Source organism: Myodes glareolus, chromosome 19, assembly GCF_982192425.1.
Source record: "Myodes glareolus chromosome 19, mMyoGla1.1, whole genome shotgun sequence".
In the NCBI taxonomy this organism is placed as follows: Eukaryota; Metazoa; Chordata; class Mammalia; order Rodentia; family Cricetidae; genus Myodes; species Myodes glareolus.
Window position 1 is genome coordinate 64,011,829 of NC_142044.1, and position 137,515 is coordinate 64,149,343.

At 46.8% G+C, this 137,515-nt stretch overlaps 1 protein-coding gene across 3 annotated transcripts; it reads left to right on the forward strand.

Moving 5' to 3' along the window:
- The first annotated feature begins 30,132 nt into the window (after nt 1-30,132).
- On the forward strand, nt 30,133-104,931 carry Slc4a8 (solute carrier family 4 member 8). Of its 3 annotated transcripts, XR_015735709.1 has the most exons (26): nt 30,133-30,361; nt 48,196-48,277; nt 52,597-52,746; nt 53,403-53,538; nt 54,384-54,544; nt 59,061-59,249; nt 60,157-60,248; nt 61,231-61,388; nt 62,169-62,256; nt 63,256-63,402; nt 64,367-64,467; nt 77,537-77,711; nt 78,398-78,531; nt 79,813-80,058; nt 81,425-81,530; nt 82,600-82,761; nt 85,605-85,718; nt 87,976-88,137; nt 88,922-89,173; nt 91,126-91,194; nt 92,402-92,575; nt 93,759-93,896; nt 97,212-97,303; nt 98,672-98,767; nt 99,863-99,942; nt 103,400-104,931. XR_015735709.1 is itself a non-coding variant. In XM_087899307.1 (25 exons), the coding sequence occupies exons 1-25, from the start codon at nt 30,317-30,319 to the stop codon at nt 99,873-99,875; spliced, it is 3,282 nt and encodes a 1,093-aa protein (XP_087755433.1). In that variant the 5' UTR covers nt 30,133-30,316; the 3' UTR covers nt 99,876-104,931. The 3 variants fall into 3 exon arrangements, 2 of the variants coding, with proteins under 2 accessions (XP_087755433.1, XP_087755434.1); XM_087899307.1 differs by having other exon boundaries at nt 99,863-104,931; XM_087899308.1 differs by lacking the exon at nt 93,759-93,896 and having other exon boundaries at nt 99,863-104,931.
- The last annotated feature ends 32,584 nt before the right edge of the window (nt 104,932-137,515 follow it).

Below are 137,515 nucleotides of genomic sequence, written 5' to 3' on the forward strand. Positions count from 1 at the left end.
GTGGCTCAGAGAAAAAGCCTGGTACCTCGCCCATCTAACGGCTGCAGTCGCTTATGTGTCTGTGCCTTGTAAATTAGAGGAGTTGTCCGGCTTGTTTACAGGGGTGTGGGATCTGAACCCTGGTCCTCATCACTGAGCTGCAAATGCTCTTTACTGCTGAGCCATCTCTCTAGCCCTCGTGTGTGTGTGTGTGTGTGTGTGTGTGTGTGTGTGTGTGTGTGTTTATTTGGTTGAGTTGTTGTTTTGAGACAGAGTCTCAAGTGGACTAGGCTACTCTTGAACTCCCTATATAGCATAATTGAGGATGACCTTGAATTCCTGGTCCTCTGGCTTCTACCTCCTGAGTTCTGAGATTGCGGAAGTATACCACCTTACCCAGCTTGGATACTCTCTTCTGGTAGACACTGGTGCCTGTTCCCAGGATTGGGGACGTTAATGCTGGAGGTCTGGAGTTGGAGCTTGATCTGAGCAGCCACACTCTGCCTCAAAAAAGAAAAAAAAAAAAAGAAAGAAAAAAAGAAAGGAAAGAAAAGAAAAGAAAAAAGAAAAAAAAGAATGCTGGTTCTCGTTTGGTTGGTAGTAAAATGATTTTGCATTTTTGAGTCTCTAAGACTCAGGGACAGGGGTTTGATCTAAAAGCCTGTGTTTGGGTTGAATGACTCAGAGGTGTTCTGGGAAAGCCTGTAAGCCAGTAGAACACAGGCAGATGCTCTCCCAGCTCTCTCAGGTGCAGGGCTACATTTTCACCAGAGTAAAAAGGGAGGTGTCCTGTGTACTTCGCATAATCACCTCCAGCTCCAGGACCCAACCCCACACCCTCCATTGTCCAGCCCTCTGGGGGATCAAGCCTCATTCCCTGTGGCTCCTCTGCAGAGGCTCTGCCCTCCCCCATGGCTCTTCCTGCTGGGATGAGGGGACCCTGTCCCCATTTCTCTTTCCTTGACTATTAGACTCCCTGCCTAGGTTTGACCTATCACCTTTGCCCCACTCTGCCTCTCACCTTTGACCACTTTGACCATCAGGAATATGTGACCTCAGTTAGGTCCCAACATGGCCTGAGGTGTTGGACTTGCACTTCCCCAGGGCAGGCTCAGGCTCCTGACCACTGACAGCACCTTGGAGCTTGAAAGAGGCTGTGTTTCGCTTTCCAAGAAGCTACACCAGCCTGTGTTTTGTGCCTCACCTTCTGAAGCGGTTTTCAATAAATTAACTTTTAAAATAAGAATTGATTAGCCACCTTTTAATTCCAGTACATGGGAGGCAGTGGTGGACAGATCTCTGAGTCCCAGACCAACCTGGTCTACAAAGCAAGTTCCAGGACAGCCAGGGCTACACAGAAAAACCCTGTCTTGAAAAACTAATAATAATAATTTTAAAAAGAAAATGATTAGCATTTATGTAGGGTAAAAGAGACAACTGGAGCAGGAAACCAACCAATCACTGAGCATCCTGACTCTGAACCCAGAGCCAGTGAGAGAAATATACCCTGGATTGAGACCTAAGCCAGGGAAAGAAATATCTGTATCCCTGAACCCAGAACTAAATAAACATGCCCTGACTCTGAAACCAGTGACAAAGAAACACACTTTGTCCCTAGAATCAGAACCAGTGAAAAAAAAATGCCCTGGTCCTAAGATTAGAGTCAAAAAGCTAAAAAGGACCATGAAATCAGAGCCATCTCAGCCCCTGACCAACTAAATTAACCAATCCTTCTTCTCCCTGGGAAAGCAGCCCCCCCCCAAGAAGCCCTATATAAGCCTCTCTGCCTGTTCAGTTAGAGGCTGCCATTTTTTCCTCCTTAGGACGAACCTTAGGGGACTGAGGAAGGCAGAGCAGAACAGAAGAACCTTCCTGGGATGCTCCCTATGACGGGCTGAGCAAAGCTGAGCAGAAAAAGTAACAACTTTTTGTCAGAGCCCAAGGAGATTGCTACATTTCTGCAGGGACTTCCCCTTTAGCGAGTATTACCTAAAGAAGTAACATCTTGGGCGGGAGAAGAAGCAGATAGCTCTGCTAAGACGTTCCCTTAAGGGAACAGAACAGAGGTCAACCATAGCAGGCTCTCCAGAAGAGCAGGATTGCTGTATCCTGCGGGGAAACTATCTCCCACTGCTTCAGGTAGCCCGGCTTCCTAGTAAGTCAGGACACTGTCCCTCCAGGGCTGAGCTGTCCTATTGCAGCTCCAGTCTCCAGAGCTGTCCTATAGCCCTCTACCCCTCCAGAGCTGTCCTATAGCCCTCTACCCCTCCAGAGCTGTCCTATAGCCCTCTACCCCTCCAGAGCTGTCCTATAGCCCTCTACCCCTCCAGAGCTGTCCTATAGCCCTCTACCCCTCCAGAGCTGTCCTATAGCCCTCTACCCCTCCAGAGCTGTCCTATAGCCCTCTACCCCTCCAGAGCTGTCCTATAGCCCTCTACCCCTCCAGAGCTGTCCTATAGCCCTCTACCCCTCCAGAGCTGTCCTATAGCCCTCTACCCCTCCAGAGCTGTCCTTTAGCCCTCTACCCCTCCAGAGCTGTCCTATAGCCCTCTACCCCTCCAGAGCTGTCCTATTGCAGCTCTAAGAATAGCCTGGCTTCCTGATTAAGTTAGGGTGTCTCTGCAACTCCACAGCTCTAACACTTTCCCCTACAATTTATTGTGTAAAACAATAATTTCATTATGACACTTCATATATGTATATACTATATTTTAATCATCTTAATCCCTCCCTTTTTTTTTTTTACAGTCTGTGTGTGTGTTCATGCTTGTGCGTGTGTAGGTCAGAAAGCAACTCTTAGAAGTTAGTTCTCTCCTCCCACCATGTGAATCCTGGAAATTAACTCAGGTCGTTAGGTTTGTATTTACTGTATCTTTCCAATCCTTTTCCTTCCTTAAGACAGAGTTTCTCTGTGTAGCCTGGCTGTCTTGAAATTTACCACGTAGACCACGCTGGTCTTGAACTCAGAGATCTGTCTGCCTCTACCTCCTGAGTGCTGGAATTAAAGGCATGAGCCCTGCCTCCAGTTTTGTCTTTGAAAAAGCGTCCGTCTCCTGTAGCCCAGTTGGTCTCAAATTTGGGGCAATCCTCCTGCCTCAGTCTTCCATGTGCTGGAGTTAGAGGCGTGAACCACCATGCCTGACTATGATTTTAACTGTGACTTTAAGTTCTCATAATGACCTAACTTGGAGGTACATGCCATAGACCTGTCCCTAACAACAGGGCCTGAATTGTTCCTTCCTAGCAGGGGAATGTCAGTGATCCTCCCCACAGCATCAGGGGGATGTCAGTGGTCCTCCCCACAGCATCAGGGGGATGTCAGTGGTCCTCCCCACAGCATCAGGGGATGTCAGTGGTCCTCCCCACAGCATCAGGGGAATGTCAGTGGTCCTCCCCACAGCATCAGGGGGATGTCAATAATCTTCCCCACAGCATCAGGGGATGTCAGTGGTCCTCCCCACAACACCAGGGGGATGTCAGTGGTCCTCCCCACAACACCAGGGGGATGTCAGTGCTCCTCCCCACAGCATCAGGGGGATGTCAGTGGTCCTCCCCACAGCATCAGGAAGGTTCTGAGCCACCACAGCACAGGAGCTGCCAACCTGACCTCCACTGGTGGAAGTCCACAAGATGGTGGCACACACCTCTTATCTAAGAGGATCAATCGATCAGGGGTTCAAGGCCACACTTGGCTAAATAACAAGTTTGAGAATATCATAGGCTACATGAGACCAACCCTAAGTCAAAAAACAGGTGTGTGGTGGGAGATCGACATGGCTCAGCAGGCTAGAGGGCTTGTAACCTCATTCTGACTCCTGAGTTTGGTCCCCAGAGCCTACCTGATAAGAATTGACTCCCAAAAGTTGTCCTCTAATCCCCTCTCACAATACTGATAAATAAGATAAAGACAAAGTCATTTATTTCCCTTAAATGACAAATTTATATATGCATGTGGTAAGGGGTAAAACCGGCCTCAGGACAAGATATGAACTAGGAGTTACACTTCCTCCCTTCCCGACCTGCAGTCTGGCGCCTGAAATCATCCACGCATGCTCACAGCCATCCCTTGATCCTTGGGCTATTCCGTAGGACCAGCTTGGGCTACACAGCTGCAATAACTTGAGATGGCCCTTTCCTAGGAGCCTTGTGAATAACATTGTTTCCCTCACACGCTGCTTTTTGTTGCTCAGCCGTTTAAGGTTCTAGTTTGGGGTGCTCTGCATTTCCCTTTTCATGCCCATGTTTCTCAAGGGGTTTCCCCGCTAGGGCGCTGGAAGCTCAGTGAGGAGCAGATTCCTTGAAGCCAGGAGACAAGGGCAGCTCTGTGAGCTGAAGACATCAGTTCTGCCCCTTGCCGGCCTCCCACTCAGGCCCTGGAGAGAGACAGCTACTTCCGGGTGTGGCAGACATGGGGGAGAAGGAAGCCGCCCTCCACAGAGAGAGGCTGTTCTGGCTTTTCTGGGAACACTTGTTGTGGGTGGGGGGCACCATGAGCTTGCCTGGATCACTACCCCGACCTCACCAGTAGGTGACTCCTGCAAGTGACCAGTGTGGTCAGTGATGCCCAGGCCAGCCTGGGCTACCGAGTGAGTGGAGCATGAGTGGGTGTGATCGTTCTCAGTACCACCTGCTTCGGTAGCGCTGTCGTTCCTGCGCCCAGGGGAGAAGTAACTAAAACAAGAGATGGGTTAGGAATCTTGACTGTTTCAAGTTCTGCCATCGTCACTAAGGATTTCTAGTTTGCTTGCCTCAGAGTTCCTCAGCTTTTTTATCTGTAAAATAGGATGATTATTTCAACCGTTGTGTTGATAGATCAGTAAAATGATCCCTGGAAATGGTGGCATGTGTTTGGAATACCGATGTTTGGGAGGTGGAAGTGGGACTTAGAGACTAGCCTGGGCTACTGAGACCATGTCTCAAAGAAATGACGGGAGCTGGTAAGATGCCTCAGTGGTAAAAGCACAAACCCCATGAACTGAGTTTGACCTCTGGAATTCCAGTGCCTGGGAGGAGGAGGGAAGAGAAGTAGGTCAGGATGTTATAGGTTATTCTTGGCTACTAAATGATTTCAAGGCCAGCCGGGGATACAAGGATTTGTCTTAAAACACCACAAACAAACCCTAACACCTGAAAGCCATGGTGTGTACCTGTAATCCAACCAGGGGTGGGGGAAGCAGGAGGGAGGATTAGGAGTTCGGGCTATCCTCAGCTACTTAGCAAGTTCCAGGCCAGACTGAGGTGCCCAAGGTTCTATCTCAAAAACCAAAGCAAACTAAAATAACAAAAAGAACAACAACAACCAAAAAAAAAAAAAAAACCAAAAAAGCAAAAAAACAAAGCAACAACAACAACAACAAAACCAAAGCAAAAGTAAGTTTAAAAAAACCAGCAAAGCCTTTAACCCAATCCCTGGTAAAACAATAAACTGTGTCACCCCCAAATTATACAATCTTGTCAGTGGCTTTTTCCTTCCTTCCTTCAATTAAAGATTGTTTCGTTCTTGTTATTGTTGCTCTGAAATAGGGTTTTGATATGTAGCTCAAGCTGACCTCGACCTGTTTTGGGGTTTTCACCAGAGGCAACTGCTCAGACATTGGTTTAAGCCAATAGAAAATCTTTATTAGCTGGCTGTGACTACAGTGAGTGTCCAAGATCCCAGTGGAGCCCTGAGCCTTCCTCAGGGTGAGCTTTTCAGCACAAGAACCATGTCCTGGGTTGGCAGACTGCAGTTAACAAGAACAGTGAGCAGAAGAGGATCTGCAGAAGTCAAAAGGCAGGGGTAGGACATTTAGGGACTTTCTCAGAACTATCGACTTTCATGGATTAGACCTTTAGTTTGGGCAGGTGGTGCTGTCTATGTGCTGAGTTTTCCAGCCTGGATGGTCCTTCCATCATGGAGTCAGTTGTGCGAAGGTCTGGGGCCTGTTACAGAGCCTCTCAAACAGTGGGATCATATATGAGCACCTCCATGTCTGGCCGCTAAACACTGTTGAAGTTGCTTGTGCTGGCCTCTGTGTGATGCAGAATTACAAAGAGGTACAAAAATAGCCAAGCCTTGACTGCCTTTTCTAGACCCAGTGGTCAATCTGGGGAGCCTGATGGATGTAAAAAGAGTTATGACTGGAGCAGGCTCAGGACTAGATGGTAACAAATGAGGTATTTGAAGTGCAAAATTCAAGAGGCAAAATATTCAATACAAGAAAAATATGTGTGTTAGCGACTAGGCCTTACACAGTTTAGGCTGACCTAGAATTTATTATATGGCCAAAGATGGCTTTGAACTTCTGTCTCCTGCCTTTATCTCCCAAGTTCTAGGATTACAGGCATGAACTACTATGTTTTGTGAGGAAATTATATTTTAACTCAATATGTTAAAAACAGGAAAGCTGAGATTGGTGGTGCATGCCGTAAATTCAAGCACTAGGGATGCTAAGGCAGGTGGACCTCTACCAGTTCCAGACCAGCCAGGACCACACAATGAGACCCTGTCTCAAAACAAACCAACCAACCCATCAAGATAATTAATGCAGAAAGCTGGGTGGTGGGGTCCCAGATCTTTAATCCCAGCAGTCAGGAGGCAGAGGCAGGCGAATCTTTGTGAGTTCAAGGCGAGCCTGGTCAACAGAGTGAAGTCCAGAATAGCCAGGGCTATACAGAGAAACTCTGTTTTAAAAAACCAAAAGACCCAAAACAAAATTAGGATAAAAATTTAGATTTTTATTATTTTTAATTATTTATTTTTGTTTTGTTTTTGTTTGTTGGCTGGTGAGGGTGGCCTTCAGTAGGGGTGATGGCAAGATGCCTGCCAGGATGTCCCCTGGGGTTACATCCCAGCTGTGCCACACCTCCTAGTAATATGAGATCCTCATTACTCTGGCTTTACCACCAGGTCTAAAGTCCAGGCCTGGCCCTCGTCGGCCATTTCCTCTGCCAGATGCCGACCTGTGATCAGGGCAGCTGGTGCGAGCTGCTTGTGCAAGGGCAGTCCATACATCCAGTGGAAGCCACAGCTGGAGAATCTTTGGGTTCTAATTTCTCGGGGGCACAGTGATCCTGCCTGAGGGGAGGCAAGGGACGTGAGCTCAGGGGCAATGAAGCTGGACTGTATGCACTTACTGATTAGTAATGGCTTTAACTTTCTGTAATGGGAAGACACAAATATGTGAGGAGTTATGTGAAGGGGATGGATGAGCCCTGGGGCCGCCTTCTGAGCAGGGAATTGCTGGTCTGTGACTAAGAGTCTGGGAAGTTTGACTACGTGAGAACAGGGCCAGCCTGGTCAAAAGAGCTTGCTTTTTCCTTTACCTACCTCGGCTTCTTAGTGGGCAGGGGTGGATCTCTGATCATGGCCACTGGCTTAGGGTGGAATGACCAGGTGGGGAAGCTTGAGACAGAAGTTTAGAGTGGGCATCTTTACAGTGGCCTGAGGAAGGACAAGCAAACTGGACGTAGTTGAGAAGGCAAGACAGTGAGGAATGGGAGGACCCAGTGACATCTTTTGGCCTCCTGGATCCCACTGTACCTGAAATCCATTATTCTTTGCTTCTTCCGTGTTCCACCTCATTTTCTTCTTTTTACTCTTTGATGCCTTCATTCTTTGGTTGTTAAATTTTTCTATTGGCACATATGCTCACTGAAGCTAGACGGCACAGATTTTCTAAGACGTTTTTATACAAGTCCCCACCACGGTCAGACGCTCTCCCTCCCCTCCCGCTCCTGTTACTCCCCGCCATGCTCCTAGACAAGCTCTCTTCTGCTGTCATATCATAGAGGCACATATGGCTTTATACATTTATATCGAATCTATAATTCATAGAGAAAACATCTGAATCTGACTTACTTTGTTTAATATGAAAGTCTTCGGTCACATCCACTTTTTTGCAAATGACATAATTTTGTTCTTTATGACTGAACAAATTCCAGTGTATGCATGTATGTGTATATATGTGGTATCTAATATAGCTATATGTCATATTTTCCTTACCTGTTCTTCTGTTGATGGACATCTGATGTTTGTGAATGGTGCCACAATAAATAGATGGGCAAGTATCTATGACGTGTAAGCTTGGAGACCTCTGGGTAAATATCCAGAAGTGGTGTAGGCGGGTCATATTTAAGTTAGCTTTTGAGAAATCTCCATATTAGTCCTGGACTAATATGCTGGTAAGCAATGTATAAAGGTTTTCTTTCTTGACATTCTCGCTAGCATTTCTGTTTAGTTTTTTAAAATTACATAAATTCATTTAGCGTGTGTGCACAGACAAGAACATGCATGTCACAGTGCATACAAAAGTCAGAGCCACTTTGTGGGTCCTGAGGACTAAATGCAGGTCATCAGACTTGGTGCAACACAGCTTTACTTCTGGAACCATCTTGGTAGGCTGTTGTTTGTTTGTTTTCTCGTATTTTTAAATTTTTATTTTTATGTGTTTAAATGTTTTGCCTACATATATGTCTGTGCACCACATGTATGCTTGGTACCCATGGAAGCCAGATAGGGCATCAGATCCTCTGAAATTGGAGTTACAGATGGTTCTGAACCACCGTGTGGATGCTGGGAATTGAACCGTGCTTCTCTGTAAGAGCATTCAGTGATCTTACCTGCTGAGCCATCTCTCCAGCCCTGATTTGTTTTCTTCATGATCACCATTCTAGCTGGGGTAAGATGAAATCTCAATGTAGTTTTTCATTTTCATGTCCCCGGTGCTTAGTGAAGTATATACTCTCTGAAGTATAGTTGGCAAAGATACTTTTTCTTGTTCTGTAGAATTAACTTTAAATTTCCTTAGCAGTGCAGGTGTTTTTGATTTTATGCAGTCCCACTTGCCAGTGTGTGTGTGTGTGTGTGTGTGTGTGTGTGCCCATGTGTATGGGTTGAGTGCACTTGTGTGGAGTTCAGAGGACAACCTCGGGTGCCATTTCTCGGAACTGTCCACATTGATTTTTGAGACAGGGTCTCTTACTAGTCTGGAACAAAGCAGAGGCTGGTCTGGCTGGTCTCTGCCCCCTCAGGGCTGGGATTATGAACCTGTGGTGCCAGCTCTGGCTCCACCCACTCCCCAACCTCATGGACTCTGGGGATCTAGCTCAGTTCCTTATCTGTTGCAGGAGATTTGTTTGTATTGTTGCTCCAAGACTATCAGTGTAGTTAACCCTTGATTCAGAGGATCCACATTCAGCTGACTGGAATAAACCATAAAGTTTTCTGGTGGACCCAGATGAAGAATAGAGAAGACACAGAGAGAAATAAGGAGGGGCTTGGAAAGAATAAAGAATTGTGGCCCTTTTAGGTGTGGGAAGGTGGAAAGGAGGGTCAGTTGAACTTTTTCTATGTTGCTCTGTGAAGCTAAAGGTACCCAAGGAAATGAAATTTGGCAAATGGATGTGCTTTATTTTGCAGAGTTTAGGAAATTAAAGTATGTGCACCATACCATAGATACATATTCAGGATTTCAATTGGCAACTGCTTGAGTTCTGAAAAGGCTGATTCTGTAATCACACATTTATTAGAAGTTACGACCATCGTGGGGATACCTATGCAAATTAAGACTGACCATGCTCCAGCATGTCTCTAGTAAAATGAAACAGTTTTTTGATTATTATACTATAAAGCATGCTATAGGTATATCACACAATCCTACAGGGCAGGCAGTTATAGAAAACTCTAATCTAACTCTAAAAAATGCTTAATAAACAGAAAGGGGTAATTAAGACCCCCAGAGATAGATTGCATAGTGCTCTATTAACTTTAATTTTTTTGAATGATAATGAGAAAGGAACTACAGGTGTGGAGAAACATTGGATAACAGAAAAATCTGCTGAATTAGATCAGCCTCTATATTTTAAGGATGTGTTGACCTCAGAATGGAAACCAGGACATATGTTACACTGGGGAAGAGGTTTTGCTTTTGTTTCCACTGGAGAAGAAAAACTATGGATGCCATCAAGACTGATAAAGGTTAGATTCAAATGGGAGAGACCTCTTGTTTAGGTGTTTAATTTATGGTTGCTGTTGGGTTTTTTTTGTTTGTTTGCTTGTTTTTCGAGTCAGGGTTTCTCTGTAGCTTTGAAACTTGTTCTGGAACCAGGCTCTTGTAGACCAGGCTGGCCTTGAACTCACAGAGATCCACCTGCCTCTGCCTCCCACGTGCTGGGATTTAAGGCGTGCGCCACCACCTCCCAGTGGGGACCTCTTGTTTAGGAGAGGAAATAGTTCATGAAACAGCATGGCCAATCATCTAAATTACCTTACAAGACTAACAAATGCCTTTCATTTCATCAGACTTAACCTGCCAAAAAGGGAAACTCCCCAAAGTTAGGGAGGGTTTTGTTTTTATCTTTCCAGGAGAATAAAAACATCCAACTAAGGAATATAAAGATCAGTGGACAAAGAAGACATCTGAAAAAGAAGATGATTCATCCAGAAAAAAAAATGTTCTAAGAAAAAGAGTATATTGGCTTAATGGTATAGGACATTTTCAACAGGAAAAAATTTGATAAATTTTCCCAAATGTTTGTTTCTGCTGTTCTCTAAAGACATATAAGGGAAATGATCTTTTTGTAGTCCCAGTCCAATTAAAAATTAAAGCTGACTTTGGAGTTGGAGTGTGGCTCGGTCCTTCTCTAAACCCAAGTATGCTTGTTAAAGGAAAAATCCAAAATTCTGTTTCATGTCAGAAGAGTCACCTAGTATGGGGCGAAAGAGAAATCAATTAAGGGACTATACTATTGCCACTAATCTTATAACCCTTTGATTTTATTTTGACTTTTAAATTTAAAACTTTTCTTTTCTTTTTTTCTTTAAAGATTTCTTTATTTATTTTGTTTACAATATTTTGCCTGCATGTCTGCCTTCAGGCCAGAAGAGGGCACCAGATCTTGTTACAGATGGTTGAGAGCCACCATGTAGTTGCTGGGAATTGAACTCAAGTCCTCTGGAGGAACAGCCAGTGCTCTTAACTGCTGAGCCATCTCTCCAGCCCTAAAACTTTTCTTAAGGTGTAAATACTGTCTCAAAATTTATAAAATTGCTATATCCATATTTAAACTTTCTGTCATGATATTAATGGCCATATAGAGTACTACATAATTCTAGAAGTAGACTTCATATGACTTTCTATATATAATTTTGGGCTTGAGCCTAAAACAGGTAATTAGGAATTAGGCTTGTGTATCTCAGACGTTTTTAATGAATTATGGTCTCTGTGAGATCTACAGCATATGACATTTAAAATGTTTAAATTTTCTGTTGTGACCATTGAAGTCTCCAAAGGAGTAATGGGGCCCCACAGCGATGAGTCCACCTGGATTGTGGTAATGCCACTAAGCTGACAAACACTACTCGAAGATCAGCTTTGGACTGCAAACTGCTCAGCACAGTTTCAAGGCAGTCAGCTAAGATGGTCCAGCATCAGAGTCTACTCCAGCCAGGCCTTCAGATGAGCCTCGCATTTTCCCATCACACTGAGACTAGACAACAAGTAACACAGCTAGCTTTCCCAGGACTTGATGGGTTTTTTTTTTCTTAGCATGAAGGTTTACTTATGATAAGTTATTTCAGAGACAGAAGTGACCGTCAAATCAGACTTGAGATTGGAGTGTCTTCCATCAAACTAAACAGAGTCAATCTGAACTGTGTTCATTTATGCTTGTTTACTCAGCAAGCAGTGCCACAAACATGCAGTGAGCACAAGGATGTTGGCACCCAATGTATCAGCCATCCAGGCGCAGAACACGCCCGTCGTTAGTGATGCACCCAGGATGGTACCCAATGTATCAGCCATCCAGGCGCAGAACATGCCCGTCGTTAGTGATGCACCCAGGATGGTACCCAATGTTATCAGTCATCTGGGTGCAGAACACTCCCGTCTTTAGTGATGTACCCAGGATGGTACCCAATGTTATCAGTCATCTGGGTGCAGAACACGCCCGTCGTTAGTGATGCACCCAGGATGGTACCCAATGTTATCAGTCATCTGGGTGCAGAACACGCCCGCCATTAGTGAAGCACCCAGGATGGTACCCAATGTTATCAGTCATCCAGGTGCAGAACACCCAGGATGGTTAGCTGCCTGCTACAGATGTTGACACCAATGATGCTTAAAACCCTCCACATCCCTCAGAATCAGACATATTGACTGGAAATAATAGCTTGTGAAAACACAGAGTTACTAAGGTTAGCATTGGTGAGTACTTTGAAAATCATTACTTTCTCCTCTCTGGCAAGCATGGACACATGAATTATCTTGTAATGTACACAAGTACATCAAGGTCCTTTATTTTTACTTATTTATTTTAACAATTTTATTTCCTTTCAAATCTTAAAAAAATTTATTTAAAAGTTTTTTTTATTTTATATACCAACCATAGTTCCCCCTCCCTTCCCTCCTCCCAATCTCTGCCCCGTCCCCCTCCCCCTCCCCAACCCCTCATCCACTCCTCAGAAAGAGTAAGGCATTTCTTGGGGAGTTTACAAAGTCTGGTATATCAAGTTGAGGCAGGATCAAGCTCCCCCCCGCCCCCCGGATCATAACTGAGCAAGGTCTCCCTCCATGGGAATGGGCTCTGCAAAGTTGGGTCATACACTGGGGATAAATCCTACTCCCACTGCCAGTGGCCCCACAGACTGCCCAAGCCACAGAACTGTCCCCCACATTCAGAGGATCTAGTTCGGTCCTGTGCAGGTTCCCCAGTTATCAGTCCAGAGCCAGTGAGCTTCCACTAACTCGGACCGGTTGTCTCTGGTTTCCCCATCATAACCTTGACCCTTTGCTCGTTTACCAGGACTTGATCTTTACCTCGATTTTCCAAGAGGCCCCTAAAAGATGCCATCACCCCCAGACAATGGAAAGTAATTTTAAGAACGCGACATCCAGATTCCCAAGAGGTGGGGTGGGTGGGTTTTGGTAGTTCGGTGGGTGTTTGTCTTCGTTTGGGGGGTTGGTTACAAGTTGTTATTGCTCATGCTCAGGGAGGAAGCTAAGCCAAAAAGATTAGATCAGACAAGATTAGGGATCTTGTTCTGCAAAGAAAAAGGGGAGGTATGGGAATGACAGAACAAAAGGGGAGATTATTGAATCTACTTTTAAACTAAAAAAAAAAAAGACTACTAGTCTCAAATATTTTACATTGGTATGGATTTTTGTATATTGATGCAAATTTGTTATTTTGTATACTGTATGTATGTTTGTATATTAATACAAATTTGTTATTTTCTATACTGTATGTATGTTTCTGCTCTTGTTTAGGTTATTGTACCTGTGGAGCTCATTTAAAAATGTAATATGAAGCTCAAGTTCTTGAAAGCTATTTAGGATAATAAAGAAAGGCTGGTTAGTAGGTAGTCATCTTTAACAGACAAACATACAGTCATGCTAAGTATGGTTTCAAAGTCAAAGAGATATATTTTAGATGGATAGTTGGTCTTAAGAGGCCTAAATAATATGGCATTTAAAATGTTTTAATACCAAAAGGCTTTTCATGACAATGAGACACGTCTGCTCCCGGAAGCATCAATTTACTTCAAAAAAGGATAATGGGCATTGAAGGACCTCCATGTGGAATTTGCTTTCACTGTGGCAAAGTTAGCCACTGCACAAAAAAAAAAGTTGCCCTTGCCTCAACTGCTGATGGCATGCTGTCTAAATTGGACCAGCAGGACACAAAAGAAGGCAGCTGCTGAATTTTGCCAAGATAAGAGAGAACTGTCCTTCAAAATTCCTGCTTCACAGAAAAGTCTAGGTCTGTAGACTGAATATGGAAGCTCCAATATTGTAGAGGAGCCTTGGGTGACCATGCAGATAGCCAGATGTCTCTGTCGTTGCTATAGTTTTGGAAGTTTGTTTGCTCTGCACTTTCCATTTACTCTGGTAATATTGTATCCTTCTTGGGTCTCTGATGGGGTTGAAGACTAGATATGTTTACAGTTTTCCTTAGTTATGACAGAACGTAAATTAGGTACAAAACTTTGGATTTATCAAGAGAAGATAGATAATGAAATATTTCCTCTGAATTTTCCAAATACAAATAGACTGTACATTGTGAATATAATTCTTATCTGATAATTGATCTTACTCTATATAGTTTTATTTTGTTACAGTTAAAATCTTTCCATTTTATTTAGACAAAAGGGTTGGAAATGTGGGAGATTTGTTTGTACTGTCACTTTAAAACTGCCAATAGAATTAAACCTTGATTAAGAGGGCAGAGTGCACATTCAGCTGGCCGGAATAAACCATAGAGTTTTCTGGTGGACCCAGAAGAAGATAGAGAGACACAGGGAGGAATAACGAGGGGCTTGGAAAGATTGGGCTTTTTAGATCTGGGAAGGTAGACAGTGTAGAAGGCCGCAACCACACTCTCCACCATAGATGGCGCTGCACCGCCAGGTGAGCTAGAAAGCTCACACGTGTTGGTATTTTTCCACTACTCCCAAGGTATCACCTGGGACTGGGAGCAGTTGACCAATCCAAGAATGACACGTCCAAAGCAGGGTCTGTTTCCTATATAAGGGATGGGTTCCATCTTATCTGGGTCTCCGCCATGTGGCTTATGCTCTAGCTCCCAAGAGACATAAAGCTTTTCTGCAGAAGGATCCTATGTGTACCGCGTGGTTCTTGCTGGCGAGACGGTAGCGCGGGACATCTGGTGCCATACCCGGGAAGAAGAAGAAGAAAAAGAAGAACTTTGCACCGCCGGTGACCCCTTGGACACAAGGAGGATTCAGAATTGCAGGCATGCATGCTTAGAGAGGTACGCTCTAAAGTCCAGAGAGCATATCAGAAACTGAGCAGCAGTGGGAGGTTGTGCGCGCACCCAGATAAGTTAAAAAATGACCCTCCGGTAAAGAATGGGGGAGACAGAAAAGAAAATAAGTTAAAAAGGACCCCCCAATGATTTTAAAAAAGTAAAAATGGGGGAGAAGGCTGATTTACAAGGTCAAAAGCTTTATGTTATGTTGTTTGTGTTGTCTGTTGTGTACTGGATAGGAGAAAGATATTTAAACTTAGAAACTGCTAAGGATATGATGTTTTGGAAAAGAGGTTCTGTTTTCATCTCCACAGAAAAGGAGAGCCTAAGGGTGTACTTGGGATTTATGTGGTTTGAATCACCGAGACCTCCTGAAATGTTATAGTGTATACCCCTAAAATTCAGCGGCCCAATAACAGCAGGAAGCAGCCAAAGAGACTAAACGACGCCCAAATTCCCTAAAAGATTAAATGAGGTCCTTGCAGAGCAGCAAGCCTGCTTCTCTGAGTTCCACTTTGCTCCGTACACCGGTTTGGGCTCGGAGTGGGTGCAGCTGCGGCTGGAGCGGAGCTTTGCTCTGTGGCTATGGTGGGGAGCACGTTGCGCCGGCTCAATTGGTGCGGCTCAGTTGGTGCCTGGCCTGGAGGGTGTCACCGAGAATGAGAGCGGCGCCACAAGCAGCCAGGCCAGAAGGCTTACAATGTACCTAAAACTGTGCTGGTCTCTGAGGGTAAAATGGCTTGGTTCCATTTGGCTACGCTAAACGATGCTGACTTCAGGCAGGGCTGGTCGTATTTATCATAATAAAAGCGCAATTAAGGTTTAGACGCAATAAACAGGCAGTACCGTATTACATCTACATAGTGCGACTTAAGTTTTTAAGAACTGCTTAGCATTTTAAGAACTCAAGTCCTCCTAAAAGATTGCTGTGTATACGCTTGGCTTGTCTGGTGTTTCGGGATCCGCAGGGAGGTGGATGCGAAGGGCCCTTGGATTTTGGGGTGATTGGATCGTTGGCTGGATCTGTAAGAGTTTACAGCCGCTTTTGCTGTGGCACAGGTGTTGAGAGTTGGCTAGTAGGAAAGCGGCCCTGTTCGCCGCCTCTCCCATCGGCCCCTTGAGCCGCAGCGGCTCTGGCGCGGACCTTGAGATGTTGCTGCCTGTGCCGCCTCGGTCTGAGTGTCGGCTCCCGCCACACTCCGCCACCAACACAGCCTCAGAGAACTAGGCTAGCCCCGCGGGGAAGGCAGGGGCGCCTGGGGGTGGAGCCGCCTGGCCTGCTTCCTGGCCTGGGACACGGGGATCCATGCAGCGAGCAGGCCCAGGGCCGCACAGCCCTTGGATGGCGGGCGGGCTCTGGAGCCCGAGGCCACCGTACCGGCAAAAAATACGGGAGCCAATAAATCTTAAATCTAATATCAACAAACAGAGACCTGTAGATCTCTAAGTTCAAGACCAGCCTACTTCCAGTACTGACTGTGCTAAATTTTTACACTGAGTTTTTTAATACTCTTAAATGTTATTTTGGGAGAAGAGTTTGTTTATGTTTTTTTTTTCTAGAAATGCTACTATTCATGCTGTGGATTCATCTGTCCAGAGGCCTGAGGACAAAGCCTCTGCTATAGAGCTGTCTGGCCTGATTGCTGCGGAGCTGGTGGGTTCCTGAGGGATGGTCCAGCTCCTGCCCTTGGTCTGTCAGTTATTGCTGTGCTGTTGTTGCTGTACATTGCTGTGCTGCTGGATTTTCCCCTTGATTTGTCAGTTGTTACTTGCTATCAGTTTCCCTTATCCTGTCAATTATTTCTGCTAAACACTATGGGTATCTTCAAGACAGGTTACAAAATGCCATGGTTATTTAAATTAAAAATTAGATAAATATCTATTTAAACAAAAAGGGGGAATAATAAAGGAACTGCCCCCGATGCCAAGAATGGCTATTGCCATGGCTCTGTTCATTATACATTTTTTAAATGGCAGCACAGCCTATACCATGGAAAACAGAGACCCTCAATCAGTTATCTACCACAGTGGCTACAGCCCTGGATCAACAGGCTACCATAGATACATCTATTAGAGGTAGAATAAAGAACAGGTGGATAGCGTATGACAGCTTGCCCAATTGGGCTGTAAATGGAAAACTCCAGCCTTATGTGTGACCAGTGTACCATATGAGAACTTTATAAAAGTGGCTAACTTGTCCCGAGAATTGTCTTTGTATCTTGCAGGAGAGTTTTGATGATTTGCTGTCCTCCTTGAGACGGTCCATCGTGACAATCAACTCCACGCGAGTGGACATAAGCTTGGCCGAAGAATTCCAGTCCTGGATTGTGTCCTTCATCTCCTACTTCAAAGAATGGGTGGGGGTTGGAAATGTTTTGGAACGGTCCTGCTATGGAATAGTGTTTCTCCTCTGGATGGTCTGCTGACTCAAATCCCAAAATCGTAGGGACAAAGTGGTTTTTGCACAGCGCTGGCTGCCCTGGAACAGGGAGCTTCTACTGATATGTGGTTATCTATGTTAAAGCAGTAAGGTTTATGCCAACCAGCTCCTGCACCCCTAGGACAATGGTCCATTGCACAGGGTGGAGTGCTTGGCTTAGCTAGCCCTGAAGGTTGTCGAGCTAAAGAGCATCGCACAGAGAATGGCCCTCTCTGAGAGATAAGTCGCTCTGCATAAGGGTTTCCTGCCATATATTCCCTTTCCCAGAAAATTGGCAGAGGGCAGGCCGGATAGGTTCCAGGTGTCATGAGCCTAGGGACAGATTCAGTGTAAGCCCATTTTAATGTTTTCATTTTGGGAAGTGCGACCTCTATCTTTACCTTCCTAGGGAGTTGCCTTTCTGCAAAGAAGTAAAATTAGGGGGAGATGTAGAAGGCCGCAACCACACTCTCCACCATAGATGGCGCTGCACCGCCAGGTGAGCTAGAAAGCTCACACGTGTTGGTATTTTTCCACTACTCCCAAGGTATCACCTGGGACTGGGAGCAGTTGACCAATCCAAGAATGACACGTCCAAAGCAGGGTCTGTTTCCTATATAAGGGATGGGTTCCATCTTATCTGGGTCTCCGCCATGTGGCTTATGCTCTAGCTCCCAAGAGACATAAAGCTTTTCTGCAGAAGGATCCTATGTGTACCGCGTGGTTCTTGCTGGCGAGACGGTAGCGCGGGACAGACAGGAAGGTCAGCTGAATCTTTTCTCTGTCACTCTGTGGATCTGTCATGTTTCACCCTAATATCTGACTCCTCAGCTTTATTTATTAATAGAACAATAAAAGAAGCTGCTCTATGTATCCTCTCAAGGCAAACATTTTACCAACCGAGCTATCTCCAGCCTGTCTGCGGACACTGCAGGAGGCTGTTCAGGATCTGGCTTCCCGTTAGTCCCACTCAGCAGACAGTCCCTGCTTGTGTTGACCTCTTGCGGTGTTTCTTCCTCTCTCTCTCTCTCTCTCTCTCTCTCTCTCTCTCTCTCTCTCTCCCTCTCCCTCTCCCTCCCCCAACAGTGTGAGTTCTTCCACCGAGGTCTTTGATCCATTTGGGCTATTTCTGCACAGGTGAGAAGACTCTGCTTTCAGTGTCTCTATGTGGATATGCAGTTTTGCTGGTGCCATTTGATTTGAAGTTGACTTTCTCCCAAGTGTGCTTTTCAGTATCTTGGTCAGAATTCGGGTGGCTACAGAAGCATGGTTTTATACCTGGACCCTCTGTCTGCTCCCACCGAGTCTGTTTCTGTGCCAATGCCACACTGGTTTTCTTGCTTTGGTTTTGCAGTAGAACTTGAAGGAAGATGTGGCCACACCTCCAGTGGTTTTCTTCTCTCTTGCTATTTCTTATCTCTTTATGGCCTTGGGTGCCTCCATGTACATTCTAGGATTTTTTTTCTATGTCTGAGAAGAATGGTATTGGAATTTTGATGAGATTGCTATTGAATGATTGAAATTTGCTTATGTTTCTGGCACTTTCAATTAAAAGAATATGACGAAAAATAACGGGAATGATTATACCAACATTGCTATGGGGAAGTAGGATGAATTAAATAAATAAAAAATGAAAACAAGAGAGGTGCATATGTTCACTCAAACACAGGTCCAGTGAAGAGGAAACAGACAGAGGCTTTCATTAAACACGTAGGAAATGATGCCTCTGGGCCACAGGCCCTGAGCGGTCACTCATACTGTAGGAGTGACCTGCTGTGCTTCGAGGCTATGAACCAAGCAAATCCCTAGGTAGGTGTAGCAGTGGGCGGAAGACTGGGGAAGGGGTCTTTTCTGTTGTGAGCAGAGGTGATCTTCAAATAGAGAGGCTGATCCAGGGTATTCAGAGTTGGCCTACCTACGTCTCTGTGTGGGGATCCCAGCAAACACTGTAGCCAGCTGTGCCAGCTGTGCCATGGCCGAGGTTGTCAGGAAGGAAATCCGGTTCAGCATGGCTGACCTCTCTGACTCCTGCCAGTTTATTTTTGGTATATTTAGGCACAGTACAACTTTGGAAAAAAGTTTCCTTGTGACAATTATCACACCAAAGCTTAAGACGTGGCCACATCAAAACTCCTTTGCAAAGTACCTGTGACCTCTTCTGCAAGAATAGGCTCTGGGGCAGGAGAGATGGCTCAGTGGTTAAGAGAACTGGATGCTCTTCCACAGGACCTGAGTTCAATTCCCAACACCCACATGACAGTTTACAACTGTCTGTAATTCCTGTTCCAGGGGATCCAACACCCTCACAGAGACATACATGTGGGCAAAACACCAATGCACATAAAATACAAATAAACAAATTAAGTCTATTGACTGACAATGCTCAGAGTGTGGGGGATTCAGGTGAGTCCTAGCTCTATAGACAGCAAATGATCACCAGGCTATAAGCAGCATCTACACCAGCCTTCTGAGTAGAGAAGAGGTGAGATCCCTTTGGCTGAAGAGAAAAGCCTGCCTGTATAGCATTCTTGCTTTCTGTAGTGCTTCCTGTGAGCAGGAGGTGGACGTGGAGCTCTCTGCACATCAGGGCGCTCTCTGGCTGGAATCACCGTTCCACTTCCTTAGGAGCATGGACTCTGTGTTGTGGATGTTCTGTGGAACTCCTCATTGCTGGGCTGTAGAAGGAACAGATGGCCGCTTCCTGCCACCCGCCTCCCAGCTAGTTTTACCCCTAAAATAATTACACGGAAACTATATTCTTTTAAACACTGCTTGGCCCATTATCTGTAGCCTCTTATTAGCTAACTCTTACATGTTGATCTAACCCATTTCTAATAATCTGTGTAGCACCACGAGGTGGTAGCTTACCAGGAGGATTCTAACCTGCAGCTGTCTCGGAGAGGAGAATCATGGTGACTACCTCATTGTCTTCTTCCCAGCATTCTGTTCTGTCTACTCCACCTATCTAAGCTGCTGTCCTATCAAAAGCCAAGGCAGTTTCTTTATTAACCAATGAAAGTAACACGTAGACAGTTAACCCTCCTCCATCACTGGGCCCTTGTGGGGTCTGCTCTCCTGTACATAAGTAGTCTTTCTGTAACTTGCTTTGTGTGTGCCTATGGTCATGGCTGTAGCCACCCCAGCCCTTTTTTTTCCTGTTTCTTTCTTTCCCTCCTCCCTCAACTGCTGGGCTTTACAGCTTGCCTACCTTGGTACTGTTCTTCTAACTCTATCAAAATTATCCTTAAGATAAAAAAACCAAAACCCAAACCAACCAACATCAAGAAAACAAAACGAAACCAACCCCCCATAAAAACAAAAATAAAAAAAAAGTTCTTAATGATTTTGATTCACACTCCATGCGTAAACATTATTCATTTGGAGAAAAAAGACATGAAAAGTTTCTGTCATTATCAGTTAGAGGGTTAACTGCTAGATAATGGATGTAAGAGAAGAGTTACTCAGAAAAACAGAACCAAGTCACAATATCGCAATAAATTCAATTAAGGTGGCGAATGGGGCAGGAGTGTAGTAGCTCATATGGTACTAAATGAATTGGGCTTCTTGTCTCCATGGAGACACACAGGACAGAAACAGCAGAGGTGACATAAGAGGGTTATGAGCCTGTTTCCTATCTGTCTCAAAAGTAAGAAGTAGGGTGGTGGTGTATATCAGTCTGCTTCATGTTGCTGTAATAAACACCATGACACCAAAAGAAACTCAGGAGGAAAGGGTTTATTTACCTTACAGCTTACAGTCCACCATGAAGAGAAGTCAGGGCAGGAACCTGAGACAGGACCTGAAGCAGAGGCCCCGGGGTGGCTCTGCTTGCAGTGAGTTGGACCCTTGCACACCAATCATAATCAGGAAAATGCCCGACAGACATGCCTCCAGCCAGTTCAACGATGGAGGCCTTTTCTCTATTGAGGGTCTTCACATTTAAATCTTTTTGCATCAAGTTGACAAAAAACACAGCACAAAGCCCAGCCAGGACATGGCAGGCACGACAGCGCAGGCACAGCGTGGGCAAAGCAGTGTGGACAAGGCATGCACGGAAGCGCGGGCACGACAGTGCAGTCACAGCGCGGGCAAGGCAGGCACGGCAGGCACGGCAGTGTGGGCACAGCGCAGACACCGCAGCACGGGCACGGCAGCAGGCATAGACACATTTGTTTCTGTAGAAATGGCAGGAAGAAGCGGGAATTTGCGCTCCTATCTCATAGGTTTCCTGCCTCCTGATAATAAATTTCTCTGCTGATGCAGTAGGCCAGATGAAGCCAAACCGAAAAGTATGACAGCAGGTTTATTTGAGCAAAGTAACTCCCAGGCGATTTCTCTGGTCCCAGAGACTGAGGCCCGAGGAGTTGCACCCCCAAGCTAAATCAGGGAGACTTTATAGGTTGTATGTGAGGGGCGATGATATGTTCACCAGAGGCTGGGTTGTGCCCAAGTATGGTCAAAAGCTGACAGACACCTTAGGTGGGGTTTGGGCTGCTGGGGGCAACAGGGAAGGAAGCTGCATAGTTGCCAAGAATGTGGAACTGGGCTTTATGGTGCCTTTTCTTTGTTGGAGATTCTCTGAGTGGGGTGCGGGGTTTGGAGAGACAGAGACAGACAGTGAGAGACCGGGAGGTGGGGGAAGGGTGGGGGGGAATGGGGCTTTCCAGATTGTACAGGAAGAAGCTGGAAGCTCCAATCAAACATTATCTCTGGGAATTCTGCACAATGAGAAAGTTGCCAGCTATAACTAAAATGATCCCACCAGGCACCGAGGAAATGACTGAGGGTGACAGGCCAGGTGAGTATGAGGACCAGAGAACTGGAGTTCCATGGGGAAGCTGGGCGTGTGGCTGCACCATTGGGAAGGCTGAGAACTGCTGGGCAAGTGTGAGGCCAGCTGATTCAGGGAATGGGCTGCCCCTGTCGTCATGACCTCAGGACAGGTATCCAGGAATGGCTGGATGGCTCTTTTTCTGGGTTGCTGTGGGGGAAAATGACATTAGAAAACTGGTTTGTAGGACTTTAAGTCTCTCTTCAACTCCCCTCTTCTGAGGCTAAGGGTGAAAAGTTCTGGGGAGACAGACTGATGCGTAGATACGTTGTAACTGTAAGGGGTTTACTCCAGCCCCGTTCACCTTCCCTAGACACAGCTGAGGGTTTTGGCTGTTTTAACAGGGCCACACTATGTAGCCTGGCCCACAGCTCCCCACCTCTCTGCCTTAGCCTCTCAGTGCTGGGATTCTGGCCATGATCCACCATGCCTGACTCCAAAGTGTTCCAAGACTAGAGTCTCGTGACCCACGTGCTAAAAGTCAACCCCAAACCTTGCCCGTGTTAGCAATTCTTCTACCTCTAAGCTACACCACAGCCCTAAGTTGGACTTTTTTTCCCTTTGCAGTTTCTGGTGAATCTGGCAAATACTTGCTCCTGTTTTCTATCGAGGTGCAGAAGAGACCGGAGAAAGTCTGGCCTTTTCTGTGTGGCACGAGCGATAAGAGACACGTTCTGTGTTCAGTCCCCTGGCTCCAGTGCAGATGGCTGACCCAGTCTCCTTTCTTTCTTATCATCTGCAAAATAAAAAGGCCCAGGGGCTGTGGCACGGGAAGGAGGCGTGGCCCGACTGGATGTACGTCTGTGCCAGGCGTCAGGCTTCTAGCGGCAGGTCGTCGTCACAGCTGTTGTCCTTATGTTGTGCGAGTTGTTCAGAAAACTTATGTGTACCACGGACAGACTTCAAAGGGGAAATTGTGGAACTGGGGGTGTAGCTCAAGGGTAGAAAGCTTGCCTCGCTAGTCCAAGGTCTTGGTAATAGGTTTTCTGCCCCACCCCAACAATAGATTTACTGATACAGCAAGCCAGGAGAAGCCGAATGGAAAAAGTCTAACAACAGGTTTATTTGAACAATGCCATTCCCGGGTGGGCCCTGGGGTCCCAGAGATTGGGGCCAGAGAAGTCGCTCCCCTGAAGAAAGCAGGAAGATTTTCTAGGTTGTAGACAAGAGGTAATGACATGTCAACCACGCAAACCATGGGTTTGTATCCAAGTACGGCTTAGGCCAGGACTTGGGTGACTGGCAACTTCAGAGGAGTAAGCTGCAATAGCCACCAAAAATAAGGCTTTTTGACACCTTTCCTTTGTTGGAGACTCTCTAAGTGGGCAGGGTTTGGAGAGGGAGAGAGAAAGGAATGGGGCTTTCTGGATGGGGCAGGGGGTGAGGTTCCAACCAAACACTTTGATTTGGTCCTCAGCACTGGAAAAAGAAAAGCAATGAAAAAGACATGGACTTTTCACTGTGCAGAGGAGGAACCATGCCCAGGCTTTTGCTTTGTGACCCATTCAAGAGGGGGAGATTGTCATTGTGCGGGCCAATTGAAGTTGTATTTGTAGGAAACCACACAACCCAGCGAAACACATTGGTAATTGGTGTGTGTGTGTGTGTGTGTATGTGTGTGTGTTTGTGTGTGTGTATGTGTTAATGTTGTCCTTGCCATCCTGGAACTCTCTCTGTAGACCAGGCTGGCTCCAAACTCACAGAGATCTGCCTGTCTCTGCCTCCTGAGTGCTGGGATAAAAGGTGTGTGCAGAGTCAGGTAGGGACCTGGAGGCAGGAACTGAAACAGAGATCACGGAGGAGGTTACTTAGCAGCTGGCTGGTTGGATCTCTCATAGTTTCTTCAGTCTATTTTCTTATGTAACCCAGGACCACCTGCCCAAGGGGGCACCACCCACAATAGGTTAAGTCTTCCCACCAACCAATCAGGATGGTGCCTCTCAGGCTTGCCTATGGGCCAGTCTGATGGGGAGGAACCCCTCATCTCAGATGACTCAAGTTGACAAAGAAACCACACAGAGTTGTGGCTCAGCCACTGCCTTGGGCAGCCCTGGGTTGGCCTGAGCGGTGGGAACATGGCGCTGAATTGGGTCCAGAAGGAACTGCCTGGTTCACAGAGGGACCCTCTTACTCAGCGTTCTGCAATAAGGACAGTCCTTACCAGGAAGGTGTTTTTTTTCCTGACCATCCACTCCCTTACAGGTTAGCCTTCCCAAAGGTTGCTTTCACTACCAAAACCTGTCACCCTAATATCAGCAGCAATGATAGCATCTGCCTGGACATCCTGAGGTCCCAGTGGTCCCCAGCACTGACTGTGTCCAAAGGTAGAGGCACAGACATGTACTCAGCATGTCTGTCTCCTGTACTTCCCCCTTGCTGGTAGTGTACATGGAAACTCAGGAGGGGCAGAGGGCTTACCCAGATCAGATCCCTGCCCAGTCCTGTGCCCACCGCATTCCCACACTGTAAGGAGACGGCATGTGAAGCCCACTACCTATGCCCTAGTAGTTCTCAGCAGCCAGTTGCTGGGTGATGCTCAGAACTGCCAGGTGCGTACAAAAAGGCAGCATCAACTCCTCTTGCCTTTCACCTAAAAGTCGAAAGGCAAATATTAAACTTTTCTTTTCTTTTCATCCATGGAGGGCCAACACACATGCACACGCACACGCAAAAGCTTGGCTATCACAGTGCTCTTAGCCACGGATCTATCACAAGCATCTTTAGTTTCTAAACGGTCCACTTATTAACAGGTGAAGGGAAGGCAGTCTGTAAAAGGGCTCATGTACATTGAAGACAAATGACAAAATGATGGGTTTAAAAGTTGAGTGTGTTGGGCTGGAGAGAAGACTCAGAGGTTAAAAGCAGAGGTCCTGAATTCAATTCCCAACAACCACACGATGTCTCACAGCCACCTATAATGAGATCTGGTGCCCTCTTCTGGCCTGCAGGCACACATGCAGACAGAACACTGTATTCATAATAAATAAATCTTTATTAAAAAAATAAGTGTGTGGAATTATAGATGTGAAGGTGGGATACATGTGCTGGAATCAAACCTACGGCCTGACCACCTAGGTAAATGCTCTAGCACAGAGTTGTTATACACACACACACACACACACACACACACACACACATACACATACACACACAGCCTCTGAGCTCTACAGAGGTTGGATTTGCTGCCACCTTAAGGCCAGGTCAGGCCCGAGGGCTAGAAGTGAGCCAAGAACTTCCTGCCTGAGTGTAGCAGATCTTATCCCAAGAAGATAAGATAGGGAATGAAACTACTTTAAACAAGCATTTCTGAGCAGGGTTAGGCTTGGTTAGAAACAGATAAGAAAACTGTGTTTAGCATAACATAAAAGGGCTCAGATTTAAAGAGTTTTGGCAAGAGATCCTCTGGGAACACCTGCTTCTTGCAAATTCCCGATATGCTTCCCCTCAGGTCCTGTAGTCCCACAGTGCCTTTCCTCTGGCCCCACTTTCTATGACCTGTTTTTCTGCTTGTTCTGCTTCCCCTTTCCCCTCCTCTGCTTCTGTCTAGACATCTCAATCAGGGTTACAAAGAAGGCGGGGGTGGGGCAGGTCTTTGCCTCTGTACTCACACTTCATCTCAGAGTCCTGTCTGGAGCAAGGTGTCAATGAGCAGGGCACAAGGAAGCTCTCTGGGTGATGCTGTTGGCGAGGGGGAGGGATTCTCAGTCAGGAGCTGGCTCTCGGGATGTGTGTGTGGCATTTGGTTTTCTTTCCTGTGACACGCAGTGTTTCAGGCTGGCAGCATGCTGTGAACAAAGACAGTTGCATTCTATCATCTCCTTAGCTGTGACTTGGCAAGGGCTGAAAACAAATCATGCACCTGCTTAACCTTTGCGGCATAACAAAGAAGCCCGCCCCCATCTCTTTCACAGGAAGTGCTTCTAGATTGCACTGGAACAAGCCCTAATTAAGTCTCTGTTTGGATCTATCTTTTTCTCCAACCTTGGACTTAGATGTGTAATTAAGAGGAATATCAAGAGACATTTTTCTTGACAAAGGGGCTGGGTTGTAGCTCGATTGATAGAATGCTTGCCTGGCATGTCCAGTGTGCCCTGAGTTCAGTCCTCAGTGCTGGGGTAGGGACTCCGGGAGAAACAAGAAAACAACAACAACAACAAAAAACAAAGAAACAAAACTGGTATAGGGCTCAGCTGGATAGCCTGGGGTGTTGTCTGGAGGTAGAAACACCTGCCTAATGTAGGCGAGGTCCCTGGTTGGGTGCCAAGCATAGGAGCAGAAAAGCAAGCTGACAGGAAAAATTAAGATGCTTTTGATGGAAAAAAAAATGATTGCAATTATAGAAAATTTTCTCAGATGTTTGTTTCTTGCATTTTTGTTATTTTGTCTCTTAGGAAGAAAATGCTTCCAGCCAATACAATCACACTCACATGCTCACTCCCTGACATACATGCATACACAGTCACACATACTCACACACATGCATACACAGTCACACATACACAAATGCATACACAGTTACACATACACACATGCATATATAGTCACACATACACACACATGCATGCACAGTCACACATGAACACATGCATACACAGTCACACATACACACACATACGTTCACATTCACACTCACATACTCACATGCATTCACATACACACATGCATACACAATCATACACACATATACATTCATACATCCACACGCAGCAGTTAACACTCATCTGCATTCCTATTCACATATACACACTTGCATTTCCATTCACACTCGCATACACACACATGCAGACACACTCACACATAAAGATATTTTGGTTGAGGATAGAACATGTGGACACGGTGGTCCCTTAGGACTGTGTCACGGAGTGACGTGGTAGTCCTCCTAATTTGTGTAAGCAGACTCCGTTTGTGTGAAGTGTACTTTACATGTTTGCACAGTGATAGAACCATCTTATCCCCCAGCTATGTCTGTATACACTGTGCAAATTTGTGTGCTTTGTATACTTACTCAGAAAGAGATTTAAACAATTTATCACATATCAGGACTTTTAAGACAAACCTCTTTCTCCCAAGTGTATGAACCACCAATGTTAAAGAGCAAAGAGAAGCAGAGACTACATCTGGAGGATAGGAAGAGAGGGTGGGGTCTATACGAGACAGGGAAGCCAGGGCTTCCAAGAGCTATCCCATCTGGATCAGATGCACCTGACCTCAGCTGCTGGCATCTCCACGAGCCTACTGTTCTGGCTGGGTGACCTGGGCATGGCTTCTCTAAGCCTCAGTTTCTCAACTGTGAAATGGGATGACAGAATCTACTTCACAGAGGCGTGGCAAGAATTAGATGAGGTCATACCCATCGAGTGTCCTGCTAATTTGATGTGCCTGCATGTATGACTTCTGTCTCTGTATGTGTGTTTTTGTGGTTTCCTGTCCACTTGATTCCCCTTCCAGGCCAACTGCAGGCCCCACAAGGGTCTGCTAATGCTGTTTCTTAGTTGGATGCTTTTTCTCCGGCTGCTCCAGGGCCCATTTGCCTGGTCGCCCATTCGCACTTCTTACACCAGTGCGGGGAGAGCTATGAGCTGGAAGACCTGGTAGCAAGGTCTGCCCAGAACAGCCTCAGAAGCTCTGGCTCTGGCCCACTTGCTTTCTGTAATTCTCGCACAGGCCAGAAGGTGGGGCTCTTGACCCTGAAGTCAAGGGCCAGAGCTCTGCCTCCACATCAGAACTAAAAGGAAATCAGACCCCTTGCCCTACCCCGCCCTCTCTTACCCTGCTGAGCCCTGTCTTATGGGGCAGGGAGGTAGCAGGGACATCCTCCCTTTGGCCGCCACCTTTGTTCAGGGCTAGTCTAACGCTTCAGGGTTGTCCTGTCACCCTCCCACCCTCTGGCAGCAGGTCCTAGAGGGCCAGCCAGGCTCACCTCGACTCATTGTCCTCAGACATGCGCCCCTGTCACATAACCAGGCTCCATCTGTCACACAGCCTTGCAGTTTCCTTCACAGAGGCTGCCATAACTTACAGAATGATCTTGTTGACTTACTAACCCTAACCTAACCCCTAAGTCCCACGGGGGCAAACTTTTCTCATTGCTGGTTCCCCAGCACCAGATTGAATCCCTGCTTAGTGATTGCCTGATCAAGACGTTGTTTAGTTTTCCCGTGACTCTGCTTTCTCACTAGTGAAACAAAAGATAGAGACACCATGACTATTGCAATGAATGACACCCTTTACATCATTAGGTCCTGGTACGTCGAGGGGCTCCCTAAAACCTTTAATGGTCTGATTGTTTGTTATGCACTCACTACCCAGTGCTCCCCAGTCGACAAGAGCGGTTTCTAACTGCAGCACTCACTTCTATGGCTCCTCTCCACAGCACTTTCTGTGTTGGTCTGGTTGTGGCTACTCTGCATGTGTTAGCATGCTTAAATCCTTGCCACAGACTTGAGCTGTTTGCGTGCTCTCTTTATTTTGGCTCAATAAAATGTGTGCGCACACACCAGCCATGCTGTGCATGTAGAGGCCCGAGGATAGCTTGCAAGAGCTGGTTTTCTTTTTATTTCATGTAGGTCCTGCAGATAAAACTCAGATAATAAGGCTTGGTGACAACTGCCCACACCTACTGGGCCTACATACATTTATGAGTAGATTGAAATAAGTGCACATATGTTTGCTGTCTTCTAGATGACCAGCATCCTTTGCTCTGTGCGGAGCACAGAGGCACAGAATCATTGTTTGTGAGAGGAGGAGATCAGAAATAAAGGTGCATGGTGTGTGTGTATGTGCGTGTGTTTTACACATTCCTGTGTGACTCGTGTGACAACACATGGGGAGGCCAGAGGTCTATGTCTCAGTAGCTCTTTACGTGTTTTGTAATGTGCATCAGTTGTTTCCCTGCATGTGTGTCTGAGGAGACCAGAAGAGGTGGACCGGTTCTGGGACTGCCGTTCTGGAAGGCTGTGAGACACCATGGGGAACCAGCCCAGGTCCTCTGTGAGAGCCACAGCTTCTCTCACTGCTGAGCCATCTCTCCAACCCTTTCCACCTCATTTGTTAGCACAGTCTCTTCTCTCACTCGATGGAGCTCCTCGTGGATTGGTCTAGACTGGTTGACTAGCAAGCTCCAGAACGCACTGTTTCTATCCTCCCAGGGACATCAAGGCTCAGTCTTGTTTCCAAGTTTGGTGATGATACAAAGGATGGTCTTCAGAAGTTGTTACTTGTTTATTTTGAGATAGGAGTCTAAACTGACCTTGAACTTGTTGCCGCCTCAGCCTCCCAGACTGGATGAGAGGCTGCTCCACCACAAGGGTTGAACTGGGACTTGTCATATTCCCTTCTGGAGCATTGGCAGAGGCTGAGAATGATTTGCATGATCGCTTTCCCACCAACAGTGCGGACTCATCTCCAGCCTCAAGTGATAGTGCAAATGAGACAAAGGGCCCTTTCTTTCTCTTAAGCCTCCCTCAGAGGATCAACTACTTTGCTTTCTTTTAAAACCAGATCGAATTGAATACGTTACTCATCATTTTCCAAGCTTGCCTCAGATCTGTTAGTTCTGCTGTTAGGTAGTAATTAGTCTTAAAGCTTTTTTTTTCTTGTCTCTTTTTTGTTATTTATTTATTTATTTATTTATTTATTTATTTTTAAGGACGAGTTGAAATTATCCTCCGCTCAAACTCCACTGTCTGCTGTCAGTCTAAGAGGCAGGGAGACCGAGGGGCCTGCTTGCTGCCTGTCCGCACTCTTTAACGCTCTTCAATCTGGCCCCTAGCTCAAGAGTTAACAAGCCAATTTAGAAATCCCTCTTCTCATCATTGCTTCCTCCTGCCATCTTAGTTTCTGAGGGGGATTTTCTCCTAATTTAAAAATTCATCATCCGAAGAATACAATCAGAATAGGTAAACCCAACACTTTCCCAGAGTCAGTGCAATGCAAACAGAGGCAGTGGTTTTCATTACTAGCAGGCAGTTGGAAGGACCTCTGAGCCCAGAACCCCTCCTCTCCACCCTGAGGGAGAGAAGGAGGCGGTTTCCAAGGCAACGGGCCCAGGGAGGGGTTGACTCTCTGGCGCCCTCCTCCCCTCTTCCTGGTAGCTCAGGGTACCGCCGGACAGCGTCCTCCCGTGCTCCGCGCTCTGATTGGCTGCTCGGGCCGCTCTCTGATTGGCTGTGGCGGGCGCCTCGCCGGCTGGTGGCTATGAAGGTGGCTCCGGTTGATGGTTGACCGTTGGCTTCAGGGTTGGGGTCGCCGCGTGTGCGATCCGCTCACACGGAATCAGAGGGCGAGGACTGCTGCTGCTCAACCTGGAACCCACCGGCGAGACCGGGCTCCGCCCGGCCATGCCCGCCGGGAGCAACGAGCCGGACGGCGTCCTCAGCTATCAGGTGGGCCCCGCCTCCTGCTCTTCTCCGGCTCAGCCTGGGTCGGGTGCCCACCGCCCGGCTCCGGTTCCAGCCGGGGCTCCGGGCGTGTCCTCGAGAGCCGGGGGAGGCCCGCGTGGGACGCCAGAGGGCGCTCCGGGCGGCCAGGGAGGGTGACCTTGGGCCGAACCCGGAGCTGCCGGCACCGCGGCAGCCCCTGCGTCGTCTGCTGCACGGTGTCCCGGAGCAGTGACCTCTGTCCGCGGGTCCCCTTTGGCGGCAGACTCCGGCTTCTGGCCTTGCCTTGCTCTACCGTAGGTGGACGAGAGGGTATCCGGGGACCTTTGCGGGTCTTTGTGTTTTTATTCTGGTTCCTCGGTGGCTAAAAGGAAGCCTTTCAAAGACCCCCGAGAATGTGGCCAGCTTTGTGTATCCCCGCCCTGCTGTCCAGACAGCAGATAAGTTCTGAGTAGGAATTGCACGTGGACCAGGGAAGTGGTGAAGGGTCAGGAACGACACCACCAGCCTTAAGTAGTTGGTGCTGGAACTGCAGGGGCGGCTAATATTAGGAAGCATTGGACAAGGTTTTAAGAGTGTGTGGGTTCAAATCCCAGTCTGTTTCTTATAGGCTTTCTCACCTTGTGCGAGCTACTTGCCTCTTTGAACCTCAGTTTCCCCACCTATTAAAATGGAAATAGTGATGTTTGTAAGGTTTACTTCACAGGGCTGTTTTAAGGACTCTGTGAAACACGGTTTATTGTGTGAACCCTAACAAGCGAGTAGTAGCTTTTTGAATCTCACCCCCCCCCCCCCCCCCACACACACACTTCTTGTGAAACCCGGATCAGGTGTGATTGCTGCCCTGGAAAGAGGATTCGAAGGAGGGAAGGGAACCGAGACGATGCTGTTGCAGAAGGGTGGTGGGTCTGGGAAGCAAATGCCAGGTTGACATGGTAGTGGGGTTTGGAAAGGCAGGGAAAACTTCCTGTGTGTTGCGACGTGGGTGTGACACTCCCTACTTCTCTTCTTTCCTGGCAGTAGTATTTGCTTGCCAGTCACCAAAATAAATAGATGTAAGATTTTTGGGAAATCTTTCCATATCTGATCTCATGCCATGCCATGTTATAGTCAGCTTCTGTTTGGGAGACAGAAGCAAAAGGAGGCCAAGGTCTTGCTCCTCCCAGCTGGTGGGAAAGGAGGAGAATTAGCTTTGTTTGTTTTGCCTTTGGGGATGCTGGGGATGGACTGCCTTCTAACTTAAAGGCAGACAACCTACTGCTGAGCCATATCCCCAGCCTAAAGTAAGAAGTGTGTGTGTGTCCAGAGTTTGATAACTGCTGTCTTTATCACTCTGTCTTTATTTACTGAAAACATTTTCTTGCACTGAACCTGGAGCGATTGTAGCTGGCCGGTGAGCCCCTGGGATCTGCTTGTCTCCCCCAACCCACTTGCCCCACCCCCAAACCCAGTGCTGGGCTTACAGACAAGCACATGCTGGCTGCTTCCACCAGTGCTGGGATCTGCATCCAGGTCTGTATTCTGTGAGAAAAGCACATCACCCATGGCGCTATCTTCATTTCACACAAAATACCATAGTCCTAGTACTAGGAGCCTGAGGCAGGAGGATCATGTGTTTGGGGTTCACATAGACTACATAATGAGACCCTGTCTCAAAAGGTCTGCACAAGGAAATGTGTTGTTATAAAATCAGGTGCTTGGACAGCATCTCAGACCGTCCTGTGAGTGTACATTGACGCACATCGTAGATTTTTCTAAGAAGAAAATGTGGGCAAAGATCTGAAGAATGACTACCAGCTGAAGAAAAGGGGAGGTCAGAGAACTCGGAAGCAGAGAGGTGGATGTACAAGAGTCCCAGGGCAGAGATGGGGCGCGTTCTGCAAGGATATATGGTGGAGCCACAGGGAGCAACGAGGAAATGGCGGGGTGTCTTCTGGGTTCCTAGCATAGTGAGACACTGTGGCCCCCACTGAAGAAGCTGATATTTTTACCTGAGGACCAAGAGCAGTCATTGATGAGCTTTAGTCCTGATCAGATTTCCTCTGTTGAAAGATTTCTCTGACTGTTGTGGGCGATCGGGCTGGGATGTGTGAGCAGACTCTGTGTCTAACATGTAGAATGTGTGCAGGTTATGGCCAGTACATAGTCCCCCTTAGTCACCTGGTAATGGTCTGTGGTTTGGGTTTCTGAACAGACAATAAATATGTTTTTTACATTGAGCTAAGATACTTTGTGGGTCATGGAGTGGGGAGAAAAAAGGGAGGAGCCAGCAGGTCCTGGTGAAGTCAGGCATTAGACACAGAAACTTGAGATTTTGGAAGGGGAGGAGAGTGGGGGCTGAAAGGGAAAAGGAAATGGGAATGGCCTGGAGGAGACACAATCAACCAATGGGCAGTGACCTTAGTGGCCAAGCCCCCTGCATGCTGAACTGAGAGAGCTGGACCTTACAAAGAGAGGAGATTGTGTGACTTGATGGAAGCAGAGAGGTTCCAGGCATCGCATCCCCATCCCAAGACTAGAGTTTTCTCGGGTGGACTCTGGCCCTTCCCTTTGACGGCTCTCTACAGCCAGGCTCCAGCGTGCAGCCTGCGGGATTTAGAAATGCAAGCCAGATCATGTCCTCACCTGACACCTGCCAGCAGCTTCTTGGTGAATTTTAGAAAAAAATCCAAACTCTGCAGTGGCTTACCAAGGTTCGACATGACTGAAGCTTTGCCCACCCTGCCCGCCTGCCCTTCTCTCTCACCGTGCACTCCGACTCTGGCTTGCTTTGTGTTTCCTTAGTGTGACCAGCCCCCTTACAGCGCAGGGATGTGTCCTCTTTCTAGGACACACTTCCAGCCTGGTGTCCTCATGACTCATTTGTATCTCCTGAAGAATGGCTTCCCCTGACCTCCACCCTGAGTCACACTGCTCCGTAGGATCCTCTTCGTGTTCCTCCCTAGCACACTGTGTGTGAGTGTTCTTGTTTTGATGTCCTGCTGTCTTCTTGGGGAGAAGTTTCAGGAGGGCAGGGCGCGCAGGTGACCCTGTCTCATACATCGCCCAGTGTCCCGTTAGTGCTTGGCTGCTGAGGAGGGGACGGTTCGGGAGGCTGAGGCTGAAGTCTTTCTCTTAGGAGCTCGTGGTCTACTGACAGGATTTGCACGAAGCAATAGACGGCAGTTAGTGGCTCACACATAAGCTCCCCCTTCTTTGATGCCTTTGCTCAGGTTAGCTGCAGAAACTTTCCCTCCTCTTCTTTGAGGAAATTCCATTCTGGCCTTCAAAGCTGGTTCCATGGAGCTCCACCAGGATTTGCCACTCGGTCTCCTCTGCCCACACAGCCCGCCAGGTGCTCCCATGTCTCCACTCTGCTCCTGCCATTTGCCCGATCTTCCTGTTGTTGCTGTGTGAGCAGGGAGCGCTTTCTGTGTGCCGGGCACCATGCTGGCTGCTTTCCACGTGTTCTCATGCTCACCCTCTCTTTAGTTACAGCGCTGAGGATTGCACCCGAGCCTCACACATGCCAAGCATGCACTCTATCGCTGGACCACCCAACCTCATATCCCAGTTAACTTTTTCTGTGGTCCTGAGAATTATGCACCTGTATTGTTCCCAGTGCATAAATAAAGAAATGGAGATGCAGTGAGGTGAAGGGACTTCCAGAAAGGGCAGAGTCGCTGCTCTCCAAAGGCTGTGCCCTCAACTACTGTGCGTTACCACAGCTGTTGTCTTGCCACCTGGAGCAGCGCCTGGCCCTGAGTGAGCACCAGAAGTGCTTGGGAAGGCACACAAGGAGTGCATTAGAGTACAGCTGGCTGCAGTGAGCGAGGCCAGCCTGAGGCTGCTGGCATGATGCAGGCTGTGTCAACGTGGCCTGCATCATCCATCTCGCTAAGCTCTCTGAGGAGTTAGTGACATTTTAGGAGTTGAGAAGCCCTTACAAGTGGGGAGTAATAGAGGAAGGCAACCAGACAGCTTTAGAGAAAGCCCTGCTTTGTGCTGGAACATCCGAGAGCCTCACAGTTCCGCTGAACAGCACTTTCAGAACTGACCAGAAGGAAGTGCTGGAAGGACTGGGAGGCTGGACATCGCAGCATCCAGGTAAGGTAGTGCTGGGCATCACTAGACGTCCAGGGAGCGTGGAGACAGTGGACAGAGGGCATCGGTTGGACGTCCAGGGAGCGTGGAAATAGTGGCAAGGGAAGCAAGGAAGCCTAGCTTTTATATGCGTCAGTGCTAGAACGCTTTGTAGAATACCAACTCCAAACCCCGGAGACGGGCATAGGAGCAAATGGCTGTGATCCCAGCACTTGTAGAAGCACGAGAACTAGTTCAAGGTCAAAGCCAGGGAGATGGTACAATGGATGGAGCACTTTTGGACAAGAATGACCGCTTGAGTTTGAACTGTAGGACCTGCATAAAGGTAGGAAGAGACAGACTCAACAGAGTTGTCCTCTGACCTTGATAGGTACACCATAGCAGGCACATGCCTGCATATACTACACACACACACACACACACACACACACACACACGGTGTAATATTTAAAAAAAGATGGATCAGCAGTTAAAACACTTGCTGCTCTTGCAGAGTACCGTAGTTCAATTCCCAGCACCCACACGGTGGCTCGTAACATAACTCCAGTTCCAGGGACTCTGATGCCTTCTTCTGAAACTGGGCACACAAGTAGTACACTCATACATGCAGGTAAATCACTCATACACACAAATCTAGAAAAAAAGTTCACAATTGATGTTGGCTACATAGACAGTTCAAGGCCAGCCTAGGCTGTGTGGGACTCTGGCTACACAAGCAGCCAGGAGATGGTGCCGAACCCTGGCGTGTGGGCGATGTCTGAGGAGTACAGCCACTGGAAGAGCGTCCCCGTCTCTTACGGTAGACCGGGAGCAAACTTGCAGGACAAGGTTCCCGAAGGAGCTGTGGCTTCTAGTGTTCACTGACTTTGGCACACGTAACACAGCACATGTCTGCTGAACAAGTGAGTGAGTGGCCCCAGGGAGCACAGATCGGCTCCCAAGGCCGTGGTCAGTGTGTGGTAAGCAGATGGTAAGAATTTGCTTGACACTACCGAACAAAAGTGCCAGTCCTGGATGGAAGTTTGCCCGGTCAACTCACTGCAGATTAACAAGCCAGACCCCGTCCTCTCCTCGCAGGTGGGGTGGCGTGAGAACCTGTTGGTACCCTCTGCCATGCTCTGCCAGCTCTGCTGAGAAGCTTTTAGGAGAGCTGTGGGCCAAGCAGAGCCGTGGGCAGAAAACGGGGGCAGCTCAGGCTGTACGTTTGCTCCCTAGGAGCCTTAGATAACCATCTCGGTGCTGTCTGCCCTGGCAGGGTAACCAGGGCCTGTAGTCATCAACACAAGGAAAAGCAGCAAGTCGGCTCTAAATCCGCTGCTAGGTTACAGCAGCACACCTTAGATAATGGAGCCTCGGTCATTTCCCATAAGGTAAGAACAAGTTCACACTAGCTGTGGTAGTTAGGGAGTCAAAATACATACACTGCACTAGCCTCTTACTGCTTCCGTGACATTACCAGAGGCAGAGTGTCTCAAACAACATATGTTTACATGGGAACAGTTCTGCAGTGAGAGTCTGATGCCTTTGCTTGTAAGCATAAGCCATCGCCAGGGCTGTGGCTCTGGAAGCCTCAGGACAGTCTCTTTGTTCCTTCCCTTCTTGTTAGATTGAGACTTGCCCATGTTCTTTGGCTCGTCATTTCCTCCCTCTTCTTCCTGCCTCAGGGCCAGAAATCATGTCTTAAAGGCCAAATTTTTTTCCCTCAAATCTTCTTCTCTGATTCCACTTCTCTGCCTCTTTTGTTTGTGGATGATTTTTTGGAAAATATTTACATGGCTAAGAGTTTTCCTTGCATGTATGTGGATGCTTCATGTATGTACAGTTACCACAGAGACCAGAAGAAGGCATTGAATTCTCTGGAACTGTAGTTACAGGTGGTGATGAACAATTATGTGGGTGCTGAGAACTAAACCCAAGTCCTTGGCAAAAGCAACCAGTGCTCCTACCTAACAAACCATCTCAGCAACCTCAGAAAGAAAGGATCCTTGTGTAGCCAAGTCTGGCCTAGAATTCACTGTGTATGTCAGGCTGGCCTGGAATTCACTTTGTGTAGACCAGGCTAACCTTGACCTTGTGATCTTGCTGCTTCAGTCTCCCACGTGCTGGAGTACAAACCATGTATTACCACACCTGGCTTTACAATGCTTTTGATTACAGGAAGTTACTTTGGAGTTTACATAATTTTCAGCAGACTTCTTGGAAGGTCAGTTGATCAGTGATGTGACCTGTAGTTTTAGTCTTAATTCTCTTTTGCCAGTAAAGTCACAAACTCTCAGATCACTGGGGATTAGATGAACATCTCTACAAGAGCCATTATTCGCCAAGTCTGTGTGAAATAGGAGCGACTCTGAATGGGGTTCAAGGGAAGAATCACAGAGCCACTGTGGAGTCTCATTTCCTAGCAAACTGCTAAAGGGTGAGAGGGCCAGGACAGCTCATAGCTCATGACTCCTGCCACAGGCCTTGTGGACCAGTGTTTGTAGGCAGTGAGGAAGTTAGTGAAGGCCCCCAGGCATGTCCAACCTTTCAGTGTGTGGCAGGCACATTGCTGTCATTCACGGAGTTCCTGCTTGAGAATTGCACAGCTCTTCCGTTACAAAAAGCCACCCAAAAGATCTCTTCTTTGACTTCTTTTGTTCTAAGCCAAACTTGGATATGCCACAAGAAACGTAGAGAGCTGGGTCAGGCTCAGCGACCAGGCTTCCACTGAGGGGCCAGAATCCAGACGTTCTGGAGTGAAGAGGCAGATGGACCAGGGGCTGGGAAATGGCTGGAGAGCTGCTGAGCTAAAGGACCCTTGGGTCTGTAAGGTTCCGGGCACTGATGGCTTGGGAAGATGGTGTGAATCTCAAGCTGGTCTCACTGTGGGTATGAATCCATAATTAGTTTTCTGGAACTTTCAAAAATGACCAGTTTCTTTGCTTTGGGCACTATTGATACACGATTAATAACAAAACTTGAACCTTGTGACCCCTCTTGGCTCCTGTGAGATCTTACTTTGCCTTGATTTAGGACCATGGTGAAGATTAAGTAAGGTAATATCTGTAGCAAAACTGGTAGGCGTAAGTAGGCCTTTCGCTGAAATTAGTTCCTGTTTTTGGTTGACTAGAAACCCAGGAGGTAGGGCTGAGGCTGTCCTCTGTGTGGACCTGGAGCTCACTCTGCAGCAGCACGCAGCAAAGGCTTTCTTGATGTTGTTCTGGGTGCGAATGATGGTTGGGGTGAGGGGGACCGCCGCAGCTGAAGACTGCAAACATTGGCTCCATGGGGTGGGGTGGAGATGGAAGAGGTGTTTGAGATAAAGTTGGGACGCTCTTACCAGAAGAGGGATGGAGTTCATTTGGGCACACGTCCAGAATAGACAGCAGGGGCAGTGTGTCTAGAAGGGGTTGTAAGTGGCCCGTGCCCACAATCTTCATTCTCCCTGCTGTGTCTTCTTGGCTGTGTCTAGGAGTTGGGACATTATGCAATAATTAGCCCTGGTTTTGTCTTTTTATTTGTTCATTACTGGAAGCAAGGCTTTAATTTACCAAGATCTGACTCATTTTTTTTTTCTCTTGAGACAGGGTCTCACTGTGTAGTCGTGACTGTACTGGAACTCAGTTTGTAGAGCAGGTTGATCTTGAACTTAGAGATCACCTGTCTGTGCTTCCTGAGTACTAGGATTAAAGATGTGTCACTGTGTCTAGCTTCATTCATTTTCTTTAGTAATACTTTTTATATTTTGAAATTATAGTATAGTTACGTCATAGCTCCCCTTTTCTTTCCTTTCATGCACTCTCTTGCTCTCTTTCTCAAATCATGGTCTGTTTTTCTTTAATTGTTAACACAGACACACACACAGAGTATATAAATACAGCCTGCTCGGTCTACATGTCAGCTGTATATCTGTACTCTCAGAGCTGATCTCTCGGTGTTGGATGCCTAGTTTGGGGAGCTTTCTCCTGGAAAAGACCATTTTTTTAAGGATTATAACAGTACTTTATCTCTCAAGACATGCCATGCAATGTCAATGATTTAATTTTAAAAGTTTATTATAATTTTTGTTTATGTGTACGTATGTGTTTGTCTTCAAGTGTGTGTGTGTGTGTGTGTGTGTGTGTGTGTGTGTGTGTGTGCGCTTGTGCACACATACACTTGCAAGCACACATGCCTGTGGAGGCCAGAAGAGGGTGTCAGATCCCCTGGAGCTGGAGTTCTTGGTGGTTGATTCTAAGCTGCCTGATTTGGGTGCTGGGCATCAAACTCTGGTTCTCTATATGAACAGCAAGTGCTTAGCAACTAACTGACTCTCTCCAGCATCCCAGTGTCAAAGCCTTAGTTGAATTAGCCACCTCCTCTCTTAACTAATCCCTGGGACCCTCCAATTCAGGCTTAATAGGAGGCATCATCCGTAAGCCATTTAAAGGAAATATATAAAGAGGATTACTTTAAAGGTTTTTTCCTCCCACTTCACTACTTCCTTCCTCCTGCCCCCTCCTCCTTTTCTCTTAAGTGCGTGCTTCTTGTGAATATGATCTTTCTCGAGTCACAAGCCCCACTGAGACTCTGGTAAAAGTCGTGGGCAGCCCCCACACCACCAAACGTACATGCACACATACCGCCCCCTCCTCTGAAGCATCCACAAGTATTCTAGAAATTCATGGACTCCAAGTTGGTAAATCTTGCTTTCTGTGGACAGTGAGGGTGGAAGAGGCAAATATAACCGGCCCTGTGGCCCCCACAGCGAGCATAGACCAAGAGGCCCAGTCTTTCTTTTCTTTTAAATTTAACAGTTTCAGACAGTGTTGGCATATGCTTGAAATTTGGGGAACATTTCAAATGTATATCGAAGGAGAAACATTTGCATAGTGAATCATCCTGTACCCATGACTTGGCGTCAACAATGAACACACATCTTGTTTCTTCTCTGTCTCTCTCCAGTCTCCAAATACCAGCTGAAGGGCGCTTTTTCAAATGTACTGATGTATTGATAGCACATCACAAGATGATGAACTGAAAAGTGTCTGCGGCCTGATAAGCTCTGTGCTGATGCAATAATCTAAATCAGAGCAAACCCAAGGAGAGAAAGCCCGGGTTTAGTGGATGCCAGCGCTCCCAGGTGGCATTCCAGCCCCCCAGAGAGGAGACAGGAAGGCTGTCTCTGTGGGGCAGTTTAAGTATCCTGTGGGAGTGGTCTTGAGCATCTCTGGGGAGGATCATTGCTTGGTGGCCTTGGAGCTGGAGTCTGGACTGAGACAACTCCCAGGAGAGGGGGCTGGGTTGGAACTTCCAAACAATTACCATACCTTAAAAAGTACTTGAGAGGCAGGCAGATCTCTGTGAGTTCAAAGCCAGGGTGGTCTACATAACAAGTTCCAGGACATCCAGGGTTACATAGAAAGACCCTGTCTCAACAACAAATTATAAATAAAGGAATACAATCAGATATCCATTCTGTCTAAATTTCTGTGAATTAGTTATAATTATAATTATTTTTCTTTTATTTTTTAAACATTAGTTTATGTGAGCCAGGATGCACATTTACATTCTAGTGTGGCCTTTTCAGCGTTCCAGCTGCTACTGGATGCGGACAGTGACTGCTCCTCTGTGAGTGAGCTCAGCTGTGGGTAACCAAGATAAGGAAGCTTGAAGTTTTCCAGTAGTTGACTTTACTCTCTCTCTCCATACATAACTACATACATACATACATACATACACATACACATACACATAATACACACATATAGATATGTATATATACATATAATGTTGAAGATATGTTTTTTAAATTGTTATAATTAATTTTATTCTTTGAGATTATAATATATTTGTATCAGTTAACCCTTCCCTGCCCTCCTTCCAGCCGCTCTTGATTTATAGTCTTAGATAAATCTGTAAGTTCTACCTCTCTTCCTCTCTCTCCATATTTGCCCCTCGTTCTGTGCTATGCCAGCTGTCTGCTGAGATGGTACCAACTATTATAAGTGATGCTGGATATTAAAATATCAGCTTGGAGATTAGATCTAGCTGGATAGTAGCTTGGTAGTCAACATTAATAATTACCTCTATATAAAATTATACATGGCTTCAAGAGACTATATGATAACATATCACAAAGAGTTTAGAAAGCAGGCCAGGTGGTAGTGGCACACATCTTTAATCCCAGAAGTTGGGAGACAGAGGCAGGTGGAACTCTGTTAATTCGAGGCCAGCCTGGTCTACAGAGCAAGTTCCAGGACGGGCTCCAAAGGTATACAGAGAAACCACACACACACACACACACACACACACACACACACACACGTTCAGAAACTAATGTTGCTTGTTGGAAGTTACTTGTCACGTGCTGGGCATTGTCCTGGGCAGGAAGTGACACTGGTCCTGGAGCTTATAGGGGTGCATGCTGGGTTCAGTGTAGGCCACTGTGCTGGGCTCTAGGGGACACTCAAGGATGACAATGTGTTTCCATGCGGAGTGTGGTGGTACATTCCTTTAAGCCCAGCAGAGGCAGGTGGATTTCTGAATTTCAGGCTAACCGGGGCTACATACTGAGACTCTGTTTTAAAAAACAAATCAAGAAGGCAAGAAGGGAGGGAGAGCGGGAGGGAGGGGAAACTTGGGACCTGAAAGATAAGCTAGGTAAGCAGATAGCATGGGAATAAAGCCAGTTGTTTTTCCACTAAAAAGTGGTCCCCAGCCCCTCGTGCAGCACAAAAGAGAACAGAAAATGGTTCTGCAGGGAAGATGTGGACTCTGCAGCTTATGTGCAAGTAGAGCTACTGCGCGCTGGAAATCGTGTTCATCATATGTGGCTGAGGGAGGTACGGAGGTTAAAGGGTGCATCTGAAGGTCATCTGTGCCATAGTGGGCAGGCCTTTAATCCCTGCACTGAGGAGGCAGAGGCAGGGGGATCTCTGTGAGTCTGAGGCCAGCGTGGTCTATAGAACAAGTTCCAGGACAGCTAGGGCTGTTAAGCAGAGAAACCCTGTCAAAACAAAGAAATACTATATAGGCCAATTTCAGTCTTTTCCTTCCTCCTCTTCCTGCCACCCTTCTCCAGGGTCTTTTCTGTGCAGCCTCCCAGGCCTGGTTCTCACTCTGGAGCCCAGGCTGGCTTTGAACTCATGGCGGTCTGTTTGCCTCATCTGTGATTACAAGTGTGAACATCATGCTTGGCTCTGAAACATTAGCTTCATCTGAAACTTCTTCAGTGTGTCTCTACACTCCAAGGCCTGCACAGCATCAGCCCATCGTCCAAAGGGAGGCAGTCTTCGCGTGCCACGAGTGTCCTCGTCACCATTCCCATTGGCACTTGGCCCATATGTCCCATTTTTGTTGTGATTTTAGAGACTTTGCAGCAAACAGCTTTCTTTTCACAGTACACTACAGAAGGCTCAGAACATTCTCTTCTGTCCCTGTCCCACCCCCTGCCTGCCCTCTTATTATCCACTTCCCCAGCAGAGCAACTTTTTGTGCTAAGTCCGTAGCTTGCACTAGGGTGATGCCTTAGTGCAGGGCATTCTGTAGGCTTGGACAGATGTTTGATGACATGGGGCCATGCTTAGACTATGCAGACTCATTACCTTGCCCCCAAATGCTCTGTGTGTGACCTTTTAGCTCCTCCCCCAGCTCGTCTTCTTTTTTGGTGGGGGGATGGGGGGTTTCCAGACAGGGTTTCTCCCTGTAGCCTTGGCTATCCTGGAACTCACTCTGTAGGCCAGGCTGGCCTTGAACTCACAGTTCAAATGGTTAGATCTAGAAAAAACCCTATTGAGTGAGTATCCCAGACCCAGAAACACAAATATAAAATGTACTCACTCATAAGTGGCTTTTAGACATAAAGCAAAGAAAAACCAGCCTACAATTAATTCATAACCCCAGAGAACCTAGACAACAGTGATGACCCTAAGAGAGATTTACTTACATAGATCTAATCTACATGGGAAGTAGAAAAATACAAGATCTCCTGAGTAAATTGGGAGAGTGGGGGTCATGGGCAAGGGGAGAAAGGAGGTGGAGGAGAGGAGGGGAGCAGAGAAAAATGTGTAGCTTAATAAAATCAGTAAAAAAAGCAAACAGAGATCTGCCTGCCTCGGCCCTCCTGAGTGCTGGGATTAAAGATATGCACCGCCACAACCAGTATGTTCTTCTTTTTTTTTAAAGATTTATTTATTTATTATGTATACAACATTCCTTCCATGTGTGCTTGCATGCCAGAAGAGGGCACCAGATCTCATTATAGATGGCTGTGAGCCACCATGTGATTGCTGGGAATTGAACTCAGGACCTCTGGAAGAGCAGTCAGTGCTCTTAACCTCTGAGCCATCTCTCCAGCCCCTACATTCTTCTTTTTTATTGTTTCCATAGCTTTGGTTTTCCTGAATATCACAGGGCTGGAATTATTCAGTACATGGAATTTTCTTTCTTTCCTTTCCTCCCCCCTCCCCCTGTTTTCTTAAAAACAACCACAAAACTCCCCAAACCCAACTTCCCTAGAACTAGTGATTGTCCTGACTAGGCTTCCTGAGTTCTGAGGTTACAGGAGTGTGCTACCGCACTGGGTTAAAAGTTTATGGAGAGTTAATAATTCTTTCCCAGAGTTTTCCCAAAAGTTTTCTTTTCTCCTCTCTATGCAGTGCTAGAGATGGAGCACAGGGCCTCATGCATGCCAGGCCAGCTCTCCCCCACCATCCTGTATCTGCAGGGCCTCATGGTCTTCTTGCTTTGACTTCTTTCACTTAATAAAATGTATTTATGGCATTCATCTTCTTATGACTTAATAGTTCATTTCTTTGTCGTGCCAACACTACTCCATTGTCTAGATGTAGCACAGTTTATCTGTTCACCAAGAAGGACATCTTGGTTGCTTCTAAATTTTAGCAATTATGAATAAAACTTCTGTAAACATCTATGTTCAGGTTTTTGTGTGGATTTGAAACTTTTTACGACTGGGTTTCTCTGTGTAATACGTCCTGGCTGTCCTGAAACTTGCTCTATAGACCAGGCTGGACTTGAACTCACAGAGATCTGCCTGCCTCTGTCTCCTGAGTGCTGGGATTAAAGGTGTGTGCCACCATCGCCAAAATAATAATAATAATAATAATAAAGTTTTGGGTAGTAACTATCAACACTGATTTATAAAGTAAGAATTTGCTTTTGGAAGAAACTGTCTTCTAGTGTGGCTGCAAAATTGTGTTTCTCCCCAACAGCAAAGAGGGAGGTCTGTTGTTACTAGTGTCCTGGATTCTTGGCCATCCCAATAGCTGTGCAGACCTTGCTTTTGAACAGGGTCTGACTGTGTACGCCATCGCCCAGGCTGGTGTGGAACCCATTGATCCTTGCCTCAGCTTCCCAAGTGCTAGGATTAAAGGTGTGTGCCACCACCGCCTGGCTTCTAGATATATTTTAAAATTATGTTTTTTTATCTACTTGTTTTGTATGCTTGTGCACACACACACATGCCATGGTGCCCATGTAGAGGTCAGAAGACAACTTGGGGGAGTCAGTTTTCTTTCCATCGTGCGGGTCCGTCTCACGGATTGAGCTCAGGCTGTCAGGCTTGGTGACAGGGCCTTTACCTGCTGAGCCTTTGCCTGCTGAGCCTTTACCTGCTGAGCCTTTGCCTTACTGGCCCTGCATAAGTTTTTAAAAAGAAACAGCTAATGGTTTGAATAAAAGTCTAATAGGCTCATTGTTTCTTTTAACCTGCTTGAGTTTTCTGTAGCAGAAAATGGTGTGAGAGCCGTGATCCCAGTGCTAATGGCGCTGTGCTGACTGGCACACGGCTGAGTGGACGGGGTCCAGTGTTACTGACTGTATTCCGTGGTGTTGTTTCCTGTGAAGCCCTGTGAAAACCCTGTATTCTCAGTAAATTGGTATTTGGGTTTAGATGCTTTATCAGATTCAGGGACAATTTATACCGCAGTCCCCAGTAGTTCACTGGTTCTCGTTGCCACGCTGGCAGCCACTGAAGGCCTGTGCAGTCCACCAGGGGTTTTAAAGTGGTGTTTGGGAATTTTTTAAAAAATATTTTTCAGCCGGAGAGAGGGCTAAGGGGGCAGAGCGCCTGACTGCTCCACCCAAGGACCCGAGTTCGATTCCCGGCCCAGCACCACATGTAGTTCCGTGACCGTCAGCGCCTCCAGGCGGCCTGCAGAACGACCCACACTGTAACACAAGGGCTGGCTTGTTGGGGTTTCTGTCCTGCCCAGCACCCCACAGCCGGCAAGTCCCAAGTAAAATCACTCACAAGACTTCATATGATTATAAACTGATTGGCCCATTAGGTCAGGCTTCTTGTGAACTCTTATAACATATATTACCCCATTATCCTTATCTATGTTAGCCACATGGGCTCAGTAACTTTCTCAGTGTGACAGCTTACATGTTGCCTCTTCGGTGGTCTGTGCAGGAATTGCAGAGAAACCTCCCTGCTTCCCAGAATTCTCCTGTTCTCATTGCATCATCTCTACTTCCTGTCTGGTTTTCCCGCCTATACTGCCTGCCTGGCCAATCAGCGTTTTATTAAAATATGTTTGACAGAATACAGACAATTCTCCGGCATCACCACACACAGTCTCCCACCGTCCACAGTAGATCCGCATAGAGTAGTAGGCAAAAAACAAAAACCAATATATATATATATATATATATATATATACACATACACATATATATATACACATACATACATATATATGTATATATATACATACATATATAATAATATATATATTATTTATTCTGTAATGAAAAGCCTTTCTCGTTGCTCTGGTACACGTGGAAGAGAGCCTAGACAAACTGTCACCTTTCCAAGTGAAGAGTTGCCTTGTTAGCACTGTCCTTCAAGGATGGCTGGTTAGTTAAAGTAAGTGTGTGCGCGAACGTGTGCATGTGTGTGTGTGTGTCTGTGTGTGCAAACGTGTGCATGTATGTGTGTGTGTGTGCTTGTATGTGTGTGTGTGAAACCCAGGGCCCTGCACAAGCCAGGCAATGCTTCTTGTTAGATGTTACAGTGCACAGACTCACGGATCTTAGCTTATTTGTTCTGCGTAGTCTACTGAAGGTCCTATTCACACTGAAGCGCAGGTTACTGTGTGGTTCGGCAAGGACCCTCCACGGCGGCTGCTGGTGCCTGTGGCCGTGTATCTGCTGTTCTTCTTGCTTTCTTACTGTTAAAACGGGAGGGTTCAAACATGTTCCAGACCTGTAGCCGGCCAATTTTTGTTTTGTTTTGTTTTTCGAGGGTCTGACTGTGTGGGCCTGGCTGGCCTGTAACAGTCACAGATAGTCCTGTGCTGCTTCTGAAGTGCTGGGGTTGAAGGTGGACGCCACTGTGCCCTTCTATCGGCTGTTTTTTTTTTTTTTTTAATCAAGAAACTCTGATTCCTTTAAGTAGAGAATGATATTTTCAGAGGTCATAATCTTGGTGCCGATGATACTTCGAGCTACGGTTGATATGTGTTACAGGCCTTTGAAAGGACAGAGTTTGAAAATATCTACTAATTTAAAGCTATTTATGGACAACGGATGTGTCGTATGTTTTCGCTGCCGCGTTCCACGTGAGAAAGACGTAGCCTTTTTATTTACCTTCTGTCTCTGCTGTCATGTCTCATTTCCAACCCTTTGAGAGTCTTCCCTCTCAGCTGCACTGGGGATGGCAGCAGTTCGCATAGTCAGTCACCGCGCAGCACACAGCGCCCTAGATGCCGATACCCAGTGTGAGTGCTGCAACCAGCGGTGCGTGGTGACTGCAGACCGCTCAGGCGGCTCCGCGCAGTGGCTTACACTAATCCTGCTCTCAGGGTGGCTGAAGCAAGACAGACCCTGGGAGGCCAGCCAGGGCTACAGAGAAAGACTTGTTTTCAAAAACCAAAAAAGAAGCTGTTTATGATCTTTGCTGCTGTTGTTTGTCTGTCTGTTGTGAGTGTGTACTGCTCGGGGATTGGCTACTTTGTCCTGGTTTCTCTGTCTTCCATTTTGCCAGGAACTGATCTGGAGTTGGAGGGCCAGCCTGGGCCGGGTTCCCAGCGCTGTGCGCTCTAATGTAGAATCATTTTGTGAAACAACCACACCACCAATTTCACATCTGCTTGTTTGGTTTTTTATTTTGAGAATTCCCTTTGGAAAAGATGTATTTTTATTCGTGTGTGTCGGTGTCTGTGTGTGCAGGTCATGTGGCAGCTGTTGGAGCTCTCTCTCCAGCCCTGTGCTCTAAAGTCTAGCCAGGCATTTATGTTCCAGCTCCCTTTTCTTTGTTAAAATGTAGCAAATCACAGTTTTTTCCACTTTGCTTTTAAAACTTAATATCTTAAATATTTTTCATAGTAGTAATAATAGGTAATTTTAAATATCTACAAAAGTAAATTATCAAATTAATCTCAGATTGACATTTGACATTCTCTTTCTCTAAGAATATTTATGTTAATCTCATTAACATATCTTCTCACTGGGGAATTTGGTTGCCTGTCTTCAGCATTGTGTTGGGAGGTGGGCATCGATGGGCTTGGTGAAGTGGGGGCTTCAGAGTGAGTTGGAGATCTGAGCAATACCTGGGGGGCGAACCTGGCGAGCTATGGAGCTGGGGGAAGCACCAAGCCTGGCAGTGTGCACAGGCCACGCGGAAGTGGGAATGTGCCTGTGTCCCTGCGGTAAGTAGCCTGGTGGGCGCCTCGGGCCCGGGAAAGGGAAAGTGAGTCCAGAGTAGCACTTAGTGTGTTTGCTTTTGTGGCCAAATGCCTCGTGAAGGAGGAGGGGACTGGTTCACAGCGGGTTTTTTAAAGAAAGACTTCCTGGAAGCTTGGAGAGATCGCTCCATGGTTAAGAGCACTGGCTGTTCTTCCAGAGGACTTGGGTACAATTTCTAGCACCCACATGGCAGCTCACAATATTCTGTAACTCCAAGATCTGACAATTCACACAGACATACATGCAGGCAAAACATCAGTGCACATAAATTAAAGTTAAATTAAATCTTTAAAAAAAAAAGGTCTTACTGAGTAGTTACTATGTGAATGTTTCTGTGCTGTGTGTGGGGCTATAATCTTTTAAAGAATATCTCTCTCTTCCTTTCCTTTCTTTTCTGAGACAGTTTCACTATGCAACACTGGCTGACCTGGAATTTGCTCTATAGACAAGGTTGACCTCTGCCTCCCAGCTGCATCATGCCTGGCTTGTTTTGTTTTGAATTGTGTATATTGTGTGAGTATGTGTGCTTGAGTGCAGCTGCCCCAGGAGGCCAGAAGAGGGCGTCGGATCTCCTGGAGCTGGAGTTATAGGCTGGAAACAGCAGGAGTATGCACACTCTTAACCACTGGTCCATCTCTCTAGCCCCCACGTATATGTTTCATTGCTAAGCAGAATTGCAGTATGCCTTTAGAACATAAAACTTGGGAGCTGTTAGGTTAGTTTGGAAGTGAGGGGCAGTTGCCATTCAAGGCGAGTGCCTGCTGGAGTTGACTTTGCAGATGTAACTGGGTCACTGGAGAGGATGGGAGCTGCTCAGTGATCTTGGGGCACAGTTATTTAATGCTACAGCCTGGGAAAGACAATGACTACCATATTTGCATCTCAAGGGTATTGTGAGGTTCCAACTTCAATATATATATAAACCATGGTTTTCCCCCTCCAGGTATCTCGGAGGAGTCTTGGTATATACTGTGGTTTGGAGTATTTGAATGAATGAATGAATATGCGTGTATTTCTGTGGTCGTTTGCATTGAATGAATGAATATACATGTATTCCTGTGACCATTTGCACATCTGTTTTTAAACAGAGACCAGATGAGGAAGCTGTGGTGGATCAGGGCGGGACCAGCACAGCCCTCAACGTTCACTATGAGAAGGAAGAGTTGGAAGGTAAGAGGCTGCCTCACATGGCCAGGGAAAGCGAAAGCCCTCGGGAGACCTGAACCATCTGACACGTTCTTCCTGGCTGAGGGACTCTGTGGGGAAAACAGTTACCTTCCTTTGCCTCTTAGTCCTTGTCTTAAATAAGAGCAGAGAGGACCCCTGTCTGATAGGCTGGGCACGGGGCCCAGTAGGCAGCGTGAGACACAGGCATGGAGTACTGGGCTGCTCAGCACGGATATCAACAATAGCAAATAACCCTTTCTGTGAGGCTGTGAAGTGCTCACTTAGCTCACTGACTCTTTGTAACGGCCCGGGAATGTGAGTATCTGCACACATTTAAAAGAAAAGAGAACATCAGGAGTTTAAGAGTTTGTCTGTAAAACCTTTAAAACCACATTTCCACTATTATCATTTCTTTTCCTAACGGTGCCCATTTCTACCAGATTGGTTTTTTTTTTAAATCTAAATAAGAAAAGGGAATATAACAATATAACAGCAAAAGACAGCATCCACAGCACAAACTTATATAAAACCCCAGGTGAAGTGGAGGCAGGAGGAGCCGTTCCTGTCCCCGACTGTCCTCTGTCCTCTAGCTCCAGCAGACTCCCTGTGACACTCACTTTATAAAGAATGAGCGTGGTTCCACACCGTGCTGGAGGAGATCTAAGCAGGGACTGGGAGTTCACAGGTTCACAGTTGGGAGTAAGCAGCTGCTCATCTGTAATGCAAGGCAGAAAAAACGGCCTGAGAAAAGCTTTAGCTGGGGCTCTGGGTGGCTTGGAGGAATCTCTCTCACCGGGGAGATTAGAAACAATGCCAAGGAGGCAGATGACTTTGCCGAGAATTTGGTGAGTACATGTGCAGACAGTGCCAGCACACTTGAAGAAGAGCAGCCCGGCTCAGGTAGAGAGAGTATGAACCGCTGTGGATACAGCAGCTGTGGAAGGCGGAGGGCGCTGAGACCAACCATTGGGTGCTGGCGAAGATACAAAGGTGTGCACGTGTATTGTTCTCCAGAATCTTCGTTCTGTGCCAGCAGGTAGGGCTACCCTTTTTGCTCTCTTGAGCTGATGACCTGGTTTTTTAGGGGTCGTTTATTTCCTTGTTAAATATGTAAACTTGACCCAAAGGAAGGAAAATCCAAAGAAGACGCTGAGAACTGAGCACAGGGACGCTGGACACACAGGATGAACTATACGACTGTAACCAGGAGAACCACTCTGTAACGTTCAGTTAGTGTGGGGTGCAGGGAAGAGACCCTGCTTCGTGTGAGCAGAAGCAGCCAAGGGATTGGCATTCCTGATCTATAGGACCTACCTGTTGTGGGAATTCATTCAGCCAATAGCCTTTTGGGTGTCGACCAATTAGGGCGTGGTCTGAGGCGCTTGCTCTCTTTTGGCTAGTGGTCAGAGTTTGGTTCACAGCTTCCAGCACCCATAGAGCGTGGCTCTCTACCCTTATCGTGAGATTTTTCCCCAAATAAATAAATACTTGTTATCCTTTATTCTGGGCTCTTGTGGATCTCTTTCATTATGTCTACAAGGACCCTCTATGAAGGGGACGGCGGGGTGGAGCTGGGAATCTAAGGTAACGCTGAGGAAAATTACTCATTTTTGTTCCGTGTATGGGTGTTTGTTTGTATGTTCATCAATGCATCGTGTGTTTGCCATACCATGGAGGCCACACAGGTCGTGAGCTCTTCTAGAACTGGAATTACAGCTGTGAGCCACAGTGGAGCTGCTGGGAACCCAGGTCCTCTGCAAGAGCAACAAGAGTGACTCAGGGCTGAGCCACCTCCCAGCCACCATGGAATCCACACAGTGGTGGCGCTGTGGACATAAACGTGGAGCCTCATTTCAGTTTGAGTTTTTTTTCTTTTTTTTCTTTTTTTGAGACAGGGTCTCCCTCTTGTCTAAGCTAGAGTCTCACTCACTATGTTTCCTCGGTTGACTTCCGAGGTTTAGCCACCCGTTCTCACCCTTTTGTGTGCTAGGATTCTAGGTGTGAGATACCACATCCGCAATGAGCTTGACTCTCAAAGGTAGAGAATTTTAAATTTGTTTTGGGGCATGTTAATCACTGTAGATCAGTGGTTCTCAACCTATGGATCATGACCCCTTTTGGGGTCAAACAAGTTTTTCATAAGGGTCATGAAAGGCCATCAGAAAACACATATTTACATTATGATTTGTAACAGTAGCAAAATTACAGTTAGGAAGTAGCGATTTTATGGTTTGGGTCACCACAGCGTAAGGAACTATACTAAAGGGTCTCAGCATTAGGAAGTTTTCACTACTGTAGAAAAAGATCTGAAGCTGTATGGTAGCACACGTCTGTGCTTCCAGACTGAGGCAACCTGGTATAAAACCAGCCTGGTAGGCCAAGCTGGAATACATAGAAAGACTCAAAACCAGGGGCTCGGAGAGTCACGTGAAGAAGTGAACTTGAAATCCAAAGAATGGGTACTACTGAAAAAGAGGAGCGAGCAAGGGTCAAGAGTCACCCTTATTTGGGTTATGAGACATCTGAAGGTGTCCGGCAGCAGCGGCAGTAGAGTGTGAGGAACCCAGAACACCAAAGAAGATGGGCGTCTGGAGTCCCCGGATGCACGCCGGGCTCGCCATGGAGTCTGTGGAGCTGGGAGATGTGCTGTGACAGAGCTCTGGTGACTCAGGGCCTCTGATGTCCTTACTGCATGCAGCTTAGTAGAGGGCAGGGGCCTCTGATGTCCTTACTGCATGCAGCTTAGTAGAGGGCAGGGGCCTCTGATGTCCTTACTGCATGCAGCTTAGTAGAGGGTAGGGGCCTCTGATGTCCTTACTGCATGCAGCTTAGTAGAGGGCAGGGGCCTCTGATGTCCTTACTGCATGCAGCTTAGTAGAGGGCAGGGGCCTCTGATGTCCTTACTGCATGCAGCTTAGTAGAGGGCAGGGGCCTCTGATGTCCTTACTGCATGCAGCTTAGTAGAGGGCAGGGGCCTCTGATGTCCTTACTGCATGCAGCTTAGTAGAGGGCAGGGACAGAAGCCACAGTCAGATTCCATGGACCAAGAACTTGGCGGGGGGAGTGAGGCCATTCATGATTCTTGGTGGGAAAGGAAGGAGAGGGGGAAACATGGGGAGCAGCCAGCAGGAGTCTTAAATGTCAGCCATGGAAGGACTGGATAGAGGAGAGAGTGGACAGGGGAGTGGGAGGCATGGGGTGGAGAGCTCCTGAGCCTGGCAGAAGAGCCAGACTGATGGACTAAGTTGCCATGAAATGCCCTGTGTCTTCTCAGTAAGGTAAGAAGCAAGGAGTCAAAGGGAAGGGATGGGTAATAGGTAGGATTCAAAGACACCAGCTAAAGATGCCAACAGCCATGGGAACCGTGTGGGCACAGCAGTGCTGCAAGTATAAGGCTTTGGAACAGCCCTGAAGCTTCTGATTCTGGGCTCCAGGCTTGGCAAGAAGTCAGGTGGAGGATGAAAACCAAAGGGGTGTACGGGAGGAGTGGGGAGCAGGAAGAGGGGCAAGAAAGGACTGCTGTCAGATCACTCACTCCCGTGTCCTTCACTCTGTGCCCATCTTTAGTCTCTAAACCCAGCCTCGCTCTCTCTGATTTAGAAGGTCCGTCTGCAGCAGTCTAGGTGGTATGGCCTGCGGTGCTGGTCATGCCCTTGAGCAGTTTCTGTGCCTAATCTTCTTTGCTGCTCTTGGTAACCCCAGGAGTTAAAAAGAATGAGTGCCAGCGTTCCTTTTAGAAGATGAGTCAAGAGAGGCTTGTTCGCACTCAGACATCTAGTACTGAAAGGAGCTTTAAGCCCAGCTGGGCTGACTGGGGCCTTGACCATGCTTAACCACTTCCTGCCAAAACCGGCCACAGTTCCCATACAGGAATTGTCCCTTTAAAATCATTCCCATTGTTCTTGTAATAGCAAAAAGTAACCTATATCCAGGGTTTGTAAGTCATATCCCCCCCTTCCCTTCCTATTCTCCGTCCCTCTTCCATCCCTCCCTCCTCCCCCCACTCCCTCCCAGAGCCCTGCACACACCAAGGCGTCCAGCTGCTGAGCTGCATTCCCATGCTCTAGTATGTGACCTGCTGTGCCCTTCACATGTCCTTCAGTCTCACATGTTCTTCATTTGATTGTCACACATCCTTGTGCCATGTGCAGGACAGAGTAAGACACTGCCAACTCTGAAATTGCTGTCTTTAGTCCTGGAGTCTGTGATGTTTAATCATTCCAGAAGGGCCTGGTACAAAAACCCGTGATGTTTTTCTCCTAATTATGCTAGACTCCTTTTGTGAAAGGCATTTTTACCATAGGTCTTCTGCTTTCATCCAGGTCATAGAACTCTGTATGTGGGGGTTCGGATGCCACTGGGCAGGCAGGGCCATCGGCACCATCGCACTCATGGCCAGAAGCACCGGAGACGAGGAGCGCGGGGCAAAGGAGCCAGCCAGGGTGAAGAGGTCCTGGAAGCTTTGGCCCATGGTAATACCTTGGGGAGAGGGGGTAGCACCCTGGGAAGAGGAGATAACACCCTGGGGAAAGAGAGGACCAGTGTCCATGGTAGGGTGGTGTGGTGATTCATGGGAATGCAGGAGGCCTAGGCAGGTTGTCTTGATAGTCTAGCCCTTGGCTAGGGTTCCCAGGAAGAAGGAATGCTTCTAAGAACTAAAAATGTCTTCCTGAAATTGACATTTCAACACCTCAGTCAACACTATAAGTAATCCTTTGCTGTTTAAAATTTGTCAGCTCTCTAGAAAACTGAAAAAAAATCTATTTTTATGTGTTTGGGTGTTTTGCCTGCATGTGTGTTTATGTGCCACATGCCTGGTGCCTTTGGTGGCCAGAAGAGGGCGTCAGATCCCTGGGACTGGAGTTAGACAGTTGTGAACTGGTGTGTGGGGTGCTGGGAAGTGAACTGACTTCTAGGTTCTCATGGGACTTCTGCAAGTGGTCTTGTTTATAGTTCTGCTCTCTGGTTTAAATAACAGAATAGCCTTTTCTCTAAGAACAAAAGAACTTTTAAATCTGTATTCAGGACATCTTCTATATATTCCCAAAGCTGTGAGGCAGAATGCTATTTTCGTTCTGACTTGGGAGGCTAGATACACATCCAGACTTTTCTCTGGTTGGTTTTCTAGATACCCCATCTCAGCGTGTTCAGTTCATTCTGGGCACTGAGGAAGACGAGGAGCATGTGCCTCATGAGCTGTTCACAGAGCTGGATGAGATCTGTCTGAGAGAGGGAGAGGATGCCGAGTGGAAGGAGACCGCCAGGTGAGGCCCTGCAGGAGCCGGGTCAGGAGCTCGGGAACAGGCAGATGCACACCTCTCAGCAGTTGGTAGACCTGCTTGCCCTGACTCTTCATGGCTGAAGTGATAGCTAGGAGGCCTGGCTCCTGCTCACACTGATGTAGCTAGCGTTGATGCATGCCCTGCTGTGAACATTTTCCAGGGGCTGAGAGAGCTAAGCAGGCCAGCTGACCTGATCCCAAGTGACAAGTCTTTTGTGTTTCTGTCTTTGTGGATTCTAAAGTCATACAGAGCACTGATAAGAAAGTTATTTTTTATTAATGTGGTTTGTCAATATGTCCAAACGATATAGATTAAATTTGTAAAAGCCACGCTTACTATACACAATTAAAATAGATGAAGATAAGCAAAAGGAAGAAAATGACAGCTACCTTCAATCCTACTGTCCCAAGGATAAAACAAGGCATATATTTAGGATCTTATACATATATGTGTTTATAATTTTAGATTTGTCTTTAAATAAAAATGGGATTAAGGTTGGGCAATGGTGATGCTCACCTTTAGTCCCAGCACTCAGGAGACAGAGGCAAAGGAGTTCGAGGCCAACCTGGTCTACAACATGAGTTCCAGGACAGCCTCATCTACAGTGTGAGTTCCAGGACAGCAAGGACTGTTACACAGAGAAACCCAGTCTCAAAAAACAAAACAAAATAAAAAAAAAGGATTTGCACTGTACCACAACTTGGTTTTCCAGTTTTTCTGTGTCTGGACCAGGTGTTCCAGTGTTCTCTATGACCATTTGGATATTTTGCCCTCTTGAAAAAAATCATCTTCTGTCTGTGGTGTCTCATTATTGGCCATGTTTGCAGGTGGCTGAAGTTTGAAGAGGATGTTGAAGATGGGGGAGAGCGCTGGAGCAAGCCTTATGTGGCCACCCTCTCTCTGCACAGTCTGTTTGAGCTGAGGAGCTGCCTCATCAATGGCTCTGTCCTTCTGGACATGCGTGCAAGTAGCATAGAAGAAATTTCAGGTAAGGCTAACAAAGGGCCCAGACATTTTGTATAAACTCGAAAGTATAAGAGGCAGGTGTTCTGGTGCACACAGGTAATCCTGGAAGTTCAGAGGGCTGAAGCAGGGGAATGACGGTTCGAGGCCCGCACTATACAGTGATAAAAGTATAAAGATCTTAAGCAAAACAGACAGAACAGTGAAGTCAGAAAGAAAGAAAATTAAAGGGCTGGTCAGATGGCTCAGTTAGTAAAAATATTTGCTGGGTAACTTGAGTCCCACCCCAGGAACTCATGATGGAAGAACTGACTTAGGAAAGTTGTTCTCTGTCCTCCATGAAGACACCATGGCACATGCCTTCATTTCACACACATGCACACTAATAGTTGTGACAATCATAATAACTACAAGGAGAAAATTTAAGACTTAAAAGTATAAAATATGTCATCTAGAACAGATATGCAGGAACGTGAGCCATAGCATTCCCATGCTTCAGTGCAGCATGCAGGGTAGACCTCTCTGGTGGGGTTTTCTAATGTGAACAGACTTTAAGATACTGTGTTTGGGGTGCAGCTTTGGAGACTCCCAGATTGGCTCCATTCTACTGGACAGGTTAAAGATTTCTCTATTCCAAGTGTCTAAATAATCATGCCTCTCTAAGGACTTTTGGGGACCCTGGAAGATGGAGGTCAGTACTGATGGAGCCCTGTGGGAATTCTTTTGGAAGACGGTGCCCCAGTTGTACCACCAACTGTGGGGGAAGTAGAATTTTTTTTAAAAAAAGTGAGTTCGGAGTTTGAGTCACGTTCACTGCTCTAGAGATAGTGGAACCTGGGAGAATGGACCCCAAAAGTACAGTTTGCACCCTGAAGATAGTGCCGCAGGCAAGCCTCAGATGGTGGGCAAGCTGCCCTTGCAATTGGCAAACATGGTTTTGTGGAGGCTTATAAAAACAGTAGCCAGTCATAAAGAGTGGACTCACCCCTGTCCAATCAGTGCACTTTATACAAACAGTAGCCAGTTCGTAAAGAATAAATTTACTCCTATCCAATCAATACACCTGGAAGGGGCACAAAAGCACATCCCAGAACAGTTGGGTGTTTCTGAAGAAACGAGGTCACATCATTCATGGTTTCTGGGAGTTTTCCCACAGCACTTTTATCTTCCTTCACACGACTCCGCTCCTAGACTGTATTCCAAGTGGGTCACATCTGTGTTTCACTGACTTCTGACTATGGGTCTAAATGCCCGTGAAGTCCCCCAGAAAATTTGTGCCCTGTTTTTCAGTGGAGGATCCCCGGGGAGTTAGTGATGATATAGTCATCAAGAATGAGGAGACCCTGCTGAAGCCTTGGCAGGGTAGTACTCCATCAGATTAGCTGTAAGAAAGACAGAGAGTGAGCTAAAGGGAGCATGGACCAGGTCGTTGGACTGGACCAGATGAGATGGTGCTCCATCACTGCAGATGAAGGAGACCTTCCCTCCCCCAGCCCCGGCACAGACCTGCTCCTTCCTGGACCCCAGATTAGGTACAAACCACATCCAAACACCTGTTTCTAAGGCGATCTTTTGTAAGTGGGGAAGAAAAGTTAAAGTGGCTGCTGTCTGACTCAGGCAGAAAAAGAAGCATCAGATGACCTTGCAGGTGGAGCTTTAGGAGAAGGGAAGGGGTCTGTGTTACAGTGGGCTAGGATGCGGTGGGGACGGAGTAGGGCTGAGGGAGATGGGGAAGCAGACTAGGGAAAGGGGGAAGGAATCTTTGTCCCAGAGGGACAAAGGGCTGCCTCCGGAAAGGGAGGAGACAGATGTGGCACATAGGCAAATAACGGTAAAATGGGAGAACTCGGTGTTAGGGTGAGGTGTTTAATGTTAATTGGGCATGTTAATTAGGTGAGCCAAAGGGGGCTTCTCATAGCTGGACTCTGGGGAAGGAGGTGGACAAATAGGGGAAGAAACCTTGTTGGCCAGTTTTAGGAATGCAACCCAAAGGTTTTTAAGCAAGGCAGAGGAGCTGGGGAGAACGGTAAGGCCTGGCAGAGCCACCTGCTCCAGTGGGTCAGAGTCCCCCTCAGTGGGCCAGTGTCCCCTCAGTGGGCCATGCAGCAAGGGCTGATTGCCAGCACTTGCTCAGGAGGTAGAGTGGTGGGAATCACTTGATTGACTGGCTTTGGGCAGGAAAGGAAGAATGTCCAGGATTCTGGTGTGTGGCTGGATGACTAGAAAATCCATAGGTCTGGTGGGTGGAAAGAGGATGGGTTTCATTTTGTACTTGCTAAGTTTTAGGGTGTGGGTACATCCAGGTGATGTCTGCCCATTGATCGGAGCTTTGATGTGACTTGAGATAGATCACACCAGTTCATGGCATTTGGTGCTTACAGTCTCAAGGGCAGTTGAGATTATTGCGGTTAGAAATGGGGTGGGACGCCTCCTGTCTGAGGATGACTGTGGGGTGGGGAGCATAAGCAGGCTGACGGAAGCGAGGCGCCCTTGGAGACTGAGCTCAGGAGTGCAGATGGTGAGAGGACAGCCCGTGCCAGCCGCCAAGCCTGTTAGCCACCAGGACTGCTGCAACCCAAGTCCACGTGTGTGGTGCCTAACACCTGGAATGCCAGCACTCAGAGGGTAAGGCAGGTAGATCAAGTTCAAGACCACTCTGGGCTTGTGGCAAGATCTCCCCTCAAAATAAAACCAATCAAACAATAAGTTTGGAAGCTGGAATCTGAAATGAGTTATGGGCAGAGCTGTGTTCCTAAAGGCCCAGAGCAGACACGGATTTTCGCGATCCTTTGGCGCTTGGCAGGGAGCTGCAGGTGATTCTTAAAGTAGGATTTTTTTCTTTTGAGAATTTTAAGTGGGAAAAGAAAAGCTAAAAACAGAAGCTAGAAGAGGACCCTTGTGGATTTTTCTTCTTTTAAAAAGCAGGATTTTGAAGCATGAGTGTAATATGAGAGAAGAAATAATCATTATAAAGGCTAAATATGCAGGACTCCGGCCTTGATTGCTCACCCTGTGGTCCCAGCACATAGAGCAGGCAGGAGGACCAGCTGCTCACAGCTCGTTGTGGCGGCAGTCAGCGTGGGGAGACATTGGTGCTGTACCTCTCTGTATAGGGGAGACTGAGAAGAGAGTGGTCATGTAATTCCAAGGTCAAGAATAATGCAACTAGGGATAGAGTGTAGGGCCTGAAGCTCTGGACATTTCTCTAGAGCCCTGATGGCAGAACCAAGTAAGACTCCCCTGTCTCCCAAACCTTGATAGTTTAAATGCTGGTGACTGTCTTCAGTGAGCAGTTAACTAATTTAAATAATACATTTTTAAACTTTATTATTTCATTTTATATTCGTATTTTGTCTGCGTGTATGTCTTCTGGGAGAGCAGCCCATGCTATAAACCACTGAACCATCTCTCCAGCTTCGATTTAACCTTTCTTTTAGGCTGCACTTTCAAGTAGCCACTGGATCTCAAGGTCGCAACATCCCTGACAGTTACAGCAGTGCTGGGCTCTTGGAGGAAGGATAATAGAGTTAAGAGTAATCGTGGGTCAGCAAATGCTGGACGCGAACCCTGGCTCTTTGGCTTCGCAGATGTGAGAGCTTGGGGACTTTTGTAACAGCCTCTCTTGGTTTCCTTGTTTGGAAGAACTCTGACTCAGAAGTTAAGAGCATTTGCGCCTCCTGCAGAGGACTCAAGTTTGGTTCCCAGAACCACATTGTGTGGCTCATGGCCACTTGTAACTCCAGCTACAGGGGAGCTGATAATTCAATCCCAGTCTTCATGGGTACCTGCACACATATGTGGCACACACACATAAATAAAGATAAAAGTAACTACATTTTAAAATAGAATTAAAAAGGAATTGTCATAAAAATGCCCACTTTTTGAGTTTCAGCGAGGACTGGACAGATGACAGATGTAAATCCCATGGTATAGTTCTCGGCGTGCGTTAAATACTCAGCAGACTTCGTTCCCTAAGCAGTGATTGGAGCTAAGCATAATGTCATAGTCACCATGCTTAAGTCCTACCTTAAAATTTTTTTGAATTGATTAATTTTATTTTATGTGTATGAGTAGTTTGACTGCATGTGTGCATGTACACCACATGCCTGGTGCCCTTGGGGGCTCTAAGAGGGTTTTGGGTCTCCTGGAACGGAATTACAGATGGTTATGACCACCATGTGGGTACTGGGAATAGAACCCAGGTTCTTTGTAAGGGCAGTCTGTGTTCTTATCCACGGGGCCATCTCTCCAGCTCCTGTAAGCCCCACTGTTGCAGAAGGGTCACATTACCTCCAGAATTCATGGCCAGCCTCTATAGCATGGTGACACTCTGTCCCTAAACCATGTGTTCTCATTGTTGTCTCATTGTTAAATAAGCAAAGGACCCAAATGCTCCTTCAGACAGGAAGCTGAAATCACCTTGGTGGCCTTAGGAGAGCAGCTTGTCTCTGCCTTTTGCCCCTTCCCCTGCCACCTGATACCCTTCCCCTTGGGTTCCTGAACTCTCCGTCTGAGTGTTGCTGTGAATGTCCATTTTCTAGACCTGATACTGGACCAGCAAGAACTGTTCAGTGACCTGAACGACAGTATGAGGGTTAAAGTGCGGGAAGCCCTTCTCAAGAAACACCACCATCAGAATGAGAGGCGGAGGAACAACCTCATTCCCATCGTCCGCTCCTTTGCTGAGGTTGGCAAGAAGCAATCGGACCCACATTCCATGGATAAAGATGGTAAGGACTTGGGGTCTCTGTTGTTTCTCTCTGTTGAGAACACATTTGGGGACCAGTTGGTGATGCGGATCACTAGGGGGCAGAGGCTGTGACACTTAGACCCCTGGACTCTGTGGTGGGTAGTGAGCCGGGTGACTAGGAAATGCTACCTTCTCCCTGTGCCCTTGGACAGCATTCCATGTGGGTCTGCAAGGTGAGGGGTGTATTCCCCGCGTGCTCCCAGAGACGGTGTAGCTCTGGGGAGAATGTTCACATTGATGAGGAGCTGGGCCAGAGAAGCTGAGCTGCAGCCTTGTCCAGCTAAACGAAAGTCTGCTTACACACAAACTGCCGTGGTCTAGCCAGGCCTCCAGGCTTGTGCTGTGGTTCCACCCCCCGGAGAGTGTATGGCCCTGGACAATCTTCACATCGCACTTAATAAAGACAATGGCAGGACCTTCCTTCCATTTGTTGTGGGGTTTCTGTGAGTTAGCTTGGGTCCAGAGCCTGTGCCCAGGCGTGGATGGGCACAAAGTCTCCCAGCTGTTGACCGCTTCTCTTGCTGTGGCTGGGCAGGTCCTCATCTTCCCCTCCTTTACTAAGTCAGAGTGCAGACCTTTGCTGGCAAGCTGTTTTGACAAGCTCTCTGCAGAGGTGCTCGCGCACTGAGGGTAGGGATGGCTCCCCGCAGAGAGGATGGAAGGAAGGAAGGAAGGAAGGAAGGAAGGAAGGAAGGAAGGAAGGAAGGAAGGAAGGAGGGTAAAGGAGGACTAGATCTCTACCTTCTTAACACTGAGTGTGGGGACAGACGTGATGGACCCTGCTTGTCAGCCTGTAGAGGTCACTAGCTGGCTGTGATGGATGGGCTGTGTCAGAGGGGAAGGAAGGGCAAGCCCTTGGCAGATTCTGTTTGACTGTCTCCAAATAGGTCAGACTGTTTCTCCTCAGTCTGCTCCAACTACGAGTCTTGAGGTGAAAAATGGAGTGAATTGCGAGCACAGTCCTGTGGATCTAAGCAAGGTGAGGAGACATGGCAGGTTGACTTCTAGACCGGAGGTCATCTGTAGTGGAGCCCAGGGTCTTCCGGAATCTTTCTGGGATCTGGTAAGCTCTGACGGCTCATGAGCCTTCCCCAAGAGCAGCACTGCTTCTGTGGAAAGGGACGCCATCTTCCTTGTCGTCTCCCTCCGCACACGACTCAGCACAGCGAAGGCAGACTACTGCTGAGGCCCCACTAACCCGGCTCCCCGGTTCATTAGTGACCCTCTGGCACCCGATGCCCTGTGGTCCTTCTCACTCTTGTCACTGTTGTCACAGCAGTATTTTGCCGCTGCCTCCTAAAGCTCCTGACGTCGGGCTCTTCTTGAGGGCTGTGGCTGCTGCACCTGATGGAGCAGTCAGGTATTTGCAAGGAGAAATAATGTGACCCGGAACTCCTGAGGCGCTTCCTCTGGAGGAGCATGGTGGGATGGGATCAAAGTTCTTGGACTTAAACTTTGCTTCTTGAGGTGGCTCAGTGGCTAAAGGTATTGCTGCCTAAATTCTGCTGGGAAACCCACACAGTGGTGGGGGAACTGATTTTCACAAGGTGTTCTCTGGCTTCCATACATGGACTGCAGCATGTGTAGACACACACATATATACAACACTCAAACACACACACACACACACACACACACACACACACACACACACACTAAGTTGTATATAGTTTATATGTGATACAAATGATAAATATGTGTGTGTTTGTGTGCACGCACGTGTATTCTAAACTCCGTACTTCTAGTCAGCTTTCTCTCCCTGAATCTTAATCACTTTTCCCCTCTTTGTTCTTAAATAGTGGGACTGATCTGATCTATGATACCTCCTCCATTCAGGGTTTTTATAACGATCAAATAAAACAGTGAGGAACTCTTCTATAATCTTGAGTGATACTTGAAGAGAGTGGTTGCCGGTGAGGCTGATGACTTCTAAATTCTCAAAGGCTCTTGTGTACTTTCAGGTGGACCTTCATTTCATGAAAAAAATTCCCACTGGGGCAGAGGCCTCTAATGTCTTGGTTGGAGAGGTGGACACTCTGGACCGTCCCATCGTCGCCTTTGTGAGGCTCTCCCCAGCTGTGCTCCTCTCAGGCCTGACGGAAGTTCCCATCCCAACCAGGTACTTGGGTCCTGCCCCGAGCTGAGTGACCTGTGAACACTGGAGCTAGAAGCTCATTAGTACCAGAAGTTAGGGTGCACCACTTGGAGAGAGTGTTTAAAATTCCTTGGTGAGCTATAAAAGTGGGGGTGAAGGGAGAATGGGGGGTGGTGAGTTCTAACTTTTATGGCTGTGACCATGAGTACTGTTGGCTTTTGAAGAGGAGCCCAGGGGAACAGGGAAAGAACACAGCAGGGGCAGTGGATTGTCACACCAGGAGGCCTCCGTCTCCAGGGAACCATCTCTAGGCAAAGGTACTGATGTCTTTCCGCAGTGCTGGCAGGACTTGGCTATTTGTGTACCCCGAGGTGGTGACGTGGTGATTCAGAGCCCCACTAATTATAGAGAGTGCACAGATGTCCAGGACACAATTCACGCTCCTCTCCACGACTTGGTCATTTCAACTTTTTATCCTTCCCTTTCTCTATCATTTTCTTATTAGAACAATGGATGGGAATTAGATAACCTTGAATTTGCACAGGGTGCAGTGTTTTGAAAAGACATCCTTTCCATAGCTAGGAATCGTGTCTATGGTAACACTAAGAAGCCCAGCCAGCCACGTTATTGAATGATGTCTTATTAATAGCTCCGAATGATGCCTGGCCATAGCAGGCTGATGTTCTTCTTGAAGGCAGTGATGGTATCTGTGTGGTAGTCAGGGCGAGTTTGCTATTTAGAGTGGATAAGATGTCGCTACTCCTTCTTTATTTATGTAGCTCCCTCTTTTGTGTGTTTTGGCAGATTTTTGTTTATCTTACTGGGTCCAGTAGGAAAAGGTCAACAGTACCATGAGATTGGCAGGTCCATGGCCACCATCATGACCGATGAGGTACACACCACTTCTGCCTTCCACCCACTCACCTCTGTTGCGGAAGCTGTGTGCGTTGTTGGGGATACGATAAGGGCTGTGACAGCATCTGCTGGGAAGCATCCGGGACTTCTCTGGGGGCCATTCAAGAGAACCACGCCCTCTGGGAGACTTTCCTTGAAGTTCCATTGCTTGTTTGTCTATAGACAGGTTCTTAGCGTGTAGCCCAGGTTGGCCTTGAACACCCAGTGCTGGGATTATAAGCACGTACCGCTATGGCCACTTAACTCTCCCTTTTTTAAGTAATCCAAGATGCAAAGACATTCTTTTCTGGGAGAATTATTACTGCCAAGTAAAATGTGTCAACTCATATTTAATGTAGCTCATGAAGCGTGAGTTAACTTTCTAGAGAATATAGTTAATTAAATATGTTGAAGTTATTTGTATAAAGAAATACTCCTGTTCCCTGGAAAGAGAGGTTTGCATACGGTCAGGCCGTGCCCTCAGCAATGTCGTGTGGATGTGTCTTCCAGCACCGCCCTGCACTGCCGCTCTGGACCTGTGAGGACTGCTGTGCAGTGGGTTCCGAGGCACAATCTGTGCGCTAAGTTCATGTGTGATCTCTCTCTGGTCCTTTCCCAGATGCCCTCCATTAGCAAGGCCGTCTAGTTTCAGACATGACTAAGAATTTCTATGTGTCTTGTTCTTTCTCCTGTGGAAACAATAAAATGACTTTAGAGTCGTGTCTTATCTCCTTGACACAGGGTCTCACTCCATAAGCCAGCTTGGCCTTCCACTTGAGGTGCCCCTCCTGCTGTAGCCTTGGGTGTGCCTGGCTTCACAGGCACAGGCCCCTCTGCACTCAGCTTTAGGTTCCTTTAAGCACTAAGTTTTATGTCTTAGATGTCCATGCCAGAGATAAAAATCAAGAGGCCATATCCATTTCTCAGTGTTCATTGGCTTTGTTGCAAACAAAAAATAATGTTGAGTTTTCCTAAGGTTTTTCTTTCCCTTCTGTAGATTTTTCATGATGTAGCATATAAAGCAAAGGAGCGAGATGACCTTCTGGCCGGGATCGATGAGTTTCTGGACCAGGTGACCGTGCTCCCTCCAGGGGAGTGGGACCCATCCATTAGAATTGAGCCACCCAAAAATGTCCCTTCCCAGGTAACGTATGCATATAAGCTATTGGTGGCTGCTGTTCCTTCAAAGTTATGTCTGTTTATGCTGAATATACCAAGGCTCGTCCCTGTTTGGGAGCTCTTGAATGTCAGACTAGGAATAAAAGATTAAGCTATAATAACAGGTAGGCCCTGATGTGATGAGATATCATTGTCTTTTGTTTTGTTGTTGGGTTATTTTGTTTGTTTGTTTGTTTGTTTGTTTTTGTTTTATGTTTTTGAGACAGGTTTTTGCTGTAGCTTTGGAGCCTGTCCTGGAAACTAACTCTGTAGACCAGGCTGGCCTTGAACTCAGAGATCCATCTGCCTCCACCTCCCAAGTGCTGGATTAAAAGAGTGCGCCACCACTGCCCGGCTGAGATATCATTGTTAACTGGGAATGGAGTTTTAGCCACACTTGGAAGGACTGATCTAGAGTGACAGAGGGGAGGGGGAAAATATTTCCTGGAAATACATTGTATACAAAAAATCAAGTTGAAGAAAACAAACAAACCATGGTATAATGAAAGAACAAGTAGGTTTCCAGATGGTTCTCTGACATACTGAGGATGGGAAGAGAGCTTCTATATGTACCAGATGAGGCCAGGCATTTTTATCCATGTAAATTTGGCCTTCCCAGATGTCCGCCCCCTGCTCTAATCTCTAGTTTACAGAATTAACTGATCTAGGGCAGGATTTTAAAGGTCAGTGAGACGGGGATGCAGATTTGAAACTGAGGCTTAGGTCATACCTTATCTCTGGAAAGTTATAGGTAGGCATCCGATTCTATTGGGGAAGTCGTTTCCTATATGTAAATACACGTATCTCCCACCTCCATGAAAGTCAGTTGCATCAAATCAGCAATGCATGTGGAAGCCATGAACATTTGAACATTTTTCTGGCTTTCAGACGTGGAGGAAGAGCAAAGACAGATGCCGACTTGACGCATTTTGTGATCTTTTTGTCAAAAGGAAAAAAGGAAAATGCCTGGAGTCCCAAATGGAAACATTTGCCACATGGAACCAGAGCCACATGGGGGACACAGTGGACCGGAGCTGGAACGGACTGGGCGGTAAGTTCTGAGACCTGTTCCTTGGGTGCTGCTCACTGGCAGACGCTGCCTTAAGAAATGGGGCACCCTTGTCTGTGGTTGGCTTTCAGGTGGGACCATCTACTGTACACATGATGGATGTGCCTAATACTGTATTCATTCATTCATTCACTCATTCATTCATTCATTCAGTTTTTTTAAATGTTCTGCCTGTCCTCTAGTCCTTTCTAGACGTTGTTTCTTCTAATGTGAGCACATGCTTCCCCTTCCTCATTTCCTGGTGTCCCCACTTCTCCTTTGTCTCCACCCAGATGCTAGTTCCTTTAGAAAGCCTTCTAGTATTCTCTGTGGCTGAAGTTAGGTCCTTTTACAGTATTGAAGTTAGGTACTTTTATAGTATTGATCTTTAACTCTTGTCTTACCTCGTCATAATTACAAACTATACCATATTTCAGTGTTATTTTTTGTGGGTGGGTGTGTCTTTCCTGCTACACTCAGAAAAGTCAAATACTTCCCTGTTTTCCTGGTACTCAGCACAGTGCCCAGCATGAGAGCAGACACAGGATGTCTGATGAGTGAATGGATTCTTTTAGCATCATACCTCTGTGTAGCATGGAATGGACAAGGTCTGAGTAAATGCTGGGTCATCGCTTCAGGATGAAAAACTCCCTGAGGGTAGGAGGATAGTTGTTATATTAGGTGTGTGTGTCTAAGGGAAAATCTACAATTCCAGGCCAGTGTTGTAAAGACGGGTGTCCAAGGAAGAGGTCTTTATGGTAACTGACGGTAACTAGTCCACAGACCCGGAAGCTCATATCCCAGGTAGGACAGAGATAAAAGAGAAGGACACGAGCATTGGTGTGGGAGAAGGCTGGGACTGGGTCAGGACGGTGTGTTTTGTCTGCAGAGAATCCTGTGGGAGTCCTCAGGGCTGGACTCACTGTGGCGATAATTTTCATGTCATCTTCCTCTTTGTTTTTCTTCTTCTAGAAGCTCAGGTGTTTCTGTTTAATTTTTTGTAGTGCATGGTTTATTTTTCTACTCTTGGAAATTCATGGGGAAGTCAGGAAGGGGACAGAGAAATTGGGAGTGGGGATGGCCCTTACCCGGCACCGTGCTGACAGAGTACATTTTCTGGTTGGAAGGATGTGTTGAAGTTAACTGTTCCGGGATAACATTGGCAGGAAGGAGGAACCGTTGAACTGAGGTGGCTATTGCTAAGGGAGCAGCCTAAAAGAGAGTTGAACATTTTGTTTCAAGTTGAGAAAGGAGCGTGGGAAACTGGTGTCTAGCAGCAGTGAGGGGAGCATCCAGAGGGAGGCTCCAGGGCTGCCCCAGAGGGGGCGGGGTCTGATAGCGCCTCAGAGTTACAGTCTATCTTTTTGATGTATAACTACTTATGTAACCAGCTGTAGGTGAAGCAGTTGGATTGAGGCCCCACAGTTTTCTCAAATAGGCGTCTGTGCAGAAATGACATTTCAGGTTTCCTCCAGTCCTGAGGAAAATAGAACATGAGAATCTTGTGTTTAAAATCAGTTCCCTGTGAGGCTTTGGGCACTGTTAGATTTAATTTCAACAGGTATAGGATCTTGGAAATAGTTTCTGATTTTCCCATGGAAAACACCAGTGACAGGATTATCACACATTTAATCATAAACCCATGGAAAACACCAGTGACAGGATTATCACACATTTAATCATAAACCCAATGATCTTAACTCACAAGTTCAAATAGGATTCAGAAGAGTTCTGCATGTTTCACACAAGGACTTCTGGGTGTGGGAATGCTTGGCTGTCCTCTTCCTGAGCTAATGTCATCCTCTGATTACCTAAGGAAGGACAAGTAGCCTCTCAGGCCAGGGGCCCCACTGCCTCTCCGAGAAATCACAGTTCCATGCCAGTTCTGGCCCCTGCCCCACTTAAAGTTATATAAAAGGTGAATGGGAACCTGGACAGGTTAAACGTTTCTGGAGCCTTCTGGACTGCATAATCACAAAAATGTTTCTAACTCTTCGCACCGTTTGTTGTATGGTTCCGAGTGCAGGTGTCTATTTATGCGTATCGTGTTGTAATGACAAATCAATCCCATACACCATAAACCGTCAGGAAGGGAGCCTAGTCGCTGGAGCAGGAGCTGGGAGCAGGAGCTGAGGCTTGCCACTCTTCTTTTAAAGAGAAATATACCACGCCCCAGTGGGCTGGTATTTCAGCGACTATTGGCTGACAGAGCGGAAGGCGCTCCCGCCGCACTGTGGGCTCATGCTTCAGTGACTATTGGCTGAAGCAGCGGAAGGTACTCCCGCAGCATCTCCCCCTTTTAAGTAAGAGAGTTCTAAGCCTACTACGAAATTATATACAGTAAGTACAAACCTACAAAATTATATACAATAAGTACAGATATCCTATTCTAACTAGCTAAAGTCTTGTATAATAAATAACTTGGCCAAGTCATGAGAGGAAAGTAGCTACATTTATCTAGTCTTCAACCCCATAGAAGATCCGAGAAGGGAAATAATGTTACCTGAGTAATTAGGAAGTGCAATCAAAGAACTTCCAAAACATGCAACAAATCACAGAGACAACTGGCTACCTGGGCAATCACCAAAGACCTGTTTGCAGCATTGAAGCAACCAACTTTGACTAAGGCCTAGAATAACTGACAGATTATTTTTAACAGGCAAGAGATTTTTCAAAACCATCTTACCCTGTCTTGGCAAGATTTAACAGTTCTGTTTATCCATTTCCGGATACCGTGTATTTGTCAGTAGTTGAGGTATGGGCAGTTCCTTGCCCAGAGGCCAGTTTTGTCAAGAAGACAAGCTCCAAGTGGAGTGTCTTTGGTGCTCAACAATCTCTCGGGAATAGGTCGGTGTTGCCAGGAGTGATTGTGTCTCACTACACAGAACTCTAAGATTAAATTAAATACCATTTTCTACAGCTCTTCGAAGAGGTTGAAGACTATTTATATATAATCTCTATGTATCTAAAGAACCTGATTAGTCTAACCATAAATATGACAGACATAGATGACTATTGATCTACAATTCTTAACACATATCTAACTTAAAGACTAAGAGAATAAACAACTGTGCAATAAATGAGGACAATGACTTCCAAATGTCAACAATAAATATCAATACATAAACAATATATGAGTATCTTAATCAGAGGTAGAAATGTACACTGCAATATGGTATACATATATCAATACAATATATATCAATACATAAAAAATGTTTTAAACAGGTAGAAGCATGCATACATACAATATTCAATATATGCCGATGTAATTATTTATAAACAATAACTCAAAAATACCATTATCTATCTAATTATCCCTCTTTTTTTCCAAAAGATCCCTGAGCTTATAAAATTCCTTTCCCAACTCTCAACCGTATACTAATTATAATCAATCCCTAAATATTGTTCCTAAACCTGAGAACAAACTTTGCTGAGAGAGGGGACATCGTCCTCTAGAATTACTTCCACCTGTCATGGGGGTGAGGTTCTTTCTGGAGGATCCTGTGAAAGTAAAATGATGGTTAAATTTCAAGATCAATGTCTTTTAAAATTGCAAACAGTCTTTGAGTATTTTGTGGAGGTCTGGCCAGAATGTTGTTCAAGATATGCACCATTTCAGCTAACCAAGTTGGAATCATCTGTGCAGCTGATACCTGGAACAAGACTTGTAGTAGCACTATCAGTATCATGACGTCATATCAACCGAGTGGAGTTGTTGTTATGGAGGGGTCCCATCTTCTTCCTGGAAACTTCAAATGTCAGTGCAGGAAAAACTCATTGTTCATTGTGGAAAACTTAAACATTAATTATATAGACATATATAAACATACATTCAATGAAAGGTATGATGGACATATTCAATTAAAAGTATGATAGATACGAAGAAAAGCAAAGATGTTTTCTAAACTCGTATTTCTTTCTGTCTCATATCATGACTCTTGACATAAGACAGAAACTCCAGAAACTCTGGGTTTTTCTCTTAACAATAGGCTTGGGATTAGAGAGGGACCGAGCCAAGAGTCCAACTCCAAAACCAGCTCTATAAATTCAGAAATATAATTTAGTATATTCCAGAGCTTCATAGTCACAGAACCTATTCAGTTTTCTTGATAATCCATATTGGGTAGTTATTTTTCCATCTGTCAGTGTTCAAACATCCAGGGTCCCTTGAATTTTTCAAAGACGAGTGTTTTTCTGTGGAGACAAGACCAGAACCCTGCCCCCGTTCTATGTTTTTCTTACCACCTGCATGGTCATCATCATTGTAGATGCTGTCATTTCTCCATTCCAAGAGGTTTCTTCTCTTCAAATCTAACCTTTATTAATTTTGATGGTATCCACAATTTTTCTTCTCCTGTGGAAACAAGAGCAAAACCCCTTCCCCAACATAGCACATCTCCTGGCTTCCGTTGAGAGGTCAGCACATCCTTGATAGAAATCGGTTGATTTAGTTCAGCAGACTTTTCTATTATCCAATGTCTTTCTGCCGCTGTTGTTCCCTTCTCATTAGCATTAAGAAAATTCAAGGTTAATAGGGCATTATGTAATCTATTTCTGAGGGCATTTTCCACCCCTTTCTGTTTATTTAACATATCCTTTATAGTTTGATTTGATCTTTCTATGACTACTTGACCTGTAGGATTGTATGGTATACCTGTAACATGCTTAATATTATAATAAGCAAAAAACCGTTTCATTTTCCTAGATACATAAGCTGGACCATTATCTGTTTTTATTTGTGCAGGTATACCCATAATGGCCATAACTTCTAATAAATGTGTGATTATTGAGTCAGCTTTTTCTGAGCTTAAAGCAGTTGCCCACTGACAGCCTGAATAAGTGTCAATGGTATGATGTACATATTTTAATTTTCCAAATTCTGCAAAGTGGAACACATCCATCTGCCAAATTTCATTCCTTTTAATACCCTTTGGATTAGTCCCTGCAGGCAATGGTGTTTGGTTATAAAAAGAGCAAGTAGGGCATTTCTTTACAATCTCCTTAACTTGTTGCCATGTAATAGAAAACTCTTTTTTCAAGCCTTTGCTATTGACATGATGTTTTTTATGAAATTCAGATGTCTGCAGCACACTACCAATCAATAATTGATCAATATCTGCATTACCTTGTGCTAGAGGACCTGGCAGACCCATATGGGATCGGATATGTGTTATATACATAGGGCAGAGCCTGTTCCTGATCATGTCTTATACCTGGATAAACAATGAAGTCAACTCTGTATCATCTGGTATAAATTCAGCAGTTTCAATATGCAAGATAACTCTTTATGCATATTGTGAATCTGTAACAATATTAAGAGGTTCTTTAAAATCCCTTAGCACTGGGATCCAGTCTGTTTGGATACTCACCTTCCTGGACCTGGAGGGAGGGGGGAGGAACTTGAACTTCCCACAGGGCAGGAAACCCTGACTGCTCTTTGGGATGGAGAGGAAGGAGGAGAGGGAGTGGGGGGAGTGGGAGGATGTTGGGAGGAGGGGCAGAAATGGAAACTTTTATAATTTAATAAACTTTGAATAAAAAAAATCCCTTAGCACCATAAGAATGGCATATAATTCTGCCTTCTGGACAGAAGTATAAGGGCTTTGTTCCACCTTACTCAATTCATCTGATTTATAACCAGCCTTCCCTGATTTATTAGCATCAGTATAAAATGTACGGGCTCCCGTTATTGGAGCATCACGTACAATTCGAGGAAGAATCCAAGAAGTTCTCTTTATAAGGTTAAGTCTACCGCTTTTTGGATAGTTGTTATTAATTTCCCCCCCAAAATTAGCACAAGCCCTTTGCCGTGGTTCATTGTCTTCCCATAACTTTTTTATTTCATCAGTAGTGAAAGAAAGGCACTATAATTTCTGCTGGGTCTATACCTGCTAGTTGACGAAGTCTCAGTTTACCTTTTATAATTAATTCAGAGACCTTTTCTACATACATTTTCAATTTTTAACTTGGTTTGTGTGGTAAAAAGATCCATTCTAAAATAATATCTTCCCTCTGCATTAAAATTCCCGTAGGAGAAATTCTGGAAGGCAATATGACTAGAATGCAACTAAGATTTGGATCCACCCTATCTACATGTGCCTCCTGTAATTTTTCCTCAACCATCGTCAGTTCCTTTTCTGCTTCAGCTGTTAACTCTCTGGGACTATTCAAATCTTTGTCACCATCTAAGGTTTTGTTTAAATGAATTATTAGATCAGGTGTTATCCCAACAGCTGGTCGTAGACTGGAAATGTCTCCTAACAATCTCTGAAAATCATTAAGAGTCCGTAACCAGTCTCTCCTAATTTGTGCCTTTTGTGTCCTAATTTTCTGTAAACCTATTTTATAACCTAAATAATTAACAGAATCTCCTCTCTGAATTTTTTCAGGAGCAATTTGCAATCCCCATTTAGGTAATACTATTTTTACTTCTTCAAATAGCCTTTCTAAGGTGTCTTTGTTTTGATCAGATATCAGGATATCATCCATATAGTGGTATATTATGGACTTAGGAAATTGTTTGCGTATAATTTTCAATGATTGGCTTACAAAATATTGACACAGGGTAGGAGAGTTTAACATTCCCTGTGGGAGGACGGTCCATTGGTACCTCCTTGCAGGCTGAGAGTTATTATAGGTAGGCACTGTGAAGGCAAACTTTTCTCTATCTTTTTCTTGTAATGGTATAGTGAAGAAACAATCTTTCAGATCAATAACTATAAGAGGCCATCCCTTTGGTAACAGGGAGGGCAGAGGAATTCCAGATTGCAGAGGGCCCATAGGTTGAATAACCTTGTTGATAGCTCTAAGATCTGTCACCATTCTCCATCTACCAGATTTTTTCTTAACAACAAATACAGGAGAGTTCCAAGGGCTGGTAGATTCTTCTATACGTCCAGCATCTAATTGCTCTTGTACCAGCTGTTCTAAAGCCTGTAACTTTTCCTCAGCTAAAGGCCACTGTTTAGTCCATATTGGTTTCTCAGTCAACCATTGTAGAGGCATGGCTGTTGGTACCTCTGAAGGGCCATCAATTGTGTTGTGTTCTTGTATAGCTCTAATGGCTGGTTTCTGCCATCTGTAATATCTTGTAATATTTTCCTCAGAAATATAGGCTCTGGAAGCAGCAGAAATGTTAATTTGGGTATTCCATTGCTGCAATAGGTCACGGCCCCATAAGTTCACTGCAATATTGGCTACATATAGCCTTAGTTTTCCTATTTGTCCATCTGGACCTATACAATTGACCCATCTCGTGCTTTGTCTTACTCGAGATAGCGTTCCAATTCCTAAGAACTGAATATCTACCTCCTGAAGAGGCCAATGAAGATGCCAAGATTCTGGAGTAATGATACTTACATCCTCACCTGTGTCCAATAAGCCAGTAATAAATGTGTCATTTACACACACTCTTAGCTGTGGTCTTTGTTCGTTTATAGAAGTCTGCCAGAATATACATTTACTTTGTCCTCTTAGATTTCTTGATTCATTCACTACATTTAACTCACCCTTCAGGCCGTTATTGCTTTTAACAGCAGGCATGGGGCATTCTAATTTCCCTGAAGAGGCATGTTCTCTGCAGTGATCGGAAATGACTGGGCCACATTTGTCATGGGGGACTGCGTGAGGCCCCCCATTGAGTTTCCCGATGGCAACGGGTTGCCCTGTTTATCTCTTGTTGACCTACATTCATTCGTCCAATGCCTGCCCTTTCCACATCTCCTACATAAACCTGAAGGCTGAGTCCTCCTATTCCTGTTATTCCTAGAAGAGGCATTATTCCTGGAATTCCATTGTCTGCAGTCCCTTTTCATGTGTCCCATTTTGTCACAATGAATGCATTTTGTAATCTGAGGTCTCCTTTTACCTTTGGAAATTGCTTCTTGCACCCATGTTTGCCATAATCAAATGTATCAACATTCATTGTATGTAAAACCCATTCATCCAAAGGCACTGATCTGATCTTTAAAGGCCCCAGGATCCTTTTGCATTCTTCATTGGCATTCTCATAAGCCAAAGACTCAATTACTATATTTCTTGCTTCTGGATCAGGTATCCCTATTTGTACAGCCTTAGTTAGTCTTTGTAAAAAGTCACTAAAGGGTTCTCATTGACCCTGTTTGACCCTGATATACAATTCTACTCTCTGACCTGAGTCTTGAACCCTGTCCCAGGCCCTTAGAGCTGCTGTAGCATATATGGATAAAATGTTTTCATCATAAAGAGCTTGTTCCTGAGGATCAGAGTAAAGTCCTTCCCCTAGAATTTGATCTAGAGAAACCTCAATTTCTTTCGCTGATTCTTGTTGTTGTAAAAGTCTGGCCTCTTGTTTGAATAGGCATTTGAAATGCCATAAAGGTCCGTTCTCGAGGACAGCTGACATTAATTGATTCCAATCTTGAGGGGTGGCCCTGCTGCTCAGTGCCCAGGATTTTAACATCTCCCTAACAAAGGATGAATGTAGTCCATAATTCACAATTGCTTGTTTAAATTCTTTGAGCTCATTCATACATATAGGCTCCCATGTATGTTCTTTAATGACCTTAGGGTTTTTAGAGCCGGTTATCTTTTCTGATGTTATTACTGGAAAGGCAGGTAGAACTCTATGTAGACTGAGAGTTTTTTGAGGTGAATGTTGCCTTTCTACCTTTTACTCCTGTTCATCAGAGTCTATGATTGCCTCAATCTTATTAAATCTGCTCACCATTGCCTTCTGTTAAGTCCTGAATCTCCTGTCCAGTATTATGCTCCAAAGCCTTCATTAAGGATTCTAAGGCATGGAGCTTGTCTGTCAGAGACACCATTTCCTCCTTGGACACAGTCGCCTTCATTGGTAATTTTAAGGCGTGGAGCTTGTCCGTTAGAGATACCATATCCTCCTTGGACATAATCCTCATGGCATGTACTGTGCCTTCTTGTATGGAAATCCTGTCAATTAATCTATCATACCCTTTTGATAAAGTCCGATTTTCATATTCAGTGGTTATAATCCTCTCAGCTAATGTTTCAGCACTTACAGTCATGGACTGGAGGTTACAAGTCATTTTGGTTGTCCCCTCCTCCAGAGCAGTGAAGCTCCCTTCTAAAGAAGCAATATCAGACTGTACCTTCTTGATATTTTGGTCAGTCGGCCGAGTCATATCAGACAAAGATCTAGTGTCCTCCTTGAGAACTCCAAACTCTGATCTAGTCTCCTCCTTGAAAACTCCAAACTCTGATCTAGTCTCCTCCTTGAAAACTCCAAACCCTTTTTTGAGGAGGTTGGTGTCAGTCTGAATTGTCCTTAAGGTTTTAATCTCTGCCCTCAGCATTGTGGATTCAATCTGTAAGGACTGTATCATCCTTATAAAATAGCCAAACACCAGAAAAGCAACAGAACCCAGAAATAACCAAGTAAGAGGAATATCAGAGACATCCTTCAGAATATCCTCCATAGCGCAATTAACCATTGAACTTTTGGATAGTAATATTTTCTGACATTTTCAATCAAAAGAAATTGTACTTGTATGTATGTATGTATGTATTTATTTTCAACCGAAAAGAAAAATCTTACCTTTAATGACCATTGCCTGCCAATAGGTGGTGGGGCGCACCTCAATTCACGTGGCAATGGCGTCAATCCAGGAAGTAAACTCTAAAATATATACACTGAAATCCAGAGGTTAAATTCACAGATCGTGTGCTCCGGTGCAGGTCGAGCGCTAGACTCAGCCGGGCGGCGGGGAAGACAGTGCCCGATAGGGGTAGCAGAAGCCAAAAAGTTTCCTCCCCGATCCGCCCGAGGTCGGTGCCAGTCGGGAGCCAGTAGTAGTGTGCGGCTCTGGTTGCTTGGCCCACGTCACGAGGGGGGAAAAATCCACATGTTCGGACGCCAGATAATGGCGAATCAATCCCACACCAGTTATGTTTTAAAGGGGTATTTATTTTGGGGGGTAAAACTTACATACACCATAAACCGTCAGGAAGGGAGCCTAGTCGCTGGAGCAGGAGCCGGGAGCAGGAGCCGGAACCAAGAGGCCGAGCCAAGGCTTGCTGCTCTTCTTTTAAAGAGAAATATACCACGCCCCAGTGGGCTGGTATTTCAGCGACTATTGGCTGACGGAGCGGAAGGCGCTCCCACAGCCCTGTGGGCTCGTGCTTCAGAGACTATTGGCTGAAGCAGCGGAAGGTACTCCTGCAGCAGTGTTGCAGAACCTCGAGCCAAATGCATAGACTTTTTTTCCTGTTTTTCATGTTGGGTGAAGAGGGTTGGGAGATCAGGGACAGTGGACTCCAGGAGCCCGATGACAGTGGGACGCACCCCTCTGCATTCTGTCTTCTCACCTCTGAGCCAGGGACCCTCCTATGCCAACACAGGCGGGGATATCATGGTGGGAAGCAGGAAGTGTGACGAGACTTTCCTCGCAGCCTGGGAGCTCTGCAGCAGGGACCTCTGGGAAGGGGTTTTGGGGGTAGATTTATATCCCTTATTGGGGTACAAATTTTTGGGAAGGGTTAATGAAAAAAGAATCCATAGCTGCTGTCTCGATGATCCCCCACACTTCAAACAGGTTTCTTTCAAAGCACACCAGACAAATGGATGGCTGGCCTGTCCCTAAAGCCCTCCAGGGAAGGGCTCCCTAAGTCAGTGTTCCAGAGCCTAGTGACCCTCTGCACTGGTAAGTCTGCTCTTATATCGAGCTTAAATTCATCTCTGTGCCTCCTGCCCCCGACACTTGAACATCAAGGATAATGTTGGAGGGAAAGGAAGTTCCAAAAATGAAGAGAAGCATCTACATCTAATAGTGTCTGCATTCTGGTCTGATTTTATGCATGAATGTCTAAAAGAAGTAATCAGTGCTGAGCAGTGGTGGCGCACGTCTTTAATCCCAGCACTCCAGAGGCAGAGGCAGGCCATTCTCTGTGAGTTCGAGGTCAGCTTGGACTGCAGAGCTAGTTCCAGGATAGCCAGAGCTGTGTAATAGAGAAATCTTATCTCAAAAATAACTGATTGTTCTACTCTTGCCATTAGTGTGGCCATGGTGTCTGCCTCTCCCTAGCAGTTCTGGGCGGATGCCTTCTGTTTCATATAACTCGTTTGTTATTCGCCTTCGGGAAGCCTTCTTGCCCAAAGGTGTGCTGGTCAATGGTGTAGCATCTCAAGGAGCCTCAGTGAGGTGCATGAGATTCTTTTCCCTTCAGATGGAGGTTGCTGGTGAGAGGTGATGGGCTCCTGGTGCAAGGCGCTGTTGTAGGGAGGACCCTGAAACACTTTTATAATGCCCCAGATTAATCACTGCCACTGCAGAGGTCCCTGAGGATCTGTTTGTACAGAGAGAGTAAGACAAAATGGCATTCTGTTTTAAATCAGGTCTTTGGTTCCAACCCCAAGGCTGACTTTCGGTGTTCTAGGCCAGCTCCTGGAGAGAGCTCTTTTGCCTGAGCTGTTTGCTGTGCGTATCAATGCTAATGCAGGTCCTGGGGTTGACTCTCCTGTCTCCTCCCAAGACCGCAGCCAGGTGGTGATGTTACTGGTATAACTGGAGGAATGGCAGCACAGTCGAGGAAAACAGTGAGTGAGCAGCTTCCACCCTGTGTCCCCTTCTGCTCACCAACCTCAGGCCAGTGCTGTGTAGAGCAGGCTTGCCTGGCTTGTCTCCTGGGTGTAGGTCCTGACCTTTTCCTCGTTCCCTAGGCTCTTAGGAGAGCCCAGGGACAGCCGCACTGCCCTCCAGTGGAGAAAATGGGTTTGTTGTAGTTTTCTTATGGTCCCCAGGTGCCCACCAACATTTTGCCAGTTTTGTCTCATTTTTTCCCTCTCACTTGTTTTTATGTTTTCTAGATTATTTTAAACTAAATCGTCGATATCATTTTCCTGTATATACCTCAGTATGTATCTCCTTTAATAAGGACGTTTCCAAAGCAATTATGCCGATCTCAAGTCTAAAAGTATTAACCATCTCATTACTTGTTGATGTAGGATCCTTTTTTTTTCCCTTCGATCTGAAGCCAGTGCTGTGTCTTGTAGCTTCCCTGTGATGCTGAGGCCCGGCTTAGGAAATGATTCAGCTGAGGGCAGTGTTCCTCCTTGGTGTGTGTCCTGCTCTTCATTGGCCTCCTCAGGAGGGCTTAAGCCACAGTGGAGCCCTACCGATTCTCTCTCCTGAGTAGCCCTTGAACTTACCATTCCTTCTCTCAGCCCACACTCCCTTCACACGACAGACGGCCTCAGGCAGCCACAGGGTGATGGTTCTAGAATGCTTGTTGGACGCTGCTCCACTGTTTACATTCATCAGTAACTTGGCATGCTGTTAGGATTAGGCTGCAACTCCTCAAAACCATTCACATCCTCTGTGACTCAGTTTCTCCAACCTTGTCTGTCAGTTTTTTGCCCTTGTGCTATTGATCTCTGCTAGCACCTTGAACCTAGCGCATGTTCTCACCCTGGGTGTCCCCATGCTGGTCCCTCCACCTTGTCTGTCTGTCTCCTCGTCCTTCCTTTGAGTCTCCACTGATGCCGCCCCCCAGCCTGCGCTGTCATAGCGCCCGCCCATCGTCATTGCCTGTCTCCTGCACTGGACTGTTGGTCAGGGAGAACAAGGGCCGTGTTGGTCTTGCTCACTGCCACATCTCCAGTGCCTGGCCCGGTGCCTGGCACCCACTCTCTTCTACTTGTCAGTCGTTATGCAGAGACCGAGGCAGGGGCTGCTCCGACTGGGAATGTGCATGCGTAGAGCTGTGTGCCCGGAAAGCCTTAAAAACACTGGTAATCTGAGCTGCTTTCACATCTCCTCTGACGGCTTAGAAATGGAAACTGACGCTATTATTTGCTGTCTTGTTAATTTTTTGAACATTGATAAGTGGGCAGTGTGCATACCTAAAGTGACTTCTTAATGCTTGGTACACATTCAATTTTCCCATATGTCATACCCTTGATTATAACAGAGTCTGTCTGTGCCAAAATGATGTGCTTGTGGTGAAGTTGAAGCTAAAATACTCCTGAGCACATTTGAAGTACTTTCAGGTGTGTTCTGCTGTGCCCTTGAGAAGGAGGGACTGCGTTAGAGGCCTGTCCACCCTGTCTCTGCAGGCTGTTTGGGGGCTTGGTGCTGGACATCAAGCGGAAGGCTCCCTGGTACTGGAGCGACTACCGGGACGCACTCAGCTTACAGTGTCTGGCCTCCTTCCTGTTCCTGTACTGTGCCTGCATGTCGCCTGTTATCACCTTTGGGGGACTGCTTGGAGAAGCCACTGAAGGACGCATAGTAAGAGCTTTCATCATTTCTGGTGCTCCAAAACAAGACTTAAAATATTGTGGTGACCCTGAGAGAGACATACATGGATCCACTTAGGAAGGAGAAAAGGACAAGACCCCTGGAGTAAATTGGGAGCGTGGGGGGCAGGGGGAGGATAGAAAGAGAGGGAAGAGAGAGGAGTGGGGAAAATGTATAGCTCAATGAAAACAATAATAAAAAATATTGTGGTGGCATCCAAGTTCTTTGGGGGTGCCTTCCATAGTCAGCGCTGAGGAGACTGGGTCCTGTGTCCTGAGTGACTGGGTTTTCTGCCCTATGGAGGAGCCCAGCTCTGCCTCCTGCACACATCCCTAGTTCTTGTACATCACGTTCACTAACTGGTTCCCAAGAAAGTAAATGGATCCACTGATAACACCTGAAAACAAGATTCAGTGACTTTGTGTAATAGGGTGTCATGTGAACAACATTTGTGCTTTTATACATCTTTAAATACTGAACTGGGCTAAAGGATAAAACTTAGCTGAGGAACCGTGGCAGAAGGTTCGCAGGAGCTTTAGGTTCTGTGTGCCCCTCCCTCTTGCGTAGAAGAAATACAAGCAATGACTGTCAAGGCGCGGAGCAGCTCAGTCAGTGTAGGTAAAGCAGCTGTTCTCTGCAGACAGCTATAGACTCTGATTGTTTTTTCTCCTCCTCAGAGTGCAATCGAATCCTTGTTTGGAGCATCCATGACGGGGATCGCCTACTCCTTGTTTGCTGGGCAGCCCCTTACCATCTTGGGGAGCACTGGCCCTGTGCTCGTGTTCGAGAAGATTCTGTTCAAGTTCTGCAAGTAAGACATTGTTTTTCTGGAAGTTACTGGATGTGGCTGCCGTCTGCCGACACCAAGCACCAGTTCCTGTGCAGGCAGGCACACAGCAGACACTTTAAACCCGAGTGCAGGCGTCTCGGGCCTGCCGTCCTCCCACAACTCTGTAGCCACAAGCCTCCCTCTCTCCAGAGCCTGCCTGGTGTCTCCTCACCATTACCAAAAGTCTTTACAGCTTTAGTCTCTTAAATTTATCAGTTTTTAAGATTTATTTATATTTATTCTATGTATAGAGGCATTTTGCCTGCATGTATGCCTGTGCACCATGTGTGTGCAGTGCCTGTGGGTCAGAAGAGGATGTTGGATCCTCTGGAACTGGAGTTACAGGTGGTTGTGAGCTGCCCACTTGGGAGCTGGAAATCAAATCTAGAATTGAAGCCAGTGTTCTTAACCATTGAACCACCTCTTCAGCTCTATTTATTCTGAGCTAAGGTCTTTTTGTGTAGCCCGGGCTAACCTGGAACTGTGTAGCCCTGGTTGGCCTGGAGCTGTGTAGCCCAGGCTGGCCTTGCACTCACATTCCTCTTACTGTGACTCCCTGAGTGCTAGACCGTGGGCTGCACCACCATTGTCCAGGTGGGCTTTTCATTTGTTTGTTTGTTAGAGACAGGGTTTCTCTGTAGCTTTGGAGCCTGTCCTGGAACTAGCTCTTGTAGCCCAGGCTGGCCTCGAACTCACAGAGATCTGCCTGTCTGCCTCCTGAGTGCTGAGATTACAAGTGTGAGCCACCACCGCCCAGCATACTTTTTAATTTTTAAGAAAACTATCTTAACTGATTCAGACTTCCTCCCTTTTATGTTTTAGACCACTTTTAAATTGGGTCTACTGTCCTTTCTTGATATTCTGTTTGTGGATGGTGGTGAGGCCTGACAGTGCTCTGGTTTCCATCCTGTAAGACCCTTTCCCACATTGTTTTAGAAATAGAAACACATGGGGTCAGAGCCAGCCCTATCTTCTCATTCACAACCACACTTATAATCACATTGGATAGTAACGGCAGAAGGATTTACTGCACATGCAATGTTTTCTTCCTTCTCCGTGTTCTGTGCCTGTGCCCAGCAGACAGCTCCACTGAAGATGTGGAGCGCGTTGTCCCAGGGCTTTACCGAGGCGTGCAGTACATGTGGTCTTAGGGACAGAGGGTTGCAGTGCTGGTGTGGATTAGCTGAGCCGGACCAGCCACGGTGGCCCTTTGTCTCTCGGTGCCTCCCTTCCGTGTTCTTCACGAGCTCCGGTGTTTTGCAGGGACTTTGCCCTTTCATACCTCTCCCTGCGAGCCTGTATCGGGCTGTGGACTGCCTTCCTGTGTATTGTTCTCGTGGCCACTGACGCCAGTTCCCTCGTCTGCTACATTACCCGCTTCACCGAAGAAGCATTTGCCTCCCTGATTTGCATTATTTTCATCTATGAAGCGATAGAAAAGCTGATTCACCTGGCGGAGACTTACCCCATCCACACGCACAGCCAGCCGGACCACCTCAGCCTCTATTAGTGAGTGCGCTTCCTGCCTTTTATCACCCCCCCACCACTTACAGAATTGGGAACTTTCTCTTTACCAAGACATGCTACATATTTGTCCATGTAATGCATGTGTTTAAGTATTCATGTATCTTGATCATGTTCACCCCAGTTACTTTCCCTTCTATTCCTCCACCCTGTCACCTTCCACTGATCTTCTTCTGTCCAACCAGTCCTTCTCCCTTCATGTCTTCATGTGTGTGTGTGTGTGTGTGTGTGTGTGTGTGTGTGTGTGAGTGCATGCGTGCGTGCATAAGTGTGTGTGTGTGTGTGTGTGTGTGCATAAGTGTGTGTGGGGGGGGAGAGGCCCACTGAGTTTGACTGGGGTTGCTCACATGAGCATGGGTTATTGACAAGGACACAGACCTTCTGCCAATGGCTATGCCACTGAAGAAATTGTTGTTGTTTTTTTCTAGCAGCCTGCCACTTTGTTTGGCATGGAGTCTGTTGTTTGATACTGTGTTCCCAGCTAGCTGACCTGCAGGGTTCCAGGTCCTCTGTCTCCACGTTATCTTCTTCATAGGTGTGAGGGATTGCAGCTGCACACAGCATTCCTAGGTGTCTAGATCTAGAGATTTAAACCCAGGTTCTCATGCTTGTATAGCAAGCAAGCACTTTGCCCACTCAGCTACCTTCTCAGCCTTGAGATTGATTTTTTTTAACCTAAACGTAGTTTTGAGACTTCCTTCTGCTGAGATTTGAATTTTAATTCTGTTATAAAAGGCATGGTTTCTAAATGCACAGGTGAAGCAAGGGTGGTGAGAGTGGCTGTCAGCTGGCCATACTGATGCGAGGCATGCTGAGGTTGGGAGGCAGCATGGTGGCCTGTGGGACACTGTGCCTAACCTGGAAGGATGAGAGAGGAGGGAGGGGCCTGGAGCAGCCAGGCCTGGCTCAGCTGGAGTGAGCAGGAAGCACTGGGTGTGGGAGACACACTCCAGGAGGTGCTTATGTTTGCACAGAAGCATGATGGTGAGCATGGGAGTCAAACCCTCGCTGTGCAGATTGACTCACAGCAAGAGCTTAAGAGATAGAAACTAAACAAGGAACCTCCCTGGCTTATTCTGGGCATATCGCATGCCAGGCATAGATTGTCCACACCATTTTATCCAAGGCCTACATACTGACTGAGTGGAATACACCTTTAGTCATGACCAACTGAAAATCAGCGTGTGGTTGTGTTGATAAATTGTCTTCAACCAATAGGACCCATCTCCAAGATCTGAAGTGTATGAGAAAGAAAGAGGTAGCTCGGACAGAGCCTTTAACCTAGGCACGGCTAAGAGCACTTAGTAATTAGCTGGCTGCTTCCATTAGGGATGTTTTCGTCTTTCCCTAGCTGCAGGTGCACGCTCCCGGAGAATCCAAACAACCATACTTTACGGTACTGGAAGGACCACAACATCGTGACCACAGAAGTGAACTGGGCGAACCTGACTGTCAGTGTAAGTCCGGAGATGGGCAGGCCTCTGTTGTGACCATCGGGTCTAGAAAGGACGTCTAGACTGAGGTAGAGCAACCCTTTGCCGGACGCTGGCATTTAAGCTTACGTTAGGTTCAGTCACATTCACCTGTAACCTTGGGAGCCCGAGGTAGGGACATTGTAAGTTTAAGGCCATTAGGGCTGTGCAGAGACCCATCTGGGGGCTTAAGAAGAACCATTTTGATCATATAAACAGTAGCTGTGTGGGGGCATGTTGATTAGCTCTGTTTCATCATATTGATATACTTAGAGATTTCTTTTTCTTTATCATGCTAAAATTGGTATTTTTATTTATTTATTAATCTCTGTAGTGTCCTTGGTGGGAACAGTTAGCTGATACACATTTCTGCCACATGAACTTGAGTCACCTCTTGTGTTTATTTTTGAAAACTGCCTTGGGATTTGTAAGAATTTATAAGATATACTTGGAAGAAAAACTGGTCTATTATTGGGACCATGTTTGCCCCTCCAATGACATGGCTTTCCCTAAGATTTTTAAGATGACTTTTATACTCTGAACTGGTGCATTTCCCATTAGTGTGTGCTCATTTCTTACCAGGTTCTCTCTGTGACATTTAGAAAATTTGCTACTAATGGCAGTGATAGCTTTATTTAATTTCTTTGTTTTATATAAACATGATGGCTGATTTTCATTTTTTAAAAAAACTCACAAAAATTAATGAAAACGTAAGGACAAAGACAGGTCCAGACTCTGTGTAGCTGGAAGAACATTCAAGTTTCAAAGGTTATCCAATTAAAATAATTCCACCTTCTAAGTTCTTCCCAGAGCCTCAGAAGTGTTTGTTCCAGACAGTTCTAACTTTATGCCTAAGTGTGTTGGTTAGGACTACTCAGTGTTCTTGACAGGGACCTGCTAGTGAGAACCCTAGCTGCATGGCGGTCACGTGCCAGGGCTGGTGGCCTGTGCTCGCCCGCGGCCATGGGAGGGCAGTGCATGGTGAGCTGGGAAGGTGGCAGCTGTTTGTCCCATGTGCCGACCGTTTTGTGACCCAGAATTCTTGTCCCTCCAGGAGTGCCAGGAGATGCACGGAGAGTTCATGGGCTCGGCGTGCGCTCGTCATGGACCCTACACTCCTGATGTGCTCTTTTGGTCCTGTATTCTCTTCTTCACCACCTTCATCCTCTCAAGCACCTTAAAGACGTTTAAGACGAGCCGTTATTTCCCAACCAGAGTAGGTAGCTGCTCAGACGTTGCTTTTGTGTTAGGATTCTAACTACAGAACTGACTCTCAGCCCCATGCTGCTGTAGAGATTGGCAGCATGGAGGGTACCAGCTGTCCCGATGAGCTTCACTGAGGCAGGGTTTTCTAGTTCGTGGCAGCCTCCTTCACAGCTCCATGGTATGGAGGAGGATGCCTAAAGCCTTTTTGATTGAAAAGGACCGGGTAGGTTGAAGGTGGTGGTACTGTCCCCTAAAGGTTATGTTTCGGTTCATGTCTGGGATTCTGAGACTCACGGGATATAAAACTAGAGCAGGCATGTTGGAGAGATTGGCTCATGTTTTGTAAAGGACCCAGAAGACCCTTCCTAGGCATGGTTCCTGCCATAGGCTACAAACTCTGTGGCTGCAGGAACCAGCCCGTCCTTTTCTCGGATTCCTTCCCTGACCATCTGAAGCCTCAAAAGCCATTGTTTATGTCATAGGCAGGCCTGAGTTTGAGCAGCTGTGTGAGCCATGGCTTCAGCGAGTCCACCCTTTAGGCACATCCACATACTGGGGGTGGGGGGAGAGCTCGGTTGGTTGTTTACCGTCTATACATCCATGATTAAAGCCCATTCACAGGCTTAGTGAGCTTGCAGAGTTGCTGAGGGAAGCAACACATTAGTAAGTTCCCAGTCTGTTTCCTATCTGGACAAATAGTTGACAAGTGGCTGCTAGATGCTGACCAGTTGCCAAGCCTAGGTGAGTGTCGTGGGGTGGTCAGGGTCTGAGTCCTCAGAGAATGCATGGAACAGTCAGGGATGAACAAAACCATGGAGAGGGTGCTTCAGATCTGAGGCCTGAGAGCAAAGTGCCGTTAGTAGTGACACTGTGTGTGCTAAGATGTCTTTACCTCCTCTTTGTGACACTGTGTGTGCTAAGATGTCTTTACCTCCTCTTTGTGGGGAGCGGAGACCAGGGTGCTGGTCATGTAAGCTCTAAAATGGAGTGGTCCTCTTGGGACAGGCCTTAACGTGAATGGGAATACATGTGCACACACATAAGCACATACACACACATAAACACACATACACATATACACATCACATACACATGCATATGCATGTATACACATGTACATATCACACACACACCACACACATAAATGCACACGTACCACAAACATGCATGCACACTATACATGCATATGTACACACAATACACGTGCATATGTACATACACACCACACACAGACACAAACAGAGGAAATGAGCTCTATTGGAAAAAATGAAGCAGGAAAGAAGTCCTGGGGGCAATGGCGAGTTTTCAGTGGGACCATAAGGGTGTCAGCAGTGCTGAGAGGACTCTGTCCAACAAAGCACTAGCCTGAGGAGTTTGAGTTAAAGCCAATCCTTGACTACACCACAGAAAAGAATTTCAGACAAGTGGCGTGAACAAGATTGGCGAGTTTATTTAAAGTATTTAGACATGACCATGTAGGGAAAGGACAGGGCACACGGAAGACGTCGATGACCTTAATTAAGTGCAGAGTCACACTTAGGTGCCATTAGTGGCATATAATAAGTTACTGTACTCACGGGGTAATTTACAGCAAGGTTTGAGGATTGAAACTTAAAAATTAAGAAAAACTTATTAGGCCTCTGGGAGATAGCTTCAATAGTAAAGTGCTTGCCTTATAAACATGAGACCATGGTGGTAAAAAACATGAACTCAGGTAAAAAAGGCCCGGTGTCATGGCGCACACTGTGATTCTGTTGTAGAGAGGTGTAGACAGGTCCCTGGGGCTTGCTGGTTTCCACTCTAGCCTAACTGGTGAGCTCCAGGCTCCCTGTCTCAGAGGTGGTAATGGTGTTTCTAACGGGTGCCCAAGGGTGACCTCTGGTTCTCCACATACATGTGCACATATAAGCACATGTACCCACACGGCATGAGTTCATAAACAAAATGACAACAAGCTGGTTTGTTTAAAAGTTCTACAAAAGTATTGTCTTTCATATGAGGTTGTGAGATTGTGCCCTGTGGTGCACTGTTTAGATGCAGGGCCAAGCGGGGGGTCAGGGCCAAGCGGGGGGCGCTGACGCAGCTGACGCCCCAGGCTGCAGACATTCAGGCCGTCTTGTCTTCACGTCTTCAGGAGCACCAGCACTCTCTGCAGGCGGACTCCAGAGTGGAAACATCTGTCCCTTCCAGTATCCCCTTAGAGTCCCTGTCTTTTTGTCCTGTCTCGAGAAAAAAAATGTGTTTGAGTTAAGCTGCAGAGGTCACCTGGCAGAAGCCTAGTCAGGTAGGGAGATAGATGAGCAGCCCAGATGCCGAGGGGGGCGCTGGAGGCTCTGTGGACCTCACAAGGTGGAGAGGATTTTGGGTTTTGAGCTTGGTGAAACAAGGAGGCCTCTTGGGGTTTGGGTAGGCAGACAGGATCCAGCCTAGTTCTCCACGGTGTTACTCCAGAGGCCATGTTTTGGGAGCACTGGAGGGCAAAGGTGAGAGATGGCGGGGACTGTGGCTGAGTGTGGGCACAGGTTCTGGGCATGTTCTGAATATTGACTGATAGCCCCTGTGGATGGAGCGGATCCAGGATGTGGGGAGGATGTGAAGGTGCAGCTGCTAAGACAACCTCGGGTGGACCTGTGCACCCCAACTGGGACTCTTTAGAGACTGGTCTTGATTACAGTAGACTTGGTCAGAGGTTTGTTGTTCTATGTTATACATACACATGTTGTGGCATTACTTTGAGTATACTAAAATAGTCTTGATTAACTAGCTTTGTTTTAGTTCAGCTGCCAAGCATTTTCTGAGGAACAATAGCTCTTGAGGTGCTAACTTCTTTGCTCTGATTCTTTCTCATGCCAGGCACGCTCCATGGTGAGCGACTTTGCCGTCTTCCTCACCATCTTCACAATGGTGATCATCGACTTCTTGATTGGAGTCCCATCACCAAAGCTTCAGGTTCCCAGTGTGTTCAAGGTACGTAGGTGTTGGGAACTTGACGTCTGAGTGTAGATTGGTCTGGAGTTGAGCTCAGAGGCTCAGTGAGTAAAATGTAATGCCTGCTAAGCTTTAGTTGAATGGAAAATGTCATTTTCATAAAGATGTGCTGGTGTGGAGAGGTGGCCCCAGGAGCACTTGGGTGATGCTTCACAGAGCTCCAGCTTTAAGGAACTGGGAAGGAGTAAAAACGACCTAAGACCTAAGAAGATCTTGTTTGGAGTCCAGGGCTCCTGCTGAGCCATCAGAGCATCTCTTCAACCGTATTTTACATTTGTTTATTTATAATCCATGGTCGTTTAAAAACTCACATGCAAATTGAAATGTTTTGAGTCTATTTCAGTGCAAGGGTTATAAGCAGATGAGGCTGGAGAGCCGAGCTTAGTTAACTCCACAGACCCTCATTGGGTGGAGATGGCAGAGAGCCTGGATATGCTCAGCTTCTTCAGAAAATTCAGGAGTAGGAAAGGCTGAGGATGGCAGAAAGACAGAGGTAGTAGAGGCGGTCCTTGATACTCCATGGTGCACTCCTTAATCCCAGAACTCAGGAGGCAGAGGCAGGCAGGTCTCTGAGTTTGAGGCCAGCCTGGTCTACAGAGTGAGTTCCAGGACAAGCAGGGATGCTCCATAGTGAGTTACTTTGCCGTCTTCCTCACTGTAAGGAGTCTCTCTCTCTCTCTCTCTCTCTCTCTCTCTCTCTCTCTCTCTCTCTCTCTCATTTTGTCTGTTTAATTTTGTTAAACGTGTTAAAATGCTGAAAGGGTTAAGAAACACCTCCCAGGACCTGGTTTTCTTATCCCAGTATGAATGGTCACTATCAGCCTTTTCTCTAATACCTAGCTGGCTACAGGACAAATAGATTTTGTATAAAAACAGGCAAATTTGGAGCATTAAGCAGTCCCTGGGGAAGTTCCATGGTGCACAAGCTTAAGACCTGAGTTGATTTCTGGGACCTCTGGGAGGAAGGAGAAGACAGAAGGAGGCAGGAGAAGATTGGAGGAGATGTGGCTGGTGCAGCCAGCTTAGGAAGCAGACAAGAAGCAGTCCCTTGCCTTCTCTCCTTCCGTAGCCAGCCCCAGCTCCCAAGACCAGGCTGAAGGTTGGCATAGTCACTTCTCATCCACTGGGGACTAGTTCTATGCTCCGTTCTAGAAAGGAAATGCTGTATTTGCAGACAGCCTGTGTGCAAGCGCCTCAGTTCTTACACCATCTCTAGACCGCTCTTAGCTACAGCAGTTCCATGCTGTTCTACTGCAGTGTTAGAGAACAGTGTAACCCACAGGCGCCTCCCCAGCATCTCTAATCTGTAGCTGATTGAACCAACAGATATAGCAGGCCCAGCTGTGTGACCACCTATAATATCAATAATGCATTAGTAAGCTTCTGTGTTGACCTGAGAACTTAACTACACCTATGACTACATAGTCTTACTATGGAAGCAGAGGTTGTAAAGTTTTAGAATTATTTAACTGATTCAAAATCCAGGACTTCCCAGCATTACTGAAGAGTGCTTTAATCCAAGTGTTGTATCTAATGTAGCAGCCAAAAGCTCCAGATACAGCGATCTCGCCTGTATTTGCTGACTTTGGGGTCATTCTGGGTAATAGACTTTTACCCTCCAACACCATTTGTCTGTTCTCGGTGTGCACCAGGGTGGGGCTCGGAGTGTGAACAAATCTTACAAAGCCACTGAAGAGGGTCCTAGGCCAGACATCCCCAAACTCTGGGACTCTCAAGTCTCCAGGTCCTTTTCACCACTGCCGAGGGCTGATGGACAAGAGTCTGAGTGACCTGGGTCCACATGACTGTCGTTTGTACTTCAAACAGTCCGCGGCTCCGGCGAGGAGTGCCGAGAATCATCCACATTATGGACATTTGTCTCAGAAGTCATTTTTTAAACAACAGATTTGGTTACTAATAAATTTACTTGGACTGACATTGAGATAAAGTTGCTTTCTCTGCACTTGGGGACTTGGGGAATAAATAGAAGGCCGTGTAGGATTAATGAACATTCCACAGGAAGCTGTTAGGTGGTGATTGATTGCTGAGGGGGTTTGAAGAAAAAGGCCAGAGATTTCCTCAGGGGTTGCTGTATTTCATGTTTTATTTTGTTTTTCTAAGGATTTTCATTCAAATGAGAACAAAAAGAAGAGTAGACTAATGATTAAGCTTGGTTTGTTTTACTCAAATCTCCAGAGTTAAGATGCAAAAATCCAGCTTGTTTTTAATCTCTTAGCCAACACGGGATGACCGAGGATGGTTTGTTAATCCCATCGGCCCTAACCCCTGGTGGACCGTGATAGCTGCAGTTGTCCCGGCTCTCCTGTGCACTATCCTGATATTCATGGACCAGCAGATCACCGCTGTCATCATTAACAGGAAGGAGCATAAGCTCAAGGTAACCAGAGCTTCCAGCCTGGACGGCTGAAATGGCAGCTTCTTAACATTTATATTTTAGGATAGGCCTGGCTCTACCAGGAACTGAAATGAATAAAGTCTCAGAAGGGCTTTTCATTGCTTGCCCATTAATAACGAAGATGGGTTGGCAGTGAGAACAGTGAAGCCTGAGATGTGGTGTGGGGGAGCGTGGACTCCATTACTCCCTGCAGACTGTGTAGAGATGGGTGGCCAGAGGTCCTGCTGGTCCTAAATAGCTACACGTTCTGGATCAACAACTAAACAGCCTTTCCAGGAGCAGGATTTGTCCCACTGAGATCCAGTGTGAGGCTTTAAGATGAATCGTGAGTTTAGGCTTACAGACTGGGTTTAGCTCTGACTCTTGTATTAGTGAGATGCCACACGTCTTCTATATCTATCACAAAATCTAGACTTAGCAAGGATGGGGACGGTGTCCAGGAGCTCGATAAAAGCGTTGCTCTCTAGTATCTAGAGTGGTCACTATGTGGCTTACTTTCTGCCGCTCTTCTAGAGGAGCCTGGGTTTTGAATGTGTGAGACTCAGGCAAAGGAAGCTGGAGGCCACTGTGTAAAGACCAGATATTTGCATATATATAGGACAAACCAAGCTTCCCTTTTTCTTCTCTGTTTCCTCCTAACTGGAAGGGCTGTAAGAATTCTCCAAACTCTTCCCTACACTCCTGCTAGCTTTCAACCTGAAGCCATTAGCTCACCATTACAGGACCTGCTTCAGCCGGCTCACTGAAGGTGCCTGTTTCCCCACAGAAAGGTTGTGGCTACCATCTGGACCTGCTGATGGTGGCCATCATGCTGGGCGTTTGTTCCATCATGGGACTGCCTTGGTTTGTGGCTGCGACTGTCCTGTCCATCACACATGTGAACAGCCTCAAGCTGGAGTCTGCGTGCTCTGCCCCTGGGGAACAGCCCAAGTTCCTGGGCATCCGAGAGCAGAGAGTTACGGGCCTTATGATCTTCGTGCTGATGGGCTGCTCGGTCTTCATGACAGCTGTCCTAAAGGTAATCAGTCAGCCAGGAACCCTGCTGGGGATGCACTGGCTCCAGTATATACATATGCAGATCCCTGCCCCAGAAGAGTTCCTCCTTGTGAGTAAGACAATTAAATGTGCTTAAGAAAACAAACATGGTCATTATAAAATGTTATAAGTCATCTGATGGACCACTGTCTTGCCATTTTCTTTCTGTTTTGAATAGGTCCCTTCATGTTGGAGGACCAACTCAGGGCCTCTGCGTGCAAAGCAAACACTGTGTTGCTGAGCCATGTCCCAGCCCTTCTTACTCCTGGGTTTTTGTTTTTGAGACAGGTCTTATATAGCCCTAGCTGGCTAAAACTCACTATGTAGACTAGGCAGGCCTTGAACTTGTGGCAGTTGTCCTGCCTCTGCCTCTTGATTGACAGGATTGTAGATATTGTTCTAATATGTTTTTTTACTGCTGTGATAAAGACCAAAAACCTCTTGGAGAGGAAAGGGTTTATTTCACCTGTACTTCTAGGTAACAGTCCATCATGAAGGAAAGGCAGGGTGGAACTGAAGTGGAAACCGTGTGGCATATTGGCTCATAAACTGGTCCATGCCCAGCTGACTTCCTTGTGCAGTCCAGGCCCATTTGCCTAGGGATGCTGCTGCCCACAGTGGACTCCACAGTAATCATTAACCAAGACATGCCCACAGGCTGTTCTTTACTGAAATCTCCTTTTTCCAGGTGACTCTTAAGCTATATCAAGTTGGTTATAGACTCACCAGCATAGACAACCGTCCAGCAGTGCTGCATACTCGTCATCAGACCAGGATGTCACTCTAGAGCAGGGCAACACGAGAATCCAGTGTGGACTCAGTAATCCTGAGAGGAGTCATGTTATTCTTTAGCCCCAGGATAAAAGCCAACCGAGAGACTAGGCATACAGGATGCTGGGTGGCGGCTCCAGGCTCAGCACTGCAGCAGCCAGACAGGGTGGGGACGTGGTAGAGATAGGGAAATCTTAAATTTAAGGCCTTCCTTCTGTGAATAGCAAATTCAAGGTCAACTTTGTGGAAGCTGAAAGACATGATGTGACAGGAAAGCCACGTTCCCATGTGTGTCCACCATGTAAAAACTCAGCATGACAACAGTTCTCAGCTAGTTTCCTCTCCGCTGCCCTCAAATCTCTAGGTCAATAAAAATGAATTTTTTATAGTTAGTGACAAAATATACATTAAGTTCCCAAAGAGGTACCTAATGATGAATATGGAAGATTTAAATCACACCAGTGAAGTGTGTGTTTGCGTTTGACCACAAGTGTGTATGTACATGTGTACACGTGTGTGTACATGACCACAAGTGTGTGTGTATGTATATATGTGTGTGTGCACGTGACCATGAGTGTGTGTACATGAGCAAAAATGTGTACGTGTGTGTGTGCACATGTGTTTGTGTGTGCTTGCACATGATGAGTGTTTGTGAATGTGTGTGCACATTACCACAAATGTATGTGCATGTGTGTGTGTGCATGATCTTGAGTGTGTGCACATGACCGTAACTGTGTGGGTATCCCATCTGTGTCCTCATATTGAGGAAGGAGGATGGATAGCAGAGGGAGAAGCTGGAGGAGACACAAGGTCCATGTTACATATGGGTAACAATTTCATTTCAAAAAAAAAAAAATTTTGATCATCATTGACTTATCCTTTTGTTTCCACTTTGATGGAGAAGAGATTTATGAAATTGTCTGTGACTTGGTTTCATGTTCAGAATTAAAAATGTATATAAATGGTACATGGTAGCACATGGCCTTTAACCCAGCACTCAGGAGGCAAATATGGACAGGTGTCTGTGAGTTCAAGGCAAGCCTGATCTACATATTGAATTCCATGCCAGCTAAGGCCATACAGTAAGACCCTGTCTCCATAAAATTTGATGGCTTTAAGTCCTGCTGGTGTCCCACCTTTCCTGTGTTGCTCCCTTGTCTGCAGTTTATCCCGATGCCAGTACTCTATGGAGTTTTCCTCTACATGGGAGTCTCTTCTCTTCACGGAATCCAGGTACTGTGTGGTTCGGCTGGGCCATGTCTCTTGCTATATTCACTTGTCCCGACCAGAGAGGCACAGCCAGTTCCTGAGACTTCACTTCTTATCTTGCCATTTGGCTAGGAAATGTCTTCAGATATGGGGTACGAAATACGGTCTTGCTGGTGTGAGAGGACTGTCTGCCAGGACGACATGGCTTGATGTCACAGTCGTGTTGTGATTATTTGGCACTAAACTAGGGACACTTTGTCAAATTCCTGTAAACCTGGACTTGAAACATTAGTCAAGAACAAAAGAATCACCAAGATGGCTCAGCAGGAAAGGACTTGCTACCAAGCCCTTAAGATGCTTGCTACTAAGCCTGTAAGGCACTTGCTACCAAGGCTAACGAATCTGAGTTCCATCCTTGGAACCTGTGGTGGAAGAAGAGAACCAACTTCTATAAGAGTCCTTTGACTTCCACATGCATGATGGTAGAGTATGTGTTTGTGTCTGTGGGGTGATATGTGTGGGTGCACATGCTACAGCAGGCATGTTGTAGTCAAAGGACAACTTTGTGGATCTGTTTCTCTCCTTCCACCTTTGTATGGGTCCCAGGATTTGAACTCGGGTCGTCAAGCTTGCACACCAGCCCTTCTCCTGGACCATCTCTCTAGCCCCAGAACATCATAATTCCTTGATCCAGAATTTTAAGAGGTTTTTTTTGATCTTGTAAATAAGTGGCTTCAAACCTTTCAAAGAACAAGCAAGAGAGTTGGGTTTGGGAATTTAGGGATTTGTGGGGAGAGAATTTCTTCATTGAAACCGTGTCCTATTCTGTAGCTCAGTTGTACTGGGAACCCACAGTAGCCTAGACTGGCTTCAAACTCTTGGCCATCCTTTTGACCCAGCCTGTCTGTGTAAGCACGCCTGGGTGGAGTTGGGTTTGATAGTATGTTCAAAGGTGCAGTTGGCTCATGGTCATCCACCCTGGGAGCACTCTTTACAGCTGCAGTGTGTGTGTATTGGGCTGGGGGGCTGCATCTGGAATTAGAAAAAATGGTTTTTCATCTTGACTGCCACTTCCAGGCCTTGGCCAAATCTGTTGTCTCAGAGATCCAGTTTCCATTCTCTCTGGGAGAAACGGCCCCAGCTGCTGTGCGGAGCAGGTGGCGTGGGGCTACAGTGGGTTTGAGGTTCCTACCCAGGGACCCCCAGAGCCAGTGTATCTTCTTCCTTCCAGTTCTTTGATCGTCTGAAGCTTTTTGGGATGCCTGCAAAACATCAGCCAGATTTCATCTACCTGCGGCACGTGCCACTGCGCAAAGTCCACCTCTTCACCCTCATCCAGCTCACCTGCCTCGTCCTGCTCTGGGTTATCAAGGCATCGCCGGCTGCCATTGTTTTCCCGATGATGGTAAGGGTTCTCTCCCGCCGCCGCCCCCCCCCCACACATGGTTTCTCTGTGTAGCCCTGGATGTCCTAGAACTCACTCTGTAGATCAGGCTGGCCTAGAACTCAGAAATCTGCCTGTCTCTGCCTCCTGAGTGCTGGGATTAAGGTATGTGGCCTGGCTACTGAGTGAAGGTTGTTTTAATAAAAAATATCAATGTTATTTTTTTGAAGCAGTGGTAAAAAAATGTATACCATAAAGTTTCTGTGTTCACCATATTATTTATTTATTTGTTTGTTTGTTTGGATTTTTAAGACAAGATTCCTCTATGTAGCCCTGGCTGTCCTGGAACTCAGAGATCTGCCTGCCTCTCCCTCCAGAGTGCTGGGATTAGAGGCATGCTCCATCATTATCCAGCGTGTAATCACCACTTTTAAGAGTATGGATCAGTGGGATTAAGAACATTGTTGAGGTTCCAACATCACTATCCATCCATGTCTAGACTTTTACATTGCAAAACAGAAACTTGAGGCTGTCTCCCCTCATTCTCCTTTTCTGCAAATGTGTAGGCGCCCACAGTGCTGCTGTCTGTCTGTGACTTCTGCTACCTTAGCTGCTCATGTGGCGTTGCTTTATTTCCCTGTTGTTCGTGTTGTCTCATGGGTCAGAATTTGCTTAAGTTTGAATAATGGATGCTCAGTTCATTTTGCTGTAGATTAAATGTCAGTTCCTGATAAACTGATTCCTTCTCTGATCTCCATGGCACCAGACATTCACACAGTACACATGCATACATAGTTACATAGTACACACGCATACATAGATATAGTACATGTGTATATATAGATGCACAGTATACACGCATACATAAATACATAGTGCACATGCATTCATAGATACATAGTACACATGCATACATAGATACATAGTACACATGAATATAGGTGCATAGTATACATATATACATAGTACACATTCATACATAAACACATAGTACACTAGCAACATATATCTTAAAAATATATAAAAATTTAAAAGTAAATAATGTCAAAAGCCTCGTACTGGGTGCCAGTGGCCCACAGTGAGTGGCTACTGCTGCAACCATCAAGAGTGCAATTCTGCTTGAGATGTCCTCGCTTGCTGTGGAAGTCGTTTAGCTTGACTTCTTCAGGAGAGGCTCCCCTTTACCACCTTCCCTTCTCGTCAGGTCCTGGCCTTGGTCTTCGTCAGGAAAGTCATGGATCTCTGCTTCTCCAAGCGTGAGCTGAGCTGGCTGGATGACCTCATGCCTGAAAGCAAAAAGAAGAAGCTGGATGACGCTAAGAAGAAGGCTAAGGAGGAGGAGGTAGAGCCTTGCTGAGCTCCAGCCTCGACTCCCAAACTGGAAAGAGGGAGGGAGGACTGTGTGTGAGATCCTGAAAGTAACACTGAGGGGCAGAATGTTACCTCAGCTGCAGAAGGGTTAAGGGGTCCTGGCCCTGTGTTCCCTTGATGTTTTGGAATTGGTAACTAGTCATTTCCTCCTTTGATTTTACCCCAGGATCAAATATCATATGAACATACACTCTGAGATTCTCAGATCCAGTGGCTCCTTTTCTTCCAGAAGATCTGATTTGGCACGTGCATAAACCCATTATTTCTGAGAGTATCGGTTATGCATCTAATTACAGATGGTGCAAACGCAGCTTGTGAGGGACTTTCTGTCTTCATCACCCTCAGCAGTTGGCACCTTGCCATCTTACACAATGGACCATGAGCCATGGCCTGAACATGCACAGAAAGGATGTGTAGCAAGACTAAGAAAAGAAAGGCCTGGGCATGTCTCAGCACAGTTGCTGCCCAAAATCGTGTCCTTCCGACTGTCTGACTGTCCTTCCAACTGTCTGTCTGTCTGTCTGTCTGCCTGTCTACCTACCTACCTATCCATTCATCCATCTATCTATCTATCTATCTATCTATCTATCTATCTATCTATCTATCTATCTATCTACACGCATATACATACATACATACATATTTTCCTGCTGCCCGCTCTGGCCTAGTCAGAACCTGTCACTCAGCAGACACTGCTATCTTTTTCAACTATATTTTAAAATAAAATTTTCTAATGTCTAATGTCTTAAATTTTTTAAATCTTATATTATTAAATGAACTAAAATTTTAAATATGAAAGCAGTGAAAAGACCCTTCCCTCCCCCTGCTGTGCTGCAGGCTCTGTCTGGGAACGTTCTTTTCCGCCTGTCAAGTGACAGCAGTGCGTACGTGGGCAGAGCTGACCCTTCAACTCTGTGGTTGGGACAGGCCACACATACACTGAGTGCCAGTCTGAGCTGGAGACATCTCTTTAGAGAACAACCAAAAGTGGAGTCTTAAATATACTTATGCCAGGAATGGAGCTACGGCTCATGGCTGATAGCACTGACTGCTCTTCCAGAGGATCCAGGTTTGGTTCCCAGCACCCATGTGCAGCTCACTCATCTGTAACTCCCGTTCCAAGGGACACAATACTCCATTCTGGCCTCTTCGGGCACCAGGCAACCACATGTAGACAAAACACCCCCCCATCATGGCATACACACATGGTGTTTGCACACAAGTGCACACATGAGCACGCACACAAATACATATTAAGCTAGGTGCTGCAGCATATACTTACATTCCCAACACTTGGGAGGCTGAGGCAGGGGACAACTTGAACCTGGTAGTTCAGCCTGATTAACATGAGACCCTGCATCAGAAAGAAAAATGTTTGTGCATTTGATCCAGGAACACTAATTTTTCTTCCTTCCTTCCTTCCTTCCTTCCTTCCTTCCTTCCTTCCTTCCTTTCTTCTTGTGTTTTTTTGAGACAGGATTTCTCTATATATCTCTGGTTGTCCTGGAGCTCACTCTGTAGACCAGGCTGGCCTCAAACTTACAGAGGTCCTCCTGCCTCTGAATCCTAAATTCTGGGATTAAAGGCGTGTGCCACCACCGCCAGGCTTAAGTTTTATTATTGTTATGCTCTAAACATGTTTGTAGAAAATTTTTAATCTCTATAATTATTCCTTTAAGTGAGTGGCATTTTTTAAGAAGTCATTTTTTTTTATTTTGCTAGTAAGATAGGATCTCACTATGTAGCCCAGGCTATCCTCAAACTCCAAATCTTTTTGTGTTGTCATAATTTTTTAAGAAAATACTTTAATATGAAACATTTTAAGTATATGTAAAAATAAGAAAACCCCCTAAATTTTCCTTATTACTGGTGTGTGTGTGTGTGTGCGCACGTGCGTGTGTGTGTGTGTGTGTGTGTGTGTGTGTTTCTGCATGTGGAGGCCAGAGGCTAACGTCGGGTATCTCACTTGATTGCTTCCCTCCCTATTTGTAGAACTGCTGTCTCTGGCTGAACCTGGAGCTCATGCTTGTGCTGGTCAGCTGACCCCCAAGCCCGCCTGTCTCTCCTCCCAAGCGCCAGGGTTACAGGGATTGCTGCCGTGCTTGGCTTTGTCTGTGGGACCTGCTGATCCAAACTCAGGCTCTCACACTTGGGCCACAAGTGCTTTGCACCTCAGCTGTCTTCCAGACACCTCGTTACTATTTTAACAACTTGTTTATTTGGACCAAATCTAACAAAGGACCACCCACACATACGTTATAGTACGCCGATTTCCACTTCACATCAGCTTAGAGTTTTCCTTCTCCTTTCTGCTAGGAAGCTGGGCTTTGACTGCAGGGCATCTCTCTCATCAGACAATTCTTGCTATTGTCTTCTTTGGCAACACTGACATGTTCTTCTGCCTCTTGTGTTCCTAATGCTGTGACTCTTTAATACAGTTCTTCATGTTGTGGTGACCCCAACCATAGAACTATTTTCATTGCTACTTCATAACTGTAATTTTTCTACTGTTATGAATTGTAGTGTGAATATCTGATATACAGGATGTCTGTTATGCAACTTCCCAAAAGAGTCTCGAGCCACAGGCTGAGAGCCACTGCCGTAGAGGCTTACACTTAGGTTAATTGTTTTCCAATACTGTCCCATATGTACTATTCAGTCACCTTGCTCTTGGGAGGAGTCAAACTTGGGGAAGGACCTCGCTCTGCAAATGTGAGTGAAACTGAAAACGGCCAGGAGACGCTGGGTCTTCCTGGTCTGAGATGGAATCATAAGTTAGGGCTCAGTAAAGAGACCACCGGAATGGCCACTCCTTGGCTAAGGGAAGGCTTTACTGTGGTAAGAGAGAACATTCAGAGGCATCTGGAAGAGTCCAGAACAGAAAGAAAAAGAAGCACACTGAACATAACCAGAGCTATCTGCAAGAGAAGTGAGAATGACATGTGTTGAACACACACACATGCACGCACATGTGCGCGCACACACACGCACACATACGATGAGGAAAAACCTTGCTGCTACATAGAACAGGTATCAGGGAGGAGGGAGGCCTGTGACCTGCTGGCAGCTAGCGACTACAGGTACACCCACTGGCCATGACCCTTTCTGGCAGGCAGAAGCCCACTTCACAGGTTCCTGAGAAATGTCGGCTGTGAGCTTGGAGCAACCCTGTAGTCCAGCTTGAGCTGAACCAGGCTCATTCCTGGCCATAGGCATGGCCTTTTGGTGTTCGGGGAGTTAGAATTTTCTTTGGCCCTGACAATAATAAGGTCCCCTTTTCTTCCAGGAGGCTGAGAAGATGTTGGACATAAGGGGTGATAAGTTCCCGCTTGAAAGCAGGAAGTTGCTAAGTAGTCCTGGCAAGAATAGCAGCTTCAGGTAAGCCCCCAAATACCACAGCTTGCTGCCTGATTCCTGCCACATCCTGCTGCCATTCTGAGGAGCCGAGCAGTTGGCTCACCTTGTGGAAGCAGCTTTCCATTCCGCTGTGTTCTGAACGCCTGCTGCGTGCCCTGCTTTGTAGGGTTGGGAGTCAGGGAGCCAGTGTCCCCAGTGCCTCTGCCATGTCAGGGTGTACAGGGGCTTTGCTCGTGTCCCCGTCAGTCTTCACAACAGTCCTCTAAGGGTCATTAGCTACTTTGAACAACTGAGAAAGCTGATTAGGAAATGTGCCAGGGTTACAAAGCTGCTAATACAAGTTCAGGATTAAGGCGGGACCTCTCTGCTTCTCAACCCTGTGTTCTTCTCGTCCACTTTCCTAAGGTCAGTAGGGTACATTCTTATTTCCAGGGTGTCCCCAGCCTGGTGGGCATGTTGTGCCTGCACTGGGGTCTGACTTTGCGGACAGGCAGAGACAGTCCCCTCCAATGTGGGTTATAGCATTTTCAGTTCAGGGAGTAAAGAGGACAGTGACTTTGAAGTCCAGACAAACCCTAAGTTGGTGTCTCAGTCCCTTTCTCTACCAAACTCATTCCTCTCCACAAAGCACAGGGCACCAACTGCTCCTGATGTCTGTGTCTGTCTGGGAGCAGCATGCCTAGGCTGCGGGAGCCTGGAGGTGAGGACAGCGGGAAAAGGAAGGAAGCCTGATGGCCACCACCCCCAGATCCCCGGGATTAGCTGTGATTTAGACTGCAGATAAAGCAGGACATCTCATCTTTGCTCCCTGAGAAGGCGTCTGTGTGCTGTATGGGAGAGACATCAGCTCTGATGTCTGACAGCGAAGCAGGATCATGGCTCCTTTTCCCGTGGGATGCCATTGCTTCTCTTTGCTTTTCAGAAGACCAGCTGGCCCATAGATGGCTCTAGCGTGGTCTGGGGTTTCCCAGGACCAGGGGCTGTGTTTAGGGTCTTGGTTCTGTGCAGTTGTTTAACTTTTGATGGACACTTGCTCAGAAAGCTTTGGGTTTTACACCTTCAAAATGAGTATTATGATTATTCATCTCTGTCACTGTGATTGTTAAGCTATTAGAGTATGGAAGTCTTTTGTAAACTATAATGAAAGTGATTCTGTTATGTAAATGAGGATGAACAAGAGTGCCGGCCACACAGCACCAGCCCCACGGGCGCGGGGGGGGGGGGGGGGTGTCAGCAGTCCCACCTTGCCCCTCCTGCCCTGGCCTCTCCCGGCTGCAGACAGACGCCCAGCTCCATGCTCAAGCCGCCTTGTGGGGTGATGCTCACGGGAAACTAGGGTGTGTCTTTTACTTACATGTTTGATATTCACTGCTTAAGCTTTTATTTCAGATGTGACCCCTCTGAGATTAATATATCAGATGAAATGCCCAAAACCACAGTCTGGAAGGCTCTCAGTATAAATTCTGGAAATACAAAGGAGAAAAGGTAAAGAGAATTCTAATTTTTCATTTTTGTTTACTTCTGACTTTTGAAATGGCAATAGTGTTAAAGGTAAGATGTATGTTATTTGTAGGATTGGATTTGCCTAGTAAACAACAAAACTACTGCTAACTGTACAGTAAGAGAAATAAAAACAAAAAGTTCCCAAGTATTTGAAAAGGCAGGCTGTTCTGAGCTGCCCGTTTTCTTCGGTCCCAACAGCAGGCTATAATTATTTTGGAATGTAAATTTGCTTTATCTGTTTAGTTTCTTTAATCCACTTGGAGAAAGTTTCTCATTTCAGAATCTAAAGGATTGTCTTGATTACTACAACCACACAAACTGGAAAATTGCTGAAAGCTTGTTAACACTAATAAATAATATAATAATAATAATATTGGCTCAAACTTTAACCCACTTAACTTAGGTTCTAAAATAAGAATTTTGCTAAACATAACAGTTTTCTTATTCTGCAAAGAAATTTCTCTATGTCATTTAACAATAGCATAGATCAGTTTTAATCAAATCATTAAAGAAAATGAAAGGATCTTTGCCTACATTAAGGAATGCTATGTATATAAGTTACAACTTTAGCCTAAACACCACTTACATTTAAGTCCTCAGATAAATGAAGGCAAAAAAAATGTGAGTCTTGACACAGATAACAGGTTTGTTAAAACAAACAAGCCAGGACCCGGAATGCTGGTCCTGCTCCTACTTCCAGGCTTAGCTTGGCATTTTGCCGCTTCTGGCATTTGACTTATTGGTAAAGTGAGGGTACTAGTGAGGTCGCGCTGGGGAACAACCGAGTGCTTCCCAGGCCCACAGCTGCCAGTGTGTGCTGCCACTTCTTCCCTGAATGGGTTAAAATAGATCTGTGTTCAATGCGAGTGAAACACAGAATCTTCTTCTCTCAGAGGAAAATCCAGGCAGCTGTGGAAATGTATAACACATGTGGTTATTTTTAGTTGAGAACTAGTCTACTTGTAAATGAACTTAAAATATAGCTAGATCCAAGTTGTGGTGGCGTCTTCAAAGTATTGTGTTGAGAGCAGGTGCTAGTCATGTGTCCCTTTGTCTCTCTGTGACATTGTTATCCAGCCTCTTCAATTGAGACTCTGCTGGGGTGGAAGATTTGGGCCACGAGGTGCCTCAAAGAAGTTCTGGTTTTCGAGAAAATGGTGAGTCTCTCGCAGAAGAAGCCAGGCTGAGTCAGGCCCTGTCATTGGTCATCTCAAAGCCATGCCACACGGAAGCTTTCAGTCGCTCAGTGTGCATTGGAAGACATTCAGCTACCCTCATACCAGCAGCCAGGCACCGGCAGGGCCACCGGCAGGACGACCTCCTGTTGCTTCCTCTCCTCTTTCTTCTTCCTCTTCAGAACTGCCACCATTAAGGAGCCAGCTTCCCATTTTTCAGACATTTTCTCCGATGCTCTCTGCTGGCCTTGGGAGCCACATGAGTCTTTTCTGTCATTGAGGATTCCTTCATGAGATCCCTCTTCATGAACAGTGGCTTGGGGTGGTGACAGAGAGGCTGGAGAAGGGGGGCTCCTGGGCTGTTGCCAGTTGCAGGCTCACGAGCAGCCTCCATCCCATCTCTACTTGGAAAGGGGTGCTGGTCAGACCAAACACTGTAGGAGGTTTGCTGCCTGAGATTGGCCATCCGAGCATCAACAGTGGCCACCACCAGAACTGGCAAGATGCCGCTGACCTGGGGTCATCCGTATTAATTCCCAGAAGCAGTCAACATGATGTCACCAGACCTTTGGAAGATGCAGGGCCAAGTGTGAGAACAAGAGTTTAGCTGACTGAAGGAAGGCCTCAGAGAAGTCAGCAACCTTAGGGGACTGAACATCTTTTCTTGGGTTTCCTTGAAAATAGAGAAAGAGAAGGAGCCTGTGACTGATGTGACCAGGGCCAACTTCTTAGCCTGGGGTTTGGTGTCAGGTCTGTTCTGTAGTAGTAGTTCTTTGTGAGTCAAAAGGTAGAAACCAGGGTTTGTTGTTGGCTGTTTGTGGGACTGTTTGACATTCTGCTGCTGTCTCTTGAGGCTATGTTGTTACTTCACCCTGGAGAGACACAAGTGCTCCTAGACATCTCCTTAACTGCCTTGGTAGCGAACACCATCACTCAATGGACCAAAACCGCCTTCAGCCCTGTGGCTTTCTTGTCACGCAGATTTCTTTTGGTTGACATAAGTTCTGCATCTCAGATGTAAAAATTCATGTTAAGAAATGAATTGTAAATGGTGAAGTCAGTTTGGGCGCTTGGTTTAAAAGTATGTGAGTGATTTTTCTCTTCTGTATTCTATAACTATCATCAAGGGTTTGGGCCCCAGCGCTCATAGACCCCCCCTTCCTTTGTGCACAGAGAGTGACTAGGAAGCTGGTCATGCTGGCTTTCCATCTGCATCTTTGTCCACAAGACCTCCCCGTACACAGTGTATGCTCTCTTTCCCTGGTGAGGACACGCTGCGCCGTTTGCTGCGCCGTTTGTTGCGGTTTGCACCCTCAGACTCTGAACGCACACTAAGGCATCTGCTTGCTCTCTGAAGGTGTTTGGTGTTGAGGGACTCTGTGTCGCCACCACTTCCCTGCCTGTGAGGACCACTGTCCCATTGACGCAAAGATGATGTTCAAGATATTTAACAATTGGTACAGGACAGACGCAAGCCAGCAGAGCAGATACCCTTTGTAAAATAGTGGCAGGCATTGCTGTTCTGTGCCTGGTGGATGAATGCCACCCTACTTTCAAATCCTGACATCCTCTGAGACAGGAGTTTTGTTCCTGGTTTGTCTGATCTCTACGCACAGGAGATCTCTGTCCTGTTTCAGCAGCAGCCCTGACGTGCTCTCAGGTACTCCATACTGGAACAGGCAGGTTCTACAGAAATCAGTGGGCATTAAAGTCTCTGGGAGCCAAATTTTCCGAGCGGATCACTTCAGGGCAGATCTAATCATTGTAACCTTTCCCAGCTGGGAATGATTCTGAAGCAGCCTGTCGGTGGGAAAACTTGCTTGATAACTTCTTGGCTGCTCTTTTTCATTGCATTTGTCCCCTGGGAACATCCCCTTTTGTCCCCTGGGAACATTCCCTTTGTCCCCTGGGAACACTCCCTTTGTCCCCTGGGAACACTCCCTTTGTCCCCTGGGAACACTCCCTTCTTTCTTGCCTCATCTTTTTCCTCCTGTATTTTCATGCAACTTTTTGTGTAGGGAAATTGGTGACTGCTTTACCTACTGTTCTGGCCTCCGTGCACCCAAGAGGCAGGCGTGTGAGGTGCCCATCTTGCACCGAAGACAGTGGCAGTGTCGCTGAGGACAGTGACTCTTCCCAAGCCCTGATGCTCGTTCGCCCTGGGAGGTGGGGGCTGTCTTCGTTAGCCCTGAGCAATGCAGCTATGGGACCTCTGGGTTTTTTTTCTCACACCAGCGTTTGCTGGGACCAGAGAAGTGGTCATCTGTTCTCTGACAAGGGCAGCTTTTAGCTGCCAGCCAATGTCCTGACACGCTGGTGCTGTCCTGGCAATGTGACCAGAGTGGACGGAGGCAGAGACTCAAGAACATGTTGGCAGTGAAGCCTTGGCTCTAGAGTTCCTAAGGGGCTGGGTTGCTTCCTGACGACTCTCAGGGAGAAGGTGAAGACCTGAAGAGATACACTGTGTGGTTGCCGGTGTGTTTGGTTGCAGCTTGGGTAGGGTCAGGGGGCCGTGTGCTTCACCACCCACGGCCCCGTCCCAGGTCTCCTTCACTCATGAAACCTGCCTTTTTTGTAGATAGAAAGTGGCCATATCTTCCCCAAAGACAATGTGAATAGTCATAATTTCTCTTTGTTGGTGATGGAACTTTGAAATTTCTTATAAACGTTAGATACAAATCTGGCATCCACTAAGTCCCCAGCCTGCCCAAGGCTGGGTCAGCCTTGCAGCCTCTCTGGACTGTCTGTGGTCTGTGCTCATCCTGAAGGACAGTTCCTAATCCCACTTTATCCTCCACCTGCCAGCTCTCCAGACTCCTTTAAGTCAGGGAAGCAGGGATTGTCCTTGTATCCTGTCTAGTGATTCATCGTTTGTATACTGAAGCGTAGGATTGGTTAGGGTCTAGAACCCCTGGGTTTTTTTAATCTTTAATGAACATCAGAGACACCATTATCATATTGTCTCCCCTGTGACTTTGCCAGTGTCTTTGAAGGTCTTTTGCAAGAGTGACAGTACCTTTGCCTAGGACTTTAACTGTATATGTGTGGGTGTTTGTCTACATGTATGTCTTTGTACCATGTGTGTGCCTGGTGCCTGAAGAGAGCAGAGGGCATCAAATTTCCTGGAATCAGATTTACAGATCTTTGTGAGCCTCCGTGTGGCTGCTGGGACTCATACCTGGGTCCTCTTGACTGTGGAACCATGTCCTCAGCTTCCTGGGCGCTTAAACTGTGGGGTCAGGCCAGTTTCTCTCTCGTTGCCCTCACACCCTTCAGGTTTCCAAGCCCCATCCTTGCTGGACATTCCCAGGCCCTGCGCTGAGTGGCTTTCTCTTAGTGGAGACCCTTCAGCCGGCCCTGGCTAGCTGGGCAAGACCTCACCCGTGCTCCTGCCTCTTCTGCCTCAGCTTTCCTGGAACCCTTTCTTTCTCTCCTTCAGCTCTTCCTGCCATTGTTCAAGTTCCTTCTGTGGAAAGAAACATGATCAGCTCCTGACAGCACCACCAGCTGAGGTGGCCAGGACTTCGAGTTCGGCTGCTGCTGCCTCTTGGAAAAGGACCTCTATGGTTATGTTCTGACATGACCTGTTGAGGAGCACCCAGTGTTCCTAAGCTTCCATGTTCGTCTGTACTGATCCCATGACCTGTGGAGGAGCACTAAGCGTTCCTAAGCTCCCATGTTCATCTATACTGATCTACATTTTGCTCTAAGCAGGAAAACACATTCAAAATTGAAATAGAAGCAAATTTTCTGCTGTAACTATTTTTAAGTGGTTATTGGTGCCCCCTCTGACACTACTGCTCTGAGCTAGGGTCTCATGTGTAGACCAAGCTAGTCGGCAGCTTGCAGCAGTTTTCTTACCTCCCAAACGCTGGGGTTCCAAGCATGCGCCACCATACCTGGCTTGCCCTTGGTCTTCATAGCATTAATTATAGAGAATGGCTGACTGACCCAGTCACATTCTTTCTTCAGTTACCTTTTCTGTGGCCAAAAATGAGGATAATTTTCATAAGCAAAGGAGGTGTGAAGTAACCATCGCTGTTCAGAGTGTGTGCGAGGAGTGAAGTCTTTTCAGTAGCCGTCGGGAGTGAGCCGTCCAGACTGGGTCGTTAGAGGAGATCCTGTGCTCAGAAGAATGGAATGGGTTTGGTCCTTCCGAAGAGAGAAGGAATAGTGCCCTCCCCCAGATCTAACCCACTTCCTGCATCAGTGAATACGGAGTGTTTCCCCTAGCTGTCCATCCCCCCACCCTCCACAGCCTCTTCGTAAACCCAGGCACAATCAGCTGGCCTGGGCATTGCTTAACAGGCGTATGGGCAACTTCTCCAGCAGGTTTTTACTTGTGTGATTGCGTTGGAACCTGAAGCACTAACCTGAATGTGCAATTGATCCCTTTCCACTCCTGAGATGCTAAGCCTGCCTCTTGCCTCTTGTTTGTCATTGGTTAGAAGTGGCTAATGGTGTCCGTGGAGAGCAGGGCAGCCTTCCCACAGAAGGGGACTGATGGTGTCCGTGGAGAACAGGGCAGCCTTCCCACGGAAGGGGACTGATGGTGTCCGTGGAGAACAGGGCAGCCTTCCCATGGAAGGGGACTGATGGTGTCTGTGGAGAACAGGGCAGCCTTCCCACAGACAGGGCAACTCGAGGTGCTGGTACTTTCCCCTCCTTTTCTATGTTCTCTCTAGTAGGTCTCATGCAGAGGCAGATATTTTTGTTTTAGAGATTCCAAAGTCTATATTTTTAGTGTAAGAAGTGTACCCTCACCACACTCCATGGCGTAAATAGAACTGGGAATAAAATGTGTCATTGTGATTATCCCATAGCAATGTGTGTTAGAAACAAGACTCCCCCCCCCTTTCTGGTCTATGACTGGGGCAGGTAACTGTGACAATGTATCTCTTAGCCCTCTGCCTGCCCACATTTGTGTGTGCTCACCTCTCTGGGCGACAAATAAAGTCTGTATAAACTGTTTGCTTTTGTGCTGTTTTTTGAGCCTGAGTTCAGATTGTGTGGAGAAGATTCATGAAGATAGTGGAACAAAGGATTGCGGGGGGGGGGGGGGGGGGGGAGGGAGTCTGCCAAGGGTGCGGCAGATGGGGCTTTGCTGGCTCTAAGAGAGGCCCAGTAGCCTCTAGAATCCTTACAGCTGAGCCACGGCACAGGCTACTGGGCCTCTCTTAGAGCCAGCAGGAAAGGGAAAGGGCTATTTTGAAGACACCCCTGGGCTATGAGATCAATATCTAAGCACTACCCAGTGCCTCAAAATACAGATTTTAGAATCTGGCTATTAAAGGTTGGTTCTGGGAGAGTGAGGGGCACTTGGTTACTTTAATTCTCAAACTTCACAGTTCAAGGGTTAGGGACAAGGGGAAGATGGACATGGTGGAGTAGGAACAGAGCCAGTGGGGGAGTGAGAGAAAAGGGGATGTGGGGAGCCAGGCAAGGATACCCGACTGGATGACAAAAAACTCATCCCCTGGAAGCATCCAGTGTGGATATTCCGAGAGGTGAGAGTCAGTCATGCTGGACCTGCAGTCTGTAGGCTTAGGACTCCCCAGTTCACAGACTTTTGCTGTCTTTTGGCTGTTTTCCCAACTCCTCCAGTGTGCGCATGCCCTCTGCCTACTTCCCAGGCTGTGCTCGGTCTGTGCTGTGTAGTGCTAGTACTGGGGAAGCTGCGCTTGCAGGCACAGCCAGCTCTGATGTCGTGAGCTCCAGAGGGCGGGAATCATCGTTCCATACCCAGGGTTTGGGAGTCTATTAATTGATAAGTTGAATGTCCTTGAGAAGGACCTGGCTTATAGCAGTGGAGAGAACTGATAAACACAGAGGTTGGGGGTTCCTAGACTAATTCAGCATTGATTGCATCAGGTCTTTGCTGCATCTTCCTTTTTTAGCTTCACTGTTACAAGATGGCTCCTGAAACTAGTAGGAGCTACATTAGCCAAGATCACTGCCACATGCAAGACAGGCAGTCTTCCCGTCTCCCTTTACCTCTCTCGTCCTCTCCACCTCTCATTTAAATAATGAGGAGGACCCTAGAAGCAGCCCACACAGCACTGGTCAGAACTGGATCACACATCGCCTCTTAAGGGTGATCACAGGTCAATTTTATCCTTTGGGGTCAGTACTCATCTTCCTGACATGTTGTGTTCTAACACCTGTACAGAATCCACATTCTACAACAAAGAATAAGCTGTGGAGCCCAGGAGACCTTCTCCCGTAGTTGGAGAGATGCTCCAGGGAGGGGTGCAGATGCCGGAACTCTCCAGTTGCTCCCGCTCTGGAGCATGCTTGAACGTCAGTCACCTGCTAGCATGCTCCACCTTTGCCGAGAAGCAGTACTTGCTGCCAGGCTTCACCTCCAGCTAGCTTGTTCCCACCCAGTTCTAGAATGTTCCCCCTGCATTTGAGCTCTTGCCCAGACTCTCACAGCCTTACCACCTCCAGATCCTTCCAACTTCAGCCCCCGCATCTCCCAGCTTCACTGTCTCTGCACTTCCAAAATGATTACCAAGCCTGACAATGCTGTGGGTCCCCACTTCTTGTCTTCTTTTTTTTTTTTTTTTTTTTTTTTTTTTTTTTTTTTTTTTTTTTTGTAGGCCACAGTATAGGGTCCTGAAAGCTCGGGAAGAGGAGAAAGGTGTGTGAAGCAGCAGAGAACAGGGCTCAACAGTTAGGAGCACTTGCTTTTCCTGCAACCCACATGACAGCTCACTGCCATCTGTAACTCCAATTCCAGGGAATCTGAAGCCCAACTCTGGCCTTCACAGGGACCAGGCATGAAGGGGTGCAGAGGCATCCATTCAGGCAAACACCCAAACTCATAAATAAAAGATTAAAACAAAAGCCAGAAGGCATGGTTGTAAAGGACTGTGATTGTCAGTTTCCTTCAGGGGGGGCAAGAGCCTAAGAGATTCAGTAACACTGTGTTCAGTTACCTTAGTCATAACCAAAGACAATATTGCCTCCTTTCATTTGGTTGATTTTAATTGTAGGGGTACACGGGCACATGCTTGCAGGATGCTACGCTGCCCACTCGCCCACCACACATGCTGTGTACGCTGACCCTTACTGTCGGGTGTTTCTGATAGAGGGAAGCACCTGTTGGGAGGCTGCGTCCCTCAGAAGACCCCCCAGCCTATAGCCATCAATTCAGCAGCAAGCCTGCCTCATCTCTTCCTAAAGCCAGCTGACTTGGGCAGTTGGCTCCAGCGGTGCCTGACTTTCTTCACCTGCGAAATGGGGAAAGATGATTCTACTGTCCACAGCCAGTGGTAGAGGCAGAGTGAGGGAAGGGGGTGCAGCATGCAAAAGCTAGCTCTTTTCTGTGTTCCCCAACCTCCTCCAGCCTCAGCATGTCTCCCCCATCTTCTTGCCTTTTGGCATTGTAGCTGCATGCTGGATTGGCCTCCCTGCCCCCGAGTCTACTCCGGGAAAAGGGGTGGTCAGCACTGGGACTGGCTTCTGAGTGGTTTGCACTATTCATAAGAAGAAAGAGACCTTGTTCAGGCCTCTTGGGATATACATGCTCTCCAACTTAGGGGTCTAGCTATCACCTGTCCTGTGGGGTCATGGGACACTAGTTCCCCGATTTGGCAACACTTCGTCTGGAGGGAAGAAGACCAGTGAGCAGGTTTACCAAGTTCCTACAGGTCAGTGACTTCTGTTACTATCCGAACTCCAAAATCCCTCTTATCAGCTAGGGAATCACAGTGAGCTGTCCTTACCAAATCCCCAACAGTCAGTCACATGGGAAAGACAGTGCCAGGCTTGACTGCCCACTCACTTGCTTTTCATGAAACACTGAACTGTGAAGTCTAGCATCAGTTTGGGGTCTGTCTTAGTGTTCTATTGCAGTGAAGAGACACCATGACCACAACAACTCCTATAAAGGAAGCATTTAATTAGGTCTGGCTCACAGTTTCAGCAGTTTAGCCCATTGTCATGGTGGGGAGCACGGCAGCACACAGGCAGTCATAGTAGTAGAAGAAGTAGTTGAGAATTCTACATCTGGATCCATAGGCATCAGGAAGAGAGAGATGCTGAGAGTCCACCTAGTGACAGACACACTTCCTCCAACAAGGCCACACCTCCTAATCCCATTATAACCCTAGGAAGTCATCATTCTTGCTGAAACCACCACAGGGTCACTAGGGCTTCCCTGCCTTGCTCCAACTCCAATAATTGCTGTCTTCTTACTCAAAGGCCTCTCTGGCTTTTTGTGACCCACTGTTCCAATGCTGAAGACTTAACCTGGCCAGTGTCTGCTGTTCTGTGTGCTTCAATCATTCTAATCCAGTGTTTGCAGTGTGTGCAGTGGGCACTGCAGATGAGGGCCAGTGTCTGCAGTTCTTCATGCTTCAGTCATTCTGATCCAGTGTTCACAGTGTGTGCAGTGTGTGCTGCAGATGAGGGCCAATGTCTGCTGTGTGCTTCAGTCATTCTGATCCAGTGTCTGCAGTGCATGCAGTGGGTGCTGCAGATGAAGAAAATGGTGCTCACCATGATGATTGCACAGCTGAGTAAAACCAAGGGTGGAGCCTGGTTTTTGTCAGATCTGTGCTCTCAGCTTCCACTCTCTGCTAACTCCAAAAGGCTCCTGTTCTGTTTTTGTGGGGGGTTTGTTTGTTTTCCAATTTGACACAAGCTAAAATTATCTGGAAAGAGAAATTTAAGTTGAGAAAATGCCCCCATCAAATTGTCTGTAGGGCGTTTTTTTTTCATTTTTCTTTTTATATTAAAAAATATTTTCATAAAATATATTTCGATCATGTTTTTCATTCCCTCAACTTTCCCAGATTCTCCCCACTCCCTATCCATCCAACTTTATGCTTTCTTTCTCTGTTTTTCTCTCCCAGAAAAGAAAAACAAAAAAACAAGAAACAAACAAATTCAAGAAACACACATACAAAAGGACCCCACAAAAACAAAAATCAAAGATGCTAAAGACCAATAAAACAAACAAACAACAAAAAAAGCAAAAACAAAATGAAACAAAAAGTCTTCAAAAATACCAGTAGGGCATTTTCTTGATATAAAAGGTGGTGTCACCTGGACGGGTGGCCCTGGGTTCTGTAAGAAAATACGCTGAGCAAGCCAGGAAGAGCCAGCCAATGAGCAGCGTCCTCTGTGGTGTCTGCTTCAGTTCAGTTCTGGCCTCCAGGTCTTGAGTCCTGCCCTGACGTCCCTCTATGACAGGTTGTAACGTGATATGCTAGCCACAAACTCTCTCCACAGTCACTGAAGACAAAGCAGGATAGTTCTGACTGGATCCACATCTTAAACATCTGATAGAGAAGGGACGAGAAAATGCTGGAGAACAAAACACTAAAGAGAAACAGTTGGAGAGCATCCCAGCTCCATTGCCTATAAATAACAGAAGTCAAGAAATCAAGTTCTTACTCTGGAATGATCGAACAAATTCAAATAATAAAATATATGCCCTGTAAGCATCTTTTACAAATGCTGGACATGCGATTTTCCCCCCTTATGATCAACCAAGGCTCAATTGCTGCTCCCAAACAATCTAGCCGATCTTCCCCAGGACAAAGGGCGCCAGGGTATACCGTAAGGGTGCCAGAAAGCAAAACACTGATTGGGTGTCCTGGCAGTAAATGAGATAATTGTGGGTGGCCAAATTGTTACATTATAAACCACCACCTGCCTCACTCCCCTCTGGTCTCACCGCGGCCAGGCCTCACCGTGAATAGTGTGATCTATTCAGAGATCACTGGAGAAACAGAGAAACCCAAAGCGCATGTTTAAAAGGAGCTGCTGAGAGGAATAGAAAAGAGACTCAGAGTCCTGGCAACTGGGATGTTCTCAACCTATAAAAGGGAACATCAGAGTCCTCAGAGGACCTGCGATTGGACGGCACCTGCAAATCAGTCCTGCGGGAAAGGGTCCTTTCAGAGCCAAGGAAGCCAAAGAGGAGCTGGGAGCCCAGAGGTGGGAGCGCAGGGAGGAGGTTCAGAGAACACGGTGCGGAGGGATGAAGAATCCTGGGTCAGAAACCACTGATCAGAAAACGGAGTCATCTGAAGGCCTTAACTGCTGTCCAGGACTCCAGTGGCAGAGATATTTTGATGTTTTGATATAGTATGCAGAAGGTTTGACGTAGCAGGGCCAACAAAAGGAGAAGTGTGACAGGAACAGGACAGATGGAGACACAAGGAAAAAGCAGACCGAATCCAAGGAGCAACTGGACCTGGGGAGCAGGGTAGGTGGAGTGAACAGTGTTTCAGTACCACTCACCTGAGAGGAAACACTCTAAGACATGATAAGGCCAGATTATCTCCTGGGCAGCTGACTGCGGGACCCATGCCTGTGCCCGTGTGCGCATGCAGAGGCCAGAAGGCAATGTGATACTTTCCTCTGCCCCTCTGACCTTCTGTTTTGAGGCCAGCTCTCACTGGAGCTAATCACTCGGGCTAGCTGGCCAGTGAGCTCCAGGGATCCTGTCCCTGCCCATTTCTGGCTTCTTACACAGGAGCTGGGGATTTGAACTCACTATTTCTTGCTTTTAAAGCAAGTGTTCTTACCCACGGAACCATCTCCTCAGTCTCTAGACATTTTTGTCTTTTAAAAATTGTTTTCTTGGAGGCAGGAGGGATGGCTGGGCAGTTAAGAGCACTCGCTGTTCTTGCAGAGGACCCTGGTTCAGTTCCCAGCACCACCACCTTTAACTCCAGTCCCAGGAGACCCGGCACCCTCCTCTGGCCTCTGCAGGAGCCAGGCATCTACACACATGCAGGGAAAACACATCACACACAAAAATCCTTTAAAAATCTGTTTCCTTAAGATTAATAATCACCGGTCTGGAGATCTAATTCAGTAGAGCTCTTGTTTAGCACACATATAACTCTGGGTTTAATCTCTCGTATTGTCAAGAAATTATTAAAATCATTTAAGGTGTGTGTGTGTGCGCGCGCGCTATTCATGTATACATGTGCCTGTGTGTGCATATATGGCGGTCAGAGGTCAACATGGGGTATCTCTCTCTATCACTCTGCACTTTATTTTCCAGACAGGGTCTCACCGAACTTGGAGTTCACTGATTGGCTAGATTGGCTGTCCAGGAGCCCCTTGGACTCTCCGATCTCTGCCTTCCAACACAGGAATTACAGGTGGACACCAGCACACTAGGGTCCATATACATTATTTTGCACAGCGAATGCTTTACCTACTCTGCCATCTCCCCAGTCACATGTTTAAAATTATTACAAATTAATGGAGCTCACTATAATGTTTCCATATAAGCAAATGTCACACATTACCACACCCACTGGCCCAGTACAAGGACCTTATGGCCAAAGCTGTCCAAGAATGCAGTCGGTGTCTTAGTATGGACCATGTCAGCGCTGGGGTGGGGGGCCACCAGGGTGCTCTAGGTGTGGAAGAGCAGACAAGGGAGTACATGATTCTCTGACAGGAAAAAGAGGTGCTGCAGACAGACAGCGTTTCCTGGGAGCTGAGAGATGGGAGGGTGGTGATGAAGAGTGGGTGGGGAACAGATGTCTGAGCTGAGAGGAGGGAGCACATGGGTGTTGGGAAGAGAGGGTGGGATGGATGAGGCTGTCTGCGTCTGAGGCAGAGCAGGTGGGTGAGGGTCTTGGCATTCACATCTCCGTTGCTCTTGGCTGGGTCTCTGGATTGGATTCCATGAGAGCCAGGTTAAAAACATAGGATTCCACAGGACCAGAGGAGGGTGCTACCGCGAGGGTCCCCGAGCCTGCCTGCTACTGTACCGCGAGGGTCCCCGAGCCTGCCTGCTACTGTACCGCGAGGGTCCCCGAGCCTGCCTGCTACTGTGCTTTCTAGGCCTCTTTACAAGATCTTGGGGCTGAATCATGCCCTCTTATGAGCATGAGAACCCTGGTGACAGCTGCTCAGGCTCCAGTTCCATCTCTGCCATGCCCACATGGAACAAGACCCTGCTGCTACCATCATCTCTACCTCCCACAGATACGCTGTGCCAACCCACTTCCACCTTGCCAACACCCCTGTGTGGGGTGGCATTGGCTTAGTGGCCCTCAACACAGCAGTACCCTGATCCAAGGCCAGAATCCTTTTCTGCCAGGTTTCAGGTACCTTCTACCTGTGGATTCTTTTTTACTGGGGGCAGTGAGCCAAAAGGGGTTTCACCACAAGTCAACAACTGCCTACAAGACCTAGTTCCTGGAGAAGGTGCCTAAGTAGTGTGACCCTGGCCACTGACTTCCTCCTCTGGCCAGTGGCCAGGTCCTGTGTGGAGTGGGGTTGCTTCTAGGAAGTGTCAAGGGCAGGGACAGCAATGTTGCCTCTCTCCTTTTTAAAAACACCAGAGTGTGGGTGCTCAGTGTCCACCCGGTGCCGGGACAGCACCTGGACTGCAGCTCCCCCAACAGCTCACTGGGCTGTGCACCTGACCCTGAAATGAGGAAACTGGGGCTGAAAGTGAAGCAGCTTGGATGCCCATGCACAGCAGGTGACAGAGCTGGGGTGCCAGCTGAGGCCTTTCTGGGCCCCAGGCACAATCATGTTTCAGTTCACCGTCCTGGCAAGATCTGTTCAGTGTGTTTTCTAGGCCCCAAAGACCCTGTGGGATCTGAGTAGTTGGCTTTGGTCACGTCTGCAGGGATTGCATTGATGCCATTTTCACTGTGTCACATACTGTCCCCTGTGCTCAGGACACACTGGGAAGGGGTGTCAGACATGAATATGAATTAATTGAGGAGGGGGCTAGTCTTTTTTAAAAAATTTATTTTGTGTGTATGGGTGTTTTGTCTGCATATATATGTGTGTGTGTGTGTGTGTGTGTGTACACACACACACCATTGGCATGCAGTGCCTGGGGAGGCCTGTAGCCAACGTTAAGTGAATCCACGAGAGCCCAAATAAAAGGATAAGCAAGGTTTATTAGGGAACTTAGAAATAACAACAAGGTAGAAAGCTGCCATGGTCTTCGTTCTGCCCTGGGGCCAATGGATGCAGTGATCTGACCTTCTCCCACCACCATACAGGAGAGCTAGAGAGCCCCATCCTCTTCCTTATCATGCCCACATAGAAGCCACTCCCTAAAGGCCAGTATCCCAAAATTATTGGTGGAATGGATTTCCACAACACTGGCCAGAAGAGGGCATCAGATCCTCTGGAACTGAAGTTAGAGGTGGTTGCCGAGCCATCATGTAGATGCTGGGAATCAAACCCCATGCTCTGGGAGAGAAGCCAGTGCTCTTGACTGCTGAGCTGCCTCTCCAGCACCAGGAGATTGATCATACTGATGAGGACTGGCTGATGAAACCTTCCTGAGGGATCACACCTGTGCCATGGTCTTGGCTAGGGAGGAGTTGGTAGATTCCATGCTGGCTCTGATCCTGATGCCACTCGCTGGCAACCTCCATTTCTTTCCCAGGGATCCAGTTTCCTTTGCAGTATAATTGCAGAGCTGCGTTTAACATGGCTCCTAAGCTCCATTACAATTCCAACATTCCATGAGTCTAGGTTGAGGGTGGGAACCAATCAGCAGGCTTGGTCCTGGGGGTCAGAGCCGTACAAGTGTGACAACTGCCAGAGTGGACAGGTGCATCCTGGGAGTCAGTTGAGGGAACCAGAGACAACCAGAAGTCTCCAAGCAGACTGGAGTCTGGAATCCAGCAGCTGAGAACCTGAGCCCTTAGATTCCCCCAAACCTCAAAAGAGACCGTTTAGTGCTTGTGACCCCGTGTGGCCCCTAGCGCTGACATACTGATGTTGATACAAAGTGCAGAGTGTGTGACCTTCAATATCTTGTCTATAGAACACAGCTTCATATTATCACAGGGTAGTGGAATCAGCCTTTAATGAGCTATTGGAAAAATCTAACCAGAGGAAACCTGCATTATGGTACTGTGGGAAGAGACCGCCAACCCCGGCCGTTGTACCGACCTTGTAGATCAAATGGATCTGTCCAGCCAGCAAGGCCCCCACCAAGGAAGGAGAACAGGAACCATAGAGGGAAAAGGGACCAGCCTCGGGCTCCTATCACGTGGTGTGCACCATGGCTGTCTCAGCAGCTGCCCTGGGAAGGGAAAACATGGCATCCCTCGCCCCTCCCCTCTGCAGCAGAAAGTGGGGCCTTATTCCGCTGACCCTAGCTCCAGGTTCCCCTGACTCCCCTTGTAGTCCTTGCCTGCTGGACCCCCAGCTCCAGCTCCTCTACACATACATGTCAATCCCTCCTGGGACTGAAAGGCACGGGGATGTTTTTGGCTAGACATGGTTTCAGTTAAAACATGCCATTCATGGAGTTCTGTGTAGGAGGCATAATTATTCCTATTTTATGGATGAAGACATTGAGGCTCCAGATGCTGAGTAATTTCCCCGAAACTGCACAGCTAGAGTGGCTGATCTGACTCCAAGGCCCTTCTCTTGTGAACGAGAGAGGGGGCTCAGTAGTTCAGGGCACTGGCTGCTCTTGCCAAGGACTGGGTTGGGTTCCCAGCACCCACGTGGCTCTTAACTGTGTAACTCCAGTTCCAGGGGATCCAGCACTGTCTTCCCCCTTCACAGGCACCAGACACACACAGTGCACAAGCATGCTTGTAAAATAGAACTAAAAGAGAAACAAACAAAGAAAGAAAAAAGAAAGGAAAAAGAGGCTTTTCTGACCTCCCAGAGCCTCCGAGGCAGCTTCCCTTGCTTTCTTACACTGGCTCCCCAGGGACAGGATTTCTCCTTGCTTTCATTCCTGTAACATTAGGAAAACGGCTATTTTTTCCATTATCTAAATATGCAATTATTTCATAATATTAAATATACTTTTCCTCACTCTGCTCCCTCCCTGCCCCTGTTAAGCAGCCTCTCAGGCATTCCCAAAAGAGGTTCTTGTTTGGTCGAAAGCATCACCCCAGCTCCCTAACACCCCTTTATACGAAACATCTGGATTGTTTGCCTGGGGACTTCACCCCAGCTCCTGGCATAAGACCCCTCCCCAGGGAGGGTCAAGACCACTCCCAGGGGCTATCTAAACTGCCCCCCAGAGAATGAACATGTGGTCTCCGGGGTTCATGTGGTCTCCCCTTCTCTCTCTTCCCCTCGCCATGCTTTCCCAGGGCCACTCGGGAGTGCTGCATTAAACATGGGCATCTTTTATTCAGTCTAATTTGGTCTGATTGGAATTATTTGCGTCGCCAGAGAGGCTCCTCTCTAAGAGATATAGCTAACAGTTCTCACCACCCCCACCCCAGCTCAGCTGCAGAGGCCAGAGAGATGCTTCAGGGCAGAGTGGTTCCCTCTGGGGGAAATCTGTATTCCCCTAGACTCAGAGGAGCACACCCTGAAAAACAGGGAAGAGCCAGAGTCCCAGGGTGGGGAGGCTTAAGAACCTCTAAACTGGACACATAAGCAACATTCAAAAGAATAGATCTGCTCAACCCCCAGGAGGGGACACTGGCCCTGGGCCTCCCTGCCTCTCCTGCTCTCTGGGTTAGAAAGCATCCATAGTCTCAAGAGAGTAGAGTCTGTTCATTCACCAAGCAGAGCCCCCTCATTCTGTGAGAGGCACAGGCATGACTCCCTTCTCAGCGACCTTCTTCACACAGTGAACTCTTGAAACTGAAGGTTCTGCTTTCTTCTCACAGTTAAGAACATTCAGGGCCAGTGGGTCAGTCAGTGCTCTCTCTCCTGTCCCCCGAGTCTCCTTGTCAGGTTTGTCATTCTCAGAACACAGAATTTAGCCTACACAACCGTGATGGCCAATCCGCAAACCACTAGTAGTATGTGGCTGTTTTTTAGCTTAAAGATATATGCCTGGGCTTAGCGATTCATGCAGGAGGACTACAAGTTTGAGACTAACCTGGGCTACATGGTGTCCGGCTAGCCTAGGATACAGAGAGAGAGAGAGAGAGAGAGAGAGAGAGAGAGAGAGAGAGAGAGAGAGAGAGGCTAGGGATATAGCTCAGTTGGTAGAGTGCTTACAATAGCTTTTAGGAAGCCCTGGGGTGGATCCCAGCACCATAGTAGAACCTGGGTGCCAGGGCCAAAATTCTAAAAGGCAATCCTGGACTAGAATTTCTGGCAGTTAGATTAAAGCCAGCATTCTAAAGGAACTTGTGAAGTCAGTTCCCCTCTAGCAAAAGGAGCCTTTTCCCTATGACTGAGACAAATCATTACCTGTGGTGCCTATTAGTGTACCGAAGTGCGTGCTGGCCTCTGAGCTCCTGCAGAACCACAGTCCCAGCGCAGCCTTCTAGCTTCTCACCCTACACTCCCTCAGTTCATGGGCTCCCCCTCCCCGCCAAGTACCCATTCCCCTTATAACCTTGCTATTTATATACTCTCTCTCTCTCTCTCTCTCTCTCTCTCTCTCTCTCTCGCTCTCTCTCTCTCTCAATTGCTTGCTCACTCCTCTTCCTTTTTCTCTCCCTCTCTCTATGTTCCTCTCTCTTTCTCCCTCTCTCTCTGCTCCTGCTTCTCTTCTGGCCAGGTCCAGCCTGCAGCTCTCTCTCTCGGCTCTGGACTCGCCCAGGTCCAGCCTGCAGCTCTCTCTCTCGGCTCTGGACTCGCCCAGCTGTCTGGCTGCTCTCACAGCTACTGTCAAGACCTTCCCTTTAACATCCCATGGAGCAGTTTATACACAAACAGAATAAGAGGCCTGAGGACAAATTCAAAGGAGCCACCACAGTAAAAGGCCCAGTGGCTTGCTGTTTGAAGGGAGCTGTTAGCATTTGGGATATTTCCTCCTCGTCTTTTCCTAACCGGTACTTTCCACACTATTAAAATCACTCAGTGTGTGTTATTTGAACCTGGATTTTTTTTCAGCCTTATGGTGTGTTATTGACAAAAATCAAATATGCAAGGTATATGACCTAATGTGTTTTTGCTGTTTTATTTAGAGACTGTGTCTCACCATGTAGCTGAGGCTGGCCATGAACTCAGACATCTGCCTGCTTCTGCCTTCTGAGTTCTGGGATTAAATGTGGGTGTTGTTATTTAAACTATGTAAAGACATGTTACATTTGTTTATGTCACAGAATATTTAACTGTGTAAAGGTATGTTACATTTGTTTTGTTGCATTTGTTTAACAATGTAAGGATGTGTGTTTAATTACGTAAAGATGTGTTGCATCTGTTTCACCTTGCCTGCCTAAGGCACCTGATTGGGCTAATAAAGAGCTGAATGGCCAATAGGTAGGCAGTAGGGGGATAGGTGGGGCTAGCGGGCAAGAGAATAAATAGGAGGAGAATCTAGGCTTGAGAGAAGGAAGGAAGGAGAGAAGGAGGAGGAGAGAATGAGGGAGACACTTGAGCCAGAAGCTAGGCAGCTGCGGCCAGCCAGCCACAAGAAGCAGTGAAAGCAAGATAGAAGAAAGGTAAGAAGCCCAGAGGCAAAAGGTAGGGAAAGAGAAACAGGTTAGTTTAAGTTGAAAGAGCTAGCCAGAAAAGAACTAAGCTGGGCCAAGCATCCAAACTAATAAGTCTCTGTGTCATGATTTGAGAGCTGGTTGGTGCTCCAAAAGAAAGAGCCTGGTACAGGGGAGTGCCACCATACCTGGCTCCACTTAGTGTTTTTATATTCATATGCATTGCAAAATAACAGCAATCTCCAGCTAATTATCATATGACACCTTGTTAATCATTATATTTTGTAATTTTGGAGGGGGCTGGAAAGTGGTCTCAGTGGTTAAGAGGACTGGCTGCTCTTCCAGAGGACCCAGGTTCAATTTCCAGCACCCACAGGGCAGCTCACAACTGTTTGTTACTCCAGTTCCAGGGAATCTGATGCCCATTTCTGGTTTTTGAAAGCTCCAGGCATGTATGTGGTTCACAGACATAAATATGCAGGTGAAACACCCATACACATAAAATAAAATAAGACAATTGTGGTAACAACATGGCTTTATTTTTAGTTGTGACGTCACTGAAGATCGTTTCAAGGCTGTGAATGTCGACCCGTTGAGGAGCCTTTGCCCAGCATGTGTGAGTCACCCCCAGTACTGAAAAAAAAATCATTACAAAGACCCTGTAAGGTCTTAAGTAGTCCATATATAGTTCTCAGGATGTCCATATGTCTAGAAATGAGCTCAAGCTGGACTATAGGAGGATTTCCGGTGGTCTGATGAAAGCCAGCCTTCCTCAGGAACCTGTGAAACCAGACCTGCCAAAAGGAGTCATTTTCCTCACTGCAGGCAGAAGGGGCATTGGCTCCACTGGCATGTGTCTATGGGTGCATGCTAACTTGTGCCAGCTCCCCAGTCCCTGCTTACAAACACTTGCTGTACATCTCAAAGTCTACGCTAGCATCCTGGCCCCCCCTCGGATCCCTGCCCTTTGTGCCACCTGGCCCTCCCCCGGCTCCGCTCACTGTTTCTCTCGCTGTCTCACTCCGACTTCAACCATCCTCCTGCTCTCCTGGACTCTTCCAGATGCCTCTGGCTATTTTCTCTCTCTTACCCACAATAAAAACCTACCTTTAACCACACCACAGAGCATCATTTTGGTGGTTTCTTCACTGTACCTCTTGCATACACACACAGCAGCTTATTATGGGATATTTCGTGGCTCATGTCACTAGTTCACCAGAGTGGGCCTCTGTCAACATTGTGACAAACACTTTTTGGCATAAAGGTTTCTCTGTGTATCACATTATTTCCTTAGAACAGAGATTCTGTAATGAGAGTTATTGGCTTGAAGGATAAGCCAATTTGTAAAGCTCTTGGTTGGACTGTCTGCCTAAACCACCAACCAAACCCTCACAGGGCTGAGCATGCTCACTATGCTAGGAAACTTGTGGATTCTGGTTGGGTGATGCTGGTCAATCAACTTTGAGAGGATTTCCATGGCCCCACCAGACTGAACTCTCAAACCCCTCCCCGGCAGGGGGCCCAGCTTCGTCATCATCCACCAAAGTTGAACAGCATTTCTACCAAGATGCACAATGTTTCCCAAGCCAGAGAAAGATCCTGGGCTAGGACTCCTCCAGGCATCTCAACTGTAGAAAAGTATGTGTGGGTTTCCATCTGTAGGGGTACACCTTCTTCCTATGTACCTGTCAGTGCAGTGTGCTTCAAGAAAAACAAGACCTCCAAGGGAGTTTGTGTCCAGATTCTGGGAGACCCCTCCCACACATCCCGTCAGTTTATTTGAGAGCAACACCCTCCTTCCTTGTCTAGACTCTCATCAAGGAGACTTGGTGTGATCTGAGCTGCTTTCTGCCTCAGGTCTGCCCCTAGTGAGTTATCTGGCCCCACCCCAAGGGAAACCTCCCAGCTCTACCCATTTCCTCCTCTGCAAAGTCACCTGTTGAATTTCTGTGTTTTAAGGTCCTTCATCTGGTCCCTGTTGTACATTTGAGATCCCTCCACCCCAGCGCTGCGCACATACCACATCTTCACTGTTTATTTTTGGGTGCATAAGTATCAGACAAACGGCATTTGCAGAGAGAATGGTTCGTGGTGTTCAGTCCACAAGTGTTTATCGGTTGTGAGTGAATTGATGCTGTGTGGAGGGACACAGAAGCAATGACGAGGGTCAGAACCGAGACATGGCTGTCCCAGGGAGGCTGGGGTGAGGTGAGGAATCTGCTTCCCTGCCTGCTTGCTTTTGGGACCACAACCTGAAGATGACACCTGCTTCCTCCTCAGCCCCAGAGCCTCATCCTAGAAGAGCCTCCCCAGGCATACTCAAGTGACCTGTACCCTAGTGCCACAGCCGGGCCCTCACCTTGCCTTCCAATTGGAAAACTTGTGTTGCTCCAGCTGCTGTCCAGCTTTGCCTTGTCTTTGGCAGTGGTGCTCAGCCTGTGGGTAGGGACCCCTTTGGGGCTGCAGATCAGATATTTGCATTACCATTCATAGCAGCAGCAAAACTACAGTTACGAAGTAGGAACAAAATAATTTTCTGGTGGGGGCCGCCACCACAGCATGAGGAACTGAGGAACTGTATCAAAGGGCCGCAACATCAGGAAGGGCGAGAGCCACTGCTCTGCGGGTTTTATGAGGGAGGAGAACGGAGGCAGAGATTTTCTGCCTTTTTCTACCTTCAAGTTTTCCAGGCGTTGGTTCCCTGAGCTGAGCAACAACACCAAGGCATGTCGAGCTGCAGTGACAGCGGCTGTAAGGGACATTGGCAGGAACACTCTTAAATGACAGGCTCACAAAAGCAAAAGTGTCCTTAAGAAGGTAAGTAACGAAAAGGACCAATTAGGAAGAAGCCATGAAGGACATAAATGGGTGGGGCCTTGGCAAGCCACAGTCACTGTCTTAACTGTACCCTCCTGTCCTCAAGTCGGTATGCAGTACAGTCTGGGTGCAGTAACGAAACTTCCCACAAGACCATTCTATGGTATGGTTGCGGGAGTAGTATTGTAAATAAGAGAGAGAAAATGTCCAGAGGCATCTGGAAGAGTCCAGAGCAGAGAGAGAAGGAAGCAGGCTGGACATGGCCAACAAACTGGATGTGGCTAGGGCTATTGGGAGAGGGAGGAGAATTGCAGGAGATAGAGAAGAGAGAGGAGAGAGAGGTGGGGACGTTATAAAGAAAGCAAAAGGATGGCTGGGAGGAGGGAAGCGCGGGGAGGCGAGAAGGGCTGGGGTGTTAGCTGGACTTTAAACTGCAGAACAGGTATTTGTGATGGAGAGTACCTGGAGGCCAGCATGTGCTTTGATATGCTGATTGATAGCCATAGGAAAGGGAAAAGCCCTTTCACAAGTTCCTGAGGAAGGCTGACTTTTGTTTAACCCACAGAAAACCTCCTAAGTGCAGGATGAGCTCCTTGCTGGTATTTGGACGGCCTTTTGGAGTTTCCTTTGACCCTGACACAGTCGTCCCTGCCAGTTCTGCAGTCACTGCCCAGGGCTCCTGACCACAGTATCTCCCTCAGAGGATGAAGCAGGGCCTCTTCATGTTGCTGCATCAAGACCCAGAGATGCTGGTCAGTTTATGTTCCTGAGGCAATGACAACCTGTAAGGCACAGAGGCTCAAAGCCTAGGACCTTTGTCCCAAGCAGCATAAGCTCCATGTAGCCAGGAATAGGGCTCTGCCTCCAGTCTGAGTGTAGTCTGGGGAGCCCCACAGGTGACCCTTGCCTTCTCTCTGCTCCTTCCCTGTTCTCTAAAGGCCACTCTCTCTAGGGTTTTCCTGAGTCCTTTCCTGAGTCACTCACTTGTGCTCAAAATTCTGTCTCATCTCTCCTCCAGATTTGTTATTTTTATGCAGCCAAGGATAACCTTGAACTCAGGTCTGGTTGGTTTACTGTAAGGTTTATTTTACCTGTTTAATTGTGTGTCTGTGTGTGCACAGTCGCCAATGGAGTCAGAAAAGGGCATCAGATCCTTCTGGAGCTGGAGTCGCAGGCATTTGTGAGACATCTGGCGTTAATACTGGGCGCTGAACTGGGGTCCTCAGCTGGAACAAACCCAGGATGCTCGTAGCAGCCGAATCATTGTGCTAACCCTCACCTTGAACTCTTTTGGGTGGGGGTGGGGGCTGGGGTGCGTTCTAGACAGAGTTTCTCGGTGTAACAGCCCTGTCTGTCCTGGAACTCACTCTGTAGACCAGGCCAGCCTCTGCCTCTGCTGGGATTAAAGGGGTGCACCACCCTTTGAACTCTTGATCCACGTACCTCCACTTTTTAAGTGCTGAGGGGTGCAGACATGCACGGGCACACCTGGCCCACCAAAAACTCATTCAAACACCAAACAGCCTCGACTCTGGCTCATGAAGGAGGGCTGAACCCGTTCCCATGACAACCCACAGAGGCCCTCTACTCCCTTCTCCAGCCTAGACAGCCCAGACTTGCAGGATTGACTTCTCTCAGAAGGGTATGTTAATGCTGGTGGGGAGGTAGAATCGGACAGATGGTACCAGGCTGCCTGAAAGTTCGTGAAATTGATGGAAAAATGCAAATTCGTTGCTAATTCCAGGCAAACACAAGGTGGAGCCCTGGAGTCCAAACTGGGAGCAAGGAGCTCTAAATATCACAGAGAGACTTCTTGTCCTTCATAGTGAGCCCAGAACGTTGTCCCACAGACTTGGCTAAAGAAACCGGTCTTTGTGCGGCACGCCCTCTGCTGGAACAATTCATGAACAGCAGCTGGCCATGAGGGAAGGAACCAGGAGCGGCCCCCTCACCCAATCCTACTGACCCTTTAGGATCCCGGTAAAAGTCTTCCTCTCCAGGAAGCCTACTTCATCCCCGCAACTGCAAGAAGGCTTGGGCATGAGTGCTCACAGCCTTTCTTTTGCTTTTCCCTGGTAATTCTGCCTACCTATGCCACAGGAAGACACTGCCCACGCCCTCTCCTCTTGTGATTTATGCCTTCCCATGGGGGAAGGATATTTTTAAAAAAGTTTACTCCCGAAGGAATTTGCACCTGCCTAGAAATGTCTATTATAACTAATTGCTAAATTCACATCATCGAAAGGAGACCTTTGAATCCAAATGTTGCATCTCCAAAGAGGACAACCTAAAATACATCTATTAAAAGATGTAAACAAGTTGCCTGGACAGTGAGTCATTAACCACTCAGGGTGTTGGCACATTAGCTGAGCCCAGAGCTCAGAGACAAGGCATTATGGGAAATTCTGTTAAGTAGCAAAGAAAAATGAGAAAAGGAAGAAAAATCAAGACTAAAGGGAGAGAGGGTAGAGCAATAGGGACTTTTGAAGAGAAGTGGCTGGGGCGGCCCGGGGAGGCGTAAGGACTAGAGTGGGTCAGAAGGGCACCTCATACTCACCATGGGGTGGTTATCCCAAAGGAGTTCAAAATAAATGGATTGCATCCAAATGCCAAAAGGTCTAGTGAAATGCAGCCAATAGTGCTTAATTAAATGTCCGTAAAACATAGCATTATGTTAACTTTATTAAATGCTAAATTTGGCATTGATAAATATTCATTCCATTTTAAAGAGTTTGTGGGTTAGATTTTCTCACTTCATAAGAATTTCCGGGTAGAGGCCCCTGGATGATCGTAGCCAATTGTAATTAGCTATTACTCATTGCCACATAATTTCCAAACCAAAATTATAATCCCCCTCTCTCAAATTTCCAGGGCAAATTGTACTTAATGTAGGATGTGAGTGGATTTTAGTATATTTAAGGTAATAAAGCTGGGACTCCCTGGGATTTACCAAGCCCGACAGTGGCCCTGCATAGCAAAGGCCAATTCCCTTCATTATTTTACAGTTTCACCTTCAGTGCTACCACAGTCCTGTGTGTTCCCACGCGGCACACACAGCCTGCGCATATGTCTTTAGTAATGACCTTTTATTTGGGGGACAATTTATAACTACAGAAAGGTTATAAAGATGACAGGGCCCTCTCGTTCCTCTTTACCCGTTTCCCGTAGTACCGCTAAAACCAGGAAAGCATGAATGTACTAACGATTAACTCTAGAATTTATTTGGATTCCAATTTTTATAATTTGTGGTACCAAGATCCAATCTAGGGGCACTACTTAGCTTTTAACTATCCGTCCCTGTAGCCATCTGATCGGCGACAGTTCCTCAACCCCCTGGTGCTCCTTGCGCCCTTTGTAGTCTTGAGAAAGGGTGGCAGGCTATGCATGCTGGATCCTTAGAGTCCTAGGAGTGGGGTGCGCACAAGGGCGCACAGGGGCGCACAGGGGCCCCCACCCCGGACTTTGTTCCCACCGGAAGCAGTTTGGGTGCAGGATTTGCAGAATGTCCCTCTGTCAGGCCTACCTGATGTTTTTCTCAGGCTTAGGCAAGGGCTCCAGGGGTTTGGGGAAGAAGAGCACAGACACTGAGTGCCCTCCCTACTCATTGTTCCTATCAGGGCCCAGCAGCCCGCAGCCATTGCTGGCGACACTAAGTTCTGCTCTTCACAGAGTCTGCTGTGTCCCCTGGTAAAGTCGCTATCTCCCACTTCCATGGTGTATTTGGATATGAGTTTGTCCCACACATAAACGGGGCACAAATTCCACCTCCAAGAGATTGTACATTATTTGTAATTCAGCTTTAAGGAAGTTTTGTTCTTTATTCTTATCTATTTATTGAATCATTCATTTATACTAATACAGATTCTTCATAGACCAATTTTGGGCTCCTATCAAATACCACATCACTTATTGCTCAATTTCTTTTCGCTTCAGCCACTGGGAGCTTTTCCACATGGGTCTCCATTCTGGGAGTACAAAGATGGGCCAGGGCAGGCTACCTTTATAAAGAAAGTTTACCAGCATGCAGAGGTAGAGGCTGATTGGGTTCCTTTTCCCTTCGCTGTGAAAATTGTCCTGACAGGAGCAGCGGAGGCAGGAAGGGTTTATTCTGGCTGGCAGTTCCCAATTACAACAGGAGCCAACCCCATGCACCCAGTCAGACAGCAGAGATCCCGAATGAACACCGCTGCCACTCAACCACATCTCTCCATTTACCGTGTGTGGGGTCCCAGCCAGGGCAGGGTGCCACCCACGGGGCAGATCTTCCACAGATGTGCCCAGAGGCCATCCCCCAGGTGACTCTAGTCAAGTTGACAGTGAGCAATTGGCCATCAGGACTCAACCTGTGTTCGGCATGGTTCCCGGAATAACAGAGCTCATAGAGTTAATATATGTTAAAGGGGAATTTGTTTAGTGGCCCAACACAATATGGTCTGGGGGTCCAACAATAGCTGTACCAATAGAGGATCCAGTAGCTCGTCAGTCCACAGGCTGGGTACCTCAGCTGCTGCGTCCCAACAGCAGTGGCACTGAGCTAGGAATGGCGGCAGCCGCCATGGGATGAGCCATCTCACCAGCAAAGGCAAGCTCCAGTTGGCAGACCCCGGACCTCATTTCATCTGGTTGCCTGTAGAAGGCACTGCCCACATTAGGGAGGTTACACTCATTTTAAATAACCACGGCAAGAAAATCCCTCGTGGGCACGCTCACTGGCTTGCCTTTTAATTGGTCCCAGACCCAGGGAAGTTGGCAACTAAGTTTACCCATCCCAGAGACAGACAATCCAAACAGCGTGGCAGATTCCGAAGAGGGCTCCTCATGGACTGTGTCACCTAATGACAGACGGTGACGACAGGACACGTGGGGCCAGGCCAGCAGGAGCCAGGGATCTGTGCAGGCCAGGCTCAGCTTTCAGAACTACCAGTCACACAGGAGCGACTTCTATTCGTCTCAAATGCCTAAGGACAGCACCATAAAGTGACCCAAGGCCCAGTATTCCCCCTTCCACACGGACACCCAAATCTCTAACACATGAATTCTTATGGAACAAACAACATCTACCTAAGTCATGGCGCTATTTCTCCAGTAATGGGAATTGAACCCAGGGTCTCACACAGACTTGGCAAATGTTCTACCACTGAGTTACACTCCAATCCTACCTTTAGGCTTTCTGAGGACTTTCTTACTCTCTGCCACTACAGGTCTTTGACTCTGTATTTATTTTGTGTGTGTGTGTGCACGCATGTGTGTATGTATGTGTGTGAGTGTGTGTGTGAATGCGTGAGTGTGTGTGTGTGTATGTGTGTGCACTTGGGTTTGGATGCAGGTATGGGATTTTAGAGTCGACCTTGTCTGCCTGGCATTCCTGATATACTGTCCACCCTGGGTCTATTGGTTTGTTTGGTCTGGTTTTGAGATTTCATTCCGTTTGTTTTTTGAGGCAGAGTCTCTTGTTGGCCAGAGGTTCAAACATAGTCTATGCTGGCTGGCCAGAGAGCCCCAGGATCTGCCTGTTTCTGCCTTCCCAGCACTGGATGGTGTCTTCGTCACTGTTCTATTGCTGTGAAGAGACACCATGACCAAAGCAGTTCTTATAAAGGAAAGCATTTAATTTGAGGTTCGTTTATAGGTTCTGAGGGTTAGTCCATTATCATGGTGGGGATCACGGTAGCTTGCAGGCAGGCATGGTGCTGAGAGCTACATCCTGATCTACAGGAGAGAGAGGGGGGGATTGAGAGAGAGAGAGAGAGAGAGAGAGAGAGAAAGAGAGAATCTAGGCCTGGTGTGGTCTTTTGAAACCTCCAAGCCCACTCCCAGTGTCACACATCCTCCAACATGACCACACCTCCTGAACTTCCCCAAGCAGTCTACTAGCTGATGATCGAGCACACTCACACACACTCACACACACATACACACACTCACACACACTCACTCACACACACATACACACACTCACACACACTCACACTCACACTCACACACACTCACACTCACACACACATACACACACTCACACACACACACACTCACACACACTCACACACTCAAGCCTAGGGGGCCTGTTCTCATTCCAGGAGGAAACCACGATTAGCATGGTGTTGGGGCTTTAACTCGGGTCCTCATCCCTGCGTGACAAGCACCTACCTGCGTCATCTCTCAGCTCTGACAGGCTCTGAAATAGTTATTCTCCGCCTCCTCTCCTCCCAAACTACAGGGTTGAGCTAGGGGTGAGGTCACAGGTCACTGCCTTTCCCAGCGAATCAGCAACAAGGGTTGTTTCTTGACTAAGTCTTGCTGATAGTTTGAGCTTTGGTTGCCATTTATTTTGGACTTTTGGGAAAGGGTCGTGTTACAGTCACTAACTGACTTGGACACACACCCTTCTGGTTTGGCCATAACTCTAAGCAGAAATCTTGTAAACCACCCCCAAGCTCTTATCCATAGAAGACTGGAGGAGCGGATGACTTGGGCCTCCATCCTCCATGCCTGCTGACTGCTGTGGAGCCATAGTTGCCTATCAGCTGCAGCAGCAGAGACTGAAGACCCTGTTCATGGTGCTGCTGACAGCAGGGCCTGTTCTCCTCCTAGGGACAGACAGATCTCCATGGTACCCAGCAGGCAGAGCAGATGCACGGAGGAGACCCTTAGAAGAAGCTGCAGCTGTAACAGGCACACAGTGTCAGGCGGCCGGTTTTGAGTCCAGGAAGAACAGACCTGGCGAGAGGCTCTATAACTGAGCAACAGCTGTGTGCTGAGGTAAGCTCACCACAGGCTTGACTCCACACTCACCCAGAGGGAATCTCTCGCTCCTGTTGCCCCTGACCTGCTGACCCGGCTTCAGACACTGCCCCCACTCCCAGAAGAGAGCACCCTTGTGCATCTTGACCCCCAGCAGCTCTGCCCCTGTCACCCCCAACTTGGGAATAAGCTGCCTGAGCTGGGAAACTAGACCCCTGCTTGAGTGACAGTCATCATAGAGAAACAGGATGTCTGAAACCACACCAGAGAATAGTGTGTTCTTTGGTGGCCGGTGTCTCCCGCCTGACAGGGCGGCGAGGGCGGAAGGGAGCTCGCCAAGGGAGTCACGGCGGCAGATGGAAGGGGCCAAGTGGCAGCCTGCTGCGGAGTTAAGAGAAGAGCAGGCACCTCCTGTTTCCAAGAAGCTGTTTTTTTCTTTCCTTTTTCTCCCTCCCCCCAAGTATCTCTTTTGGGTCTTTGTAAGGTTAGTTTCAATCCCCTCTAAGCAGCGAGTCCGGAGCACCCGCAGAGAACACAGTGCTGGAGACCACACCCACAGCTCAGTGTCTGTCTGGAGCAGGTTACTGCACAGCTGCTGGCATCTGGACTCCCAGGTCACAGGAGGCAACCAGTAGAGATGTTCCAGCATCTGCCACAGCTGTGGCATGATATGACGGGCTCGGTGAGATTTGCTGGTGACGGATAATTCTGCTGAGGATTACTGACTGGATTCGCAATTAAATACAATGCTAAATCTACATTAGTAATCAGGAAAAAATAGTTGTGGTCTTTTTTTCCACGCTCAGGCTCATTTTCCTCAGTTCTGTCCACACATGGATGGTTCAGACTTCTAGAAGACAGAAAACAGACAGCTGTTCATGTGCTGGACCGGACCAGGTGCTCTCATTGTACAGAGTGGCCAAGGGGACCAAAGGCAGAAAGGGCCTCAGCCTCCTGGCAGTGGCTTTGGGCACTTGGCAGGTGTCCAGACCACGATGCCTTTCAGAGCCCCTGGCTGCCTTCCCTGTGCCGTGGTAGGGCTGCCCTGTGAGTCCTGTCCACAGACAGACCCCTGGCTGCCTTCCCTGTGCCGTGGTAGGCTGCCCTGTGAGTCCTGTCCACAGACAGACCCCTGGCTGCCTTCCCTGTGCCGTGGTAGGGCTGCCCTGTGAGTCCTGTCCACAGACAGACCCCTGGCTGCCTTCCCTGTGCCGTGGTAGGGCTGCCCTGTGAGTCCTGTCCACAGACAGACCCCTGGCTGCCTTCCCTGTGCCGTGGTAGGGCTGCCCTGTGAGTCCTGTCCACAGACAGACCCCTGGCTGCCTTCCCTGTGCCGTGGTAGGGCTGCCCTGTGAGTCCTGTCCACAGACAGACCCCTGGCTGCCTTCCCTGTGCCGTGGTAGGGCTGCCCTGTGAGTCCTGTCCACAGACAGACCCCTGGCTGCCTTCCCTGTGCTGTGGTAGGCTGCCCTGTGAGTCCTGTCCACAGACAGACCCCTGGTCTTCAGCTCAAGCCATGTCTCACTGTGACTGGCAGTGTCCCTGGTTAGCTGTGGTTCTTCACCGTCTGAATATTTTCCACTCTTGTTTGTTTTAGCATGTGTGTAGAGATCAGAGGGTATGCTGCAAAGGGTGGTTCTCTCCTTCTACCACGTGACTCCACATGTCACCCACAGGTCATCAGACTTGGGAACAAGGACCTTTAACCTCTGAGCCATCTCGTTGACCATCTTTTAAGGTTTTGGAAAACTTTGAAATAATTTCAAATTTACAGAGAAATTGCACAACAATCCAGAGGATCCAGCGTGAACGTGATGCACGTGACTTGCCAAGTTCGAACATTACGCTGTCCTTTCCTCTTGCTCCCTCAGTCCTCATATGTGTGGGCATCATAAGCAGACACACCTGTCCATGCTATGTAGCGACACAGTGATGCTTCTCTAAGGAATCTGAGAGTAAATTGCATGTGTGTCCTTCGACTACTGAATACATTGGTATACGTTTCTTTCCTTTTCTTTCTTTTTAAAGATTAAGAGGGCATCAGATCTCATTCCAGATGGTTGTGAGCCACCATGTGGTTGCTGGGAATTGAACTCAGGACCTCTTCAGCCAGTGCACCTAACCACTGAGCCATCTCTCCAGCCCCAGTATATATTTCTTAAGTGGGGATATTTGCTTCCATTCCCACCTTATAATAAACAAATTCGGTGTGTGTCTGTGTATGTCTATGTACAGCTCCGGATGACCTGACCTCACCCTCACCCTAGCCTGACCCTCCTGCCTCGACCTCTCAAGTACTGGAATTAGAATGGAGGAAATTTAGCATCAACATATGACTGACCCTATGATTGCAAAATGGTTAAAATACTCATTCCTAAAAATGTATTTCTTCCATATTTATTAACCATTAATCCTAAAATTGTTTATCTATTTATTTTTAAATTAAATCTTAATCAATTATTAATTTAGATATTTAATTTTCTCATTGGCTAGGGAAGACCTTGTGACTATTTCTTATCATGCTTTTAAGCACTTCCTTGCTCTCTGGCACCAGCAGTTCCTGCAGGAGCCTTGGCACACACTCTGGCCAGGCGTAGTGGTGCACTCCTTTCATCTCAGCACTCAGGAGGCAGAGGCAAGTGAATCTCTGTGAGTTCAAGGCCAGCCTGGTCTACAGAGAGAGTTCCAGTCCAACACTGACTCCAGGCAAACTGGCAGTCATCAAAACTCATTAAATGGAATACTTGGAGTGGGCTTGCTTTGTTGTGTTAGTTACATCTCAGTAAGTTCCTGAAAAGTTATGTAAAAAGGAGCACTCAGAGCTGCCACGCCTTTCTCTTCTCTTCATTGTTTGCAAATTGGTTACAGTGGGAGTGTTGACACCAGGAAGAGCAAGTGTTACAAACTAAGGCTTTTGTGGGATTGCTGTGTTTTCTAAGGTGTTGGTTTCCTAGCCTGTCATGCCTCCCTCTTTACCTTCTTCCCACATCTTGCAGTAGCTCAAGACAAGGATTCATAACCGTAGTATTGTTACCATATATTATATATTAACAATGTTCACAAGCCCATGTCTACAGAATAAGTTCCAGGATAGTCAAGGCCACACAGAGAAACTCTGTCTTGAAAAAATGAAAAAAAAAGCAAACAATATTTGCTTAACAAATGTTAACATCTAACATTAACATGTTAACATCTAATGTTAACATCAAGGACTATATGCTTATTATTGTCCAAGTAGAGATTAAAATAAGGCTTATTTTGATTTAAGACTGATTTTCATGTCTTTCTAGTTTTTTTTTTTAAAGATTTTTTTCTTAATTTACGTGTATATGTGTTTGACTGGTGTCTGTGCACCACGTGTGTGCAGTACCTGTGAAGGCCAGAAGAGGGAACTGGATCCCCTGGAACGGGGGTTACAGGCAGTAGTGAACTGCCATGTGGATGCTGGGAAGTGAACCCTGGTCCTCTGCAACAGCAGTAAGCGCTCTAAATTGCTGAGCCTTCTCTCCAGATTGCCACGTTCCTTTCAGTCATTCCCTTCTCTCCTTTTTCTTTTCCCTTGCGGTTTTCCTAGGAATTAGAAGCAAACTAGATCATTGTTTGTCCTCTCAGAGCCTGACTGCTTGTAAGCTATGTTGTTAAGTTCCCGTCTTTTGTTGGCCAAGTTAGTATTTTGGTTTGGTTGAAGAAACAACTCTTTTTTTTTTTAGATTTATTTATTTATTATGTATACAGTGTTCTGCCTGCTTGTATGCTTGCATTTCAGAAGAGGGCACCAGACCTCATTACAGATGGTTGTGAGCTACCATGTGGTTGCTAGGAATTGAACTCAGGACCTCTGGAAGAGCAGCCAGTGCACTTAACCTCTGAGCCATCTCTCCGGCCTGAAACAACTCTTTTAGATTGATATAAAATACATGGCTGTGTCTCCTTTGGCCAAGTCGGTAGTTATGTCTAATGCATTGCTAGTTCTTCAGTGGTTAAATGGTAATATTTTTACTCTGCCATTCCTTCCATATTAAATGCAATAGTCCCATATAGAGAATCTCTCATTATCTGTCTGGTTATCTGAGTTTATAATCCCTGTAGGAGAAGGAAGATAAACCCTGGAATCTTTCTTTGCTGCTAATTAAAAAAAATAAAATTAAAAAACAAGCATGGTTGTGAACATCTTTAACCCTAGCACTCGGGAGGCAGGAGACTCTCTGTGAGTCAGGGTCACTTGGTCTGCATAGTGAGTTCCAGGCCAGCTAGGGCTACAAGGTGTCTCAAAACAAAATAAAAACAAAAAGTGTAAAATCCATCAGAAGTTCCCATCTAGTACGGGACTAAGACAAAGACGGGAGGGATGGAGAAGAGAGAAAGCACAGTCAGAGGACCAGGGTGACCTGGGGAGCCGGCTCTGCTGCATGCAGTGCTGCCCCCATCTATTAGCTCTCCAGCCTTGCTTCTCCCTCTGCCAGGCTCAGGTTCACCATCGTCCACAGGTGACATCGCTCTCCATTCCAGCTAGCTTTGGATGGAGGACCGGGTTTTGGCTGTTGTCAGAAATGATCACAATTCCCAGCCTGACTCTTTAAAGAGAAGGGTGACCACCTCCACTCCCACTTCATCCCACTGCATACTGTAGTGGGATATTATTTGTATTTTGATAAATAAATCTTGCCTGAAGACCAGAGGCAAAGCTAAAGCCACTAGAGGTCAGGCAATGGTGCCACACACCTTTAATCCCAGAATTTGGGAGACAGAGGCAGAGGAATCTCTGTGAGTTCAAGGCCACCCTAGGCTACACAAGATCAATGCAGAAACAAATCCTGGTGGTGGTGGCTCACACCTTTAATCCCAGTCCTAGGGAGTCACGCCTTTAATCCAGCACTAGAGGGAATATAAAATGGGAGGAGAGAGAGATTTAGTGTGCTTAGTTTATGGTCACTCAGTCTTGATAGAAGTAAGAGTCAGTGGCTGGCTGTTTTGTTTTTCTGACCTTTAGGTTGAACCCCAATTTCTGTCTCTGGGTTTTTATTATTTGTACTACAACATACAAAAGAGGTGTTAGCGTAGCATCTTGTGACACGAAGATGAGGAGACACCTGGGGAGACAGAGCAGCGAGACAAAGGAAGACCGTCCATCCCCGATGTCCCCCACAACCACCAGCAGCAGCCCTACCTCATTAATGCCAAGACTGAGGACTGAACCTCTTCCCTGGGGGCCCGCTGTGAAGGCGAGGGATACGGGACCCATTCTCAAAACAACGAATGGCCTGTTGGTGTTGAGAAGCGGAAATGGGGGTCCACTTACTGTACAGGAGGCAGGGGCAGGGGGCCAGATAAACGTTTTCTCTAGTTTTACCCACTGAGGAAAAGGAGGTCAGAATGATGAGACATTCCCAGCCTGTAAGAGAAGAGTGAAGGAATCTGAGAAGGTCACCCACCACCCCTTTCAGGCCATCGGTTCACTGCATGCGTGGATCAAGCTCCGTATGTTTGTTAAAGGTAGAATTGGAAGCCTCAGGAATAGCCCTGTGCCTTTGAAAACTGCAGTGCACCGTTGGTGCGGTCTCGGGGGAGAGCCCTCAACTGGGAAAGACCCCGAGTTCCATCCGAGCACTGAAAACAAAACAACAAAACAGTGAAGTGGTTTTACTGATTTTTTTTTTTGCATATTCTCCTATGGCCTCTCAGAATATCTAGTATTCTTTCACACACATTTCGATTTTTCTTTTAAAAAATGTGTTATTGGCACAGGCATGAGCATTTGCACGTGTGTATGTGTGTGTGTGTGTGTGAGAGAGAGAGAGAGAGAGAGAGAGAGATGTGAGAGAAATGTGTGGCTCACACTGTACTTACAGAGGTCAGAGAACACCTTCGTGGAGCAGGTTCTCTCCCTCTGCTTTTGTGTGGGATCCAGGAGCACAGCCCAAGCTGCCAGAGCATGGGAAGCACTCATGCGCCATCTTGCTGGCCTGTGCATGAAATTCACCTGGAACAGACTTCTGTGTGTGGATGTGGTAAAGACCAAGATTCAAGTGGTTCTTTCCCTCAACCCAGCACTCGGGAAGCAGAGGCAGGTGGATCTCTGTGAGTTCGAGGCCAGCCTGGTCTACAAGAACTAGTTCCAATACTGGGTTCAAAGGGACAGGGCCAGTTGTTTATAGACTGACGCCTCCAAGACTGTAAGCCGAAGCAAATCTTTCTTCTTTATTATAGGTGACAATCTCAGGTAGTTTGTTACAGTAACAAGATTGATGCACTAAAATAATACAGAACAATGAAAACAGGTTAGATTAAACTACACAGAATAACTTGTATAAATTTCACAGTATTTTGAACAAAAGAAGCCAAAGTTAAAAAAATTTTCATTTGTATATAGTTTTAAAATGGGCAAGACTAATCTGTAGAGTGAGAAGTTGAATGATGGTTAACTTCAGGGAGCAAGAATAGCTGGTGACTAAGAAGGGCCCACACAGGCTCTGAGATGGCCTTTTTTTATGTGACGGATTTCACTCCGTGGTAATTCATTAAAAATACATTTATAATATTTGCATTTTCTCAGGTACATGATTTCCATCAGCCTCAAAGTTTAGGTCAGGCATGGTATCATATGCCTGTACCCCCAGCACTTAGGAGGCTGAGGCAGGAGAACCAACAGTTTGAAGCCAGTGGCATTCTGTCTCAAACAACACCAAAATGTGATCTTACATTGTATTCTCTTCCCCGTGTTTGTTTTTGAAACAGGCTCCCACTAATATTATTCAGGCTGGTTTCAAACCCAGTGATGACAGTCTCTTCTGTGTTGGGATTATAGACGTGAACTACCACACTTAGCTATATATTTTTTGTTTTCTTTTTTAGTGATTTATTTATTTTTGTTTATGTGCCTTGGTGTTTGCCTGCATATATGTCTCTGTGAGGGTGCTGGATCCCCTGGAGGCAGAATTATAGGTAGCTGCAAGCTGCCATGTAGGTGCTGGGAATTGAACTCAGGTCCTCTTGCAGAGCAGCCAGAGCTCTTAACTGCTGTGTCATCTCTCCAGCCCCACTGTGTTGTATTATTAATGACATAAATACACAGGCATGATGGAGTTAGAATCATGTCTGCAAGCTTCATTTAGTTTCAAAGTTACTATTGGATTTTTCAAGTGAAAAGTATCAAGTACCAAAACATACAAGGCATTTGATATGCTGCAAACAATGCGTGATGTTTTATGGGAAGCATTTGGATAGAAGAGGAAAATAAATTTAGCTCTCGGGCCAGCATCTTAGAATCGATGAACCAGTGTATCGAAGGGAAAAGCAAAATCAGAAAATTACTATTGATGGAGATAGAGGAATCTTACATATGTGTAGAATTCAGGATTAAAATAGGTGGTGATGTATTCATCCCAGGACCTAAAGGAGAACTGGGGAGTGGGCCAAATGAAGCAACCTGACTGTGCTTGTTGGAGGCTGATGCTGGCTAAAGTGATACAAAGAAATGGGGTTCACTCCTCTCACTGAGTGAAGTGGTCCTTTGCTTTGCACTTTCCCCAAAGATCCAGGTGTTAGTTTTATTGCAAACTTCTTCCTGAGGACCACTTTAACACATGCTTATTATCCATTTTGTTGGTATTAATCTGTGAGGATCTGCAAGATGCCTCAGTTTAGGAGCCCTTGCTGTCAAGCCCGAGTTCCATCCCCAGAGTGCACATGGTAGAGGGAGAGAACCAACTCCCACAGGTTGTTCTCAGACTTCCACATACATGCAATGTTGCACACGTGCATGCACACATGCGTGTGCACACACAAACCCACGCACAATACATTCATGTAAAAAAATTGAAAATATGTGAAAGGGGTGGGCTTTGGTGATACAGCTGTCATCAAGTCATTTCTATTCCTGTAAGTGACCCCTCACCCATGTTCCCATAAGTGACCCCTAACCCATGTTCCCATAAAAGTGACCCCTCACCCATGTTCCCATAAAAGTGACCCCTCACCCATGTTCCCATAAGTGACCCCTCACCCATGTTCCCATAAGTGACCCCTCACCCATGTTCCCATAAAAGTGACCCCTCACCCATGTTCCCATAAGTGACCCCAACCCATGTTCCCATAAGTGACCCCTCACCCATGTTCCCATAAGTGACCCCTCACCCATGTTCCCATAAAAGTGACCCCTCACCCATGTTCCCATAAGTGACCCCTCACCCATGTTCCCATAAGTGACCCCTCACCCATGTTCCCATAAGTGACCCCTCACCCATGTTCCCATAAGTGACCCCTCACCCATGTTCCCATAAGTGACCCCTCACCCATGTTCCCATAAGTGACCCCTCACCTGTGTTCCTGTAAGCAACCCCAGGAAAACTCACTGGTCATCCAGTTAGACTTCAGTGGTAGCCACACTTGAGTCTGTCATCAGTTCCCTATCTGGGTGAGTAGCTATTTGCTTAGATCTCCCCTGGAACAGTGCCATACAACATATGTGTAACAGATGATTTACACATAGTATAATATTCTGGCATAAGTGAGTTGTCAGTTGATTACGGCAACACTTTTTTGTTTGTTTGTTTGTTTTGTTTTTCAAGACAGGGTTTTTCTTTAGCTTTGGAGACTGTCCTGGAACTAGCTCTTGTAGAACAGGCTGGCCTTGAACTCACAGAGATCCACCTGCCTCTGCCTCCCTAGTGCTGGGATTAAAGGCATGTGCCACCACCACCCAGCTATTGTAATACTTTTTACAAATTTTTTCTGAGCTCTGTGCCTTTCACTAATCCATGCTGCAAATGACAAGTTAGTACACTTCTTGATGTGAAGATTGGCTGATACTTTATTTACTCTCACGAAAAAGAGCAGTGTGGAAAACGGAGACAGTGGAGCAATATTATTTCCTTGGTGCGGGGATGATACTTTTGTACACTGTTAAGATTTGTCACTTGTATTAATTTAATAAAACACTGATTGACCAGTGGCCAGGCAGGAAGTATAGGTGGAGCAACCAGACTAGGAGAATTCTGGGAAGATGAAAGGCAGAGATGCAGGCAGACACTGAGGAAGCAAGATGTGAATGTCTTACTGAGAAAAGGTACCAGCCATATGGCTAAACATAGACAAGAATTATGGGTGGTTTCAGTCATAAGAGCTAGTTAGTAATAACTGCAGGACTGGGTGGGCCAGAAACGTCCATTTACAAATGACATCCAAACTATTAGCAAGAATCTCCACATAAAGCCTGAGAATTCTAGACAGACAAGAACAGAGTCAAGCACAGCTTTTCAGCAACCATCTTTTCTCCAGTAGGCTCTGTTTGATTCTTTAAGAGAGGCTTCCTGACTCTGTGTTAGTGGTAAAAACCTTGCAGCTCTTTTAAGAGGCTCTGCCATCAAACACTTAAATGGTGTTTATGAGCAGCCAGTATCAGGCTTCTTGGTGGTGACATGAACCTAGAGTTGTGGCAATAAATGTGGCTCCTGCCAGTACCTCTGCCATGAAGCTAGACTCTTAAAAGTTAAGGAATGGGACGGAATCAGTCACCAAAGCCGCAGCTTTAATCCAAGCCATATCACTGAGCAGATTAAAGACTCATGTGGTCAGGAGAAGATAGAGATATATAGTAAAAACAGATTCAGATGAAAAAAATTTAATTGTTTACAGTATGTTTAAAAATATATGTAGGCTTAGGAAAGAAAAGAAAAAGAATAGAGACAGCCCTTTAAAAAAAGGAAGTAGTTGGGTGTGGTGGCACACACCTTTAATTCCAGCACTTGGGAGGAAGAGGCAGGTGGAACTCTGTGAGTTCAAGGCTAACCTGGTCTATAAAGTGAGTTCCAGGACAGTAAAAGATACACAGAGAAACCCTATCTCCAAAAACCAAAAATCAAAAAGTAAAATAAAAGAAATAGAGTTTTCAAAAGCCACATAAAGATGAAAGATACATAGAGACTCTGGATACTGTACGTTATTGTGTTGTCTTTGAATAGTTTCACTGCTGAGGAAGGAGCAACAGCTGCTGAAAGGCATTTGATTATAAATGCTGCTGGATTAATCCAACCTACATATTTTGAAATGCCTTGACTTCAAAATTTAAGTCAAAAGATATATTACTTTGGAGAAGAGGTTTTGCTTTTGTTTCCATAGGAAATGAGACTGTGGATTCATTTTGGGTTAAGAAAAATAAAGTTTGATCAAGGAAGACCCCCGGAAAAAATCTCCAATAGGAGCAGATGGACCAGATGATTCAACATTTCAGAGTACCTCTGTTGGAGTTTCTTCTGAGTTCTGCATCCAGAACAGCTTCAAGACTGCTGACTGAGGTGACCCAGTCTCACAGAATACTCCAGTCAGGACTTGACTATTGTCCTAAATTTTCTTTGGGTTCCACATAAGATTATCAGTCCCTCCAATCAGCGGGAAATAGCCTAGAAAACTACACCCACATTCCCCCCCCCAAAAATGAATTATGGATGTTTGTTTTTGTTCAGTGTGTTGGTTATAAGTTGTTATGGAAAATGGTCAGGAAAAAAGCTAAACAAAGGAGATTAGATTCAAGCTCTTGTTTTGAAAAAGAAAAAGGGGAAATACTGTAGGATAATGCTTTTTTTACACTGTAAAGATTTGTCACTTGTATTGGGTTAATAAAACACTGATTGGTCAGTAGCCAGGCAGCAAGTATAGGTGGAGCAACCAGACTAGGA

What these genes read in the sequence shown, in the direction of transcription:
- Slc4a8 (XM_087899307.1), top strand. Translation starts at nt 30,317, where the DNA reads ATGCCCGCCGGGAGCAACGAGCCGGACGGCGTCCTCAGCTATCAG. An exon ending in AAGCCACTGAAGGACGCATA is followed by an intron (nt 77,712 to 78,397) that starts GTAAGAGCTTTC and finishes TCTCCTCCTCAG; the next exon opens with AGTGCAATCGAATCCTTGTT. An exon ending in GACCACCTCAGCCTCTATTA is followed by an intron (nt 80,059 to 81,424) that starts GTGAGTGCGCTT and finishes GTCTTTCCCTAG; the next exon opens with CTGCAGGTGCACGCTCCCGG.